General features: G+C 40.3%; 3 protein-coding genes across 9 annotated transcripts in view; 1 reads left to right on the top strand and 2 right to left on the bottom strand.

Moving 5' to 3' along the window:
- Nucleotides 1-19973, bottom strand: part of tle5 (TLE family member 5, transcriptional modulator) — a 45293-nt gene extending 25320 nt beyond the window's left edge. For 2 of the 6 annotated variants that reach the window (XM_047374276.1, XM_047374277.1), the window contains exons 1-2: nt 19036-19966; nt 1192-1280 (exon numbers count right to left, since the gene is read on the bottom strand). In XM_047374276.1, the coding sequence (XP_047230232.1) occupies nt 1192-1280; nt 19036-19062 (116 nt within the window). In that variant the 5' untranslated portion in view covers nt 19063-19966. Of the gene's footprint in view, nt 1-1191; nt 1281-19035 lie in introns of all 6 variants that reach the window. The other 4 variants (XM_047374273.1, XM_047374272.1, XM_047374275.1 and 1 more) reach the window with 4 other exon arrangements.
- Nucleotides 19974-24870: 4897 nt separating this feature from the next.
- LOC124873810 (guanine nucleotide-binding protein G(q) subunit alpha-like) lies at nt 24871-55962 on the bottom strand. Its single transcript, XM_047374777.1, has 7 exons — nt 54229-55962; nt 37191-37375; nt 35729-35883; nt 34807-34935; nt 30697-30826; nt 29853-30006; nt 24871-29416 (listed from the first exon to the last, which is right to left on the bottom strand). The coding sequence occupies exons 1-7, from the start codon at nt 54362-54364 to the stop codon at nt 29226-29228; spliced, it is 1080 nt and encodes a 359-aa protein (XP_047230733.1). The 5' UTR covers nt 54365-55962; the 3' UTR covers nt 24871-29225.
- Nucleotides 55963-75233: 19271 nt separating this feature from the next.
- On the top strand, nt 75234-103182 carry LOC124874421 (guanine nucleotide-binding protein subunit alpha-11-like). 2 transcript variants are annotated; one of them, XM_047375769.1, is made up of 8 exons: nt 75234-75491; nt 75820-75992; nt 87297-87481; nt 87859-88013; nt 90213-90341; nt 93616-93745; nt 96269-96422; nt 100467-103182. In XM_047375769.1, exons 2-8 carry the CDS (start codon nt 75842-75844, stop codon nt 100667-100669), a joined length of 1107 nt encoding a protein of 368 aa, XP_047231725.1. In that variant the 5' UTR covers nt 75234-75491; nt 75820-75841; the 3' UTR covers nt 100670-103182. The 2 variants fall into 2 exon arrangements, with proteins under 2 accessions (XP_047231725.1, XP_047231726.1); XM_047375770.1 differs by lacking the exons at nt 75234-75491; nt 75820-75992 and adding an exon at nt 82671-82782.
- The last annotated feature ends 40997 nt before the right edge of the window (nt 103183-144179 follow it).

Raw genomic sequence — 144179 nt, 5'->3', positions numbered from 1 at the left:
GGAACAATCCAACCTGCTCCGGAAGGAAAATGGGCTTCAAAGCCTCCTTTTCTTACAGAGAGTTGATTTCTTACTGAGATGTGGACCCTGTGGCACACTCTTCTTAAGAACAGCTATCAAACAGATGAATGAAGGTCAGGACTTTGGAGGCATCTCATACCTCTGGAAAGGTAGCAGTATTTAAGCAGTACAGAAAGATCAGTAGCCATGGGAAACAGGCCTGATTTAGGTGCGAGTCAGAGAACAATGTTTCCTAAGCAATCGGTGCTACGGTTAAGTTGCAACTATACTCTCATTAAACTACATGGTGGTTTTGTGAGTTATTAGTATGTTTAACTACAGATACGTTTATCAGTCAAAGTCATCAGTTTTGACTCAGCTTTTACCCCTTGTAGAGAGGACAGTTGTCATGAATTTGCCTTAAACCACCACACAAGCAAAGAAGAGTATATATTCCACCATTTATTTATTTATTATCCCCTTCACTTATACATGATAAATCTTATTGAGAGACAAGCCCATTTTCAAAAGTGACATTCCCTGTTGATGCATATTCAACACATACCAAGGAATATGTTGGCAGCACTTTACAGCCATCTAGTGGCCAGAGTTATGCTAAAAGTTTAATTTAGAGTCTGAGAGTAAAAACACAATTTGTATTTTTATGTAATTGTAAATAAATTCAAGCAAAAGGTTGGTTAAGCATTTATTACAGAAAATAACCCCCCCAAGCACGATGCTGCCATCACCATGTTTGACTATAGGAATAGTACTTTTATTACTTAGTGCATAGATCAACTTGAGGTTCTTCCTTCATTACAAAAAGATCTACATATGTCAACAGCAGTAGCCATAAACTTGCCAAGTAACTGTATGAGAAAAGGTGGGAATTTTCTAACAATTTAATGAAATGAATCTGACCTGAAGACATTTTAAGATGGAGATAAACCATGAGAAAATGAATATGTATATATTCCTGTTGCTTAGTTCTGTATCTTTCCTCCTCGGACGTTATTTAATCAAGCTAACAAATAAAGCTAACAATTAAAACTCACATCTGGCCAAGGTGAAGTCATTACAGCCAGAGAGCAACATTAAAATCTTTTACAATTTCATATAAAAACAAAACTACACTTGTAAGGCAGACATATGTGCTTTTGTGAGTTGACGTGTGCATGTGATTGTGTGCACCTGTGATATTGTGCTTGAAGAAATTGGAACTCATCCTTGATCCTGTCACAGGAGTCAGAGGTTGTAAATTTCAGCTGCTGCGATGAGGCCTATGAAGAAGAAAGAGTAGAGAAGAACAGAAAATGTGAGACCCAAATGCAGACAACAATTTCCACTGTGTAATAATGCACAAGTCTAATCCACACACGGCCATGAGCAATGACAGATTGATTTTAAAAGACACCTATTTTGACAATTTTATTCATAAAGTCTCATCTTGTTCATGGTTTTGATGCCCATGATGCCTTTCCAATGGTAAAACGTCAAACCACCACATAACACATTTAAGGACCTGCAGCAGCTTATTGATTGATACTTTATGAATGAATCAAACCTATAATTTAAGTTATTTTGAAATTTCCTGATAAAAGTCCAACATTCACTTTCAGGTGACAGCAGATGCAGGACAAGCATAAGAGAATGACTGATGTGGTAATTTAGGTATAATAAGTTATTTCATTTAATGAATAGACCATTCAATTATCACTTCATTATTTCAGGATATTTCAAACAGTATACGATCTAACTTGTAATTTGTCACTCTAAACACTTAAAATCTTTAATACATACGATTAACACACACACACACACACACACAGTCTAAACCCTACATAGTCACATCACCAGTCTGATGCAGCTTTTAACCCTTATTGCAATTCACTACACACTACAATTTCCAGGCCACAGTGGCTGCAGAGAGCACTGCAAAATACCAAAAACATAAAAACACAGAATCTCATTTTTTGTCAGTAAACCGCATTGAAGGCTAAGGTGATAAAAAAAAACTGTCTCCATTATGACTAATTACAAGTAATTTTCTAATTATAGGGAGCTCTCTATTGCTGTTACGAATGACCTGTTGCTTTGTGTCTTTTGCCCAATGACATGTTGCTCAGCCTCATGTTTCTTTATAAAGTGGTAACTTTGAACTTAATCTCCATCAAAACTACTTTAGGTCCTGGGAAAACATCTACTTGATTTCCAGGGGTACCTTATAAATATAATGTGTTAAGTATCGAAGATATTAGAACAGACAGGAAATATCTCTTGTAGTGGAAATTAACCAACAATTTAAATTGGAAAATTCAAATATACTTAAGGTTTTAATTCAATAAAGAAGTCACACAAAAAATAAATAAATAACTGACAACCGTGACCCAATCCATTAGTCTGTTAAATGCTACAGATAATATTACCAGGCTAACCCCACACATGGAAAAACTAAATTCCACGCAAAGCAAACTGTTGCTTGGAAACAAAGGTTTCTCCTGTGGAGCTGGAAAACCTGCTCCATTATCTCTGTGGTCAACAATGCATGGACTACATTCAACAAACAGCTCGGCTATATGGGTCTCTGCCACACAGGGCCTGTATCAACAAAAGGCACTTGGCAACAGATAGCTGCATCATCGACATTATGCGGAGATGGTGCTTGTTTCAGGTGTGTGTGCGTGTCCAGTTTGAGCACACTGCCAGAGGGAAGTACTGATGCTGAAGATCCAACTTCCTCCCTGTGAAGGGCAGTATGTGAACATTTTAAATGCCAATGTATGAGTACAATGCCTCAGGATGTTGGGGAAAGTAGGTGGATGAAGACTGATTACAAGGGAAAAATAAAAAAGAAGCAAAGAAGCACAGAAGATAGAAATAAAATGAGCAATAGCCATTATATTTGCAAAAAGGCTAACTGTGGCTACTTGGCCAAATTAAGATTTTCAACAACCTAATTTGTGGTTCATCTGTGTGGACTGGATATCATGTAGGGCTTCACTTTGTGTACGCCCAGTTACTACATTCTTTGCAAGACAGTTAATGTCCATCTAATCTATTTAAGAAACTGTTGTAGCAACAACCTGAGTTCCCAGGTGTGGCGACATTATTCTTCCTAAAAAGATCACAAAGCACTTGCTCAAGTTTTGGTTGACAAAAAAAATAAATAAAACAAAGACAAAAACGTACTGAAAGCTCAAACATTTTTCTCCCAACTATTGAAAGCAAGGTTGAAAACCAGCCATCAAATTTGGCTTACCAACCCTGAATTAAAAGCCTATAGACTGGATGGAGCTTCTCCATCCACCTTTGAAACCAAACTTCTGATATCATAAAAGGTTACTTTGGGTTAAGCTTATCAAGAACCGTCCTTTCCACTTCAAAAAGGCAGCTGATGTTTATCACTCCTCATCTACCCTGTCAACACTTTCCTTTACACTTTCAGTTAGGTACTTCCAATTTACTACATCTCTTTCCCCCAAGGGCAAAAAGTGTAAAGGATATTTTTTTTCCCCATGTCGGAATAGTGGTTTCCAGTAAGTGCAACCAGATCAAAGAAAATGGTTGGCAATGGACAACATCTGGTTGCCTGGGGTGACTAGATAAATGCTACATTTAACCTTCCACCTTAAAAACAAATACTAACACAGATCAAAACTGTATCAAAAGAGTTAAACGTATTAAAGCCAAACATCTGAGGCTACCCAAATTTGTCCATTTGCTGCATAAAGGCACGCACCATTGAAACAGCACATCTTTCTGCTTAGAGTGAAGCCTGCCCCAAGAAGCACTGTCAAATTGCTGGCAGCATATTACTTAGTATGGTAAAGTAAATGTAAGCTATTATTATGGGATGCAGGTATGAAGGTGTGTGCTCTGACTTCATACCATGTTGAATCTATGTTTGGGACTCTAGCTGTGAAGTAAGGAAGTAGTTCTTTAGCTTCCCTGGTGAGCCGTCACTTGCTAACAAACGGGCTGAAGATGCCGCCACAACTTTTATCAGAAAAATAACCGTGACAGAGGAGCTGACAAGATACAAACTACTTTTAAGCCCTGCGAAATTGTTAGCTGCTAATAACGCTATAGTGGGCATCTGTTTCGAGGTTCCTATTGGCAGTGACCTAACTTGGCATTGTATTGTTTTTTTTTCATGAGACTAAACTGTCTTTGATCATCTCTAGTTCAAAATAATAAGATTGATCAAACTTAATTTTCCCCGCCAGACATGAACACAGCATTGACCGCACACAAGCGTAATGATGTCAGTAGCCACTGGTACAGTCAACAAAGCAAGCATGGCTGATAGAAAGCGCTCGAAAGTATGTCTCCACTCAAAATGTAAAGCAGATTATGCTTGCTGCCATATTTGTGATACGAAGTGCAAGGCCAGCAGCGGGAATTCTTCTAATCTAAGTAAGCACAAGATTCGAAGAGTGCCCAATTTTCATCAGCATCAGATCTACAGCTACAACTCCTGCATTCGGCTCTGTTAGCACACCTGCCTCCGTTAGCAATTCGTCGTCGGCAGCCAGCAACATGGGAGAAGAAATGTTTGAAACAACTGAGATGTTACAATACAAACAGCTGGATGTTGTTTTAATATATTCATTTAAATTTATATACTGAGAAATAAATATGTGAAATGTTGGTAGCACTGTTGCCTTGCAGCAAGAACATCCTGGGTTCGGCTCACGGCCAGGGGGCATTCTGCATGGAGTTTGCATGTTCTCTCCGTGCATGCGTGGGTTCTCACCAGGTACTCTGGCTTCCTCCCACAGTCCAAAGACATGCCTGTTAGGTTAATTGGTCTCTCTAAATTGCCCTTAGGTATATGAATGAGTGTGTGCATGGTTGTTTGTGCGTTGCCCTGCGATGGACTGTCGACCTGTCCAGGGTGTACCTTGCCTACCGCCCATAGACTGCTGGAGATAGTGGGTCATGGGGATGCTGGTGCCTATGGATGAAGCGGTATAGAAAATGACCGACTGAACATTTATAAACGACAAACACACACAAAAGTACCAAAAGCTTGTTCCGTTGAGTACCGGTACCAGGTATCGGTACCTTATCGGTTCAAATGTAAAAGGTGCCCATCCCTACAGACCATGTGCGTCGGGGGGGGGGGCATGTTCAATGAATGACTAAAATCATTTACACCGATTACAGTTTCTTTCAATTTGCAAAACCTTTACACCATTTGTGAAATTCAAATAAATAAATCTTGTCTCGTGAACCCAGTGATGTTTTTCATCTCATTTTGTGAGTCGGATGTTATAACCACATCTGTAATATTTTTTGATTATTACTAATCAATACTCCCTGATTCTTGAATAGCACAATCAGAGCAAACCTTACTGTATAGTAAGTAGTGCATTGGGCCTTTTCCTCCACACAACCAGTTAACATTGTTAGTATACCCAGCCTAATACACTATACTAACAGATGGATGCCCATAATGTTAATGAAATACTGCTGTAATATTGTGACACATGCCATCTGCTGTGACAAAAAAAGAGGGCTGCATGCTGTGTTAGTGAATATGCATCTGTGTTAATAAAAAAACAAAAAAAAGGGGGGCACGGCACTGATGGTGTAGGGGTTAAGCGCGCAACCATATGCAGAGGCTACAGTCCTCGAAGCGGCCGTCCTGGGTTCAAGTCCCAGACCCAGCAATATTTTCCAAATGTCTCCCCCTCTCTCTACCCCACTATCGTGTCTGCCTACTGTCAAAAAAAATAAATAAATAAAAGCCACTAGTGCCGAAAAAATATCTTAAAGAAAAAGGGAGAGAGTTAATTATGTGTGCAAAAACTTCCGTTGGTCCTACAGAGGAAACCTAAAATGGGGGAATTTAAGACAAAAAAAACAAAACAGTAAAGTTATTGATGAGGTGTGTGTCAGGGACATATTTAGCATCCAATAACGTGTGCTTAAAGTTGGATATATGGGTTACTGGATGCAAGAGGAACAAATATTCAGTTCTATGAAGCATACTCAACGATATGAGAGCCGCCTCCACCACACACACACACACACGTACAATTTGCATGGCTCACACACATGAAAAGCCACACGCCTGGCACCTAAATGTAGGACGATCTCTAATTTGATTCTACCCTGCTCCTTTGAGACGTAATTAAAGCATTAAAAAGCTTTGTGGGCTGCTGAGGCAATTGAGACAGTCTTCGGTGAATAAATGGGATTCATCGTTTCAGGAAATTGCTGCCCCACCCACCCTTCCCCCACCCACCAACCCCTAAGCCACACTCACCCCCACACACACAGACACACAGACACAGTCTTCCTGGCCTCATCATCTGGTTCAATCCATGTGAAATCTTCTGTGAACCATTATGTCTATTTTAAATAAGAATCAGACTAAGGCTGTTTCTGCTCTTAGATCAGTCGGAAAAAAAACGACGGGAAGGGATGGAGATTACAGGGGGGCTAAGCTTTACATACACACATACAGATCACACTACAATGATGAGACCCATGAACAATAAATGAATACAGCAGAGCATTTAGACACATAAGCTGAGCACACACAAATAAAAAGTGTAGATAGCCACATGGAACAACAGCAGAATCCACTGGAAAACATCTTTCTCAGTATAAATCCTGCCTGAGGGGTAGCTGCAGTGTGGGGATTGTATTTCCTGGAGCACTGCCTGACTGTTTACATCTCAGCCGGTGTGTGTTTGTGTGTGGCACACGCGTGAATGTTTGTGTGTCTGGAGGGAAGGATGGAGCCTTGGCAATGTAATGGCTCACTAATGACTGGATGTTATCTCACTCCCACCCTTAAATGAATGCAGAATATCCATAATGGCAAACAGTTGCTCTATTTTTCATTGCCAGGTTGTTTGTTTGTTCCGTAGCAAGAGTCTACAGGATGCCATGTAAGCTTTCCACGTCTTCTGTCTGTCACTGTTTCGATGGAAAGGATTGAAAGTAAGAAAGCATTTTTTTTTAGACAGATTTGTTTTTATTAGTGATTCAGAGTTTTCTTTTTCTAAGGATGCACATACACAACTTATTCACACACCGGAAACCTGAATTTTTACACTTGCGGATACAACCGAGGCTTTCACAATACTGCTTAAACTATATTATTAACAGTAGCGGCACCATGAAGTCACAGGCAGACACTGTAGGTTCAGGCATCGTTTCAGAAGCTTAATGACATAACTAATTTGTACTTAGAAATAGGAATTTTCATGTTCCAAGTCTGAAAATAATTAAATAGAGCAAAGAGGGATGTCCCAAAGCAACACAAGGTCACTAAACCAGTAAGAACGTTTTACTACAATTGATGCAAGTACCAACTATCTTGAATACGGAAATCAGGTATGGCTGTATCATCAGAAATTCAGACTTCTAAGTACAAATGGAACGCACCATACGTCAACTTTTTGATATAGGGATCCTGGAATTGTCCTGCTTGGTTACATTTAAGGAGAAAACAAAATCCTACATAAACAGCAACAGCCAGTCAAGAAGACTTAATATTCCAAATAAAAGTCTTGATGGGTGTTCTTTGGCTTTTTCATGGCTGGACTGGAATTAGATCCCTGGATATTTGGTTTCAGTGAATGGATGCATGAATTGAAATGCATACATCTACCTTTTATACTTATACAGACCTGGCAATACCAAAATATACTTGCAGACATTGCATCATCACCCCGCTTTCAATAGTATCCCACAAATGTGTGAAAGTGGTTCTCAGAGTTGGCATTGAGAACTTTGGCCAATGGGAGGGTCTAAAGATGATTTTTAGAGATCAAAATACATTTTAAAAAGACTGCCAAGAAATTTACTCAAAGTTAAATTACATTTGTCATAAGTGGACACATACAGTAACAGTAAAAAATGTTTGTGTTTCAACAGGGGATAAAAGAGGACGCAAGTCTCTTTCACAGTGAGAAGGAAGGCAAACAAATGATGGAAACACTCCTTAAAATATCAATAAAACAATCCTTAGCCAATGAGGTTAACGCAATAATTTATAAGTAAATTTTTTTTAACCAATACAAATTTTGAATGCAGATTTGACAGCATGACACAAGGCATATTATTATATCAGTATTATAATAGCATATGTATGCATGGAACACGTGAAATTTGCTTAAAATCTTTGGATAACCTTTCAGAAAAAGTCCCCCGTTACAAGGTTCACCAAGCCAGACGTTCGAAAGATTAAATCTTTTGCTAATACAACGTTGCCAAACAAGATCGCATCCTCCATCCAAGAAGAGTTCCAACCAAACAATTCCATCTAAATACCCTGGATTAGTGTTTGGACCAAAGCATATGAGCCCAGTGATGTGAGAGGGGAACAGTGCTAACTGGCCCGGATCCAAACTCATCCGGACCAACTCTGTCTGAACCAACGGAAAGCCTTGCCGTGTTAGCTGCTCAGGGGCTTGTATGAGAGGCTGAGGAATAGGATTGCGTCTTCAGCAGCTTCGGACAGGGGCTTTAGAGCACGGAGAGAGAGCCTAATCCTGTTTCGGCCAGGAATTTGATTTTGATTATTATCTCTCATGAACCAAGCAGAGGCTTACCCCCATTTCTCCACTGTTATCCCAACAGCACACCCACACAAACACACTCACACAAACCTCCCTCCCCCTTGCAGTCCAGCAGATTTGACCTCGTTAAGACGCTTTAAAAGGGATTATTCTACTTTTATCACTTCAAGTGAAGTGGCCTTGCAAACACGGGATTGGCATGACGTGCCTTCCCTCCCCTCCCGGCACAACCATCTTGACCCGTGCACAAGGCCAGCCAAGCGCTCAGCACAAACACACACACCCATGGTATTTAAAACAGTATGTCCTGCAAACACAGATGCACTTATGCACAAAAAAACATCGGAAAAACACACAAGGTGAGGGAGGAACGCTCTAAAACATGCATACACACCACAGGAACAGAGGGCAGAGATTTTGAAGCCAAGGGAAATAGGCAATTTGTCAAGAGTGGGGAAAGTGGTGAGGCTGACAGTACTGTGGTTTTGGGGACCATAGTTGAGATTAAAGGCAGGCTCACAGAGGGAGGGCTTTAAGATTACACCCACAACGCTTGTGCAGATGATTGATGCCTATTTGGAAAAAGCAAGGTTATTACTGAGAACAGTCAGCAAAAGAGCCAAGACAGGCAGGAAAAGATTATTCCCAAAGTTAGCAACAAGCAAAAGAACAACAAAAGCTGTGCCTGCATATGCTTGACAGCAGGGAACTGTTGTTTCATCTTCTCATGTGTCAGCACTACTGTTCTTCCTTCTACAATTAGTAAAGCTTCAGTTTTAACTGACCTCAAGATAGTGGTACATTTTGTTCACCTTTCAAAATTTTTATGACAGCCTGCAAGTTTAAACTGTTCAAACATAATTGAGTGTTCTAGTCTGGTGTCTAATCGATGCATTTAACCTTGGAGGATTTTTTAAATAGCATAATAAAACAACATTGAATCCTGATGATAGGTGGCATTTTAGTAGGGTTAATGTGGCATTTTTTCATGTGACCTCACTACTTACAGGCACCAAACAGAGCTGCTATCTCTCAGTTTGTGCGGGTCTCGCAGTCTGGCAGGTCTTCTTGGCTTTGGCCAGGCGCAGCCAATCAAGCCACCTCCCGTTGAGATGCTTTGTTAGAGCCCATCACACCGTTCTCCACAGGAGAAGGGTTACCCCCATCCTCCCAGCAGCCTCTTTTCTTCTTACCTCCCACATTCCCCTTCAAGGAATCTTTTCCTGAATACTGATTCAGTTCCTCTGTGTTCCCTCCCACACAAAACACACAATCCAGCCAGCTCCTGATTGCATGTGAACACACATGCAAACACACATCAGCGCAACCAGTTTGCTTTTTTTTTTTACAAGCAAGTTTAAACTGAGCAAGGAAAGACACACATTAAATGTGGACGTTAAATGATGACAACAAAAGATTCCAGGATGTCGGAAGCTAATCATTACGGTTTCAACTAAATTCAGCCTTTAACAGGGACATTTGGATACTCTTCATAGATGCATGAGAAAGACAAGATGAAAATTGTGGATTTACATTAGTCTCCTGCAGACTTAAAAGGAAAAATAAAAACATGATGCTAAGAGTGGACATCTGTTTTATTTGTATTCATGTTGTCGCTGGGGAAAAGAAAATTCTGTAGAACTCTGCAGCAAATCGGCCCAAGATGGCAAATGTACAAATTCAAATATAGTCACATGAAAAGAAAAATAATCCTATTAAATTCTCTCTAAAGAGATGATCTTGTTGCACGCGGTGTGTTAAGAGTGATCTAGTCTGCTTGGAAGGACGTCAGAACAGCTCCGACCTCAAATCGAAGATATTCAACATGTTGCATTGTCTTGGCCCGATATACTACCTATGGGGTGTTCCAAGAGGACAAATGAGCACACAACCTGTTGAACGTGACGAATAGTCAATCAGAAGCGAGGTGACAAACACAGAAGGGAATTACTTTGAACCCACGTTTGATCTCGAGAGGGTTTGCGAGATTTCCCGTCTGAAATCTGAATGTTTGAGTGAAATCTGTTGATGTGTTGTGCTCGTCGTGTGGCTGCAGACCACACACTCTAGGACAAAACCGGTTATACTTACAATTTTTTATCACATGTAGGGTCTCTTAGGTTTTGAAAATCAGCCGACAATTTAAAAATCCTGCCGTGTGAACCAGGCATTAGACCGAGTGTAGCATCAAAGGGTATTAAGAGCCTTGAGGTTTGAGCAGCAAGGTGATACCACAAAAATCAAGTTCATGCAGTAATTTCTAATGCTGCACAATGCTGCAAGAGTGGGCACAGTTGATTTTTTACCACCCAACAGAAACACGTATTAAATGAATGTAAGGTCTAATAAACTCTGAAATGGACAGCAAAAACATTGGGACCAGAATAAATTGATTACTTTTTGTGTTTGTACAGCATTTAATGAAAGCTCCACTTAAAAAAATAAATAAATAAAACCCTTCTATTATCTGAGAAAACTATTTATCAGATACTTTGATCTAACGCAGTGTGCACAGCCCAGACCTATTCAGCTACAGCTTAAAATCTTCTTTGTTGGCCGTGCCCCTCAGGACATCGAAGATAAAGATGCTGCTAAGTAGTGATGGGAAATCGTTTCATGGTCTTGTGCGAGCAGGACTACATGCACAACTTACAGCTGTGCCTCACAACTGCTGATGTTAAGATGACTAAAAAACAAACCTGATTTCCAGAAAAGTTGGGATGTTCTTTAAATGCCAACAAAATGAAAACTAAAAGACTTCCCACTCACATGAGCCAATATTTTATTCACAACAGAACATTTCAATCCACATGGGGTCTGTCAGCACCAGCTTCTGCATATGTATCAATATCAAAATAAATAAATGTACAAGACATTATTATACTTTTAATAATCATTGTATTACTTAAGCATACATGCAATTATAATCGTTTTTTGCAATTAGAACATTTAATACATTTTTAATACAGTTAGGAGAGGAAAGCATACATGGCCACCCCGGTTCCTTTATGTGTTTCTATCGCTGTCGTCTACAAACAACTCACCATATATTTCATGGCAGTGAGGGGGCTAAACAAATACTCCAAAATACAATATATCCCAACATTTCCCTTTTTACAACCAGATCAAATGCAGGGTTTGATCATAAGATCACCCAACACCAACTTGAAAGCAAGCATCACCTATTTTCTGTGAATACCTGAGTCCAAGTCACCATGTGTTTGACAAAAAGAGGACAGCCTCCACCCCTTCCTTTCAACCCCTCCTAAAGCCTTGACAATCACGCGCTGTGGCCCTTCACAAAAATCCACATCACCTGTGACCTGTAGCCTCAACTGGGCCGCTCTTGAAGCATGGCCCCCCGCATGCGGGTTGTGTTGTGGGGTTGAGGGTTGTTGGGGGGGTCTGCAGGGCTGCGTTTGTCATGCTAATCAGCCTCAACCTCAACAACCCAGACATCTGCTGGCCCGCGTGTGTCAAGCCCCACATTCAATTTGGTCCCCCAGATACAAAAAGCAGATAAGACCCTTGAGGATGGAAAGAATGTGTGTGTAAAAAAAAAAATCATTTTATTTCTAAGCATGTACGAGAGCAGTAATTACATGCAGAAAGGAGAGCCACAGTTAATATTTGGGTGCTCTTGCGATTTCTCATTATTTTGTGTATGGGTGTGCACGTAAATATCCAGCTCTCCTGATACCCAGACACACAGCGTGGCTTATTATTCACGCAGATACACACAAAAGTGTGTGTATGCGGGAAAGGGGCGGGGAAGTTTGTTTAATGGACGAGACAGGGGACCATGGAGATTAAGCTCCCCCCCAGCTGGAAGCTTTAGAGGAAAGGCTGGGGGCTGTTCTGTTAATTCAAGTGGGCTTAATAATGCCTGTGCACCCTCTGCCCCTGTCCCTCCCACCACTACATAAGATCTGGGAGGAAATGCGTGATAAAGGGAGACAAGGAGGAGGAGGAGGGAGTGGCTTTGTGTGTGTGTACAACCTGTGGCCATCTCTGCAGTCGAGCATGAGCTCAGGGGACTTGAGAGATTTCCCCTCCGTATTACTCGTGCTGCTCTCCCGCTCTGGCACCGAGCTTTTATGTTGTTCTACTTTCACAGCTTTGTTGAAGCTGCATTAGGATTAATCAACACCCAAACAATATGGCAAACATTGTCAACTGGGTCAGGCACAGTGCCACAATCAAATGATGCCGTTTTCTTTCCTCTGAAACCAATGACCAGTGGCCATGGCAGGGAATGAAAGTGTGCACATAAAGGGAAAATGGAAGCACGAGTCCCTGCAAAAAAAAACAAACAAACTGCAAAGCAACAATGCTTTGCCTTTCTGAAACCACTTCTTGTATGTTTTTTGACGATTTCTTTGTAAGAAAATTCATCCAGGTATATTTTCTACCTGCACCTAACAGGTTCACAAAACAAAGTGTGACGATGTGTGAATATAACATAACAAGAGATCCTCTGCAGAATGTAACTTGCTCCTGCTTTATTCTCTTCTCTTCTTGCATCTTCATAAATATTTCACAACAATCCAAGCACAACAGATCAGCATCCCTACCTATAATGCAAATAACCCCAGCCGAGCTGTGTGTCAAGACAAGTCATTTAAAAACTTTAACACCAATACCTTATAGAACTAACTGGTTTCCAGCGTTTCCTCTACTATTAAATTAGGAGGCCCTTCTCCTTTTGAGGGTTAAGTCATTCAACATTGCCTTTTGCACAAATTTATACCTTGTTCATTCATAAAACCAGCTAAATAGCCATATATTATACATCCTGTTTACCCAACAGCATGTAATTTCTGTCTCTGCACGTCCACGCATTTACGATTCTGCTTTCACCAGAGTCTCGCACCAATGCACAGGTGCACAAAGGATGGGTCCAGTACCCTTCTCAAGTTATCGCACATTTTTAAACATTTATGGCTTCAAAATTATAAAAACTTTGGGTCAGTCTGTCCTTACGGACTGACAAGATGTCAGAGAAAGTCCCAGAGTAAAGCACAAGTAAATCTACCTCACTACATGTGACTAACATTTTCCAAATATCTTTAGCTAACAAAAGTGCATATCATTGTCATAAGTCAACGGTCAGGTGTTCTGTCCCTCTCTGTATGTGTCAAATTACATTGTGTTATACATTTCTGTTTTAATGTATTGTGTTAATTTTGTGCTACAGGGGCACCGTGCTTCAGTTTCCCTGTTGATTAGAGGAAGGTTCTGTCAAATATGTAGACAGTATGAGAGGAAAGTAGACCTGGCAATTATGAACATCATGAATCCTTGACGTATTCATGTCGGTATCAATGCTTCACAAATAGGTCTAAATCTAGAGGAAACGCTTCCATCTGACATGAACAGTCTCAAAAGTGGACACACAAAGGTACAAGGACAACTGTAGGCGATTATTTCCCACCCAATACGAGAACTATTGTTCAGGGTGGGAGACCACAGAGTCCACCTAAAATGTGCTCCTCTAAGTGTTGTACTTGTATGCATTAAAAAGAGCATGAAGGAGTTCTTTCATGTTTTCTAGGTACTTTGAACCTAATTAAGCCGTTTTTTTTTGCATGCGGAACTCGAACTGAGCACAGCTCATTGTGACCACATTAAACAAAGTTCTGCTCGAGAGTGAACAGCTGCTGTTAAGTGACAGACAAACATCAGCTATGTCTGAATGGAAAAAAAAAAAAAAAAACGTTTCCTCTGTGACCGAGTGTAGTACTCCGCAGGGCGGCCATGTTTTTATTTAGCTGCTTCTTACTCCTCAACGCCTGAATAAAATCCAGTTTATTTAAAATACAACATTAACCTTATAGCGAACATGAAATACGTCTTAATGCAGTTTTAGTTTACATTTTAGACTTATTTTGCTTTTGTTTGCAAACTATTTCAGCACATAAAATAACACGGAAGCAAAATGTGGTAAAACTTGGAGCGATAAAATGTTTACTGGCTCATGCAGGAGATTTTCCTGCTGATTCTCACCTTTAATACATACAGACTAATCTGTTACAAAGTTACTTTTAATTCAACAACTACATGAAGCAAACACGAAATTTGGATCAAACATAAAATAAAAGGGACAATTCCAAGAGTTTTCATAAATTTTTGAACAGACAAAAGATTTACTCATTTTGCAGTATTTATCTTTGCCGATCACTGGCCAGAGCTGATTAATGTAAAACAGTCTAATCTCGGTTTGTAAAAATGATGAAAGGTGAATTGTTGTGACTGGAACTCAGAATGTTTAGGTATTAAACTATGAACATAAATTCAGTCAGTTTCATTGGTGCTTCTTTTCCTAACTGTGGTGTTTTTGTAGGGTAGTCATAATAAGTTCAATTTTATTTTTTTGTTGAAAATTAGCTGTTACTGTGCCGACCTACTGGAAAACTCCCCGCATACAAAGCTATGACTCCATCTGTGGGAAATCAGATGTGGGAATCTTGGTTTTTATTTTTACCAGATTTATATGACAAAGCTAAAAGCAGATCCAACAGGCCCTTGACATCCACCTTTAACAACTTCAACAAAATGTGAACATATCAACCTGTCACTTCAACTTGTAGCACATGTATCAGGCCTATGGAGAGATCATGTCAATAATGTGTACGTCTATTATTTAATTGTACTGTACACTAAATATTTTCAATCAACATTAACTTACAATTAGTTAATGACCAGATCTACTGGAGAATTAGGGTTCAGATCAGTCCATTGTGTGTGGTCATGACATACTGCTCTCTCCGTTTCATCCTCCTGCTCCTCATCTTTTTACCATATATCTACGTCATTTCTCCCCATCCTCAAACCACGGGGACAGCAGCCGGAGCCAGAGAAAGGCAATATGTGATGGAGAAAGACACATCTCTGCCATTCATACTGCGTATTCAAGTGTAAATCCACAGTGAAAGTTGGCACACCATACATTTGAGTAAAACTGAAGCAGCTGTAGCTCTGGAGAAAAGGCCCGCTGAATTCCCAAACCTTACATTTAATCCTGTGGCCTGGGGTCTTAATGCTCAAATCAAGCAGCACAACAGCACTCAATTGGATTATAAAAAATGAAATTCAAGCAGGGTTGGAGGAAGCCAGCTGCTTCATCTTGGAAAAGGTGACTGAGAGGTCTTGGCCCATCAGGGACAGACTCGACAACAGTTTTTAACCAAAAGAAGGTGGGATGGTTGGCAAAAAAATAAGTCCCACTAAAACAAAAATATGATACATTACTGATCACACTCTTACGCACTTCTCTTCTGCTTTAGGACGTGATTCACCTGCGTAACACGTACAACCAAACAGAGGAGTACTTTGACTAATTTTACACAGCACTTGATTGGTCTTCACCATTAAAACAATTTGATGTTGACAGTAAAAAGAAGTCAATCGAGTCAGATATTGACAATATTCTCCCTGATGTTACATGTTCATGTTCAGCTGACTGAAATATGACTTTTAAATAGTATTTTAGGTCAGAACAGTAGCTTTTGTAAATTAAAATAGCCTTTATGGTGAACAATTAAAATAAAATCCTAATGACTTTGCTTTGACAAAGGAACAGTCTATAATAGATTGCAGTACTGGACCAGGTTGTGTTGGTCACCCTGGCATGAACAAGCCCATCAGCATTCGCTGGTGTTTAGGTTAGGACTGCATGCAGGCCACCCCCTCCTCCCTAATGCCAAATTCATGAGGTAGCCTCGGAAAAAACCCCGCTCCGTGGGGCGAGCCTCGTCATAGTGGAGGATAGAGTTTGGCCCCAGACTGGGGACCAAATGTGATTGCCACTGGTTGCAGAATCCCATCTCCATATCCCTCTGCATTGAGACCGTTTCCAACGATGACTAGACCCTGTTATTCCAGTGAGGGAGATGATGCCCCCACACCATCACCCTGCCTCCACCCAAAAGCTGCACGTGTGGCACCATTTAAGGGCAAATTAACAGCCTTTCCAACAGGGTAAGAGGAGCCTGATATTAGAAACAACTGCATGCGACATTAATATTGGTTGTGATTAATTCACATTTTCCTTACACTCGTCAGGATGAACTTATTACTCTCTGTGGCCTTTAGCATCTCAGTTGCTCTGGATCAGGTGTGAGCATCAAGGAATGAAAGAACCCATCCATTGTTTTGAAATTTGACAGCAGAAAGCCTCTCACCGGTGAAAAGAAAAAGTCTGTTTTTTGGTTTGTCAGTTTGCATCAGGCCTTGGCACAATGCAGTCACTGAGTCAGCTATAAAATATATATCAGAGTGTTCAAGAGTAAAATGCCAGGACTTTTTGCTAACAGGACAAGAGTAGCAAATCCACAACAGATTGACTGAAAAGGGAAAAAAACAAAATGCAGTAATGGCCAAGTAAAAGTCCAGATATCAACCCTTACTGAAATTCTGTGGTACAAAGTGGTTTTCAACACCAGATACTTTCAGGAAAATGTGTGGAAAAATTGGTCCAGCCCAAGTCTACACCCGCTCTTCACAATGCACCACACAGCGGGGTATTTTTTAGCCGGCAATGAGCTCTCACAGCTGGAAATCCGAGGGGTGGGGGGTACATCCTGCATAAAGAACAACTTGAAAAATAGCTGTCTTTTCTTTACAACGCTTTAAGAGCATTTGATGAAGTTCATCTTTGTGCCAACATCGACAGTTGATCTTAATTAACACATGCAAAATTGCAATGAGTGAGCGTACAGCGACGTACAGGTCAGCAGAAAACAGTAAAGCACAAACTCCAATGAGCATGCATAACAGTGGCTACGGCCATAAAGAATTGCGTTGGCAGAAAAGTTTGCCTGTGGGGTGGATGGAAAAGGTCTGCAAGAAGTCTGGAACAAATGCTGTGGAGATTTGCTTCATTGCATGCTGTTCCCCCTAAGCAATTTCTACAGCATTTTCAGACTGCAAAGAAACCAATGCAAAGCTAAAAAGAAGCATTGCGAAAAAGAGAACGTAAAGAAGTTTGGCCTACATCAACGCAAAAAGAAGTTTCTGGGACCTTTGACAAGCTCTGTGCATTGCCAACACTGACAGTGTAGTTTCACAGGTTCATTCATCTATGTTGTGTTTTCATTACTCCCTGATGTCCAGGGCCTTCAAATGAAAGAGGGTGCACTTACTTTTTGTCCCCGCCTGTACAAGTAATTCATAAAATCGGATGAACCTAACTGAAACATGAGGTTTCCAAATCCTTAAATCCTGCTACCAGCTCTGAGATTTCCCAGCAGGAACATCACCGCTATGCAGCCCACATTCAGGCTGTCGCACACAGAGGCTGTTAACCATTCATGGCATGTCAAGATATTCAGGCTTCATGGACACCATCATTATAATCATGTGTGTCTTATCCTTCAGAAGCCTTTCAGCCAGCAGATCAGCAGTGTGCAGGTTGGGGAGTGGCAGAGAGGGTTTTGCTATGCAACATTATTATTCTCTATATTGTTATTGAGACAACTTATTTATTGGTACTTTGACTTTGATACAAACAATGAAGCAATTATACAAGATTTTAATGAATTATTGCACCAAACGTTCTATCTTTTTATCATTCGGCTCTTCTTAGAGTAATAAAAATTAATATTAGCTGCTTAATTACTTAGGTTATTTGGTGCGGTAGCCGCCTGTAGCTTGCAAACTGTAGCTTTAAATCAATAATACTTTAATAAGAATGCTTTTGGTTTCCATTTCATGACGGGTTTCCAAACAGCCTAATTTCTCTTTGGTGATGGAAATGTGTCCGAGCTGTCTTCCAGCCAGCTGACCATCAGTGAGCAGCAAAGCGCAGGGCCACTTTAAAATCATGCAAACAACGTTACAGCCAATGTTAGCGATTTAGAATGTGCAACTCTCTAAAACCCTTAGTATACATAGATACTGGTAACCAGTCCAGCCCTAATTTGTATTTGCTTTCCTTTTCCAGAAAATTCTCGACATTTTTCCAAACCTTGCGTGATTCTTTTAATCTGATTTATAAAATGACAGCTTTAAAGATGGACTAAGTGAACCAGAAAGACACAGTTCTGCCAGTCCCTAAACATGAGAGTTTGACCAATGGGCTGACAGCCCACACCTCAAACTGAGTTACTGTTACCAAGGAAACCAGAGATCCAGGGGGAACAGAAACGTGCGCATTTTCCAGTCACACACATCTAAATATAACAGTCTGTAAATCATGCTAAGTGTTTGGCACCTGGTTGCTATTTTAATGCTTGCGGAATGTTTTAAACGGTGGGAAAAATAAACATTTGATTGTAAATTCATACAATGCCAACATTTAGTCGAAATCCCAACAATAACTGGCACAATCCCGTTTATGTCGAACCTCCATATTCGCCGACCACCAATTTTGCAGAACTTACTAGAACTCGCTAGTGCACACATCTACACAATCTAATTAAGTACAGGAAGTTTCACGCATCATTTGCCGTAACAACCGAGCTGCTGAGGACGTTTTAAATTCAAAACAACTTACTGAGTGTCTTGATTGTGGAAACATCATGTCAGGTCCTTGTTTGTCGCTCCAGAACAACGACTTGTGTGCCCAGTGTTTATAAATTTCCACGATGCGTTGCTCCTTTGTCCAAAGCTAGCTCAGCCTTCCTCAGGAGCTGTCCAGGGTTAGCAGGATGACTAGCCAACAGCAGCTAGCGGACCCACCTTTTACCAAAACACGCTTCAAGCCAAAACGGAGAGTGTTGCACTTTGCAGCCTTTAAGGAGGACAAAAAATGAGTCGTTTGTGTTGTCAGCTGTAGCTGTACCTGCTCCCCGAACCTGGTATTTTACTGCGTCTGTAGACAGGAAACCACCAACGGTTTCTGCTTCGTCTCTCTGGCTAATTCGTCAAAAGCTGTCAGTTATGGTTCATCGCTGCTGCGAGCTTTCCGCGGCTGTAAATTAATATCTTTACATACAGAGAAAGAGGGGGAGGCGTCTGGATAAATCTCCTCTCGGCTTGTGTTACCCTTTCAAAGCTCGGCTAAACCCTCATCGACCACGCTTGATAAATACGTGATAATAATACCACCGTTTAAGTTAAGCACTGACGCAGCCTAAAAGCGGTCCGTTAAAGAAACAATCAAATCTCTTATGTCGCTGAAGCGGCGGATCCAACCAGGATAGTGACGTCCACCGGCTGGAGTTAAAACGGATTCTTTATCCCTTAAATCGAGGAGCGCTCGATAATAATCGGAGTGAATTTGGACAGCGGAGGTGAAGCCACAAAAAAAAAAAGTCGAGTCCGGTTCCTGGAGCAGCTGGATATATAGACAGACCAGAAAACGCTGCTAAGAACAGGACAGCCCCGCACAGAAATGAGAGCCGTGTTAGAGCTAGATGAGTGCCGAGCAGATCTACACAGCTGGGATCTATCTGCCTCATGGACGGCCCGATGTATGAGCAAGTAGCGCCTCTAGTGGACAGATCGGGGAATGAGAGGATGACGGTGCTGTCGGGGGTGAACTGGCAGGAAATTAACAAATAAATAGATAAAATGAAACAAAAAAACAATCAAAAAACGTTAAACTGATCTATTACTTATAATTTTAACTAAACATTTTCTCTTCATAGTTTTTACTGGTTAATTTACAAATCCACTGATGTATTTCTATTATTTTTAATTTACTTTGATACTTCCTTTTGTACCTCTTGACATTTTCCAAAATTTTTATTCGTATTATATGTAACAGAAAAACATAAATGCACACAGGCTCGTATAGTGGAAGGAAAAGAACACATGGTTTTAAATTTTTTTCACACTACAAATCTGAATATGTGGCATGCTTGTATTATATTCCAACCCGTTTACTCTAAATCCACTAAATAAAATCCAGCACAGTCAGTTGCCTTCAAAGGTCACCTAATTAGTAAATAGGGTCCTCCTGTGTGTAATTTCATCTTGGTATGAATGCAGCTGTTCACTGATGACCCCAGAGGTTTGTTGGAGACCTTGTGCAGACCAAAGAACTCACTGGACAGGTCAGGAATAAAGTTAAGTTTAAAACAGGGTTAGGTTTTAAATCAAGAGGGATAAAACCTGTAAGGTGCCGCAAAAGACCAGAAACTGGGCTACGTTGGATCATCTAAGCATATACATATATTAGAATGACCCAGTTTCAGCCCTAAATTCAACAGAGAATATGTGGCAAGACAGTAATGATTGTGGTGGGTGGTCAATGTTATTCAGAAACAGAATATATTTTCTTTATTACAACATTCACACTTCTTAAATAGGAAGCGAGCGATATACAGATAAATCCGATTTGATTTGTTCAGAGAACTAAAAAGGTCAAGACAGCTTCGAATCATATGTCCTAAAAAATACAAATCATAACACACAGTAAATATAAGAAGACCTCTTTATACGACACATTAGGAATAAAGATGTAAACATAATGGATTGGCTGTTTGGTTCTGCACTGCCTCGAAACAAGACCACCCTGGGTTCAAATCCTAGCTTGAGCCTTTGGAATTTATCTTTCTAAAACACGTGATTAAGTGAAATTGGACAAATGAGTCTGCAATCTTAACACGAACTTATTGGCAGGATGGTACCAAAGAAGAAACTTTGAGTTTTAAAAAAAGGAAAAGATAATAAAAATGCCTTCTGAACAAGGTGGAGTGTGGCAGTAGATGTTGGATGGTCCCAGTTGGCCATGTTGATAATTAGAATAAACACAAGTTGATTGTTCCCCCAGTGGGCCCACCACCTGCAGGGGGAACCGTGAGGGACCGGTGCAAAGAGGATTGGGTGGCGGACGAAGGTGGAGACCTCAACGGCCCGATCCCCGGATGCTTAGGCTGGCTCTAGGGACGTGGAATGTCACCTCGCTGGGGGGGAAGGAGCCTGAGCTTGTGCGGGAGGTCGAGAGATATCGACTAGAAATAGTCGGGCTCGCCTCCACGCACAGCGTGGGCTCTGGAACCCATCTCCTTGAGAGGGGTTGGACTCTCTTCTACTCTGGAGTGGCCCACGGGGAGAGGCGGCGGGCTGGTGTGGGTTTGCTTGTTGCCCCCCAGCTCAGCCGTCTCGTGTTGGGGTTTACCCCAGTGGATGAGAGGGTTGTATCCCTGCGCCTTCGGGTTGGGGAGAGGTCTCTGACTATCATTTCAGCCTACGGGCCGAGTGGTAGTGCAGAGTACCCTGCCTTCTTGGCGTCCCTGTCGGGGGTGCTGGAAAGTGCCCCTCCCGGGGACTCCATTATTCTGCTGGGGGACTTCAACGCCCACGTGGGGAACGACAGTGACACCTGGAGAGGCGTGATCGGGAGGAATGGCCTCCCCGATCTGAATCCGAGTGGTGTTTTGTTATTGGACTTCTGTGCTAGTCACGGATTGTCCATAACGAACACATAAGGGTGTCCATCAGTGCACTTGGCACCAGGACACCCTAGGCAGGAGGTCGATGATCGACTTTGTTGTCGTATCATCAGACCTTCGGCCGCATGTTTTGGACACTCGGGTGAAGAGAGGGGCTGAGCTGTCCACTGATCACCACCTGGTGGTGAGTTGGATCCGCTGGAGGAGGAGAAAGCTGGACAGACTCGGCAGGCCCAAGCGCATAGTGAGGGTCTGCTGGGAACGCCTGGCGGAGCCCTCGGCCAGGGATGTATTCAACTCCCACCTCCGGGAGAGCTTCGACCAGATCCCGGGGGATGTTGGAGACATAGAGTCCGAGTGGACCATGTTCTCTGCATCTATTGTCGATGCTGCTGCCCTTAGCTGCGGCCGTAAGGTCTGCGGTGCCTGTCGTGGCGGCAATCCCAGAACCCGGTGGTGGACACCGGCAGTAAGGGATGCTGTTAAGCTGAAGAAGGAGTCCTATCGGCTGTGGTTGGCTTGTGGGACTCCTGAGGCGGCTGACGGGTACCGTGAGGCCAAGCGTGCTGCGGCCCGGGCTGTGGCAGAGGCAAAAACTCGGGCCTGGGAAGAGTTCGGTGAGGCCATGGAGAAGGACTACCAGTTGGCCTCGAAGCGATTCTGGCAAACCGTCCGGCGCCTCAGGAGGGGGAAGCAGTGCTTTGCCAACACTGTTTATAGTGGGGGCGGGAGACTGCTGACCTCGACTGAGGACATTATCGGGCGGTGGAAGGAGTACTTCGAGGATCTCCTCAATCCTGCCATCACGCATTCCGTGGTGGAAACAGAGGCTGGGGACTCGGGGTTGGACTCTTTCATCACCCAGGCTGAAGTCACCGAGGTGGTTAAAAAGCTCCGCGGTGGCAAGACTTCGGGGGTGGATGAGATCCGCCCTGAGTACCTCAAGTGTCTGGATGTTGTAGGGCTGTCAGGGTTGACACGCCTCTTCAACATTGCGTGGCGGTCAGGGACAGTGCCTCTGGACTGGCAGACTGGGGTGGTGGTCCCCCTTTATAAGAAGGGGGACCGGAGGGTGTGTTCCAACTACAGGGGGATCACACTCCTCAGCCTCCCTGGTAAGGCCTACGCCAGGGTATTGGAGAGGAGAGTCCGACCGATAGTCAAACCTCGGCTTCAGGAGGAACAGTGTGGTTTTCGTCCCAGCCGTGGAACACTGGACCAGCTCTATACCCTCTACAGGGTGCTCGAGGGTTCATGGGAGTTTGCCCAACCGGTTCACATGTGTTTTGTGGACCTGGAGAAGGCATTCGACTGTGTCCCTCGTGATGCCCTGTGGGGGGTGCTCCAGGAGTATGGAATCGGGGGCCCTTTATTAGGGGCCATCCGGTCCCTGTACGAGCGGAGCAGGAGTTTGGTCCGCATTGCCGGCACTAAGTCGGACCTGTTCCCAGTGCATGTTGGACTCCGGCAGGGCTGCCCTTTGTCGCCGGTCCTGTTCATAACTTTTATGGACAGGATTTCTAGACGCAGCCAAGGGCCGGAGGGGGTCTGGTTTGGGGACCAGTGGATTTCGTCTCTTCTTTTTGCGGATGACGTGGTCCTGCTGGCCCCCTCTAGCCAAGACCTACAGCATGCGCTGTGGCGGTTCGCAGCCGAGTGTGAAGCGGCTGGGATGAGGATCAGCTCCTCCAAGTCCGAGGCCATGGTACTCGACCGGAAAAGGGTGGCTTGTCCTCTTCAGGTTGGAGGGGAGTTCCTGCCTCAAGTGGAGGAGTTTAAGTATCTCGGGGTCTTGTTCACGAGTGAGGGAAGAATGGAGCGGGAGATCGACAGACGGATCGGTGCAGCTGCCACAGTAATGGGGGCACTGTGCCGGTCCATTGTGGTGAAGAGAGAGCTGAGCCGAAAAGCAAAGCTCTCAATTTACCGGTCGGTCTACGTTCCTACCCTCACCTATGGCCATGAACTTTGGGTCATGACCGAAAGAACGAGATCACGGATACAAGCGGCTGAAATGAGCTTCCTCCGTAGGGTGGCCGGGCACTCCCTTAGAGATAGGGTGAGGAGCTCGGCCATCCGGGAGGAGCTCGGAGTAGAGCCGCTGCTCCTCCACATTGAGAGGAGCCAGTTGAGGTGGCTCGGGCATCTATACCGGATGCCTCCTGGACGCCTTCCTCGGGAGGTGTTCCAGGCACGTCCCACCGGGAGGAGGCCCAGGGGACGGCCCAGGACACGCTGGAGGGACTATGTCTCTCGGCTGGCCTGGGAACGCCTTGGGCTCCCCCTGGAGGAGCTGGAGCAGGTGTCTGGAGAGAGGGACGTCTGGGCGTCTCTGCTGAGTCTGCTGCCCCCGCGACCCGGTCCTGGATAAGCGGAAGACGACGAACGAACGAACAAGTTGATTGTTTAGTGAACCCCAGTTTTTTTTTTTTTTTTTTTAAAGGAAAATATTACATATATCGTTTCAATAAGACAAACTAATACAGAGCTGGGTGCTGAATCAGTCAATCTGCAGTCCTGTCGACAGGGTAGAAGTTGAATAATATATATTTAAAAAAAAAGTATCCATGTTTTCTCTACAGTCAGTTTTTAATCCTTGACATTTCAGTTAACACACCTAGGATTTGGAGACTAGTCACGATTGGGCTACCAAAGAGAAAGCTGCCTGCTGCAGCGTTATTCTGTGACTATATTAACACTGGATTGTACTTGAAGTATCTCATCTTGTATTACCGACCTATAAACTGTTATATGCAGCAGCTTACATTCTGAATTTCTGCTATATTTTAGTGATGACTCTTGATCTTTTCCTGCATTAAAAGTGGAGTCATTGTGGGTGCTTCAAGAAAATAAGTGAAATGTATAAAACTCAAACTAAAGGATTTTTCAGAAAAGTTGTGCCAATAACTGGGACTAAAACTTTAAAATAATCATGTTTCTCCAGAAAGTAGAGCATTTAACACATTAGTAAATGTACAAGGATGCAAGAGGAGAGTATAGGAACATAGTTTATTCCAATTGAACACAATTAAAAGGAAAACAAAATGTAAAAATCATCATTTTTCATGTTTGAATGAGGTTCAGGCAACAATGGTTGAAAAGAAACATACAAAAAGAGAAATATGGCTAAAATACTGTAAATTAAGAACCATTTTCACCCTTCTCTCACCAGTGATGCATGAACAGTTTCTCACCTACCTAAATCCTCCCCCAACCTGACAAAAACACATGCAAATCAATTGACACTTATCTTAAAAACAGCAGTTCATCATTAATCTTAAATATATAATAGTGTATTTTTTTTCTTGTTAATTAATCATATACTTACTGTTTGCTTTAAAAAGTAGGCCGTGGAACTATACAGGCCCTCTGATTTTTCACAACATCGGCACTTGTTAGGAGTCTGGCTTTACAAAGAAAGGGGATTGGCACACATTGTACAGAATTTACATTTGGTATACTTGAGAAAAAAAAAGCATTACTTTCAATTTATACACCACTACACAAACTTAACTGTTGGTTTAACAACAAAGAAAAAGTCATTAAAGTGGTCCACATGTTAAGGTGTGTAAACCTTATAAAAGAAAACCGAACAAGAAGCAAAGAGAGCTTTTAATAAAAAATAATCATTGTGCTTCCATTCCTCTGACCAGGATGGAGCTCAAGCTTAAGCAATTGTGTATACACACACATATCTCATAGTACCAACAATTTTTCAATGGACATCTACATAACAAATGCAAGCCCATTGCAGTGTTGCAGTTTCAATGTGGGCAGCCCACCAAGTCCACTGTTCAATCAAATGAAAAAGAAGGTGGGAAAAACTGGATGTAAACACTCAGCAGAATCGTCCACTTCTTTACTTCTCTGTTCCAGTACCTTTACTTGGTAAGCACTTCCATAAAAAGGACTAATACTGAGGCTTCTCCTTTCTAAACATGTTTGATATCTTTTGATTGTTTTTGGCAGTCTTTTGTACTGGATTGTCGACCCAGCCACTTTGAAAGTTGTTTCACAAGTAGAATAAAGCAAATAAAGTAGCGATGCAGAAGGATTTAAAATGAGTGACCCAGCTCATCTGGTAGCTCTGATCACTATAGTATAGCCATGCTACTATCACTGTTGCCCCCTTTTTAAGTCTAGTTCGAAATTTCACAGGCTACGTTTTCTGCATGATGAAAACTGATGAAATGGAGGAGGATAAACCACACACACAGCTTTAAGATAGTTCGCTGCAATGTGGGAGAGCAGAGTGCTTCCTGAAAGACGGAGAGTTTACAAACACTAAAATCATTGTGTCATCCACATAACGCAGCATGTATCGTTTTCCTAAACACTGCAAAGGCCTGCCAGGTAACCATGTATGTTAAAGATTATCCATAAAACTAACTTGTGAGTATGAAAAGAATAATATACACCAAATCATTTCGCTTTTGGCTCGAGCATCATGCATGAAATATCTGGAGCCAAATAAACAACTTGTACCTCTGAAACATTCACCATAAGAGGAAAACATATGTGGCACTCAGGGTTTTCCATTTCAAAGTTCCTACCTCTGGTCTAAAATTCCTAGATTTTTCCCGCAGGTTTTATACCGTTCCAGTACACGCCATTTACTCTATGCTGTTCATTTAAATCATCAACAATACTATGGCAAAATAGATCAAAATCTGTTTCATCAAGTTAATTTGTTTTTAACTCTACTCTCAAGCTACAGTTACTAATCTTCAAGCCATTTTCTTAAATGTGCTATAATATAAACCTTAAACTTGACATTGACATTAAAAAGCACTTCATTTATCAGAAATTCTGATTTGTTTTTCCTTTAAGGTGATTGAATAAGAACTGGCCTTGAACTGTGAACATTTTTTACTGTGTAACCTATTTTCTTTTTCCGTGGTTTCCAAACTTGGAAAAATGATTAAGTCAAATTCCACTCTCTTCAAGACTGTGTAGGAACCTGGAAATATCCATCCCTCTTGTTGACTAGTTCACAACACAAATGGTTAAAATGAAAACGAAACGCACAGCTATGTTAGCAAGTCGATACTTGCAATACATCGTAAAGGTTCCAACTTCTCAATAATAAAGACTTACAGAAAATCTTGACAACTGTTATTTTATAAGACTCTACATGTTTTAGTATTGTTTTAACATTCATATGAAGATCAATTTGTCTTGGACCTTCCATCAAAGGGGTCGATGCCAAAGTCCAACATGGAAACACTGCAGATTTAGAGGCAAATGCACATTTAATGGAAAATTATGAAGGTCGAACAGAGTCCATCAGAATTACTGGACAATACAGTCCAATAGCTAGGGCGCCGAATGGACCTAGAGGAAACTCCTCTTTCCTTTTCATCTAAAGTCAAAAAGAAAACTGGACTGTGGCCAGACTTCCTGCAGAGGCATCACCATTCCTCCATTGACCTCCCTGAATTTGCAGCAGACATCATAAACAGAAACATCCAACTCAATTCAGCTGCCTAAAATCCTCGACCCATTCTAGTCATCAATTGCACCTTTAGCTCTTTGTCCTCTATAGAGTCATTTGGACTTAACCAATTCTGCTAGGAGTAGCCCTTGTGATGAAAAAGTTATGAAAACTCACCTGAATTACATCGTGAAGACAAAATTAGCAATCACTCATCTTAGAGAAGTATTTAAAACAGCTACCCGACAAGACGCACGATATGGGATTTGTACCAATAGCTGATGCATATCCTTAGAAAATTTCCCAAAAGTTTGCAAGGATCTTTAAACAGTAAATATTTATCCATCAAGTTTTCTTTTTTTGTCTGTTTTGAGTTGCATAAAGCACAAACCTGACATTGAAAAAATGCCCCCCCAATCAGCAATTACATCAAAATCTGACCCGCAAAAACTAAACATATGACATTTCATTAGAAAGACAGAACAATTGAATATTTTACAGCAGTATAAAACTTTCTCCCATTAGCAAAGGTGGAAAAAAGACTGCGCTGAAATAAGGTTTGAAATACTGAATCAACAGACCTGCGATAAATAGAAAAAGACCCTATTTGATCACCGCATGTCTGATGTCGCCAACGGCAAAAGAAATAGCCCTATGAATGTTCAGGACCAACGAAAGCTTAAACCAGGAGCCTAAAAGCTGTAGTCCACTGATCTCTTACCATTGTAGTGATCTGGAATAACCAACTGTATTTTAAATATATATAGCAGTACTATTACATGACCAAATCAGAATTTTTAGACATTTAAAAATACCACAGAGGAAAAATGGGTATCTAACGTGAAAACAGTTGTAATTAATTTTAACATCAGATACTAAATTTCTTTTCTCAGTATTTAAAATTTTAACAATGGACATGATACTGGTGATATATCTATATTTAAAGAGAAAAATAATAATAATCGACCGGCAGCTAGTTTGAATTTGGCATGGAAGTAACTCCACCTACAGTAACAAATACTACTAGTGTTATCACTGTTTGATCATTTGTAAAATTGAGAAATAATTAAAGAGGAATAAGTTTTTCCTTTGCACTTCTTTGAGTGGTCCTCCAATTTCATTTTGGCAGACAACTAATGGCAGAAATAATGGGCCCGTGAAGGTAGCGTTTCGGAGTATGTCTGAAGTAAAGAAAACATTTAGTCATCTCTGTAAAAGCCCCTCACTCTGGGTGAGCAGCATCAAAACCTTATTTACATTGAATAGAGCTCATCTGCTCTGGTGGAGATCAGGCTGATTGAAAAGAAAAATACAAACAATTTAAGTTCCAGGGAACTAAGTACCTGACTGCACCTCAGCATCGCCTTGTTGCAAAATTTCAAAATTAGTTAGCCTTTGCAGATGAGCAGAGTCCAGTAATCTGCAGCCTGGTGTCATGAACTCACACTCTAGTGTATAGCATGCATGAGAGAGCCCTTTGTCCACAAAGGCTTGTTCTACCCAGAGAAGGCCCCCCCATCTACCTCCACTACAAAAACCAATGATAATGTAGCATAGAAAAAAAGTGAGCCAAACGGAGGGCCGAGAGGCATGTCGGAGGCATCCACAAAGAGGACAAGTAAGCGTTCTGTTTAAATGTGTTTCATCTGTGACTGTGCAAGACCAGCGGTTAGTAAAAACCACAAAACAGAAAAATCCTTTCTTTAAAATGGCAACAGACCCAACACTTGCATGGGGGGAAGGAGCAAAAAAAAAAAAAAAAAAAAAAGGATAGCATTGGTCTGGTAAAGAATGAAGCAATGCTCGTCTCTTTGTGCAGTAGTGTGTTTCATGCAGATGCGCGTCTCTGGAGGGTAACTCCTGCACCAGGTGTGTCTGAAGAGGCTCGTGTCTCGCCTGCGGATCCTCAGTTCACACCAAGTTGTACTCTTTAAGGTTGAGCTGCAGGATGGTGTCTTTGACGGCCGCGAAGACGAAGCGGATGTTCTCCGTGTCGGTGGCACACGTGAAATGTGAGTAGATTATCTTGTCACTCTCAGGGTTCAAGTCCACAAACATCTTCAGGATGAACTCCCGACCTGCCTGACCGTCCCGCTGCGGACCTGGGGAAAAAAAAGAACCATCTCATGATTACTCTCAATACATATATTTTTCCCTTTTATTCTCCTAGACACCAGCTATTAACGTTGTTTCTTTTGGGTCAATTTTTCCCAAATAATGGACATACAAATCATTTGCAAATCAGTGCTTCTAAAGTGGGATGAAAGCCAAAAAAGTGACAGGAAACCATAGTGAGAAGCTTAAACAAAAGTGACATAGTAAAACAATGTGTGGGGTTGATTAGCATTAACTTTAATTTTGTATTGTAGTGCATATAATAACCACAAGGTGTCACTCAAAAACAAAACATATACACCAGCAGTTTAAAGGTTAAAAAAAAAAAAAAGAGTACAACACGTTTTTTTTTGTTTTTTTTTTTTATTAAACTAAATCTTTGTCTATGTGGAAAAAAAGTCCAAAGTGAAATAATCTGATTACCATCAAACTCTGGAAAATAGTCGACCAGGTGAGAGTACATGATCTTCTCCTCCAGCAGGTCCTTCTTGTTGAGGAACAGGATGACAGAGGAGTTTTGGAACCAGGGATATGTGATGATGGTCCTGAACAGGGCTTTACTCTCCTCCATACGGTTCTAACAGGGAACAGAGATGGAGAAAGGAGCACAAAGATAAACCAGATGACGATGAGTTTAGGATACTACACAAACATAAAGGGAACTACAAGCAGTTACCACAGTTTAAATGCAAAAACAAATTGGATGATTTCTGAACAAACAGTGTACCCAATCATCTACATCTTCGAAAGCCTTTGCCTTGACTGCCAGGTTCAGGTGGAAGCTCATGTCTTCCACCGGGTGGATTTGTTATTGCTCCAAGAAAAGTTCAAAGTATGGGGCTTTGCTTTATAACATACCGTGGTATAAACGTCCTAACTTTATTCCTGACCAGCCCAATGTGTCCTTTGGTCTTCCTGATGCTCGTTGCTCATTAATGTTCGCTAACAAACCTCAGAGGCCTTCAGAGAACATCTGCATTTTTACTGAGGATTAAATTACATAAAGGTAAAGTCTATATCAAGGGACGTCTAAGGGAAAATGGTTGAGTTTATTTAGGGGTGTCAAAGTAAAGGCTTGTGAATTTAAACATGCACCATTCAGATTATTTTTTAATAGCACCATTTTAGTGAACATTTTTCCATATTTATTACCATTTAAGAAGTATCATCATTTAACTTGAGAATTTTGCTGGAAAAAAAAACATCTATAAATCCAGCAAATCTGTTGAAAAAGGAGCGATTATGTAAAGCCTCACAAATGTTTCACCTCATTGTCAGACTCCACCAGAACCTGGTCGTACTCGCTGAGTGCCACCAGAAACATGATAGAGGTGACGTTCTCAAAGCAGTGGATCCACTTCCTCCTCTCTGACCTCTGACCCCCGACGTCCACCATCCTGATACGGACAGGATAAGATAGATCAAACACACAATTAAGATCAACTCTACATCTAGTCTTCATTAATAATGCTTCAATAGTAAAACAGTAGTAAACGAATCAGTTCTTTAGCTCTGATCACATTTAAAATGAAGGATGCACATCTCCCTTATCAAACAATTTATTATAACAATGCTCATTATAGTTGGAAGAAATGATTGAAAGGTTTTATAAATAAAAGGCAGTGAAAAAACAATGAAAGGATTCAGTAAAGGATCAGGGGCAAAGTTAAAGCTGATTGGAGGCTAAATGCCAATGAAACTGGAAAAAAATAAAAAACAAGAACTGATGAAAAAAGCAACAATTTTGTCCAAATAAAGCACTTATTTAACATATATGAATGTTGACTATAACGCAGCACTCCTTGACAAGTGTTATTTTATTGCCCATATTAATAAAAAAAAATGTATATAAATTTTAAAATGAAACCAAGTATGAGGGACTGTAAACATCAACTCATAATTTTAAATACAAATAAATGAGGTAAAATAACAAAAACACTTTTTTTTTTTACTTGACTTTAATAATGCGGTACTTAACTAAACTCAGCTTGACAGGTGCACCATAAAACTATGAAAGGTGAACTCTGCCAGAAAAAGCAAAGGTACTGATAAATCGAAGTCTTCCAGAAGCCAACCCAAAAATAAAACAACCTCCTTTCCGGCCTCGACAGACGACGAGCGACCTACTTAGTTCCAGAAGCTCTCCTAAGTTATCCAAACCAATTTTTCTGTTACATCTAAGACTAATTAGGAATAAAGGAAGCCGTCCTAAAGAAGATGCTTGTCAAAACAATCGTCACCATCTCAGTCACATGCAAGTAGAGGCAGTTTAGACCCACATGGAGAGCGTTACTCCTCCATTCCTGTATTGAGCTGATGAACATCAAGTCTGCCACGGGAATGTGAAGAAACATTCCTATTAATCACTAGAATTAAATCCTAATGAAGACTTTCCTCCCATTAAAACACACCTCACACCAATCATTTTAAGCCCACAGCAGAAAACGGATCATTGAGAGCATTCAGTGATTCACCACCACCAACGGCGGCACAGTCGAGCAGAGAAGAGCCCATCAGCTACGCTGCAGCAAGGCTGCTGGAAACCTCTTTAATACAGCCTTATTGCGAGCAGAGTTATTTCTAGCCTTGCCAAGCGTGGGAAGAGGCCGACAGGATAGCGTTTTATCGATTTGCACTCTTCTGTAATTACTCTTTTTCCCAGAGTCCATCTATGTGTATTTTTTTTTTAAAGAGAAGGGAAACTCGTACCAAGAAGAAAAACAAGCAAAAAAACGAAATGCATCATCTAGAAATTCATTTATCCATCTAGACTTGATTATTTGATAAATTTAGTAACCACAGTTTTAACAGATATGTAGTTTATATCAAATATTCTGCGCCAACTAGACAGCCAAGTGATTAGGATGCATAAACACACAGTAAACGGCCTGATAGAGGTCCTGCCACAGCATTTTAATATGATTTCAGTCCCTCCGCTAGGCCAGTCCAAAAACCTTTTTCTTGACCCATTCTGAGGGAGATGTGCTGCTGTGCTTCTTCTCAGTGTCCTGCCAGAACCAACGTGCACTTGAACTAAAGGTCACAACATCCCGGATGGACATTTTCCTTAAAGATTTAAAGAGAGGAATTCATGGTTTTATCCATTACGGCAAGTACCTTTAAAACGAGGGCCTGAGGTCTTGCTTTTCTGCCTACTTCATTTTGTCAGACAGGTTCTGTTTAGGTGTGTTCTTGATTCTGCGGGCCAGGCATTAATCAGGCCTTGGTGCGGCTAGTGAAACTGAACCAAATAAAATGGGTTAGTCATAATTCATTCACGATTTAACAAGGGGACTATATTCTTAAACAGGATCAGGCAGGCTTTAGATATTTTTTTTATCTTAATAAAGGAAAATCATGATTTCAAACTTGCCTCTTAATTTACCCAGGTCGTCTTTGTTAGAAAATCGGAAACATTACAGTGTGACCAAATAGCAAAATGCGTCTATGAAGGTTTCAGAATGTGCCATCTTCTTCTTTTTAGAAAAAAAAATAAAATAAACAAATATCGTGGTGGTCAACTGAAGGCTCAGGCTGGTAATTCTGCAGCTGTTCAAAGCCCTTTCTGTAAAAGCAGCTTACTTCTTAAGTTGATGCATTGCAGCCGCCTCATAGTCGCAGTAATGCCTTGAATCTACAGCACAGGTCTCCAAGTCCTCCAGAGCTGGAGTCCTGCAACTCTTAGATGCATCCCTGCGCCGACACACCTGAATCAAATGGCTGACTTACCTCCTCAGCTGAGGGATGCATCTAAAAGCTGTAGACCAATAAACCAGAAACTGGCCTTGCAAATAAACAGGATCTTCTGATTACTGGTCGCAGCAACAAATTACAGGTATATGGTCACAAACAGGGCTGCACGTTGGCGCAGTTGGTAGCACTGTTGCCTTGCAGCAAGAAGGTCCTGGGTTCGATTCCTGGCCGGGGGTCTTTCTGCATGGAGTTTGCATGATCTCATCGTGCATGCGTGGGTTCTCACCGGGTACTCCGGCTTCCTCCCACAGTCCAAAGACATGCCTGTTAGGTTAATTGGTAACTCTAAATTGCCCTTAGGTGTATGAATGAGTGTGTGCTTGGTTGTTTGTGTGTTGCCCTGCGATGGACTGGCGACCTGTCCAGGGTGTATCCCACCTCTCGCCCATAGACTGCTGGAGATAGGCACCAGCTTCCCCGCGACCCACTTTGGAAGAAGCGGTAGAAAATGACTGACTGACTGACCACAAACACAGGATGTAAAGATTAATCGATTTTCTGGAATGACTATTTGAAGCTTCGACAGCCAGTGCCATCCCTAAATATATTGTGTTGTGCAAACATCGTCACTTAGAGTTTATTATTGCAGGATGACTAAATATTATATTGCTGATTTTGTTTTCTCCGCCATAAGGTAAACAATAATTCCAATTGCGATGTCAAACATAAAGTAGCTTTATTTACTGAAAAGCATTGGGAACGCGTTTCTACAGATAAAAACTCTCTCACAACATTAATAGTTCAGGATAAAGAAACTACAGTGGATAATAGGCTGAAGAGACAAAACATGGAAACCTGATTTTTTGTTGTTGTACAATGTGAAAAACTCTGGCTGCACTAAACCGATAATGTAGACGCTGTTCGGTCGTATTCCTGACAACACAGAAACCCAGTCTGTGGAAATGCTGCATTTGTAATTACTTTGTTTCATAAAAGTGTTGCCAAATGAATCAATTCAATGCAGTTTATTTATATAGCGCCACTTACAACACATGTCGTCTCAAGTCACAATTTTTCTGTCTACGGAAACCCAGCAGATTGCATCCAGTCAGAATAGAAATATTTTTTTCAGAGTGGTGTTTTAAGAGTAAGAGGAAGTCTATCAGCTAGTCCGGCTGGTGACCCATATAGCGGACGTTAGCAGTATAAAAGAAAACAAAAAAAACAGCACCTTAAAAATGTCATACTGGTTTGACTAAAACCTATAATGGTTAAATGATTTCATCAAATCTCCTCTATAAAGAACTCCAGTCTCACTATCCATAAGCCTTCCTCCAATATGAGGATATAGCTATCAAAGTGGGTCGGGACTTCTATCTACATCATATCTACAGTAGGTGGTGTCAACTAATACTTAACAGAACCCTAATTCACAAAATCTGAACTCTTTCTCTTCTAATGATCAATTATGAATTTAATTTGAGATAACCAATTTTAATAACCATGCACTCTAAATTTAAAGCTAATAATCAACTAGATGAGGTGTTATAATCAGACGTTGGTGTTTAATAAAAAATAAATAAAAAAAGGATAATTAGCATGTTTCAGAGCAACGTGATACAGCTTGAAGAACAAATAAGACACAAACGCAGGGTTGGCCAAAGTAGTGTAGGTTGTCTTCTACCTGAAAATGATGCTTTGCAAGTCGAAAGGGTACTCTATGATCCCAGTGGTAGGGACACGAACCCTAAGAACGTCCTGTTGGGTTGGTAGATAGGATGCTTCAGAAATACGATCCAGATCACTTAAATAGCTGAAAAAACAAAAAGAGAAAATAGAACGTAAAGCATCACAGGGGATTAAAAACACCTTCAAAAGCAATCCCAGATGTACCCACAGAGGGCCATTTCCAAGAGTATCAGGGGTTGGTTATTTTAGCTGTGCTTGAATGCAAATTTATTTTACAGGCAGTCTTTAATAGGACACCATCAGGGAGATGTTACAGTGCCGAGATGCTCCAAGCAGCACAGGGTAGAAGGAGACAGCGGTAGATTTTCCCGCTGGCTGACCAGCCTTCGACATCATAGTTATTGGCAGCAGCAGCACTACCTGAGGAGAATATTCCCCAGGTCAAATGGGTACTGGTAGATGCCAGTGGTGGACCCTCAGCCCATCCTGCGTGGTGGGAAAATACCCAGACGTTCCTATTCGTTCTAAACTGTTAAGGTAACAGCGAGAAGGCAGGGAACATATGACAGAGATGCACATGAAGACGAGCTAATCCGTGTCAACATTACAGGCCATTCCAGCTGACTACAAAAAGAACTGCTTTCATTCAGAATGAATGCAAAAGAACAAGAGAAAAATCTCTTAAATATTAATTATTTCACTTGTACACATATTACAATCCTTCTATTAATAAGATTGGTTTTCTTTCCCATCACAAACCTTGCTAACAGAGCCGTGTAAGGCTACATTTCAATAATTCATTGACTGCAGCTCTCAGTTTCTCCATCTGGCTGAAATCCTTTCCCTCCTTCCAAAACTGTCCCAAAAATTGCTCTAAAAGTCATAACATTACAGCAAATAACAGATTAAACACGTACTATTTGGTTGAGTCAGAGAGCTGGTACTCTCTCCTGCGATCATAGGCCTCCTGGATCCCGGGGTCGTCCCAAAGCCTCTTTATCGCACTGATGTACGGCTCTTCAAATGTCGACACCTTTTCCACGTCCACTTCCCGCACCAGCAGGGAATTATTCTGAGAAAAAATAAAAGGACAGTTAACAACTAATCATGTAACTTTCTTACAATATTTTACTTGTTTTCATAATGACTTCCTGGATTAAAAGAGGCCAACAAATGCAAATTATAAATAAATTTCACATTTGACCTGCAATAAGGTGGATTTCTAAATGATAGATTAGGAAATTGAAACGGGTGTAATGAGATCTCTTGAGACAAGATGTCATTGTGCCAAAATGTGATATTTCTTGTCGAGGTAAAACCCTTGGAGAATACTAGATCTGTTTGGCACCATTTCAGGAACCCGGGTTGGCAGATGAGATCAAACATCTTTCTAAGCTCTGTAGAAAGAAATTGCCCTGCACCGCAGAAATAAATATGGAGCTTCCAGTTTTAAGTTAAAGGGATAATTCAGTTTTTCTAAGAGTTCAAGATTGGATTTGATTTTCTATAGTTTAGAATTGAAAATAGTTAGAACTTTAGTTGTGAGAACAACATAAAATCCAAACAAAACATTTCTTTCACAAAAATGTCAAAATCTCATCATCGTGAACCCAGCATGGTTAATGAGCTAAATGTGTTTTTACACCTCAACAAATTGCAGTTTTGAAAGAAACTCAAAGATTTATATTAAGCTTTTAAAAACATAGGAAAATAATTTAGCCATATTATTTAGTTTGTTGCTCTAATTCATAATAAGAATCAGTTATAAACTGGGGGTCTGAGCCTATTTCCCCCCTTTCCCTTTAGACTCCACAGAAATGATCTGATCTTTATTAAAATCCTGGGACCAAAATACACAGAAATCATCAAATCCCACTTGGAAAAATGTATTATTACCAAAAAACCCAGTATGCCCAATGAACTGTTTTAAAACTTGGGAAAAAATTAAATGTTGATTGATTTCTGTACTCTTTTTCTGCAACAGACTTCCATGTTTGGCCATTTTTTTGTGCACCCCCACAGTTGCTGTCAGAAACTATTCATTGTTTTGACAGAGATATTTAGAAAGAAAAGAAGGACCTCTCCATCTCATAATTTGATGAATAATTTTGTACTTTCAAATAAAAACAATCACATCGCCAGTTTGACATGGCCTTCAATGTCAAGCAAAAACTAGTAGAGAGGTTAAAACTGCTCGAGTGGAACGGACCGTGGCGCTCCCGGTGACCAAGGTTTTCTTTTGTTTTTGTTAAGGAGCGTTGAAAACGTCACATGATCCGACCAGTAGGTGTGTACACAGACTCCTCGGGGTTAAAGAAAATACTATCCCTTACAGCTCCAATAACAAAATTACACATGCATCCCATTTGTACTGCTGACCTTGTTCTCTTCATACTTCAAGGGGATCTTGAGGGTCTCAGTTGCACGGATCATGGCCTGCATGGAGGTGAAGATGTTCTGATAGACCAGTTTGGTGTAGCTCTTTTTATCTTCATCCGTGTAACCCGTTCCGTGGATTATCCTCATCTGTTTGATGAAAGTGCTCTTGCCACTTTCTCCTGTCCCTAAAAGACAAGGCATGGACCATCAATCAACTACTTAAAAAAAAAAACTTAGTTGACCTTCAACATACCTTTAGTGACCATGAAACATAATGTAATACAACTTAATATTCCCAAATACTTTTTTAAACAAAACTCTGTTTTGTGGTAATAAATATGTTTTTGCAACAAGCTGACCTCGTCTGTTTTACAGATTTGGCCTAATTACTGCTCTGAGTGGATTGTTCTTTCAGCAAATGGCATGTTACAGACACCCCAGTTAATTATTAGATAATGAAATTGACAATTATTTCAATAATCGCTGAATCACGATTAATGAATTAATTATTTTAGCCCTAATATCTTGTTTTCAATCGCAAAGAGGACCAGTTGAGCTAAACCTGCTTTCGCCATTCAGTGCTCTGCCAGAGCAACCTTCCTCTCTTCCGTCCCGCTTCAGCCAACCATCAACTTCCTCCACAACCCTGCTAAAGCTCCCTGACACTAACCTCCAGATCCCACCTCTCCCAACACTGCTGTCTGACCCACTGTAGTCGCAGCTAAACATGCTCGCTACAGTATAATGTGTAGTCTCATTCTGTTTAGTTCACCCAGAGTTGCAGCTGAACTGTCTGCTGTGTTTCCATTCAACGTATTTATGATTCTTTTGAGGTTTTTCCGATGGCGACACTGCAGCTTGATTTTACTCATGTCCATTTGCCAAAAAAGTAAATGATTAAATAAAAGCTATCTTCCTAAATACCACAATTTCTGCACAGAAGGTGGAAATGTTTAATTTGTATGTAAATTGACTATTTGAATCAGGGTGGATTTATTTGAAATCGAAGCATTTAAAAATTAAAAGCTGTTGTCATTTTCAGAATTTAAACCCAGGCAAACCTCAAGCAAGAATAGGAGGCAGGAAGAAAACATAATCATCAATATTTATTAATATATATGCAAAACAAACCAACTGCAAACATTGTTTCTGAAACACTTTTACCAAAGGTTTATATTGTCTAATTTTTCTTTTACAGAATTTCTTGCTTACATGGCAATTCAAATATACAGTATTAACATATTGAATTGTATTAATAGAATTTGAAATTAAAGTTTTGTCTAAATTATTCCATAGTTTTACTTCACAAAATTGGAATACACTATTTTCCCTTGTAAAGTAGATTTTTCTCCCAATGTTAACTGGCATTTAATATTCAAACTGATTAGCTTATTTGTCAAATTCTCTCCAGCTTTGTACATAATGTTTTTAAATGTATGAACTTTGTTATTGTCCTCTTGCATCATACGTTGGGTCAAATTTATTCCTCTTTTCTGCAGAACAAAGGTTTAATGTTTAGTCACAAAACTCAACAGTAACTCAAATACTGAATAACAAACAGCCAACACAGAATATTGTGTGTTGATGACAGCAACACATTCTTAGCATCTTTTCAAACTGCAATGGTTTTGCATACTTTCTGTTTTTGTACACAAAAGATACGAGTACAAGATATTTCAGAAATGTCACTAATATATATATATTAAAAAGTTTAGGTTTAAACACTCAACTTTGTGGGGTTCCACATTTAATGTCTTTGAGTTCTAATATTTCATCATTAAACTCAACAACCTGTTTCCTATTTGTCAAATAACTTAGCAGCTAGTTATGAACCAAAAACTCATATACCAAGTCTGAAATTTTGAAAATAACCAATAATTTTTTTGCACAACATTGGAAAATAATAAAAAGTTGATACTACTTCTCTTCAAATAGTGCGATGAGGCTATTACTTCCAATAATCCCACGTTTTCCTCACTCTTCGGTTTGTAGTCTGTCATTACAATGCTTAAACTTTCTCTTTCGCATCTGTTGGACTATCATCTGTCAGCTGTGGCCATCTTCAGAGAGATTCAGTACAAAAGACTAGAGATATTATTAGCACGAAAAGAATGAAACCCTGAGGCTTATTTAAAAATGGCACCAGGCATTGCATTCAAAATACACAATAATATTGCACATACTAACGTTTCACAGGAGATATATTTACGATAAATTGTGCAGACCTAATCTAGAGTCAAACAGCTTTTTTTTTTTTAATCTACTAAATAATTTCACTGAATATTGCTTTTCCTTTACCACTGCTATAACTTTACTACATTCAAGTAACGCAAATGTTGGAGATCTATTTACTCCAAATCCATACAGATTCCCACTGAATGTATGTTTGTTGCTAACACAGACATTATGCGATGATAAACTTCTGGCAACATTTCTGTTCATGTAGAAAACCTACAAGGAATTTACAAAACGACGTAAATGGCTACTTTGAATTAATCGGCCCCAACAAAGAAGAATATTTTCCTAAATGTTTTTCTAATATTAGTTTTGGATCTTAACACACTATGCTCATTACTTTTTTTTTTTCTTAATAAATTTTTAATTAAGATCCCTTTACAGAGAAATGATTAATGATATTAAAAATGCTTTTGGACTTTCAGGTCATGAGACTAATATGCTGTCCATATATACATTTAGCACTGTTGATTCTGATTCTTCTGAAAGCAGAAAATCTTGTCCAGAAGGTTTTTCTTAAAAAAATAAATAAGTAAAGCAGCTTTGAGCTACTTAACCTTTGTTTATGCCAGGGTAAACTTTGACAATTTGTTTCAGTGCGTTGAATTATCCAACAGGTGACAAAAGCTGAATAGAAAACTACAACAATTTTTATTATTAAATCCAGAATAGAATTTAAAATTCTCCTCCTCACATATAAAGCCCTTAATGATCTAGCTCCATCATACATCAGAGATCTGATTGGTCCATACGTTCCTAACAGGGCACTTCGTTCTTAGACTGCAGGTTTACTGGTGGTTCCTAGAGTCTCTAGAAGTAAATGGGAGGCAGATCCTTTAGTTATCAGGCTCCTCTCCTGTGGAACCAGCTCCCAGTTTTAGTCCGTGAGGCAGACACTACGCTACATTCTCACACTACTCTCCAATTTTGCATTTTTTGCAGTTATTTCAGCTTTTAACTTTATGTTCTCTCTGTTTTTTCTCTTTCTAGAAGCTACGTCTGGCCTGGCTCTGTGTCTACCTGTGACACCTTTCTGGAGAGGGGAATCGTCCGAGCTTCTGCTGGCAACAACTTAATGCTCACCCTCTACTGATGATCCAAATGGCCCTGTCTTTCAGTGTTTAACCCTTTCTCTCTCCTAGATATAGCAATTGACTGAGCTTTTACTGTGACTATCACTATGTGCTCTCTCTCAGACTCTAAACTTGAAAACTGGGTCAGAATTTATCTGTTTTTTTCTTCCTAGACGAAACCACTAAAGGAGCTACATCCACTAACATTTTACTTTTCCTTCCTATAGAAAGTACTCCTGGATCAGTGCTTCCGTGTTCTTTTTCTGTCTCTGGTCTGTTTTCTCAAACCCCCAGTCGGTCGTGGCAGATGGCCGCTCACACTGAGCCAGGTTCTGCTGGAGGTTTCTTCCAGTTAAAAGGGAGTTTTTCCTCTCCACTGTCGCTACATGCATGCTCAGTATGAGGGATTGCTGCAAAGTCAACACCAGTGACTGTCCACTGTCTCTACATGCTCATCCGGGAGGAGTGAATGCTGCAAGTCACTGACTGGATGCAATCTGCTGGGTTTCCTTAGTTAGAAAAACCTTTTACCCAATTTGAATAAATAACTGAATCCAACTGCACTGTTCGATAGTTAGGATTAATTGGAATGTATGAACCTGACTTGAAATCTGTATGATTTGACTGAATTGACTTTGTGAAGTACCATGAGACAACATGTGTTATAAAACGGCACTATATAAATAAAATTGAATTGAATTTCTGAAACGGTCATGGATGAGCTTCTGTTGTCTCCTTCCATTGGATATAGACGCTTATCCTTGCAGTGACGCAGGGGTCTGGTGCCCATCTCTAATTTAGAGAAACCAATTAACCCAGCAGCCAAGGAAGCCAGAGTACCTGGTGAGAATTCATGTATGCATGGAGAGAACATGCTGACTCCATGCAGAAAGACCCCAGGCTGGGATTCGAATCCAGGACCTTCTTGCTGCAAGGCAACAGTCCCACCAACTGCGCCACCATGCAGCACTGCTCCTATTGTCTCCCTACTTCTAAATAACAACACTGGAATGAGCTCAAGCAGCAGATTAACTCCAATGACATGTTTGAGACCGGAAGGTGTTTTCCTAGGCAGACATCTGGTTTAGTTTTGAAAAGACTAGATGTTAACTGAAAAAACTAGTGTCTGTTTCACCAAAAATGGAGACACTAAGAATTATTCACTGCAGCTAAGATATCAACTGGTTATAAACAAAACCTGAGGAACACTTAAAAAAAACTACACTCTGACCCTAAAGTTTTAGCAACGAAATGGTCAAGTTTTCCATTAGTTAAAAATTTTCTGATCAGAAAAAAGGCTGTTAATTGTAATGAGTCTATCTTTCCATAAAATTGAACACTTGTTGGAGCCAATTTACTGCAGAATAACCGCAGTGGCCGTTTAGATGATGGAATGTGTGTTGTGCTAAGTAGTACAACTGGCATTCCCCAGACGAAGCAGTTAAAATGTCTTCCAAGGACATGAACAGACAGTGGAGTGTACAGTGAGGGAGTCCCGTGAGCGCTGCTTCAGCTCACACCAAACTGGATCTTCAAACTGAGGAAAGCAGGTCAGACAACGCTGGAGTTTCCCCTTCAGAAAGAAGTCTTTAGGTGTGGGCCATAAATAGTGATTGTCAAGACATTACTAGAGAGACCATTTTATATTTCATTCAAGAGCTCAACAGAAGAGTGAAGGGCCACTAGGATGTAAGGGACAGAATAAGAAAGTCAGAAAAACACAATGAATCAGAATTGAGCAATTAGACGGTTGACAAGAAGACCTGAGGGCATGGGAAATATGCGTCACCCCCTATGACTTTTTAAATTTACTAGCCAACAGAGAACCTAAGGGCAAAACGTGTAGATTACAGAGTTAAAAACAATGTCTCCTTTTTGGCAACGTTGGGGTTTGGAAATTCATTGAATCCTCTGTAATATTAATTATCAAACTAAACCTCCTCATACATCTGCACTCAGTCTGTTTCCACCTATAGCACTGTTGTCTACCATCTAGTATTTGGAGAAGAGTGTTTGCCTTCAAATGGATTTGAATTTTGCACATATGATCAAGTCAACTCAATGCAACCGTCTCTTGGCTGAGGCAGCAGGCAGAAGCTTTTGTAATGGACAAATCAACCATACACTCATTGGAGAGACTCCTAAAGGGGTTCAGCTAGTTCAAATAACAAATCCTTCAGTGTGCTTCTAAAAATGTGGCAGAAAACACCAGCTGATCGGCCTCAGCCTGGATACAGAGAACCTGGCTTTTGATTAGATTTTTGTTTAACCAAAAACATCTTCACCCAGCTCTCTCCAGTCAGACAAAAGCAATTTATGGCAGTCGTGTAAACCAAATATTTGCCTTTTGTTTCTTTCTCCATCCAACATTTTTTTTTTGTCAACTTACAAAGGGTATAGTGAACTTTTCTAAGAACTTTAAAATTGCATCATGCATTAAACAAAATATGAAAATCTAAGATCTGAAGCTTAAATAGAGAGCCTAGTTTTATTAATATTAAAGGTTTTTACTTCAGGAGTTTTCTTACCAAGTGTTTTATTGCAAAAAGCACGTTAGAGACTGCAACTTTTTGGTACATTCCCATCAGCATTCATTTGCATTAAAGAAGTCATTCATGGTCGTTTGGGTTGTTTTATGATGCTTTGCCATTTGATTTATTTGTGGTGTAGGTGACATAAATCAGCTAGTTGTCAACCACCAGCAGGATCTATGTTGATAAAATAGTCACACCCACATATAGACTAGATATGCTAAGGAAAGACAAAAACAGAAATGCATTCATCCCATTGTGTCGACATGCAGTTCTGATGATCTCAAAATAGTGTTCTAATAGGCTGACACCTCATTACATAAAAACACTAATACAAAACTTTTATGAGATAACTAGAGAAAAAAAACTATCGCTCATGCAACTTATTCACATAACTCATAAAGCCACTAACCTTGAATAACAGTCTTTCGGCAAAATAAAACATTCCTCCCAAAGTTCAATATCAACACAAATAGAAGAAAGTGCAAAATAGACAAAAGGGTCAAAAAGGAGGCACAGAGGGTGACAAAGAAGAGAACAGAACTTCAGTAAATGATTCTTTAGAAAACTACCCAAGCACATCAAACAGGAAGTGATGTCCAAAGAGTTTTAATTACTGCAATAATTAAACAGCAGAGAGTTGGGTCAGACGGCACAGTTGGAGGTCTGACTCGATGTAGAAAAACTTAATTGTTACTGAGTGTCCATTTGTGGAAACTTTTCCAGAAATTATTTTAGGAATTTAAACTCTATTCTCCACAAAGGAGCCTCGATGGGAGGCTACAAAGGGTCATGTTAGAGTCTACAGCTTCTGGTGTGCTAGAGCCCGACTTAGCAACAGCAGCGCATATATGGAGCAATCACTACTATAGCTGGGTCAAAAGCCCTATTACATCGAAGTCTAGCACGTTGCTAGGGCTGCTTGTTTGGGGAGGTGTGATTGTGCAATCAAACTTTAGTGCGGATCAAAGAAGCAAACTGGTTGCCTAAAAACATAGAACTTGGACCGCTTCAAGTGAGCCAATGCAGGAAGGGGACTACAATGCAGGGCATTGTGGGTAAACAAAACCAAAACAAATACGCTTGTAGCAAGATTACCGGGAGACATGGTTCTTCATATGTAGAGAGGACAAATTAATAGTTCTGATAAAACTATGGTCAGATGAACGTTTATCAAAGCTGCTGGTAAAAACTCACAAGAACAATGACGTTTTCTGAGTAATTAGCAGAAAATTGAGGCCCTGGGATTCATCCATAAAAAGGTACAAATAGTTTGACAAACTGCATTGTGAAAGCAAACTGGGGCCAGCAGAATGTGGCAACGTCAATCAAAACCGAGGCCCCAATAGTACCTGGTCCACGGGCTATTAGCTGTGAAAATGACCTGAAAAAAGGTTTTTGTTGACAATTAATATTGCAATGCTGAGAACAAGTATCACTTAATATGTATTGCAACATATATGAACATTGTTTGGTAGGTAAAAAATTTAACGAGCCACATTGTGAACTTAGAACTTGTTCTTCCTGCTGTGATGTCAAAGCAAAAGGATCTTCATACCTTTGAGTTTTGGTCATTTTGTACTTGACTCTTACTAAATGGAGCTGTCTGCCGCAGGCCTTGACAACAGACATTTCTAAGTCTTGATATTCTTCTCATGTTAATATCTACCAGCAAGAGGTCAAAGTATTATTTTGGTTTGGTAAGGGGACATAATCTATCATATTTTATAGGAATCAACTGGCCCAAATGATAATCAGAACCACAATAATTAACTTAATATAAAATAATACATGAGATTTGAGCTTTTTTTATAAGCGATTACCTTTACAAATCCACAAAAATACATAACTGTCCAGAGAAATAAACTGGTGTGTAATTTGTACATGGGAATGAAATGGTAGGCAGCCCACTAAAGATTCTATGGTATAACAATGTGGGCCTAAAAGACTCTTATTTTTCTTAACTCGTCAACATTTTTGTCAACTAGCCTTCACCAGTTGTATCGGCTTTCTCTCCTTCTTCCCACTGGTACCTAAAATAAAATCCTTTGCTGTAATAGGAGGGCTTATTTTAACATACTGAACCAAACTGTAAACATGAACATTATTATCACACTTGTTTGAACTTGAAGATAAGCTTCTGGCTCACTGCGTCGGTCTTTAAAACAGCAGGTATTGGCAGCAGAAACAAGGAAATTAGATACGTTCTTTATAAGGTCATTAGACTGCTTCTTTTGTGCAGAACTCCTAGAAGAACAGACTGCAAAACAACAAGACTGAGATAGGAGGAGGGTGAGTTTATGTGCGGGATCCCTTTTCTACTTTTGAGAAAATTCCTTGCATACTTTTCCTTCTAAAGGATTAAGATGTTAATTTCATTATTTAGGTTCCCAATTATTCAAATTGCTTGTTGTACAGAAACAGTTACAGTTGTGTAGCTATTCCACTGTAAAAAGGTTTTGCAGTTTCCAATCAAGAAACTCATGTAGTCTTTAGTATCTCCCAGCATGGTCACGGATTAGATCTAGAACCCTTTTGATTTTACGGAGCACATCCTCTAGCAGAGACATACATATAAAAAGGACTCATTCAGATAAGTCTTTCAAATGCTAATAATCCAGCATTACTAAGAGAAATTAGTCCAATGCTAACTTACTTTGTACAGACAATATTGCTTTTAACAGATGCAAGATAATCAGTTATTCAAAGTTGGATTGAAATTCTCCATATATTCTATGCCATACACCTGAGGCACATATTAGTTTTACAGTCATATTTGATAATCTGATGTGTTTATAGCAACAGTTTAAAACTGCAAACACTGTATAATAATATGCATAAAACTACATAAACATGTTAGACCAATTTGCAAATATTTCATCTAAGATTTCAAATATGCATTCTCTGCAGTTTCATCTGCCAGGCATAAAGGCAACTGCCACATAGATAAACTCTTTATTATGCTTCTTATTAATGTTAAAGGTTCTATAAAAGCAATGTTATTTTGTTGCTGGTGGGCCTCCTATTGCTTTCCCAATTGAAACGTCACCCTGGTTCCTTGCACTGGTAACGGCAGAGTGAAACCTGACCAGGAAGTAACCCGCCAAATAAGAGAAACCTGACTTCAGCAAATACTTTAATCATCCATCACTTGTGAAATAACTACAAATTCCAACTTATATCAAACAGAAAAAAACTTAATATTAAGACATGCAAGTATTTCATGGGGAAAAAAAGTGCAATGCCATCTACTGCCCAGTTTATCTTGGATGTGGTAGAAGTGTCAGCTGCTGTTTAACACAGATGACTACTCATGCAAGGCCAGGACTCCTTTTCTGACCTTCAAAGTTTTCATTATTCATAACGACAGGTGAGCACAACGCCCACACATGCGAAACGGCCAACCTCCAGAATCAGTAGAAAGGTTTCTGCATGAGCTCAGGTAGAAAGTGCCAATATATGACCATATCTAATCGGGTCATCGACTGGTTATACAGAAAACTACCTGTGACTCAAACAAGTAAACGGTGCAAAATAAAAAGTCCAAATTAGGTAAATTAAAAACAAATTTAAAAAAAATTTTGAAGTCAATTGTTTTAAGCAATAAAGATGTCTTCATTTATTTTAAAATCGACTTTTTATTACTGTGACTTTTAGGCCAAGTATTGTAAAAAAAACATTTGAAGTTATGACATTATATAATGTGTTGTAGGGAAGAAACAAACATTTTTTTACCATCAGAAATACGGATCCAAATTCAAAATCTTCTCAAATAACAAATAACCGTAATGGCCGACCATTAAAACATCTCTCACCTAAATGTTTGCTAAAATACTTTCACACCTGCTTGCAGTAGCTGAATGATAAATCCAGTTTATTCTGTGTAACTACAAGGCTAGCGTCCAATTTATCTGCTCAAAAAAAGAAACAGAAGAGCTGCCCAGAACTTCTACAAAGTTAGAAATATATTAAATAGTTAACAGTGGTTTGTACTAGATTTCATTGAATGGATTTCAGATCTCTTGACTTTAAAATTGTTGCTTGGATCTATATTTCCAAGTGTCAAACTTGTGCGTTCCCGTGACTCTGCATATTCACCACCAGATGCAACTCCATCAGTCTTGGAGCCAATATCCAATGCTAACCAAAACCCACTAATGTTATGCCGTACACCTGAAACGTCAGGTCTTCACCTGCGGGTTCGTATTTAATAGTTCGCGCTCCTAATGAGGCGGTGTGCATCGGTAATGAACCAGACATGAGAGGGACTAGGCAGTCCTTCATGGATCTGACTGCTACATATCTACCGAAACTCCGGGTGTGTCGACCTCAGTTTGCTCAACCACCACAGCAACGCGACAAAGAGTAAAGAATGACAAACCTGCCTGTCTTGCCTTTATAACTCACCACAAATACGAAACATGACGATGAGGACTACAGTGTTTTACAAAACATTTCTGTCATGAACCTGCAAAGGCGAGCGGACCCAAAGCAGCTTCTGGCCGTTCATAAATCACAGGTGGACACAGTGAAATCCCACGTAGCTGTGAAGTAACAGTCAGGCTGACCTCAACCCCCTGCCACATAACTCCTTTCACTAACCCCTTGGAGGTGGCAAAACAGCACCTTAATCTTCAAGTGTTTTGTGAAAGGAGCTAAAGACATCACTTTAATAAACCACCGCCTCTTATAATGGTCTGCTGCAGTAAGTCAAACATTCTGGCTTTAATTTGAAGAAATATGGTGCAAAAAACATTAACCTTACGAATGGACCACTGACTGACAACGTCGCCCGAACAATAAAAGTTACGTAACACATCCAATGAGTGGAAAGGGTTGTGGTTAATCAAAAAGAAACCAAGCAACTAATACAACCGGTTAAGCAATACAGATGTTCTGACTGCATTTTATAAGGCACCATAGAGTATTATTTGGAAAGCTGTAAAAGGCAACTGGAATAACTGGTTATGACTGATGCAGTCAAGACACAGTTTAGTTTATTAGGCCGAAATTACAGATAGAAAAGATACAAAAGTAAAAAGCCTAGCAAAAAAAAAAAAGTGATTTTAGTTAATAGCTGACAATCATACTAACATGTAATCATAAGAGTGAGAAGAACTTAATAAAGTATGCTTCACCTCTGCCTTCAGCAATCCAAAGTACCTTTGAGGATAGCTGAGTTACGAGGAGGCATCCCAGTGATGCCTCAAAATGCTGCTGTACAAACATACTCAGTTTCTTTTCTGCCTTTTTATCTTTTCAGTGTGTACTGTTTAGCTCAACTGTCTGCAGTCTTGTTATTTCAACAAAAACCTACCATGTTTGCCGTTTCCTTGGAAGCAGCCAACATGGAGGCAAACAAATATGGCCAACTCAAGGCTTATCTGCTTATTTCACTGTGTGATTTGCTAAAAGAAGCCATAATGGGCGTAGGCAGCTCCGTGCACGAGACAACTTTGGGTGTTGTCAAAAAACAAATACTCATTAACCCAGATACTGCTAACCTGTTTAAGCAATACACACACATTAAGAGATCAGATGTGTGCTCACTGTGCATGTCTTAATTCAGAATCTTAACATTTTTATTGAAAGTCCCGCGCTGCCTCCGGTGACGTGCATGAACTGATCATGGTCCTGATGCTGTGAATCGGAGTCGAACTGCACCATTGCTATCCTAAATATCTTCTTTAGTAGCCAAAAGGTGGGGGTGTAGTTGAGGTTTAATGTGTTAGTTCGATTAAAATTCAATCTGATCTAATGATCTTCCAAATAATGAAACTCCTAAAAATAGTTTTTCTAAATATTCACTTTTATTTTTTTAATGATCCTTTAGATTCCATAACTAAGCATGTCTGAACATGCTATTCTGTTATGTATGATTATGATATTATATTTTTATTAAAGTTAAAACTTCAACAAAAATTAAATGACAAAAACCCTCAACAGACCAGCTCCGCTAAAGACATTTTCACATCTGATCCTGCACCAAGGTTTGTGCTTATGAGACCATGTACATATTTGAGAGAGGTGTTTGGGTCACATTGCATTTTGTGCAAATACAAGTTACATGATATACCTGCGTGTGTTTTCATTACACACATGTTAGGTGTCTACCTAACCTTGGTGGTGGTAGAGTTGGGAAGAGAAACTGGCAGAGACAAGAAGCAGCAAATAGCCAGAAGATCATCTAGTCCTTGATTAAGAATAACTAAATGACAACAAGAATCAATGTGGATCACTAGTAGAGATACACCAAACAGAATTTTATGGGCAATTTCCAATCTGTTTGTTTTTTTTTTTTTGGCAAAGCTTTAACCTGTCAAAACAGGTTTTAACCAGTTCTCTAACAAGATACAAAGAGATAAAGAGCTGCATTCAAAATATTTTCTTGACTTCCTTTCTTTAGCTGTCATTAATTACTTATATTAGAAACACAGGAAATGTATATGTGTTAGAGAAGATTTGCTATTAAACACCATTTTACTAATATTTTGAAACCAAAATGAAATCATTACCAAACTGACGCATTAAAACTGCATTTGCTTAGCATCTTATGTTAATGCATTTAGCATTAATAAACAAAAAGTCTGTCTATTCTCTTGGTGATGTAAAATCTGACTTTGAAATTATGAAAAAGCTACCAACATTTTCAAGTCCAGCATGTTCCAGGACAAACCCAGGGCCTGATTAGTTGGAATATGTAGAGGACGCAGACAGAACTCCAGAATTCGGTGATTAAAATGGAAACAACTGTAAAACGAGGAATCTCAGGATTTATGAATGGTCAAAGGACATCGGGCTTTCCCTATGGGTGTTTGATATTAATGAACTCATATCACAACATAGCTTGACATTTTCCTGATAATATTTTGACAATATTTTGATAATTTCAAAAAAAGTAAGCAAACAGCTCTGGATTATCTAGAACCAAAAATGAAGGGCTGCAACCTTCGAAGGCCAAATGCAGCCCACAAATACGTCCTTCTTGTCCCCAGATTCAAAGCCTGTTTCAGTGCCTGATTCATTGTAGGTCGAAGCAGATTGCTCAAACAAAAGTGACAATGGCAGATGAGAGCGATGTAGATTTTGATACATTACATTTCTGTGACAAAATAAACTTATGATGTTTTTAGGTGTGAATGTAGCTGTGTAAACCTGAAGTATATGCTCGGTTTATCAAGATATTGCTAAACTGCAAAACTCTGAAAGTCACCTTAGACTTAGCATAACAGTCAAAGACAATTTGAATAGCATTGTGCACATGAAAAGAGAGGAAAAATAGGTCTGATCACTAGGATTTGTGTTTGCTTTAATAGCCGGTTATCAACAATGATGAAGTTATGTGCCGGTTTCACCATTCACCAGAAACAGGTTATTCATTTTAGACTAGGTTTGACAGAAATACTGAAGGCATAAAAAGCCTTTAAAACTACATTTGTACTATAAAAACTAAAGTCACAAGTAAAAACAGCACTTAATGAAATCTCTGCACATTTTAGTCACTGGTTTCTTTCACAGAGTACAGAGCGGGCGACCGTGCTCCTCTAACTGCTCCACTCTGTACCCGCTTTACCACACCAAAGAGGACGTTATTTTTCTTTGGTGCTGCTGATAAAACAGCTGGATTAATTGCCTTCCCTTAAAACTTCAAACAAAACCACCAGTGTGCCTCACAGGTAGCAGATGAGCAGCTTATTGTGCCGCTTCAAACCAAAACTAGAGAAAGCTCTAACCACAATGCCACAAAGAGCTTCAAGTCTAGTTCAGAACAAAGTAAGCAACACACATGACTCCAAGCAATGCCGGAGTTACATATTTTTAGCTGAAAAAACAAAAAACAAAACATATTTGGTTAAAGCTGCAAAGCTTATTTACTACCGGCACCAGGAGCAGTGAAATAACAAAAACAGAGTTCAACTGTTTCTAAATGCAATGGTAGGTTTTATAAAACCAGGAGTCACTGGGGGTCCAACACATAAACCCAAAAATAATAAAGCCACATAGAGCGTGGAAGTCTATTAAAAGGATAAAAGACATCCAAGATAACTTCCAAATGAAGTGAGACAACCACAGCTCACCAACACCAACTATGAGATGTGGAAAAAAGGCCTCCTGTAATCTACATTTATATAGAGAATGAAAGTGAGAACGCACAGTTTTATCGTCACTTTTATTATACAATAATAAAACAAATAATATTGTAGTAACATTTTAATTTTATATCATCCACCCCTACTGAGGTGTCTTCCAAATAACTCAATAACTCCCCATTCCACTGCATAATTATCACAAAAACTGTTGACAGCATATCTACTGGAAATGCTTTTATATTTTAAATAAGTGTTTGAAGACGTATTTCAAACGAACCAGCACATCTTGCGAGTCTTGCCATTTAAAAATGACCAGCCTTAAATAAAGCTGGCATTAAATATCCACTTCTTCTGATTAAAGGATTTTAAAATCTGATTTATTATTGACAGATGTAGGATGTGTATTTTTCCTCATAGGGTTGGCCACTGTGTCTCGAGAATCGACTGGAGCAGGAACTAACATTCTGATTTTAAATTTCAATTCCTAGTTTTGACACCCAGTCCACTGACCCGGAGAAGATGCCGCCGAACACTGCTGGTCAGCGAGAAGCAGTACCTAGTTACTGCTAGCTGGACTGAGTGACATGCACATTTAAGGAGTTACTTTATGTTTTACAACCAGCACTAAACTACTGCTTGTTTCAGTCTGCAGAAATTATTCTCAAAGTTCTTCGTCTAAGTTTCTAATAAATTACATTTGAGTTCAGTTTAAACCATGGAAGCTTTTTTTTAACCAACGCTGTAATCGGGTTGTGGCTAATCAACTTGGCATGTGGCTAATTGAATTTGTTGACAATTAGCCACAGTGGTTAATTAATTGTTGAGGCCATGAAAGAACCCTGCAAAAACCTCAAGTCCATCCACTTAAAAGCAAACTTTGGTGCATTTTGGATTTCTTGAAGGGGTGTCCATCAAGAGACAGTCAAGTTAAAATTTGGATTGTCTGCCTAACTATTTGGTGATTCATTCACATTTTAGGAATAGTGGTCTTGCAATCAGAATATTTATAGTTCAATTCAATCAGCTCAAGCTTTCACATCTTTATTCTACTAAACTGACAAGAGAAAAACGATAAAATTACAAGGCATTGTCTTGATTTTGACTTGTCCATCTACCCTCAGGACCTGGCAAGGACACTACATCGCATGAACAAATACTGTCAAGGACACAAAACAAGGAAACATTTATCACTATAAGTTGCTATGCTTGATAAATGTTGACTCCGCCATGAGAGCGAACATCCTGACCAGCAGGAAGTTTGTATTTAGTCACCTGTGACAACAAACCAGAGAGCACTAGATATCCTTTAACATGATCTCGTGTCCTTGCCGCTTCTTCAGAAAAGCAGATCTGTATCCCGGGAAAAACCTTTGCTTCAGCGTAGTGCGTGACAGTCTACTTTTAACAGGACAATTACTGCAAAGTGCACAGTTGTTTTTATTACTCCAGTTTTAATTTAGAAATTAGCCAACTCCTCGGGCACTAGTTATTTCCCAAAGCGGACCATGCCATATCTAGCCCAGACACCCAGAGAGAGCTGCTTCCTTTGTAGCAGACTTCATTAATAACCAACCCCTTGCTCTCTTGTTTTACAGACGCACAAATCTATTGCAATGTTGAAAGTGGATAATAAAATATACACAACGCCACTAGTAACTACAAGAATGTTCATTTTTGTTTTCATCTGTTAGGATTACAGGGTTAAAATGTTTTATGTTTACTTCATGAAGAGGCTTAGCATAGTCAACACCAAGAGGCTGTGCTGGCATAAACAAAGAAAGGAAAGCATATGTTTCATTACTTTACTCTTTCCATGCCGTTGTCGCTGTTTATAGATTGATTACAACCGTTAAAGAACTTGTTTATCAGAAATTTAGAAGGAAAATGAAAACAAAACCTGAGATATTTTTTACAGATTCTGATAATATTCTCAAGCAAGGATAGGAGGTTAGAGGGAACAACCGTAAGTAAAACTAAAATTGTTCCTTTGGTAATTTATTTTTATACAGCACCCTCCATAATTATTGGCACCCCTTGTAAATATTTGCACAAAAGCCTTATAAAACTGACTGTGAGTGCAGGAAACCACTCTTGGCTGCAGTTCCCCAACAGAAAGCAGCAGAGATGTTTACCTGCCTAACCATCCTGACTGTGTGGTGACAAGATAAACATTGGCAGGCGTCCATCCTTGTTTCACACAGTTCCAGTTGTTTTAAAGTTTTTCAATTATTGTTCTGAATGTACATAAGAGGAAAATCTAGGCAAGTAGTTGTTGTCTAGTGGCCACATCTGCCCGCCAGTTCTGGATTACTAATAATAGATGAGCCAATCTATAAGAGACGAGACCCTGATAACTTCACCTTGTTTGACTCTGATCGGCGATCAGCAAATATTAGGAAATCCCCTTTTTTATTAAACGCATCAAAACTAAGATCTCCAACTGTTCTATACCTATGTATTAACCATGCGCTTCAATGCACATTTTGTTAATAAATTCACCCGGAGAAGTGCCTCTTTACATAAAGCTCCTATAAACTCAGGTCAATTTTAGGTAAACCTTACATTTTTTTAAATTCTTAAGTTCATTTACATTTTATAGAAATTGTTATGGTATCAACATGTGTTGCTTTGGTTATTTTATTAAAAAACACTCTTTAATCTTGGATTTATTTTTTTCTTACTGCATAACTGTGCTTAAATTAAAAGATTGAATTTTTCTACAATTTTGTGAGGTCATGCTATGATAAAATAGTCATCTATTTTATTGCTTTTTTTTTTAAAAACATCTTCACAAGGAGAGCCAATAACTGAGGCTGATTCTGTATATTTGAGCATATTTTATACACTGAGTTTAGCTCTTGTGCACTTTCACATTGCTCTGCAGGAACCACTCTGAACCGTGTGTGATTTTCGATTTTTGCATATCATATCCCAAACAAATCCTGCGGTGGCCTGAGTAATGTGGCTTTAGCAATTATCGTCCCAGTGTTTTGCATGTTCAACCTGAGCCGTACAATTACGTCCAGCAGTTTTGCTCTGAGGGCACCGAGGTCAAATTCAGCAATCTTTCCCCCCCAAAAAAACAACTTTGGTGATCATGCAGACCTACCTAAGAGCAGCAGCTTCAGCTCCCTTCGTGAGTCTCTCTTATCTCGCCGGAGTTGCTTCTCGATCTCAGCGTTGATTCGCTTGGACTCCTTCGCCTCCTCACTCAGGCAACAAGCCATCATGGGCTCCAAAGTCATCACCGCATGAGCTGGGGGAAAAAGCCCGTCTTACAAGGAGTGCCGGGCCACACCACCACAAAGAGTATCAGAGTGCAGGAGTCCACTTTAAAGTTTGTGACAGTCTTGCTCCTTGGTGCAGATTCTGGCCTCCTCTGCTGGGGTTAGTATTGCTGTCAAATGTTTAATATTTGACAGCTTTGCCTCGGTTAAAAAAATAAATAAATACTACGAGGGCAGTGAACGGATCACAGAAAATCTGCAGTGCAACGTGTTCGCATTAGATGGCTCCAGAAGTGCAAATAACTCCTCTAATTTGATGCATCCCCTAAACTGAGCTGGTTTTAGTTTGGATGCGTTAACTTGGGAGGCTAGCCTGTAAAATTAGCTAGCTGCTGCCGTGCTAAACGAGTAAATAAATTCGTCAATGTTAACGATTTTCTACGAACTTTTAAGACATTTCCTTGTGGAAAAATATAAAGAAAAACTTCCAACTTCAGTCCTAGAGACGGAACACAACAGGCTTCCACGGCCACATCTATACGATCCAATCTACTGGTCGCCTGGCCGAGAGCGAGCCTAGCCGCCCAGAAAAGCCTTCCCTGGAAGATACGCCCGAGCTGTGACAAGTAACCGCCGTCAAACTGATCATCCAGACTGCCTGGCTCGCTGTCTCATGGTCCTCGGAGAACAACACGACTGGGGATAATCCAAATGAGAGTATGAGCTCAGAGCTGTTGCTATCTCTTCCACACTGGAACCCAGTGAGCAGGGCAGGCTAACTGTTACTGTTAGCTGGGTAGGCTAGCTAAGGAAGCCATCCCTAAAAACCACACAGCCTGGACTGACAGACAGCCGTCATGGCTTCAACCTCAAGCTTTCCTGATGGACCTCGGTGACGGAAACACCTCAAGATTGGAAAACAGACTTCAGACAATTAAACGGACACTTCTTGTCCGTGCATTTTGTGGCTCCTTTTAATTTTTCCTGGTGATTCTGGTCGCTCCTCGTCACCCACTCCAGAGCCCCGGTGTGGCGCTACTGCTGCTGCTGACGTCACTCGGGATGTAGCTGACAGGCAAAGGATTTATCCAATGAAAACAGAGTATGTGGGACCCTGTGGTTTTGACCCTCCTTAATGAAGAATTTCCCAAGTTTGCTTGAGAGGAAGAAGTGCTTTTGTTCTGGAGGCGTGTCAGGGAAAGGGTTGGGAATTTGATTTGACAGGCAACGCCCATCTTCTGTCAAACAGCAGCAGCTTCATTCACCGGGATGTTTGCATCACACGACTTTTAATCAGTGATGCAGAACAAGACAAGAGGTCGACAATATGAACAGCAGTCTTTATTTAGCCTGTCAAGACGACTTTACCAAGCATTTAATAATTAAAACTGTGATAATCAAAGTTAATGAAGCTTACTTTCAGTTTGCAGGCAAAGTGCTGGATAACCAGATGAAAACATGTATAGAAGGTTTTGGATGACTATCCATCTTATTTCTGGCAGTGTTGCTGTAGAGTTTATTGTGTTGTCTGTTTCAGGTTTTACATGTCATTCTGCCAGATCTTGTGACTCCAGAAAGTGCTGTTAAAATGTGGAACTGAAACACAGTTGGTCACATTTTCATAGGTGTTATCAAAAAATGTGACCAAAATAGAAAATAAAATATTTGGGTTTGAAATTAACCTTCTTATGCAGTTTATATGAAAAGAATTACCACTGACGTTAGAAGTGGGAGTAAAGACATACTGCTACATATTCTAGTAGCTGTTTAGCTGTTAAATTTGTTCACATTTTAGATAACTGCTATCGGAATATGTGCTTTATCTGTATTTGGACCCAGCTTCTTATGTTTTGGGTTAATAATAGTTTTTTATACTCTCAAAATATCCTGAAACCAACTGAAGAAGTTTGATTGAAATATATATATATATATATATATATATATATATAGTCAGTCAGTCATTTTCTACCGCTTATTCCATAGTGCCTACCTCCAGCAGTCTATGGGCGAGAGGCGGGGTACACCCTGGACAGGTTGCCAGTCCATCGCAGGGCAACACACAAACAACCAAGCACACACACACTCATTCATACATCTAAGGGCAATTTAGAGTGATCAATTAACCTAACAGGCATGTCTTTGGACTGTGGGAGGAAGCCGGAGTACCCGGTGAGAACCCACGCATGCACAGGGAGAACATGCAAACTCCATGCAGAAAGACCCCTGGCCAGGAATTGAACCCACAATGATAAACCATTTTCTGATGCATAACTTTTCATCTTCAGTTTCCTTTTCTTTTGAACAAAGAAGTTGTTGTTCTCTGCATTGTGGTCAAGTTTTGATTTCATTTAAATAAAAAATTTGATAGTTCGGTTGTATTCGCAGTTTTTATTTAAAAGTCTGTAGATGGTAAGTTATTTATTGTTTGTCCTGTCCTAATGCAAGCGGCGGTTTTTTATGTCTGTGCACCACCTGTGTAAAATCTCCCAGTCCATTAAATCAAACGCATCGATCTCCTTGGCAACCGCTCTGTTTTGGAGGTAAGCGCGCTTACACTCTCATGTAGTGTATGTGAAATCTCTGGTCACAAGCTGTACTGTGCTGTTGTAATTCAGCAAAATAACATGAAACACAACTAGTTACTCTCCCTGTGCTTTTAACTGGGGTATTTTGCAGCGAGCAGACAGACATTAAACGTAGCGGTGCTCGTTTTAAAGGCTGGCCGTTCACAACAGCCTCAAGCTCCGAGGGGAGAGAAGCAAAGCAAGAGCATTGAGGCTCCAGCATAGCACAAACAGTCAGAAACAATTTGGAATGAGTGGAAAATAGCTATATTTATAAACAGATTAAGTCGTGTGATAGACAGACTATTGGTAGCGAATCTGATCTTTGTGTGCTCGTGAATTTTTGCAGCCGTAGCTGGTTCTGGATGACGGCTTCATAGCAGACAGCTGTTCTTCCCTCTTCCCGGTACTGCGCACCAGCGCAGAATCTTAGTGGTACGCAGTACCAGACCGTACCGCCTCACTTTCACCCTTGGGTATAAGGTAAACATACACTCAAAGTGAAACAAGAATATTCCATCAGAAGATAATCCGGATTAATCAAAATCTAAATTTGAAGCTACAATTGGAAACTCTGCATGTATGCTCCTTTCCCTTGGTCATCCAAAAGCCCATAAAGGAAACATCTCACTCCCACCAATGAAAAAAATACTTGTTTATGAAATCAAGTAACAATACAGCTCAGACTTTAGGTTTAGGAAATAACTGGTAATGTAGTGATGTTTTATGATCAGTAATATCTCATCAGTGCATGAGATCCCAGTCTTTCTATCCCTAACCACATTCTCAACCTACAAAAGAAAATTGTTTCTTAAAAATAGTGAAAAAACACAATTAATTACTTCTTAACTATTCAAAACCATAGAAAATGCTGAATTAATAAAAAATTAAAAACTTTTACTTTTATGTCCTTTCTCTACTTGAAGCAGTGAAGTTGACTAAGTAGCTAAACATCCAGTTATATGTAATCAGAGTCAATTTCTCCAGGTCATCCCCTTAATCTTTAATAGATGAAAAAGTAACTTTTTTTATTAATCAGTTTAATTTGGTAATATTCCCACACAACTGAATCTGTATTTGCTCTATTACATGTGGTTTTTAAAAGATTTAATGCTGTTATATATTTGTCTGGGAACTTTTAGTCATCAGTTTCACAAATTTGGACTTGTTAAAATAATGGCAAATAGAGAGCCCTTGTTGAAAGAAAGCCAAGAAGTCCAGTCCCAGTTTGCAACAAGCCATGGAGACACAGCCAAGTTGTGGATGAAGGTGTGCTGGTCAGAGGAGATGGAAACTGATTTTTTTGTCCTATATTCAAAACACTATATGTGGGAGAAAATTAACTCACATTCAATTCAGTTTTATTTATATAGTACAAATTCACAACACATGTTGTCTCAAGGCACTTTACAAAGTCAGTTAATGTAAATCATACAGATTTCAAGTCAGGTTCATACATTCCAATTAATCCTAACTTACAAACAGTGGAGTCAGATTCTGTTTATTATTCAAATTGGTAAAAGGTTTTTCTATCTAAGGAGACCCAGCAGATTGCATCGAATCAGTGACTTGCAGCATTCACTCCTCCTGGATGAGCATGTAGAGACAGTGGACAGTCACTGGCGTTGACTTTGCAGCAATCCCTCATACTGAGCATGCATGTAGCGACAGTGGAAAGGAAGAACTCCCTTTTAACAGGAAGAAACCTCCAGCAGAACCAGGCTCAGTGTGAGCAGCCATCTGCCACAACCGACTGGGGGTTTGAGAGAACAGAGCAGAGACAGAAAAAGAACAAAGAAGCACTGATCCAGAAGTACTTTCTATGGGAAAGGAAAGTGAAACATTAATGGTTGTAGTTCCTTTTGGGGCTTTGGGACTCAGCAGAGACGCCCAGACGTCCCTCTCACCAGACACCTCCTCCAGCTCCTCCGGGGGGAGCCCAAGGCGTTCCCAGGCCAGCCGAGAGACATAGTCCCTCCAGCGTGTCCTGGGCCGTCCCCTGGGCCTCCTCCGTGGGACGTGCCTGGAACACCTCCCGAGGAAGGTGTCCAGGAGGTATCAGGTATAGATGCCTCAACCTCAACTGGCTCCTCTCGATGTGGAGGAGCAGTGGCTCTACTCCGAGCCCCTCCCGGATGGCCGAGCTCCTCACCCTATCTCTAAGGGAGTGCCCGGGCACCCTACGGAGGAAGCTCATTTCAGCCGCTTGTATCCGGGATCTCGTTCTTTCAGTCATGACCCAAAGTTCATGGCCATAGGTGAGGGTAGCAACGTAGACCGACCGGTAAATCGAGAGCTTCGCTTTTCGGCTAAACTCTCTCTTCACCACAACGGACCGGCACAGCGCCCCAATTACTGTGGCAGCCGCACCGATCCGTCTGTCGATCTCTCGCTCCATTCTTCCCTCACTCGTGAACAAGACCCCGAGATACTTAAACTCCTCCACTTGAGGCAGGAACTCCCCTCCAACCTGAAAAGGACAAGCCACCCTTTTCCGGTCGAGAACCATGGCCTCGGACTTGGAGGAGCTGATCTTCATCCCAGCCGCTTCACACCCGGCTGCGAACCGCCCCAGTGCATGCTGTAGGTCTTGGCTAGATGGGGCCAGCAGGACCGCGTCATCTGCAAAAAGAAGAGACGAAATCCTCTGGTCCCCAAACCAGACCCCCTCCGGCCCTTGGCTGCGCCTAGAAATCCTGTCCATAAAAGTTATGAACAGGACCGGTGACAAAGGGTAGCACTGCCGGAGTCCAACATGCACCGGGAACAGGTCTGACTTAGTGCCGGCAATGCGAACCAAACTCCTGCTCCGCTTGTACAGAGGCCGGATGGCCCCTAGTAAAGAGCCACCGATTCCATACTCCTGGAGCACCCCCCACAGGGCATCACGAGGGACACAGTCGAATGCTTTCTCCAGGTCCATAAAACACATGTGAACCGGTTGGGCAAACTCCCATGAACCCTCGAGTACCCTGTAGAGGGTATAGAGCTGGTCCAGTGTCCCACAGCCGGGTGGAAAACCACACTGCTCCTCCTGAAGCCGGGGTTCGACTATCGGCCGGACTCTCCTCTCCAATACCCTGGTGTAGGCCTTACCAGGGAGGCTGAGGAGTGTGATCCCCTGTAGTTGGAACACACCCTCTGGTCACCCTTCTTATGTAGGGGGACCACCACCCCAGTCTGCCAATCCAAAGGCACTGTCCCGTCCGCCACGCAATGTTGAAGAGGCGTGTCAACCATGACAGCCCCACAACATCCAAAGACTTGAGGTACTCAGGGCGGATCTCATCCAACCCCGAAGCCTTGCCACCGCGGAGCTTTTTAACCACCTCGGTGACTTCAGCCTGGGTGATGAAAGAGTCCAACCCCGAGTCCCCAGCCTCTGTTTCCACCAGGGAATGCGTGATGGCAAGATTGAGGAGATCCCCCTCCAGGAAGGTGCCTCAGCTAAATACAGAGTCAGGCTAGATGTAGCTTCTAGAAAGAGAAAAAACAGAGAGAACATAAAGTTAAAAGGTGAAATAACAGCAAATAATGCAAAATTGGAGAGTAGTATGAGAATGTAGCAGAGAGAGTGAAAGGGACTTAAGCCTGTAGCAGCATAACTACAGAGATAGCTCAGGATAACCTAAGCCACTCTATCTATAGAATCTGCTTCCCATTCTACTTCTAGAGTCTCTAGGAACCACCAGTAAACCTGCAGACTGAGAACGAAGTGCTCTGCTAGGAATAAATGGAACAATCAGACCTCTGATGATGGAGCTAGATCATTAAAGGCTTTATATGTGAGAAGGAGGGAGCCAATGAAGTGAAGCTTAAGTAGGAGAAATATTATCTCTCTTTTTAATTTTCATCAGAACTCTTGTTGCATTTTGAATCAGCTGAAGGCTTTTAACTGCATTTTGTGGACATACAGATATTAAAGAATTACAATAGTGCAGCCTTTAAGTAACAAATGCATGGACTAGTTTTTCAGCGTCACTCCTGGACAGGATATTTCTAATTTTGGCGATGTTCTGGAGGTGAAAGAAGGAAATCCTAGAAATCTATTTAATATGGGGTGTAAACGACATGTCCTGGTCAAAAATAACACCAAGGCTTTTTACTTTATCCTTGGAGGTCAATTTTATGCCGTCTACATTAATTGAAGCAGTTTCTTTTTCAATGACTCCAATGCAAAGACGACAACTTCTGTCTTGTCTGAATTTAGTAACAGGAAAATTAGTCGTCCAAGTTTTTGTCTTCAAGACATGCCTGTAGTTTATCTAACTGGTTGGGCACATCAGGATTAATGAATAAATAAAGCTGTGTATCCTCAGCATCATGCTGTAGGTATTCTTTTTTTAAGCAGGAACAGGCAAACTGTCAGAGTACATGGGAAGATGGATAGAGCTAAAAACATAGGCGCAGAAGATATACAGCCCCAAAAACAGTGGGATGGCTGAGATCAATGCATACTCATATGTTAGAATGGTCCAGTCAAAGTCCAAAGCTAAATCTAATTGAAAATCTGTGGTAAGACTTGAAAACTAATATACACCGAATCTGACTAAGCTTGAACTCTCCTGCAAAGAATGGAGAGAGAATGTTGGTCCAAGATTTGGACAGCTGATGGAGACATACCTTCAAGGACATGGAGCTGTAATTGCAGTACAGTATGCACCACACCTAATCGATTTTTTTTGTAAAAACAAATTTAAATGATATATACCTTTCCTTCCACTTATGCACTACTTTGTATCAGCCTATCACGGACAGTTCCAAAAAATACACTGAAGTTTGCTGTTGTAATGTGACAATATTTGAAAACTTTACAGAAAGAAGAATACTTTGCAAGGCATTGTATGCCTGCAATCATACACATGCTTTGTTGACAAAAGCCAATAATCCAACAGGATCACAAAAACTTTCAGTTGTGGAGATCACAAGAGTTTTCACAAAGAAAGAATCAAATACTTAGACTCCATACACAGTTTCATCATGGTGACTGTTTGTGTCTCAGACTTTTTGCCTCACTTAAGCAGTCTAGTCTAGTCTGTAATATTTTGCAAACCATACATTACAGCACATATTTAATAATCATTGAGTTTCTAAAGGTAATTCCAGGAACCACAGGGTCATCTATTCTGTCATCCTGCATCTTTGTACAATCCAGTAAGTGTAGAACATAGAAATCACTTGTTTAATTTAACGGGTCACAATATAATTGTCATGATTTTTACAGCCGACTTAACCCACATGCAGAGACACTCAGAGAACTTGTTAAATAAAGAAGTTTATTGAAAACTTGGTCAAGCACAACAGAAGCGGCGAATATAATCTCCCGTCACTGAAAGAACACAAAGAGAAATGATTAGTGGCTGAACCTCAGAACATGACCCAACTGAAACATTCTCTTACTGGAGACTCCGGGGAAACCGCCAGGGAGAGGATAAGAGTCAGGAAAGAAGCCAGGTTCAGTCCAATTCCAGGAAATAGCTAGTACCACAATGGAGGACTGGGACAGCTCAGGCAGAAATCGCACCTGGAACAGGTAACAAGGGAAGTTAAATTTCACACAGAGAAAATACTTCAAAAAATCCTTCACAGCAATTCTTGCAAAGTTTTTCAAAGCTGGCCAGAAGATTACCAGAGCGGGCTGGTCTGGACAGGCTTCAATTGAGAAACGTGAAAAACAGGGTGAACACGGAGACTGGGAGGCAGACGGAGGTGAACAGAGGCAGGACCAACAAGAGAATCAACCACGGGAGAACCTGGGAGAAAGCTTTCTGGACAGGGACTTAAGCGGGATGTCCCGTGCGGCGAGCCAAACCTTCTGACCAGGGAGGTAATTAGGAGCGGGTAGACGTCGACGGTCTGCGTAGCGCTTGTTTTGGGCTGATGTCCGGTGAAGCGCCCGGCTGGCGGCGTTCCATACCCGCCTACATCTCTGGATGTGGTGTCGTACAGTAGGAACAGTGATGTCCTTTTCCTCCGACGGGAACAACGGGGGCTGGTATCCCAAGGAGGCTTCGAAAGGGGAATAGCCGGTGGCTGAAGAGACGTGGGAGTTGTGAGCGTATTCGATCCACCCCAAGTGGTCGCTCCATTCAGCGGGACAGGTGGACGTTACGCACCGCAGGGCCGCCTCCAGCTCCTGGTTGAGGCGCTCCACCTGGCCATTAGACTGGGGGTGATGACCAGAGGTTAGCGCCGCCTTCGCCCCCAAGGCGTCACAGAAATGGCTCCAGACACGGGAAGTAAACTGAGGCCCCATGTCAGACAACAGGTCACGGGGGATGCCATGCAGGCGGAAAACATGTTTGACCATCAATCTAGCTGTTTGGAGGGCCGATGGCAGCTTTCTGAGAGGAACCAGGTGGCAGGCCTTGGAGAACCGATCGATAATGGTCATAATTACGGTCATCCCTTGAGAACGTGGTAGGCCCTTGACGAAGTCCAAGGCCACATGGGACCAGGGTCGGCCGGGGATGCTGAGAGGCTGGAGCAAACCTGCGGAAGGTTGATTTGAGGACTTGCTTCTAGCGCATGTGGCGCAGGCATTCACATACTCCCTAATGTCTCTGTGAAGCGACGGCCACCAATAACATCTGGAAATTCCGGCGACGGTCCTACTGACACCAGGGTGGGCGGAGAACTTGGCCGAATGGAACCAGCCAATCAATCTGGATCGCAGTGAAGCTGGAACGTAGGTCTTTCCAGGGGGTCCAGTTCCTGGCCCAGGATCATCAGGGAGGGCTCGCCGCACCAGGTCCTCTATCTCCCAGGTTAACGAGCCCACTGTACAACTTGGTGGCAGGATCGACTCTGCCTTTTTTTCTGAATCTTCAGGTCCGAATTGGCGGGACAGAGCGTCAGGTTTGAGGTTCTTGGATCCTGGCCTAAAAGAAATAGACAGATTAAATCGGGAAAAGAAAAGTGACCAACGTGATTGACGTGCATTAAGACGCTTAGCTGACTGGATGTACGACAAATTTTTATGGTCTGTTCAGACCAACACGGGGTGTTCGGCACCCTCCGGCCAATGCCTCCACTCCTCTAGGGCCAACTTAATGGCCAGCAGCTCCCTGTCTCCAACCTGATAATTCCGTTCAGCAGGGGTCAGCCGACGGGAGAAAAAGGCGCAGGGGTGGAGCCTTCCATCCCGGTCTGAGAGCTGGGAGAGAACCGCTCCCACCCCGGTATCCGAGTCGTCTATCTCCAGTGTAAACTGCCTTGTAAAGTCAGGATGAATCAGAACCGGCGCCTGGGAGAACAGCCTCCTCAGTCGGGTGAAGGCGGTCTCGGCCTCCGGTCCCCAGCTGAAGGTCGTCTTGGTGGAAGTTAGCGCAGTTAATGGGGCCTCCATCTGGCTGTAATTTCTAATAAACCTTCGGTAGAAGTTGGCGAACCCCAAGAACTGCTGCAACTTCCTCCGGGAGTCAGGTGCTGGCCAGTCCATCACTGCTCGAACCTTCTCTGGGTCAGCGCGAACCTGTCCCTCCTACAACACAAAACCCAGGAAGCAGACGGTCAACTGATGGAAGTCGCACTTCTCCACTTTAACATACAGTCTGTTCTCGAGGAGGCGCTGTAGGACCTGTCTAACATGGCGGCGGTGTTCCTCAAGACTTCTGCAAAAAATCAAAATGTCATCCAGGTATACAAATACAAAAATATTAAAAAAATCTCTCAACACATCGTTGACGAGTGCCTGAAAAACTGCTGGGGCATTACTTAGGCCGAAAGGCATAACCAGATATTCAAAATGTCCCAGGGGAGTCTTGAATGCCGTCTTACACTCATCTCCCTGGCGGATTCTGACTAAGTGGTAGGCATTTCTGAGGTCCAGCTCAGAGAAAACAAAAGCGCCATGTATAGGCTCAAACGCAGAAGCTAACAAAGGAAGAGGATATTTATTCTTTACTGTAATTGCATTCAAACCCCTATAGCCTATACAGGGGCGTAAACCTCCGTCCTTTTTCCCCACAAAAAAGAACCCCACCCCTAAAGGAGATGAAGGACGGATAATTCCCGCGGCTAAAGACTCCGCAATATATTTCTCCATTACCCATCTCTCCAGCCCAGAGATGCTATAGAGCCGACTGGAGGGCAAAGGAGCACCTGGGAGGAGGTTAACGACGCAGTCGTACAGTCGATGAGGCGGCAGAGACAGAGCCCGAGATTTGCTAAAAATCATTTTGAGATCGTGATACTCGGAGGGGACCCTGGTTAAATCTGGGAGTTCCTCCTCTTCACCTTCCTCACCAGGGGTGGTAGGGCAGACAGCTGACTGCAAACATGAATTGAGACAACCCTCAGACCAAGCCTCTACCCGCAAATCCACCCAATTAATATGGGGGTTATGACGCTGAAGCCAGGGGAAACCAAGTACTAACGTACTCTGAGCAATGGAAAAAACATAAAAAGACACCTGTTCTCGGTGATTACCAGACAAAACAACCTCAAGTGGCTGTGTCTGATGGGTGATCTCATGTAGTGATAACCCATCCAAAGCTAAAACCCGACGGGCTGGGCCAACTTCTCTGTGGCAATTTGTTTCTTGGAAACAAAATCATAATCAATCAAGTTCAAATCGCAGCCAGCAGCAGATAAAACCTCAGCGTGATGATTCAAAAATAAGGTAGCCGGTAACGTGAATCGAGGGGTTTTACTACTGGAGGATTGGTCCGTCGGTTGCCCCATCACAGCCGGCAGACCCGCCCTTTTGGCCGGACAGGACAAGCGAAAATGAAATGGCCGGAGGCACCACAATAAAAACATTGGTTAGCCTCCCGGTGTCGTCGTAGGTCTCCAGGCGAGAGACTGGCTCTCCCTACCTGCATGGGCTCGGTCTCGGGGTGGCTGACTTCAGGCTTCAATGACACTGGTAACGGGGATGAGGGAAACGGGGAAGACCGCCCACTGCCATCTTGGAGCGATCCCTCCTCCTCTCCCGTAGGCGAGAATCAATGCGGACAGCCAAATCAATGTACTTATCTAACCCCTCTGGTTCCTCTAAGAGGGCTATCTCGTCCTTAATGGGCTCGTCCAGAGACTGGAAAAACGCAGCCTTTAACGCGCTTGCGTTCCAGCCTATGTACGGAAATCAATAGAAAAATCAGCTAAAGAACAATTCCGCTGTTTTAGCGCCCACAACCTGCGGGCAGTACAGGACTGATCTGAAGCTACATCAAAAGTCTGTTTAAATTCCTTAATGAAAACCTCATAAGACACACCGAAACTAGTGCAGTTGGAAAATCGTGCCTCTGCCCACCGGAGCACTCTCCCGGTTAACAATCCCAAGACATATGAGATCTTACCCTCATCGTGAGAAAACGCTCGGGGTGACCGGTTAAACACCAAATTACACTGGAGTAAAAATCTGCGGCATCCGCCCACATCTCCAGAGAACTTCTCAGGGTGAGGAGAAGTAACCTCTCGGAAAGGTGGCTGACGTTGGACCTCCAGGGGCTCCGCAACGCCCCCAATGGGTGCGGCGGACTCGGGACTACAAGCACCTTGAAACAACAATGCCAAATGCTCTAGCTGATGGTTTGTTTGCAGCTGCTGGTCTAGGACGGTTTGGAGAGTGGAACCGTGTGCATGAATATGCTGACTATGTTCAGCTAAAGTTCTCTGAAGGGTCTCCGCTGGGTTAGGCTGGCCTGAGTGTTCTGTCATGATTTTTACAGCCGACTTAACCCACATGCAGAGACACTCAGAGAACTTGTTAAATAAAGAAGTTTATTGAAAACTTGGTCAAGCACAACAGAAGCAGCAAATCTAATCTCTCGTCACTGAAAGAACACAAAGAGAAAATGATTAGTGGCTGAACCTCAGAACATGACCCAACTGAAACATTCTCTTACTGAAGACTCTGGGGAAACCGCCAGGGAGAGGATAAGAGTCAGGAAAGAAGCCCCGCTTGCCAGGTTCAGTCCAATTCCAGGAAATAGCTAGTACCACAATGGTACAAATTTAAATGATATATACCTTTCCTTCCACTTATGCACTACTTTGTATCAGCCTATCACGGACAGTTCCAAAAAATACACTGAAGTTTGCTGTTGTAATGTGACAATATTTGAAAACGTTACAGAAAGAAGAATACTTTGCAAGGCATTGTATGCCTGCAATCATACACATGCTTTGTTGACAAAAGCCAATAATCCAACAGGATCACAAAAACTTTCAGTTGTGGAGATCACAAGAGTTTTCACAAAGAAAGAATCAAATACTTAGACTCCATACACAGTTTCATCATGGTGACTGTTTGTGTCTCAGACTTTTTGCCTCACTTAAGCAGTCTAGTCTAGTCTGTAATATTTTGCAAACCATACATTACAGCACATATTTAATAATCATTGAGTTTCTAAAGGTAATTCCAGGAACCACAGGGTCATCTATTCTGTCATCCTGCATCTTTGTACAATCCAGTAAGTGTAGAACATAGAAATCACTTGTTTAATTTAACGGGTCACAATATAATTGTCATGATTTTTACAGCCGACTTAACCCACATGCAGAGACACTCAGAGAACTTGTTAAATAAAGAAGTTTATTGAAAACTTGGTCAAGCACAACAGAAGCGGCGAATATAATCTCCCGTCACTGAAAGAACACAAAGAGAAATGATTAGTGGCTGAACCTCAGAACATGACCCAACTGAAACATTCTCTTACTGGAGACTCCGGGGAAACCGCCAGGGAAAGGATAAGAGTCAGGAAAGAAGCCAGGTTCAGTCCAATTCCAGGAAATAGCCAGTACCACAATGGAGGACTGGGACAGGTCAGGCAGAAATTGCACCTGGAACAGGTAACAAGGGAAGCAAAATTTCACACAGAGAAAATACTTCAAAAAATCCTTCACAGCAAAGTTTTTCAGAGCTGGCCAGAAGATTACCACGGAGGTAAAACACTCAGGCAACTGAGTGTTGGCAACCATCCTCTTTATGCTTCTCAGCTGATGAATAGATGTGCAACACCTGTCGCCTCAGGACTCTCCTACTGGCGGCACCTAGTGTTGGAAAGGTGTTAGCAGCAGGCAGCAGATAACTCCAGATCCTGACAATAATACTATCTTGAAGATGCCATTTTCAACAGAATTACCCCAACTTTTTCACAATAAAAAGGTTCACAATATCTTTATTACGCACACAGTGTAATTTGATTTAAAGTTGGCACCAAAACTTGAAGAACATAAAAAGCCAATGTAGTAAGCAATGATAAAAGTGCAGTTGCTCAGGGAACTATTTGTTCAGTAGGGGTTAATCTGTGTCAGTGTGTCACACCTTTGTCAGACATTATAACAGCTCCCCCTATTGATGGTTTCCTGCAAATTTCTAACCCAATTAAGGTACATCCTGCACGTGTTTGGTCACATTTAGATACATTTGTTAAGATAAATTCAAATGTGAGGTCTGGGTTTCTTTTTAATGACAAATATGTGGTACAAAGGCAGGCAAATATCTGAAAAAGGGTTTTCAGTTATACAAACGTTTCTAGACGGTTTCACATTTCTGACCTTTTCTGATCTGAACATCAACCCTGACTAAAATGATATGAATTAGATGGATGGTGACTGGGAGTAACTACTGTATGTTTGACTGCAAGGGGAATTTGGAGCTTTCTCCAAAAGTACAGGAGACTTCAGTTTATATGTTTATGATATTTTATTGCATTTCTTTGCTGGACTGACGGAAATGCACTGATGCAGCGCTATGCAGTGTATATAGGTTCTTTTTTTTCTCGTTGGGATGATGTTGCAGTTCAATTTGCAGCATAGGGAGAGATGACAGTTATTTGTGTGGGTAGTGTTGCAGCTTAAACATTTTTTGCAGTGTTGTATAGCAAAAAAAAAAAAAAAAAAGATTAAGACTTTACAATCTAAATTTTGCTGTCCACATCAGAGTGATGCCAGGAATTACCTGTTTTTAATCAAATCACTGTGTTTAACGTTAAAGTGCAAGGAAAATAAAACAAAACTAAGACATTTTCAGGTAATATATTAATATATCTGGTTCATTTGTAACTAAACATTTAATTTGAATTATAACACAGGTGAATCTCTTGTTTTCATAAAGAAAAATCTTTGTTTTCATCCGAATAAAAACTTAGATTTACTTGTCCCCCTGTTGAAACATCTGTCTAGCAGAAAGTAATTTGCCAAATACATTATGTATATGTGAAGCTTTAAATAAGAGTGTGTTAAATTTTTAAAATACTCAAGAAATGTATCAATATTTTTAGAAATATGTCAATGAATGTCATGAATTAAAACTTCATCATATGCTAAAATCATCTATTTGTTATTTTGATGTTGCATTTTATTTCTAGTGCAGTCTATAATCAATATGAAATGATTTAGACTCCCACTGTGGCTCATAAAATACATTTAATTATCTGACTGATTATCCTGCACAGCAGTGAAGAGCAGACCAATTACCTTGTCTATGTAACAGTGTTAGTGCTAGTGTAGTGCTACAACGCAGCAATATGAAATAATTAAATAATAATATTAATATTAGAATAATAATATTTATATCATATATGCATTTTCAGTTTTATTTGACTTATCATATACATAATTATTTATTAACAGCTTTTTTTATTTTTTATTTATCTGAGGAATTTTCGCCATTCTACAGATGGGTCAGAACAGCAAAACACCAACAAAGCTTTATTTCTTCAGTCCAAATGCTTACATGCTGCAGAGCAGAGGGACATCTTGTGGACTTTAGATGTAATCACATTTAAGGAGTGCATATACATATCTATATCTATCTATCTATCTATCTATCTATCTATCTATCTATCTATCTATCTATCTATCTATCTATCTATCTATCTATCTATCTATCTATCTATCTATCTATCTATCTATCTATCTATCTATCTATCTATCTATCTATCTATCTATCTATCTATCTATCTATCTATCTATCTATCTATCTATCTATCTATCTATCTATCTATCTATCTATCTATCTTACACTTTTTGCTTGGCCTATTAAACAACTTGTCATTTTATTTTGCAAGAAATATATTGACTGTTATGACACCCCTTCCACACCCCTTCCACCCCCCCCCCCCCCACACACACACATATTTGTCTTGTCTTTAGATGATGTGCATCAATCCATATTTAAAATACAGATCAGTTGGTTTACTTCATTTAGTGATAAAAGAGTGGAATATATATATATTTTTTTAAATATGATGCCATGTCTTCTATAACTCATATGCCACAATTTGGCATAGCACTCTGACAAACTGCAATGTGACAAACACTTGGTATGTTTGGTATGATTGGGAAGATCTTTAGGCATGACTCATGTAGTTCTGACTTCCTATGTCTTGTATGGGCTACAGTTTGGGTCCAACGACTCCAGCTACCACTATGACAGACACACCCATTCATTCACTGAGGAGCTTAAACTAACAGAAACTTCACGTTAATTGCCAACAGCACCATATACTAATCATCTGACTCTCCCATTTGTTCCATGACAATGCATGTTTTATTTGTGTGTGGCTATTACATTTTAATGGTTTTTCGTATACGAGGGTCTGTATAGTATTGTTTCAGATACTTGCGTAAGGAAGTTTAAAAATAAAAGTGCTTTTCACTTCTGCAAAAATGAGCATTTCCTCTAAATTACCTCAGAAGAAACCAGCAATAGAATTATTGAGTTTTTTTAATGTTCAGCTGAAGAAATTTGTAAGAGACAAAACTGGACTTCAGTCCGTCCTCTTGCTGAAAAAGGCTGTACCTAAATAAATGTGTAGTTGACATAAAGAAAAGGGCCTGCAGAGCTTTATCTCAGGTTTGTTGGTTTTGCCACGCCGTCTGGGAGCTGACGCTATCAAATTAATCACTGATCTTCTTCCGATTTGCACCTCATGGTGACAGAGACAGTTTGTCTCTTGCTGCATTTTTGTCACACGAATGAGATGAAATTCAAAGTGTCAAGTCACTCTAGCAGATTGGGGTTCTTCACAGCCAGCTAGCAATGACGTCAAACCTCTGTTTTGCTACGAATGAGACAGATACTTTCTTTTAACTGACAATCTACATAAACTCTATCCAGGATTTGTTTTTTCTTATTCCACCCTTTTGAGTAGTTTTTCCATGCATTTCATCCTATTGCAAACACGTATTTCAAATACTTATATTCTGAAGGTGAATTGATTCAAAAATATTTATTTTGACAAAATGCATTCAAATAAACTTCAAAATGTCTAAACAACATCTCTCAAACAATCCACTTGATTGTTTTCAAGAGAAAATCTGAACATAAATTTAAACATTGTTGTATGTGAAACCACCATCTGTAATTTAAATCTGTTTCAGTGTTGTCTCTAATAAAACGCAGTATATTTTCAGGAGACAAGTGCTTGAAACATTTTACATACACTTTGTTCCCAAAAGTATTTTTAGGCATGCCTTATTATGTGCATGAACTTTAATGACGTTCCATTCTTGATAAATTAACTATAATATGAAGTTGGCCTACCCTTTGCAATATAACAGCTTCAACTTTTCGAGAGATGTACTTATTGGAACATTTGATCATTCTTTCAGAATAGCATTTGTGAGGTCAAGCAATGATGCTGGATAAAATGACCTGACTCACAGATTTTGATTTATTCCAAAAATGCTCCATTATATTGAGGTCAGGGCTTTGATTCTTGGAACTAAACTTGCTCATTCATCCCTTATGGATCTCAGTTTGTATACTAGTGCGCAGTCATGTTGGACTGTAAGGGGCGATAGCCCCAAAAATCCTCTTATGCCGCAGCATTAAGAGTCACTTTTACATGAACTAGAGCTGCACAAATTAATTACAATCATCCCTGTAACTTTAGAGGGTGCAATAGCTCAATTGCAAACAATTTCTTTGATGCGATATTTAGGTATCCTATTACAGATGCCATGCAATCAAACTCTGCTACTTGGATATGGTTTTACTCTCTGTTATGTCCAGATCTTAGTGCACAAGGTGCTAAAGGTAAAGAGACATACTGTACAGGAGGTTGGAAATGAAAGAAACGAGGATTGAATTAATCACTGTGTTAATCACTATTAATATTATTGCAACAATAAAATCCCAATTTCATGTTTTCCTGAATAGACTTAAAAGGCCAAACTCAGACCAATGAAAAACAGCCCCAAATCATAATCCTCCTTTCACCAAACTTTACACTTGGCACATTACAGTAAGGCAAGTATTATTATCCTGGCTACCACTAAACTCAAACTTATTAAGTGGATTGGCAAAGAAGCATGATTTGTCACTCCAGAATGAAACATGTCTCCACTGCTCTAGACGAGCGGTCCCAAAAAGTTAAGGTTTGCCAACCGTTTTCAGATCTTTCAGTGATTAAACTAAATAACACAAATGTTGTTGTGTATATTGGTTAAGCATATTTAGGCTCTAAATGTTAGAAGAAGTACTTACACATAAATAAAAGCAGCATAAAGGTTGTTGATACTGTATCTCTGTTCACTTAACTTAGAAGAAACAACCATGAATGACAGTCACAATTTTCTTCCCCTGTTATTTTATGGGTCCAAAACTGAAGAGGGAACTACAGCCCCAGAATAAAGAATCCACCAATATGTCCAATGTTTGCATTACACTTGATGTAAGATTTAGATGCCATTGCTCATCAATGGAAAGCTATACAACCAAGCTCTCCAAATGCTGTTCTTGAGCCAATATGAAGGCTGCTTGACGTTCTGAGTGCAAGCTATCGCTACTGACTCTACAGAAGGCTGGCAATTTCTTCAGACTGTGCACCTTCAGACAACTTTACAGTCATTGCCCATCCCCTCCCACTCCATACCCATCCGTGAGTGTACATGATCTACCACCGCTGAGTTGCTTTTCACTCTATGATTCCACTACTTTACTGTAGCATCACCCTACAATAGTTGTTCCTGGAAAAGTTTGGAAAATTCATAACCTGTCTTATTGCAAACGAGGCAACCTTTCATGGTACCATGCTGAAATTCACTGAGCTCCTGAGAGTGACCCATTTTTTCACAGTTGCTTGTAGAAGCAGTCTGCACACCTGGGTGCTTAGTTTTATACACCTCTAGTTATAGCATGGATTGGAAAACTGAAGTTAAAAGATTTCAAGTGATGAACCAACGCTTTTGCCAATATAATGTACAAGAATTACAATTTTTTTCCTCAATTTCAACACAAATGTAAAAGACACAAGACACAAAACAGAACACATCACATCACTCCCATGAACCTTTGTTTGTTAAAATGAATCCTTGTTACAAATATTTATATTGCTAAACACTGAAAACACCCGTCTGCACTTTTTTCTCTGCGTTTCTGCCTCACCCTTTTCTCATAGCAATGGAGGGCTCAGATGATCTCAATATTTGAAACCATAGAGGCCTGGACAAACCGGTTCTGTGTGCTCGAACAAAAGATTGACATCCCTAATAACAACCAAAGAGACAATGTGACAAAATACCTGTTGTACACCTTTTTTTTTTTTTTTTTTTAAAGGACCTTGTATCTCAATAGGATTTACCTGTAAAAGTAAAGGAGCAATAAAAACATAAATCTTAGCTTAAAAATCCACAGTGAAAACAGTACCTGACATAAGCCTTTACTATAAAGCTGTTTTGAGTGTTTGGTGTAAGGTGTGATGCATTGCATCATTTATCATGTGGTAGTTGCTTAATGTGGTTGTACTATATATTGTTTTTCCTCATTATTATATTCTGTTACTGTCCAAAATTAGTTTGTTTTTCAGAATATTCTCCAAACAAATGCATTAAGAGTTAACAATCACAGGAAGAATTTATTCAAAGAAAGACCCACATATAGCAGTGCAAATCTGCTGTTTAGTTCTGTTCGAAATAAAAGCAAAACAAAACGTTTGTGGTTTTTCACTTGAACTGGGCTGAAACGTGAAGCGGTGAGCTCCTGCAGCGGCCGAAACTTTATCCAGTGTCTCTGCACACTCAGTCATGACACTGTTAAGTCAAATGAATTTAAAAGGACTTCCGTTCTGGGTTGGTCTTTTCAAAATACATTTTCAATTATCTTGTTTTTGTGGGTTTTGCAGACCTAGCTCATGAGAAACGTACAACCTGGAAGTTTTAATGAAGAGAGACACAAAAAGTACAAACCAAAAAAAATCACATGCCCACCTCAAGTGTGTATTATCTATATTTTACCAGCTCTCACAGTTCAGAGTTCCCTATTTACTTTGCAACAATAAACCCAGGGAGTGACCATTATCAAGATTAACACGAATCACATACAAACGTTTTCTGCCGCATCGCAACCTCTTAAATTGTTGCAGTTTTAGTTACAGTTTTATTTTGTCGAAATTTTATCCCAGCCACAACTGTTGTGACTGAATAAAATCATAATAATAAACGTTTGTTTTGAAAACAAAAAATAAAATAAACTTATATTCCTACATCTACAGATTGCAGAGAATTGCAGTTATGAGATAACAACAAAGTCACCGAGAACTTTAAAAAAACAGAAGCTATTTTACATCTATTGAAGTTTACATTGAAGTGAATTATTCGTATAGTAAATTAAGTTAAATATTTTAATTTGTATTGACGTGTATAGGAAACGTTTTATCCATTAAAGTCGGTCTAGTTCAACAGACTCAGGGTATGGCATGTTGATTTAGCATATAATGTAACCGGCCTACCTCTGTTTTAACCTTTCAATGGTAATCATTGGCCCTCATCAAAAAGAAATTCATGGTCCACAACTAAAATGTACAAATCTTAACATTCCTACTTTTAAAGACTATTTGAAGTTCTTAGAAAGCTAAATTTAAAATATCTCGCAATTCAATGAAAATAAAGAGGCTGCTTAACATTCAAAGGGATGACTAAATATGTGTTGCAGATATATATATATGTATATATATATATATATATATATATATATATATATATATATATATATATATATATATATATATATATATATATATATATATATATATATATATATATATATATATATATATATATATATATATATATATATATATATATATATATATTCCTGAATAAAAATCCAATTTGGAAGACATACATTTGGATTTCTCGAAATATAGTTCTTGCTGGTGCAAATGATAAAATTGCTCCTTAAGTCTATAATCTATCTTGTAGCCTAATACACCACATCCTCAGTACTCGATGTTGTAAATATTGGCACAATATGACAATATGGCTTGCCATACACAGAACAAGGGTAAATTGACACGCTGTTATTGTGGAAGCTGTATCTCTGTAACATCCGCTTAACTTTGCGCAGCTTCACCTTGCGCACATTCCAGTTTCAACGACCGTTTAGCGGATCAGGGAAGAAGCGCATTCCTCTGTAGGCGCGGCAGACTCTCCCGAGCCGGGTTGATCACAGTGGACCAGAGAAAGGCGCTGAAACCCGGCAATAGCTAGAGGGAATGACGGCAGGTGTTCTCGGGTAGCCACCGGTGGAGAGAGGTTAGGGAGGACTTGGTGGGGAAATGGAGTGCGTAAAGCAGTCGGAGCCTGTACCTGCACCGTCTCCAGGAAGTTTAAAGCTCTGATTGGAGGTAAGGAGATACGCATAAGCAGCTAAAGTTCACCTTTGTATAAAAAAATCGTTAAGCAGGTGAGTTCTGGTTACAAGTTAGTGTCTTAAATTAAGGACACTTTTAAAATGAAGACAGAACACCAGTTCTAATGTTAAAGTCTGAAACGGTTTAAAGTAAAGGTACACTTTGTCTGTATAGTTTTATTTACAGGATCAATTAATATTCCCAAGTTTGGTGAAATAAATCATGGCATATCTGCGTCAAAACTGAAGCAACATGGAAGTCGTAGTTTATAACAGATTTATTATCAGTACCGGTTTATTGCATATGATTACTCTACTAACAGGAGGATTTCAGACGTTTTGTTCATGGCGGGCTGCTGTGAGTGGATCTACCGCACCTGTGTGTGCTGTCTGTCGGAGGAGGAGAAGACCGCCATCGCTGTGGATAAAGAGATCAAGAGGATCCTCAGGCAGCAGAAGAAGAAGGAGAGAAGAGAGATCAAAATCCTGCTGCTGGGTGAGTACCTACCTGCACCACCACTCCACCTCAGTTCTAACACAAGATGGCATACAATCAAAGCAAAAGCATGAAGAGGAGAGTAATCACAAATTGTAAAATGCCATTAAATGAGATGGGAGGACACCCTGAATCACCCTGTTAATTGTCTAAAACTGCTTGGCCTGTTAGGTAGCTGCCAGAAAGGAGGCTGAAACTATGTAAGGTATGTGTCACTATATGGGAATGTGAAGAATGATCTAGATTGGGATTGGCTTTACACCTGAAAACAGTGCTTGGACACACACTAACACACACAGTCCTGAAATGTATAGACCAATGTTCAGGGCTGGTTTAACAACTTGGGGCCCATGTGGTTAGGGGCAGCGTTTCACCCTGATGATTTATTTCAGCCAGGTAATAAATAGAGGATATGAAAAGGTAGGAATAGTTAAAGATAGTTGGAGGTTATATGCTTTTGGATTTCCGTCATAAATCGATACCTGTGCCTAAGGTGAAGCTTTTGTCTTTTACCAGCCTACATTTCCAAATGGAACGGTCTATTGCAGTATTAGACTAGAAAAGCTCAGGTTGGTTCTGAATATTTGTTTTTATATAGTTTTAATATATGTAAGTAATTTATTTATTAATTTAAGTGCTTTTTATTTGTTTATTTGTTGAGTGTTCTGTTATGCTGGGTTCATACTGGAAAAGTATGACATTTGATTTTGTGTTTTCCATGTCTGGATAAGTTGAAAAATTATGAATATGGAAAAACAAAAATTTCCAGACTTAAGTTCTTATCTGTTTTTGTCTAAAGTTCTGTCAATCAAGCTGTCCATCCATTTGTCCATATAGCCATGTGCCTATCCATCATCCATTCATTTATCTATGTAGCTGTCAGTCAGGCTGTCCATGCGTCCATCCATCCATTTATCCATCCATCCATCCATCCATCCATCCATCCATTTATCCATCCATTTATCCATCCATCCATCCATCCATCCATTTATCCATCCATCCATCCATCCATCATCCATTCATTTATCTATGTAGCTGTCAGTCAGGCTGTCCATGCATCCGTCCACCATCCATCCATCCATTTATCCATTTATCCATCCATCCATCCATCCATCCATTTATCCATCCATCCATCCATCCATTTATCCATCCATCCATCCATCCATCCATTTATCCATCCATCCATCCATCCATTTATCCATCCATCCATCCATCCATCCATCCATCCATCCATCCATCCATCCATCCGTCCGTCCGTCCGTCCGTCCATCCACCATCCATCCATTTATCCATTTATCCATCCATCATCCATCCATCCATCCATCCATCCATCCGTCCATCCATCCATCCACACTTATCCATCCATTTATCCATCCATCCATCCATTTATCCATCCATTTATCCATCCATCCATCCATCCATTTATCCATCCATCCATCCATCCATCCATTTATCCATCCATCCATCCATCCATCCATCCATCCATCCATCCATTTATCCATCCATCCATCCATCCATCCATCCGTCCGTCCGTCCGTCCACCATCCATCCATTTATCCATTTATCCATCCATCATCCATCCATCCATCCATCCATCCATCCATCCATCCACACTTATCCATCCATTTATCCATCCATCCATCCATTTATCCATCCATCCATTTATCCATCCATCCATCCATCCATCCATCCGTCCGTCCGTCCGTCCGTCCGTCCGTCCGTCCGTCCACCATCCATCCATTTATCCATTTATCCATCCATCCATCCATTTATCCATCCATCCATTTATCCATCCATCCATCCATCCATTTATCCATCCATCCATCCATTTATCCATCCATCCATCCATCCATTTATCCATCCATCCATCCATCCATCCATCCATTTATCCATCCATCCATCCATCCATCCATCCATCCATCCATCCATCCATCCATCCATTTATCCATCCATCCATCCATCCACACTTATCCATCCATTTATCCATCCATCCATCCATCCATTTATCCATCCATTAATCCATCCATCCATCCATCCATCTATCCATCCATACTTATCCATCCATCATCCATCCATCCATCCATCCATTTATCCATTTATCCATCCATCCATCCATCCATCCATCCATCCATCCATCCATCCATCCATACTTATCCATCCATCCATCCATCCATCCATTTATCCATCCATCCATCCATCCATCCATCCATCCATTTATCCATCCATCCATCCATCCATCCATCCATCCATTTATCCATTTATCCATCCATTTATCCATCCATTTATCCATCCATCCATCCATCCATCCATCCATCCATCCATCCATCCATCCATCCATCCATCCATTTATCCATCCATCCATCCATCCATCCATCCATCCATCCATCCATCCATCCATCCACTCCCCAGAGAAATTCTTTGTTTATGCAGTTCTATTAATTACAGATGATGGACGCTGCAGAGATTACGTGTCCATTATAAGTTTGCTGTTTGCAATTTTTAACACAAAAATTTCTTCAGATTGTTTTTTAACTATTTGCTGATGTTATGCGCTGTATATGCAGAAATTTGCTTTTCTTTTAAAATTTGAAGTCGAAGATTCTTTACTGTTTTTTTATACAAAGTCCTTATGACTAATGCACCTTCCAGAGAAACCTGTGTAGATTAGTATATAAAGTAGTATAACAAGCCTTTTTAATGACCCACTGGGTTTGCAATTCAGTCTAATATTAGCAAGCCAAACAGATAACAGGAGGGAATCAGAACTGGGGGAAGTCCTGACACAGTAAGGACATCTTGTAAACAATAACATGAAATTATTCCCCAGTCTTATTGCCTGGAGTGACTGTGTGAGGAGACAGAAAACAAATGTTTGTGTACGGGAACAGGGGTGTCTGTTAAACATTGTTAGCAATTCATGCAACATCCTGCTCTGGGAATCGTGTGAGGTTGGTTTGATGATACACAGTTGACCCTGTCAATAAATATTGGTAGCGTTACATTATGGTCTGTCATTGTCTTCATTCCCCTGATTTAAACCCTCATTCAAAACCTTTGATTGATATATAATCCGTTCCTTCTGAGTTTGCTTAGAGGAAATCATTGAATTGTTCATTTTCTTTAAAAGCTTTAATGAGGCTTTTTTATTTGCTCTGAAATGATTATATGGAAATAAAAAAGTTGTTAGCTAATTTAAATACAGAATACAAAGTACAGTACATGCAAAAAAACATAGTAAGGCTTAAAATGTCAAACATTAATCTGAATAGGAAGTAATAATGTTGTTTCTCATAAAGTTTTTTAAATGCCTTAATAATTGATCAAAGCTGAAAACTGAAGACTGGATGCTGTGTATTATTACTCTTTTATTGTTTATATGTTACCCACTAACAGATGCATTTTTAACTGAATTCTACAGGCTATGTTACATGAACAGTAAAAAAATACAAGTTTTTTTATCATGGTCTAAAATACCCACAACCACACTTAAGGAGAAAAGCAATATTCCTTGTGAAGTTGCAAAAGGAGGGTTGCATGGTGCTGTAGTTGGTAGCACTGTTGCCTTGCAGCAAGAACATCCTGGGTTCGACTCCCGGCTGGGGGTAATTTTGCATGGAGTTTGCATGTTATCTCCGTGCATGTGTGGGTTCTCTCCAGGTACTATGGCTCCCTCCCACAGTCCAAAGACATTTGACGTTTTTCTAAATTGCCCTTAGATGTGACTGAGTGTGTGCATTGTTGTTTGTGTGTTGACCTGCGATGGACTGGCGACCTGTCCAGTGTGTACCCCGCCTCCCGCCCATAGACTGCTGGAGATAGGCACCTGGTTTCCTGCGACCCACTAAGGAAGAAGCAGTAGAAGATGACTGACTGACTTATTTTTTATGTCATAAATGTAATTATTTCTAGTTTTCATATTCGCTGTTTGTCTGAGAGGTACCCAAGTGAATTCAACCACATTAGTACCTCCATTTTGTTCCCATGTATGTAAACTATTGCGTACCTGTATTTTTTCTTTGTAGTTATGCATTTTCATGCCCAGAATTATTGCTACCTCTGGCAGATTTAGATTTAAAATTGTTGTCATTAAGCCAAGAGGTTTGTTTTTAATAGGAAGTGAGACAGGCATGTCTCAAAAGATTATAAAACCATGTACATAGATTATACATTATTTTTTTATCTGGTTTTATTAAATTCAATAAAATTTTATAGTGGGGCTGCACGGTGGCGCAGTTGGTAGCACTGTTGCCTTGGGTTCGACTCCCGGCCGGGGGTCTTTCTTGCTGGAGTTTGCCTGTTCTCCCCGTGCATGAGTGGGTTCTCACCGGGTACTCCGGCTTTCTCCCACAGTCCAAAAACATGCCAGAGCAGGTTAATTGGTCTCTCCTGATTGCCCTTAGGTGTGTGTGCTTGGCTATTTGTGTTGTGCCCTACGATGGATTGGCGACCTGTCCAGGGTGTACCCTGCCTCTCACCCATAGACTGCTGGAGATAGGCACCAGGTTCCCCGTGACCCACTATGGAAGAAGCGGTATAGAAAATGACATTTTATAGCATTTAGCATGTTTCCACTGGCAATTGACAGATTATCTTTGGTGATAAACTCCAAATCTTTGAGGATGGAAAACCTCCTTGCCATCACCCTTATTTTTAGCAGCCTCCACTGATTTTTTGTTAGGTTTAAGTTGGGATTCTGACTAGGCCAGATTCAGGTTCTGGTTACTATATAATTACCCAAAGGTAGATTTGTTTTACAGTGACAAAAGAATGACGTCCATTTTACACACACACACACACACACACACACACTGTAAAAACTAACCCATAGCAGACCCAAAAAATACATATTTGTCTAAAAAGAACTCCATCAATCAAGACATTCAAGAGGAAGGACACATCTTTACTTTTTTTTTTTAGAATTTACCCAATAAATGACAAATATTGTCATCCTGATAAGTTAAAAAAAACAAGTTAAAACCAAGGCAAGTTAAATCATTATACTTAAAAATAAATAAAACAGGTCAGTATCATATAGTCCAATAAATATTCATTTCAATAACAACCACAGGAACAAATCTTTTTTTATAACGTTCTTCATTTTGGGACTAAGAGTCTGCATCTGGGGGGAAGAAGCTGAAGCTCACTGTGTAAAAGATGGGAGTCATTTTTTTAAATGGAAGAAGCTACCTGCTGTACCTTCCTGGTGTGCAGAGATTGAAGGAACTGTTGTGGCTCACCAATCAGTCATGACTATTTAACTATTTGATTTAAGGCATTTCTCTCCTTTAAAGCCTTTTTACCTACAGCTTTACAGTTTGCTTCAAAGTTCAATTTGTCATCAATTATAGTCTCCAAATAGTCTCCGAATTCAATAGTCTGACCATTGATTAAAATGACTTTGTGCATGTTCGGTTTCCACCTAAAATCAATGACCATATCTTAGGGTTTGCCTGTGTTAAGCTGGAGGTAAAACTACTTACACCAAAGAATGAAGCCATCATTCACTGGGGGATGGCTGCTTTCGTTCTCCTGAAGCAGACTGACCACAACAGAATCATCCACATACTTTATAATGAATCTGTTTTTGTATTTGTGTAAAGAATAAAAAGTAACGCTGACAGCACTTAACCTCAAGGTGATCCAGTGGATGTGTGTTTTAGGTCTGAGAGGACACCATTTACTCTCACTCTCTGTATCCTGTTAGTTAAAAAAATCAACATGCCAACCCTCCACATTGTTGCCTAAATCAAAATGTTCCAGGAGCCTTTTGGTTAAAGGTTAGGTTGGATTGTAACAAAAGCAAAGGGAAAAGGCCCCAAATAAAAGTATGGCATGTGTTCTATTAAGATTCAAATGTTTGATAAATAAATTTAGCAGATTGAAGGTTGCATCCTTTACTGCTTTGTGAGGCCTATATGCAGACTGCACAGGGTCCAGAGTGTGGTATGTTTGTTTTAAAATTGCACATCTAATCAGTTTTTCAAACTGACGTCAGAGCCCCCGCTCTGAAATCACCAACAGTTTTTAGGGTGTCTGGATTTAGGGACAGGAACAACTACAGCATCTTTCCAGATGGCAGGAATATGTTGTGTCTGTAGGGACTTATTATAGATGTACTGAAAGGCACAACTTCCTGTAGGTCTATATTAAGGTATTGAGTGACTTTAGGTTTATGACGTAGTTCCTGGATTTCCTCACTAAAATCACATGTATCAAAATGACAATAAAAGGAATCAAGAGCAGAAACAAAACCATGTAAAATGACACGGGAGCAGCTTTGTGGCTTCTGAAGGCCTGCAGTTGTCTACATACTAGCCTATGCTGAACCACGTTTGCTTGCAGACATTTGTCTCTCCAATTCTAGTTTGTAATTTAGTTTTGCTTTTAAAATTTAAACTTTTAATTCTCTTCTGGCTTGTGAGTTTTTGCTGATGGGTTTCTTTTGTGTCTCTTTTCTTTATTTCCCTGCTGATTATGTTCTCCAGTTGCCATTTTAGGTAATTCCTTTGTGTATTAGGTTTTTAGTTTATTCTTTGTACGTTTAGATTATCTCTGTTAGATTTTCCCTAAGTTATATGTATCTCTGTTCAGCTCCAGTCAGGTTAATTTATCTCCCTCCCACAACTCCCTGCATTCACTCTGTCTCAACTGTTTCTCATTATCCTCTGATGACTTACTGGCTTACGTTGTCCACATCTCCCCGAGCATATAAGCTCTCATCTCATTGTTCTCATTGTGCTGCATGTGACTCTTCCTGTGTTCCTCGACCTGTTTTTCTCCTGCCTTTGCTGTAAGTTCTCTGCCCTTGCTTAAATATATACTGTTATTATTATGTTCATTAAACGCTCTTGTTTGCATTTGGGTTCTCCTCTGCAGCCACTCAACATGACAGCTGGTAGATATTTATTAGAGTGACAACCACCAAAAGGAGCAAAAGAGTCTGAAGTCTGAAGGATAGTCAAGAAGACAGCAGTTTGTCTTCAGTATGCACACCTTGATCCATGACACCTCAATGTCATCTACAGAAATTTTCAAATGACTACTATTGGAATTTGTGTTAGTGGTAGACAGGAGGCTTAGTACAGAGAAATGATGGAAAAATTATCTCGTGTACAAGACAAAAATGATGATTTGGGATTATAGAAAGAGGAGGAATAGGACAAAACCTCCTGGGAGAAGATGTGCATGAGGTGGAGGACAACCATGAATTTCTCTTGGACCACATCCTACTCTGGAAATGCAATGCTGTCTGCTAGCATTAGCATTAAAGAATCTGCTTCATATGCCATCTTAACTCCTCAATGTATCTGTTCTATTTGTTAGCAGAGTTAAAGAACAACAATGGCTCTGTGCTCTAGGCCTAAAGTGGATGATCAAAATCAGAATTCAGTTTACTTTATTTATATAGTTAGAATCAACAACACAAATTATCTCAATACACTTTAGTTCAAAAGTAAACTGGCCCAATTCAAATCTACTTACAGAAAGCCAGGAAGTATATAAATATTGTTACAGCCCAACTCTGAGGCTGCAGCAATTATGGGAGACAGACGAGGATTGGTGGATGCAAAAAGCAGCCGCCTGCTCCAACCAGATCAGTGAGGAAGAAAAAAAGAGAACCCCCGCATATTGCTAAAGGGCTTGTAAAATGCCAGCTCAGGTGTGGCTTAATCAGCTTGACAAGTACTCCTCCTTGGTCTCTGCAAAAGAGGAGGAAAAACAAAAACAACTAGTGGACAGGAGGGGCCGTCACTATAATATTAGTGAAGGAGCCTTCACTGTCTCACTGTCTGATGCTGCATGTAAGGGGTATTGTCTGTATTGGTCATAAGTGCAGCCCAGGACAGAGCTAGCTCTCCTGACCTGCTTGTTCAGTCTTTTCCTGTGCTGGTCGGAGCTGCCTGCACCCCCAGAAGACAGCAGCATAATGAATTGCTAATGCAACAGCTGACTTGCAGAAAATCCTTAGCAGAGACATGTACACTCCAAAAGATATCATCCTTTTTCCGGGGGTGGAGGTAGCTTTAGCCCTTCTTGTACAGCATATCTGTGTTATGGGACTAATTCGGTTTAATGCTGAGGTGAACAGCCAGGTACTTGGGGAAAAAAAAGGAAACCTTAAGCAACAGAATTAGCCTTTTTAAGTGTTATGACGGCACTGCATCTCTCTTACTGACTACAAATCAGACAAAATTCATTTGAAACCTTTGCATGATGTGACTTTATTCAGGTGGAGGCTGCTCAGACCTCATTAACTGGTGCAGTTGCAGTAGCAGGAATGGGGGAAATGATATTTTTATATATCTTTCCCATCTTACTGACTTTGCTCCCTTATAAAATCTCTTACAATTAATAAAAAAGGGTAGTGTGAAGAACAGGGTGCTCAGTTCATCCAATCCTCCAAGGGAGACATGGTTCATTACAGCCAGCTTTTAGGATAAATAACTGGAGATGGTTTCTTACTGTGCCTCTGATTATACAGAGGTTCTCAAAAGTATACACACCCCAGGTTTTTGTGATTAAAAATTTGATAATTTAAAAACTTTTTTTCACATGTAATGTGGAGTCTTACCCTGTGCCATTCAAGTGCAAAACATGTATTAGAGGAAAGCATATAAAAATAAAAAGCTGCAATAATTTGGCTTTTCAAGTGTGAACCCCCTTAAACCGATACTATGCTGAAGAATGCTTTAATTCAGTTTCAGCGTTCCTGAGTTCACAGCTGCCATTGATTTTAGTTATTCTGAATAATCTGAAAGAAAGTTCAGCTGACATAGTAGGATTTTCAAAACATTTTAATCCTTTATCTTAAGCCATAGTTTACAGAGAGGCAAGTTACAAAGGATCAAAAGAGTGTCATTATATACTCACCGGCCACTTTATTAGGCACACCTTGCTAGTACCGGGTTGGACCCCCTTTGCCTTCAGAACTGCCTTAATCCTTCGTGGCATAGATTCAACAAGGTACTGGAAACATTCCTCAGAGAGTTTGGTCCATATTGACATGATAGCATCACACAGATGCTGCAGATTTGTCAGCTGCACATCCATGATGCGAATCTCCCGTTCCACCACATCCCAAAGGTGCTCTATTGGATTGAGATCTGGTGACGGTGGAGGTCATTTGAGTCCAGTGAACTCATTGTCATGTTCAAGAAACCAGTCTGAGATGATTCGTGCTTTATAACATGGCGCGTTATCCTGCTGGAAGTAACCATCAGAAGATGGGTACACTGTGGTCATAAAGGGATGGACATGGTCAGCAACAATACTCAGGTAGGCTGTGGCATTGATACGATACTCAATATGTACTAAGGGGCCCAAAGTGCACCAAGAAAATATCCCCCACACCATTACATCACCACCACCATCCTGAACCTTTGATACAAGGCAGGATGGATCCATGCTTTCATGTTGTTGTTGCCAAATTCTGACCCTACCATCTGAATGTCGCAGCAGAAATCAAGACTCATCAGACCAGGCAACGTTTTTCCAAACTTCTATTGTCTAATTTTGGTGAGCCTGTGTGAATTGTAGCCTCAGTTTCCTGTTCTTAGCTGACAGGAGTGGCACCCGGTGTGATCCTCTGCTGCTGTAGCCTACCTGCCTCATGGTTTGACGTGTTGTGCGTTTAGAGATGCTCTTCTGCATGCCTTGGTTGTAACGAGTGGTTATTTGAGTTACTGGTGCCTTTCTATCAGCTTGAACCAGTCTGGCCATTCTCCTCTGACCTCTGGCATCAACAAGACATTTGCGCCCACAGAACTGCTGCTCACTGGATATTTTCTCTTTTTCGGATCATTCTCTGTAAACCCTAGAGATGGTAGTGCGTGAAAATCCCAGTAGATCAGCAGTTTCTGAAGTACTCAGACCAGCCTGTCTGGCACCAACAACCATGCCACGTTCAAAGTCACTTAAATCACCTTTCTTCCCCATCCTGATGCTCGGTTTGAACTGCAGCTGATTGTCTTGACCATGTCTACATGCCTAAATGCATTGAGTTGCTGCCATGTGATTGGCTGATTAGAAATTTGTGTTAACAGTAGTTGGAAAGGTGTACCTAATAAAGTGGCCGGTAAGAGTACAAAGGTATATTTAAATAGGACCACATGACAGATGTGACAGAGTCTGGAGACACCGTGGAGAGCGATCTGCTGTCTGCAACATCCCTCAGCATGACCGGTTTGCCAGTGGGTCAGTAATGGTGTGGGGTAGCATTTCTTTGGAGGGCCGCACTTTAATTTTGTGTGTGACTCCAAATCCAGGCCTCCATTGGTTAATAAATTTGATTTCCATTGATGATTTTTGTGTGATTTTGTTGTCAGCACATTCAACTTTGTACAGAACAAAGTATTCAAGAGAATATTTCATTCATTCAGATCTAGGATGTGTTATTTGAGAGTTCCCTTTATTTTTTTTAGTAGTGTATTTTGTATGATTCAGTGTTTCAAGATGCTCTGATCAGGCTTTTCCTGGCCAATACCAATTTCTGGTTTTCTTTGAGCTCTGGTCTGCCCATTCCAAGCATGAAACAAAAACATGCTGCAGCTTCTCTGATTAAGGTACTAGTTTTGAATTGAAATAAATGATGGAAAAACAAGATTCCCCTCCCCATGTTTGTCATTAAGCTGTTTTTGATTTTTTTTTTTATAAAATGAAAAGTGTGGGCTGCACGGTGGTGCAGTTGGTAGCACTGTTGCCTTGCAGCAAGAAGGTCCTCCGTTCGACTTCTGGCTGGGGGTCTTTCTGCATAGAATTTGCATGTTCTCTCCGGGTACTCCGGCTTCCTCCCACAGTCCATAAACATGACTATTAGGTAAACTGGCCTCTCTAAATTGCTCTTAGCTTTGAATAGGTGTGTGCATGGTGTTTGTTCTGTGTGTCCCTGTGTTGCCCTGCTAAGGACTGGCGACCTGTGGGGTGTATCCCACCTCTCGCACATATAGAGAATGGATGGATGGATAAGAAATGCATCATTCTTTTGGTTCATGCAATAATAGGCCAAAAATGTTGGGATTTTTAAGTTTAGATGCCTTTAATGAATACACAAAATTCAGATCAATTCAGATCAGTCAGAAGTTACCTTAACCAATCAGAGCCGATCAAGCGAAAATTGGTCAATTTCGACATGTGGATGATTTACCTAATCTGTTTATGTTGGAAATGGGTCTGAAAACCAGGGCAACATATCCTGTAAAATAGGACACTAGTACAGACACAGATGACATCATCAATGGTGAAGGAATTAAATGTAGCTCACCTCTTCATCTTAAATATTATCAACCATTTCTGTTGCTTCCTCAGGAGCTGGGGAGAGTGGGAAAACCACCTTCATCCGACAGATGAAGATCATCCATGGTCGAGGCTTCTCAGAAGAGGAAAGAAAAGCCTTCTCTAAGTGTATCCACCAGAACATCTTCACTGCCATCAACGCCTTGACAGGAGCCATGACCACACTCAGAATCCCTTATACCAGCTCTGAGAATGAGGTAGACTCATGTCTCCCACACATAAACCTCAGCCAGCATAAAGACGCCCAGATGCACTTAGCTACACATGAGTGCTCACATATAAACACAAGTGTGAGAGCATCAGGTCAAACCACTTTCTAGACTGATTATGCATGCCATGAGAAAGAAGCATTTAATAAACATAAACAAAACCACTTGTGCATCCTGCTGTGGTCGGAAAATAGCCTGCAGCCTCACCATAAAGACATGGAGGCTACACCCTCGAGCTAGGCAAAGGTTAGAGGAGTAAATAGGCAGAAAGTGTAAAATATGTCCTTTTCAATTCAAAGGGGTTGTTATAGTTCATGTCTTTGTCAACATTTCACTTTGCTCACCATGAGATGTCTGTTCCGTAGAGGTTTGCCAAGTGGCTGCAGGATGTGAACACATTACACATCGTTGATCTGGAGAGGGGATATGTGGATGCGATCCGCCGCCTCTGGTCAGACGGGGGAATACGAATTTGTTACAGCCGCCGCTGCGAGTACCAGCTGCTGGACTCCACCGAGTAGTGAGTAAAGCTAAAACAACTGTTATACTTGAAGAGAAAGCTGAGCCATACCCTGTAGCAGGACTGGGAATCAGAGGTAGCTACACGATTAAACTGTGTCTATGCAATCATGTCAGACAAGTAAGAAGTCCTACCAGAAGGTTGTGTCTTAGAGTATAAATAAAAACAGATTTTTAATGCAGCTACAGCCCCCACTGTGGTTATTGGCACCCCTGTAAAGTTGTTAAATGGCATCTAAATAATTGACTTTTTTGCAAAAGCATAATCTCACTCAACCTTTAATTTAGGCACTTTTCTACAATCTACTTACTTTTTTATAAATTTGCTGGAACCAAAAGTATTTCCTTTAGAGAGATAATAAGTTAAGATTTCTTTTCTTACTGTAGAGTCTGTAGAAAAATATTTAACGAGTAATCAATGATTTCCTGTTTTTCTCAAGTGTAAATGTGATGACATACAGAGGCCCTTTTCTCCTCGCTGCTCATCGGAAAGAGAAGACCTGTCATTCAAGCTCAACGTAAAACAGTCATAAACAACTAGAACAGAGACAAAAAAGGCCTGATGAGGTGAAAAAAAAATCTCTAAAGATAACTGAAGCAAATATGGGGCATCTTGGGGTCATCAAGTTTTCATAACAACCATTGGACTCCATCTACATGCCAACCTATTACTCAAGAGAAATACAACATAAAGAAAAGTCTCTTGGTAAAATCCTGATAGGGGCTCCAAAAAGGCTATATATTAAAAGACGGGAATTTCAGTTTCATATATTGACACAAAATATGCCTGGAAATATATATATTTTTTTGGCATAAGGGGTTTCAGTTGTAAAGTTAGGTCCCATAGTCTGAAGGATGTGTGGCACAGAATCCAGGTTGCTTAAGGTCCAGTGTGAAGACCCTCACAGACTCTATACCTTTGGAAAAAATTAATCCAGGATAAAAATGCACCAATTACATATTTTAGAAATTAGTGTCTAAAGGGAAAAAAGTGGGATGCAGCTTCGTTGTTGGAGGTAGTAGTTGTTAATTAAACAGGAAAGGAATGAATTGCAAGGCTCTCCATATTTATGTCTCAAAGCATATTTCCGTAACCTTGATTTGATTTTTATTAAACTCAAAAACAGTGCATCAAAATACATGCTATTAGATTATGTATTTATAGCCTAAATATGGTGGGAGTATTTATTTTTGATGCTTTTAACGAACAGTTTCAAACCTGATTAATTTAACATTTGCCGCTTTCAGTCACCGGTCGATTGATTGGTCTATTAAATATTATATTTCTTGTTAGGAAAAAACAAGGATTGACAATAATGTTTATTCAAAGAATGATTGCCAGACTCCTGTCCAGGGTGTACCTCGCCTCTCGCCCATAGACTGCTGGAGATAGGCACCAGCTCCCCCGCGACCCACTATGGAATAAGCGGTAGAAAATGACTGACTGACTGACTGACTGATTGCCAGACTAAATATTAACAAATACAATTGTTATTATTAGTTTAGACATTTAAACACCTTAAATTTTCATATTTGATCAGTTTTTCTCAAATTTCTTGCATAACAGTTTCTTGTTGCATTTTTAAATAATTGTTTAATTACTGAGTTTTCCTCTTTTTTAATGTTTCATCACAAGCTTCATCCTCACGGATTAGCTCTGTGAATTTGCAACACTAGGGGGCGTATTTGTTACCAACTCTGTGGTTTTTATGGAATCACAGCTTTAAATGTCAGAGTGCAGAGTTACCGTCTGAATGACTGTTTTTAATCATCATGTAATGTATAGTAGTTGGTGTGATCCTCATACTCAGAGTGTCTCAAGATCAGAACAACGCCCAGGTCCGGCCTACCTCTGTAGTCTCTTTTCTAATGCTGTGCAAGCCTGTGTTTACCCACCAGCTTTGTCATCATGATGTGTGCACGATAAGGGACAGTCAGTCAACATTAGCTCACGACAGCTTGTTTCAACATGGGCCATAAAGTTGCTGTTTGCACACAGGTCGATGTTCCCCCCCCCCACCCTCCTTTTGTATTTTTTAATCACACTTTTTTTTCCCTCACTAATTCATCACATGTCTTCTGTCACCTTCAATTTGTTTTGCATGGCTGAGGCTTCATGTAAAGCAAACAGAGAGAGAGGTTTTACTGAAGTTCTCTTGTGACTTGTGAAATCTCTCTGGCCTTGTTTTCTCTCACTCAGCTACCTGAACAACTTGGAGCGGATCTCAGCCCAGGACTACATCCCTACGGAGCAGGACGTGCTGCGTGTTCGGTTTCCCACCACGGGCATCCACGACTACTCATTCACCATCAAGAACATCACGCTAAGGTGGCCGGGCCTCACATTACTCACACAGTGACAAATCCAATACCAGCACTATTCACGGCACTGTGAATAAAATACTGTTGAGGCTTTGTCTGCTCAAGTTTGCTTGGACACAGTAGGATCCCATTTCTAATTGCCTCTCTACAGAATTCTTGCTGAGAGGTGAAGTTTCCATTTTGTGATTTTTGATCCAAATTCCACATATGAAGGTCTCTGCAATAAAGATATAAACCTTCACAGGCCAAACAAATACTGAGCAGCTTTAAAAAGAATAAGTAGCCTACCTGAATATACACTGCTCAAAAAAATAAAGGGAACACTTAAACAACACAATATAACTCCAAGTAAATCAAACTTCTGGTAAATCAAACTGTCCACTTAGGAAGCAACACTGATTGACAATAAATTTCACAGCTGTTGTGCAAATGAAATAGACAACAGGGGGAAATCTTTGGTGATTAGCAAGACACACGATATAGGAGTGGTTCTGCAGCTGGGGACCACAGACCACTTCTCAGTACCTATGATTTCTGGCTGATGTTTTGGTCACTTTTGAATGTTGGTGGTTCTTTTCACACTCGTGGTAGCATGAGACGGACTCTACAACCCACACAAGTGGCTCAGGTAGTGCAGCTCATCCAGGATGGCACATCAATACGAGCTGTGGCAAGAAGGTTTGCTGTGTCTGTCAGCGTAGAGTCCAGAGCCTGGAGGCGCTACCAGGAGACAGGCCAGTACACCAGGAGACGTGGAGGAGGCCATAGGAGGGCAACAACCCAGCAGCAGGACCACTACCTCCACCTTTGTGCAAGGAGGAACAGGAGGATCACTGGCAGAGCCCTGCAAAATGACCTCCAGCAGGCCACAAATGTGCATGTATCTGCACAAACGGTTAGAAACCGACTCCATGAGGCTGGTATGAGGGCCCGACGTCCACAAATGGGGGTTGTGCTCACAGCCCAACACCGTGCAGGACGCTTGGCATTTGCCAGAGAACAACAGGATTGGTAAATTCGCCACTGGCGCCCTGTCCTCTTCACAGATGAAAGCAGGTTCATACTGAGCACATGTGACAGATGTGACAGAGTCTGGAGACACCGTGGAGAACGATCTGCTGCCTGCAACATCCTTCAGCATGACCGGTTTGGCAGTGGGTCAGTAATGGTGTGGGGTGGCATTTCTTTAGAGGGCCGCATGGCCCTCCATGAGCTCGCCAGAGGTAGCCTGACTGCCATTAGATACCGAGATGAGATCCTCAGACCCCTTGTGAGACCATATGCTGGTGCAGTTGGCCCTGGGTTCCTCCTAAGGCAGGACAATACTAGACCTCATGTGGCTGGAGTGTGTCAGAAGTTCCTGCAAGATGAAGACATTGAAGCTATAGACTGGCTCGCCCGTTCCCCAGACCTGAATCTGATTGAGCACATCTGGGACATCATGTCTCGCTCCATCCACCAACGTCACGTTGCTCCACAGACTGTCCAGGAGTTGGTGGATGCTTTAGTCCAGGTCTGGGAGGAGATCCCTCAGGAGACCATCCGCCGTCTCATCAGGAGCATGTCCGGGCGTTGTAGGGAGGTCATACAGGCACGTGGAGGCCACACACAATACTGAGCCTCATTTTGACTTGTTTTAAGGACATTACATCAAAGTTGGATCAGCCTCTAGTGTGTTTTTCCACTTTAATTTTGTGTGACTCCAAATCCAGGCCTCCATTGGTTAATAAATTTGATTTCCATTGATGATTTTTGTGTGATTTTGTTGTCAGCACATTCAACTTTGTACAGAACAAAGTATTCAATGAGAATATTTCATTCATTCAGATCTAGGATGTGTTATTTGAGTGTTCCCCTTATTTTTTTGAGCAGTATATTTTTGAAATAAATCTTATTGTTTTGCTTTGAGCTAATTTTTTCTTGGATTTAATTTGGTTTTTGGAAAAACTGGAGGAGGTGTTTGCTTCCTTTCTGACTCAGCAGGCAGCAGGCAGTCACATGTTGTCGGTGTGAAGAACGTCCTAAATTCAGGGCCTGGTTTCTTGCAGCTTCGTCAGAGCTTGTGGGCATGAGAAGGATCTGTGAGAACTGGGACAGTTCCACACGATTCATTTTTTCTGGCCTAATAATAATTATCGACACTATTTTAAATAAGTTGATTGGTTTAACAGTAAAAAAAACAGTAAGAACTTTTTATTGTATAGTCTGATTGTTGATTTCAGAGTTAGCAGTTAGCAGTTAGCAGCTGTTTTTGTTTGGTGAATCCATAATCCATCCATATTAGCTGAACATTATTATTATTTCATTATGATCAATCCTTCAGTTTAAATCATTTTTACAAAACCAAAATGTAAGATGCATTGGTGAAAAGAATCTAACCTCAGCTCCTCATGAGCAAACACTTGCTGACAGTGTTTGTAAATCCTTCACAGCTCTCAGAGTTTAAGATAGTTTTATCTAATAGATCCTAAATAGGCCCTTTCTATTGATGAAGACTGTTTGTTTAACTCTCCCTTTTTCTTTTTTCCTCTGCCATTATTATGGACAGTCTTCCTAGCCCAATGCCTGCTTCTTCTTCCCCCCTTCTGCCTTATTTCCCTTCTTCCTTCTTTGTTTAAGCTTTCCCGTCGTTCAATCCCTCTTTCCTTCCTTCTTCTTGCATTTTTCTTAATTTGTTTTTTCTTTGCTTGTAGCATTCATCATTCCTCCAGTACGTTCATCACTCCCTCCTCCCTACTTTCTGTTTTCTGTCTTTTCTTCCTCTATGCTTCATTTTTTTCTTTCATTGTTTCTATAATTATGTCATTACTTCTTTGCTTTCTTTCGTCCATCTTTCCTGATTTTCTGCCGTCCCTTCTTCCTCTATCCTTTTGTATTTTAGTCATTTTTACCTTCATTCCTTCATTTTCCTTTGTTTCTTCATTGCCCTTTGTGTCTTTTTTCCTTCTCTTTCTTTTTTCTCACCTTATTTTAATCCCTTGTCCCTTTTTATTTCCTTTCTATTTTCTTCCTTTGTCATTTCTTATGTCCTTACTGTCTTCTTGTTTTGCTTCTGTCAAAAGTAAAGAAAGAAAAACAATATTTCTCAGACTATTTTGTATACAACTTATGATATTTTATACAGCATAGATTCACAATCGCCATCCCTTGTTATGGTATTTACATGTTTTTGGGAACCCTCAGATGTTGAGATGTTGTCCGTAATCAGTGTCTGCTTGGACCTGTACATTGATCCAGACAGGGTTTCTTAAACTTTCCCTCTTTCTTCTCTCCTATCTCAGGATTGTGGATGTTGGCGGTCAGAAGTCGGAGCGTCGGAAGTGGATCCACTGCTTTGAAAACGTTACCTCCCTCATCTTCCTGGCCTCCCTCAGCGAGTACGACCAGGTCCTAGAGGAGAGAGAGACCATTGTAAGAGGACTTTCGGTTTGCTCCCTGTTCCCTCCATTCTGTTAGCTCTAGAAGGAAGCCGATTAAATAATAAGAGCTACTTTAGGAATCCATTTTATCTGTTCAGACATCTTATGTATTTCAATTTATTCAACCATATTGTTTTTTTTCTTCAGTGCAAATCTCCTGCATTTCTCTGGTTATGGAGACTCGGTATTTTCAAGTGAGATGGTTTTGGCTTTTTAAAAGGACTGTTTCACCTCCTAAACTTTGGAAAGTATTAGAAAAATAAAAATAAAACATTCCATTAGATTTTCAGGACTTTGCAAATACTGAAAGATCTCATTTAAGTTACTCTGCATTTGCACATTTTTAGGTTTTGGCAAAGCATTTCATTAAATCTTTTTGTGGCCAAACTTCCCTGTGTTTAAGGGGGATTTTCTGTCATAGCCCCACCTACAGTAGTGAATGGTTCTGAAGTGGAAGGACAGAAATACATAGTTCTACATTTGTTTACGGATAAAAATCTGAAAGTTGAAACACATTTGTGTCCAGTCCTCTTTATTCTGATACTCTTAAATACAATGCAGTTCAAGTAATTGGCTTCAGAAGCCATCTAATTAGTGGAGTCCCCCTTATGTGCAATACACTCTCTGTTCTGTGAAAGTCTGATGTTTCTTAGAGATCATCAGTGAACAAACAGCATCATGAAGACCGATAAACACAGGCATGTTAGAGATAAGGTTGTAGAGAAAAGATTGTAGAGACGTTTGAAGCAGACTTAGGTTATAAAATATTATCCCAAAGTTTGAATATCTAATGTAGTAATGTTCAGTCTAGCATGCAAAAAGCGAAGGTTTCTTACAATTGCGTACCCCCAAAGACATGACTCTCCTCCTAAACTGACATGTAGAGACCAAAACTGAACCTTTTGGTTTATATGAAAAACACCGTCTTTGGCAGAAAACTAACAGTGGTGGCAGCATCATGATACGGGGATGCTTGTCATTAGCAGGAACAGGGAAGGTGGTCAGAGTTAAGGGTAAGATAAATGGAGCTAAATACAAGGCAGTCATGGAAGAAAACATGTTAGAGGTCACAATAGACTTGAGGTCTAGGTCAACGGCACAAAACATACAGCCAGTTATGCCACATTTTTGATATTGTAAATTGAAAAAAAAAATGAAACCATGTATCATTTTTCTTAATTATGTGCTACATTATCAATCACATAAACTCTCCAAAAGTGCTTTGAAATTTGTGATTGCACCATGACAAAAAATGTAAAAAAGTACAATGCATACTAATATTTTTGCTAGGATTTGTATCTTAATGCCATCCTTTATTTTTGGTTTTAGTTCCAATTCTTTAACTGTTATGTATGCAGTCGCCCAGATAAAGATCAAGTTTTCTTGGCAGAGAAAAAGCCATTGTTAAAGATTGCTAAAGCAGGGGTAGGTCAAAACAAGCGTGTAAAATAACCTGAACACAGGTTGCGAAAAACAGAACTTGTAATCGAGAGTTTAGAAGAGCAAGGCAACCATATTCTTTTGATATTATCCAGAAAATAAGAACTACTAATAAAGCACATACCTTATTTACTGTTGCTGACAAAGTGTTCAGCACTTGACCCTTCTGAAATCTTATCCAACCAGTCCTACAATGACTACACATATTGCATTCAGAGGATAAGACAGGCAGTATGAGGCTCCTCCTCTTGTAACTATGTTGTGTCTCCGGTGCCTCCCGAACCATTAGTGCATCTATTTTATGTGAAACTGTTAGACTGATTGAAGCTGTTCAAGATCTAAAATCCAAGACCTGGAGCCTTGACATGGTGCCCACAATTAGAAAATGCCTGTAGCGATGTTGCAGATACTTTGCTTCACTGAGGTCATAAAGAAGCCTCATCTGCATGCCTCAGTAATACGTAATTTACAAGCCCATGTCAGCTCTGAAGCCAACTACCCAAAAGCCTCAGATGTGCAGAAACTGAAGACCCTTTTAAATTAGGACAGAAAAATGACTGTTTTCTGCAGCTTTCCTTTCGGGGGGAAATTATTACTAGATCAGTGCATTTTATCATGTCTGAGCTATTTATTTATTTTTGTATTGTTTTTGCGTAATTCTTATGTCCTATTGAGTTATTTTTTTAATGTATTTGTTTTATTTTTTATGTGCTTTTGTTCCTTTGTTTTTTTGCAATTACGTTTTTTCACCAGCAGACGCCACTGTCATACAGCACATCCTGTCTCTGCCCCTTGTCGCTCTCATCTTCCCACCAATGCTGTGACTAAGCTGATTATCGCTTCTGGGCACTTTTTTGGTCTCCTGCAGCATTCAGTAACATCTATGTTGGTCTATGTGCTCCACATAACAAATGTTCCTCCCCTTCTCTGTGTTTAAATTGTTCCTTCCTCCAGCTTCCCCCTCAGCTAACAAACTCTCTGCAAACTAGTGCAACTCATATCTTCTGGCTCTTTGTGAAGATTTTGTAATAGAAACTCATATTTCTGCAATAATTTGACTCTGTATACTCCTCAGAACCGCATGCATGAGAGTCTGGCTCTGTTCTACACCACCATCCATTCTGCCTGGTTCCACAACACCTCCATCATCCTCTTCCTCAACAAGACCGATATCCTGGAAGACAAGATCCGGACCTCAGATCTGAACAAATACTTCACTGGTTTCACAGGTTAGTGGTTGTTAGATGTGCTTTAACTTTTCATAAATTGTGATAAATGCAGTGCTGAGAGTTGCAGGATAAAGTGTTTAGTTTAATGAATGGAAATTGTACTTAGGTGTGTGTTCAGTAAAAGAAAATATGAAGTTTAGCAGCTGTTCTTTTTACCTAAATGCTTAAATAGCTGCTAATTTAACTGATCTTATTGACTGATCTTATTGTGTGTGTGTGTGTGTGTGTGTGTGTGTGTGTGTGTGTGTGGGTAGGTGGGTTTGAGCTGAAAGTGACATTAATAAAAGTCTGACATTTTTGAACCACGGCATCACTTCGGTAAAGCTCACTGCAAGCGTTGAAACATCCACAGCAGAAATTACAGCAGTATTGAGTCAGTGTCTGGTTATCAGTCAATTTCAGTGTCATCAGTGAGCACAGCGGCAGCTGTTTATTCCCATCACAGAGCGGACAGGACCGCTGCTGTGACATGAGGATTTTGATGTTGTCCTCCGGCCAATTTCCCTTTGACTTATAACCATCTCACCACGTTCTGCAGAAATAATGAATTATTCACCAAAAATGTTAACAAAGTGTTTTCAGCCCCACTGTGACTCCTCCTCTTTTCTTTCTTTGCTTCTGTCATAATTATATATTTCTCTTCCATTTCCCCTTGTTAATTTGTCATCCTGTCATCTTTCTTTCCTTCATTTCCTTCCTTTTCTCCTTTCTTCAAGTTTTCCATCTTTGTCCTTTGCCTCTGTTTATCTTTTCTTTCTGTCCTTTCTTCATACTTTTCAGTTCTTCCATACTTCCTTCCTACATTATCTTCTTCCTGCCTTGTTTCTGTCCTTCCTTCATTTTATCTCTCTTTCCTTCTTTCCTCCTCTACTTTGTTCCTTTCACAGTCTCTTCCTTCTTCTTCCTTCAATTCCTCCTTTCTTCCATTTCCTTCTTTCTTCCCATCTTTCCTTCCATTCTTTTTTTGTATGTCTGTCTCTGTTCTCTTCCTTTTCTCTTTCCATTCTTCATTGTTCTTCCTGACTTCTTTGGTTCTGTTTCCTTTTTCTTCTATATTCATTTTCCCTGCTTCACTCCTTTCTACTTGCTTTTGTCTTTCCTTTCTACATTTCCTCTGTTCTTCTTTCCTCCCTTGTTAACTTTCTTTTTATCATCCTACTGTCTTCCGTCCATCCTTCCTTCCTCCTTTGCTTATTTCCTTTCATTACCTTTTCTGTATTCCCTCTTTCGGTCATTCCTTCTTTACCTCTTTTTTCCTTTCTCCCTACTTCCTTTATCATGTTTGTTATTTTTTTCCTTTCTTGCTTGCTTACTTCTGTTCTCCCTTCATTTTTGCCCTCGCTGCTTTCTTTATCTTCCTGTCCTAGTACTATGTTTTTCTTTTCATCATTGCTAATTTTTTAGTCATCACTTCTTTACATATATATTGTTTTTTTTGTCACCCTTCCCCCCTACTTCCTTCCATTACAGCTTTCATCCTTTCCTTTCTTCTTCCCGTCTTGTACCTTCCACGTTTCCTCTTTGCTTATTTCATACCTTTCCTTTCCTATTCTCTTTCTTTCTTCCTTCCTTTTGCTTCATTCCTTTATTCATTCCATTCCTTCCTCCCTCTTTTTCTCTCCCCAGTAATAAATGAGTGCCCAGGTGCTCTTGATGAGCTTACCTTCAGTTCTGCTGGCGTTAAAAGGCTGTTTAGTGTCTCATTGCACTCCCCACAACTCCATCACCTCCACCCTCTTTCCCTCTGTTTCCCTTGGCAACTACAGACAGGTACTTTGTTCCCTGGGAGCCTTGCACCACCACCTGAACACCCCACACCCCCCTTCAGGTGTACTGTATGTATTACTGTGTGTGGGGGAATGGGGGGCTTAGGGTTGGGGTTAATGACTGTGAACAAACTCTTGTGTGTATCTGCAGTGCACACACTGTGTTTTACCAGCAGCATTAGCACAGAAAAATAATGACTCATACAGGGTCAAGCTTCTTGATGTCAATTTAACCTTAATGACAACTCCGAGCAGCTCCTACCACTGGCTGTAGTTTGCTGCTAATGCTGTTGTTCCTGTGTGGAGACTGTGTGGCCCTTATTACTGCTGCTGTGACTGCATTTGACGCACGGCTGTTAAGTAGCCCCGCTTCCTGGTGCTGTTCTCTAACAGTGGGAAACTACATTTCACTTGCTCTAAAGCAATTAAAAACAATAGTATAATAAAAGTATTTAATTCAGCCTCCAGTTACATGATTTTAGGTATGTTTGGTATCTTGACATGCTTGTTGAGACCCTCATTAAGTTGTCGGGTGCACTTGTGCATGTGTGAACAGAGCCCTTGAATCTGACCCAAAATGTTTTACAACAAAATCACTAGACATTTATATTTAAAACAAAAAAAATCGTATTCATTATCAGTCCAATTCTTGAACTTGACCAAGATAACATTGTGCAGCAGCTGCTGAAAATATTTCAAAAGCTAACAATTTCAGGACAAGAGAAGAACTGTCAGCCCTAAAAAAAACATTAACAGCAAATAATCAGTATCTGATAGTCAAATTCATGTCTTTAAGAGATAGAAAAAAAATCAATCAAAGACTGGGCACAGAACCTGAGAGATCCAACATCCTTCAGCTGATCGTCTACTGCATGCCAGGTTTTTAACTAATATTCTATTTTAAAAGACATTATTGATTTAGGATTCTAATACCTTCAAGCAGTGATTCATACAGTTGGGCTTGGGACAACTCTTTGTCCCAAGCCCACAGCCACAGCATTTGGCTGTTTTGAGTCTTACTGGAAAGACAGGGCATTTGTATCAATAGGTAGTTTTACATCAGAATTGATAAAAACCACATAAGGGGTTCCACAAGGTTCCATCCTGGGACCCCTCCTACTCAATATCTACATGCTCCCCCTAGCTCAGATCATAACAAGCAACCAAGTAAGTTACCATAACTACACAGATGATACACAGCTCTACATTAAAATGTCACCAGCTGACTATATGAACCTGTTCAAGTGTTGGGTAGCTGCATAGAACAAATCAATGCCTGGATGTGGCATAATTTTCTTCAACTGAACAAAAACAAAACTGAAGTAATTATTTTTGGACCAAAGGAAGAGTGATCAAGAGTCAGCACACAGCTTAGTTACTACAGCTAGAAACCACCAATCAGGCCTGAAATCTGGGTGTAGTGATGGACTCAGACCTGAACCTTCAGAGTTGTCCTTCTACCACCTGATGGACATTTTCAGGGTTAAATGACTAATGTCACAGTAGGATCTCGAAAAACTCATCTATGCATTTATCTTTAGTTGAACTTATTACTGCAACGGTGCAATTTTTTTTTTTTTTTGTGATTTTGAAACCATACCTGTGTCAAAGCTTGGTAGAAATGACAGGACTATTTGTCCCACACTGCTTTTATACATATGTTCTCCTTATTAACCATAAAGACTGAACACTGAGAAAGTAACATGTTTACCCTCTATTTAACAAATTATTTATAAATAAAACAGAGTATGAATCTTATTATGACCATTGATTTTTAAATAAATAGTGTCAGGATATGAGGATCATAAGGATATTATAAGGAATAACGGTTTCAAAGGTTTCAGCATTGCAGCATTGGGGTGACTGTGGCTCAATTAAACGAGGAGTTGTCTTGCAGTCAGAGAGATGTTGGTTTGATTCCAGCTTTCTCCTCTGTAAAAATAACCCTGGGTAAGGCATTAAACCACAAGTTGTGTATCGTATATGAACGTGGCTGGCTGAATGTGTCTCTAGTGGAAAGCCCTTTGAGTGGTCGGTATGATAGAACTGCTATATAAATTCAGTCCATTTCATACATGATTGCTGAATGAGTAAATCTTATAAAGTCATTCTAATTTCCTGCTTTGATCAAAACCTTGTGCCTCTCTAAAGATGATTTATTCAATCTAATGCTTCTAAAAAAACAAATTACTATTCCTGTTCATTGTATTCTTATATTCATAGTCTTACTTGGCATAGATTTTTGTCTCACCCTCCAATGTCTGTCACCATCTTCCAGGTGATAAGCAGAATGCCGAGCATGCAAAGCAGTACATCCTTAAAATGTATGAGCAGCGGGCGGTCAACCAAGAAAATCGGGAATGGAAGACCTTGTACCCACACTTCACCTGTGCCACAGACACCAACAACATCCGCAAGGTTTTCACCGACATAAGGGACACGGTGCTGCTCAAGTCACTAAGCGACTACGGAGTCCTCTGAACTTTTACTGAGGAGTGAGAAGCAGAATGAAAAGCGATGGATCCCACATTCATCTCTAGACAAGACTGAGAGAAGCGGTTCAAGACCACAATGAGCTCTGCTTTTTCACATGAAGAATATTCTCCTTTTGAAATCCTCTCCCACTAAAAAAGCAGTGGGTTGCTACTTCTTTACTCAACTTGGAATCTAAGAACACGAAGTTCTATAAAAAGCGCTGGAATTATGTAGCTTTAATCACACTCATGATTCTTAGTAGGATTATTTTTTTTTACAGAAGAAGTGTTTGGGTCATGCAGGATACATGTACTGTAATTGAGGCTGGAGTAGAGATGGTGTGGTGTGACCATTAATGGTGGAGATCGGGGTCATGCATGGCTACTCCACTGCTGTCCTGCACATATTAACAGCTTCAAGTGTTTCCACCAGTTAAAAACAGGAAGAGTAGAGGTTTATGCACACTAAAATGCAAACCATTAACACAGAAAGTTACCAAAAGTTACTCTTTTTCTAATGAATCTTGACAATACAGTGTATCTCTGAAGCATAGGCTCTCAACAGTGTGTCAAATTCCAAAAAAATGCCAACAAAAACGAAGCTGCTGGACCACACTGAGTTTTGCTGATGAATTTATTGTTAAATGTGTTAAAAGCTACACTGTCAACCCTCATGTGCTGTTGAGGAGTTGAGGTGAAGCATTTTTTATACCAGTTTTTAGGAAAAATTACACCAGTCAGACTTTTACTGGGCAGTTTCTGGTTTCCAGTCTGACCTGCCAATTCAGATTTGGATCCATTCTTTAATATTTTCTTTTATAGGTGTAATAGTTTTGAACTTAACAGAAAAATTACAAGAAATTGCAAGCTTATCGCCATTTATGCATCAAAGCATATATCACAAACCTTTATCTTGTTTTTTATTAATAGCAAAAATGTGCACCAAAGTACATAATCTTGGTTGATGAATTTAGAGACTGAAAATGGAAGGAGGTCTAAGTTTTGAAGAAATTAATGAATAGGCATGAAAAGGGCTGATTTTTCAGTATTTGATGTGTTTATCACCAATCAGAGCCTATCAAGGGGAAATTCGCCAACCTCTGGGTAATTGATTGGTGCATCTGTAGTTTTTAGTCCTTTTTCGACAGAAAGAAGCATTATATGGGCAGATTTTACAGGAGGCAAATATAGTTGACCATTTCAGCAGTTTTTGCTGCCCTCTAAACTTATCCACACCCCTGCTAAGCATGTGTAAGAACCCTTAAACTAAATAGATCTTTATGATAAGAACCAGAAAAAACTTCTGTTTTATTGTTTTTTGGGGACAAATGTTCCTGGTGAGTCCTTCATGACACAAAGAATGGATATATGTGGAAAAGAGCCTCATCCCATTGTTAAGTATGGTGGAGAATCTGTGATGCTATGGGCCCAGAGAAGCTTGATGGTGGCTTCATGAACTTTCTGAAATATCTGAAATTTTAAAAAGAAAATCTGGTGGACTTTGCCTAAAATCTGAAACATTTAATGTTTCATCATCTGCTGGGAACACTGGATATTATCTACTTGTCTGGTGCTTTTTGTTTGAATAGATAGACATGTTCTGTCTACTTTGCTTAATCATTTTTGCTGCCTACAAGTGTAATAAAGCTCTTACACTTTTAAGTTTAGGCTTTAAGCCAGCATGTTTTTGTTTTTTACCATTTATATAGCTATGTGATGGAGATGGTTGTTTTCTATTCCATCTAAACATCGTACTATCTGTGGAGAGGTCTTAAAGAAGATGTGAAAAAGCTGGACAATCAAAAAAGAGATAATTTCACTAAAAGAAACGCATATTTAAACTGGGAAGCTGTATACATGTTCAGAAGCTGTAAAAGTGGAAAATGAATGCTGAGGAGTCTTTGAATAATATAAATAAATAAAGATATATATATCTATATATGTGTGTAGAGAGAGAGACCTGGAGATGTCAAATCTCAAATACAGAGCAGTGTCTTACTTGAAACAGTCCGATAACTGCGCTCACATCCTTGGGTAAAATTCGAGACTAGATTATTAGACTTGATTAAAGCGTGATCATCTGTTATTAGAAGGAGCTCAGCCTCAGTGGGTGGAGGATGTCTTCTACTGGTTTATATTGCAAGTTCTACCTCTGTGTATTCATTTTGAGACAATAGAGGGGTTACAAACTAATCTAAAATCATGAAACTAACTGACTGTAAATAGAAAGCTCACTTGAGTCCTCAGCGGAGCCTTAATATCCGTATTTCTGATTCTTTACAGTGCATTTAACACAAATATGGAAGCTTTCTGTACACGACCACTGTTTTTGATTCAATTGTAAGTCTTGAATTTGTAGTAATTGTTGACCTGCTGGACATAGACTGTAACCACAGAGTGGATTTGTCAGTGAATTACTTTCCTCCCTTTGGTGTCAGTAAATTATTTTGTGTTGAGTCTGGTGGAGGAAGATTGAAAACATGTTTTTATAGGCAATATTAAAAAGAAAATCTAAACACACCCTTTCCTGCTTGTTTTTATTTTCTCGCTGCCTGTTTGCTTGGTGTCAGACACATGCTGTTACCCAAGGTTTGCAAATAAGAACACTGCTGGATTTGCATTAGATTGACACATGCACACAGCAGTCATTTCCATATGTTGTGTCTGTGGTGCAGACTAGGAAAACAACGCAGATGACAAATCTTTCACTCTGGTGTGAGTGTGTAAAATCCAGGCATCACATCTTCTGCTATCCAGCTGGCAGGAGAAAACCAATTCCTCATTAGTGAAGGAAAGATCACTTCTATAAAGATTTGTCACTTTTCCCCTATTGTCAATCATGAACTAGAAAAAACTACATGACACACATCGCGCATTTACTGAAGCACATCATCAGACATTCTGTTTTAATACCAATGACCTCAAAAAGTCATGTTTATATAGACACACTGTCGGTCGGAGTAACACAGAAAGCATGAAAAAAGCCGCTCCAGTGACTGTCATGCAGATGACTTGATACCCTCAGATGTTGCATCTGTTTATAATTCAGTATGTCTGCAGCCAGCTGTTGGAGCATCTCTGTGTATGTGGGTATTTGGGTGCGTGTGCAGAAGTGCCCAATAGGTCACACGGAGGTCAAAACCTGACATTGTTCGTACATCCGTATCATATTGTTGTTGTTCTGCTTTGTATGTACTTGTGTAAGAAGAGTTTTAAGTAAATGAAAAAACCCTCCACCATTACCTTCCTATGCATCTATACTGTAGCATATGTAATTTAGTCTTCAGCTTAGTGAAGTGGCCCTGGACTTCTAGGAGAAGTTGACGAATTCCCCAGAATGAGTGTCACAACAATTATTCATACCCCTGATTACTTTAAACCTCAGATTTGGGCGTGAAGTAATCTTTTATTTTTACAAATATTTTTCTTTTCACTGGAAGTAATTTTAACATTTTGGAGTGACCCAGCCAGAGAGCCGACTTATAGCTAAAGATTAAGGTGATGGCAAAGAGCGATTACAGTCTTAAAGATTTGTAGTTCATCACAAAGGAAATCTTCATAACACCAGTGGAAACAAACAAAAGGTAGCCAGCAATTAAAAGCAGGGCTGGATTGCTGTAAAGCCAATAATGATTTTCTATTGATAATTGAGAAGGGTATAAATAATTTTTGACATCATGTTGTTTAAATAAAATGAGATAAATCATATTTTTCAAAGTTTATACCCCTTTACTGCTATTTTATTGCGATGACCACTCCAAAACACTGTCATGGCTCGTGTGGCAGAGGACCCCGGAATGCAGACGAGCAGGAAGTGTCGTAATGTAAAAGAAGATTTAATAAATAAAACTCACTCCAGCAGGTGGTGGTAAAAACAGGCATGGACAGGCAGACAAGACAGACTTGGCATGAACAGACAGACTTGGCATGAACAAGACAGACTTGGCATGAATAAAACCGACTTTGCATGACCAGAGTGATCACAGAGTTAATGTTTCTGCGAGGAGTAAACAGAACTCATTCCTCAACATGCAGTCAGGAATGATCAGTCCTATGGTGAATCAGCAGTAACAAAAAGCAACACAAAGTCCAGAACTTATAGAAAAACAAAAATGGAGGGAAAAAACTGGGACGAATTCTCAGTTGGACCAATAATCATAGTATGCAGTGTAAAAGAAATAGACTAGCTTAAAAGTGCTGAGGAATGTGATCAATCCCATGGGAATCAGGTGAGTCAGTTAAATGAATGAAGTGCAGCTAATAGGAAGTGACTCGTGAACACAGAATGAATACAAAGAGAAGCTAAAGATAACACAAAAAGATCTACTCAATAAATATGGAGAGCCGTTTCATTCAAAATTAAATAAATAAATACTGCTATTGATAAATTATTAATAAATATTCCATGAAATAAATAAATATCCCCATGAAATAAAACAAAATAATTATGTTACAAGAAATGTTTATCTTGTTTTTATTTATTTCATTTCAAGATTTATTTAATTTACTTAAAGATTTATTTATTTATTTCATAATGCAGTTTTATTTTGTAACTTTTACTTTACGTATTTCAGTGACTTTTACTTTTTAACCCCGTTTTTCATTTTAAGCTCTTTTTATTTCATGTTCTTATATTCAAATGAGGGGGCGGAGTTTTATCTGCTGGGTGGCGCTGGGACAGCAGGGCGGAGCTCAATTCGCGGATCCCTTCCTCTGGCTCCTGCTGTAAAAGCTGTTTGTGCAGTAAGTCTTCGTCATTCTTTCAGCATCTCATACACACACATAGTGCTATTTATTTCCAATCTCCAGTAAATACAGCAACCTTATGTTATGGGTCTAACTGTTTATTAAATAATAATCAATAATGACATCATCATTTGAAAGTAATTACTAACAGGCAATAGTAACAATAATGACATCCCGTTTGCCGATAATCAGCATTGGCTTTCACAAAAGCAGCGGCAGCCGGCGTGGCAGCATGTTAAAGGCCGGTCTGGCACCCTGTGGCAGCCTTGTGGCCAGGGACTTCCATAGAGTGCCAGCGTGTTTTTAAGCATTTATTTATCATTTTATGTGAGTGACAATTCAGAATAGCCGCTCCTGCTCTATAATAAACCGACTGTTTGTGCAATAAGTCCCACGTCATTCATACACACACAGTGCTATTTATTTCCCATCTCAAGTAAATACAGCCACCTTACGTTATGGGTCTAACGCTGTTTATTAAATAAAATCAATAAAGACATCATTTAAAAATAACAGCCTATAACAATATTGACATCCTGTTTGTCGATAATCAGCATTAGTTTCCCCAAAAACAGCGGCAACAGCCGTGGCAGCACGTTAAAGGCTTTTATGCCCGGAACCAGAGGAGGGAGAATCCCCTGGCTCCCTCCGGCATGCTTCTTCCGGCCACAGCCGTGAATTGAGCTCGGCCCGGCTGTCCCAGCGCCGCCCAGCAGGTAAAACTCCGCCCCCTCATTTGGATATAAGAACATGAAATAAAAAGAGCTTAAAATGAAAAACGGGGTTAAGAAGTAAAAATCACTGAAATACGTAAAGTAGCTTTACAAAATAATAGTCACAAAATAAAACTGCATTATGAAATAAATAAATAAATCTTTAAGTAAATTAAATAAATCTTGAAATTAATTAAATAAAACAAGATAAAAATTTATATTAACATAATTATTTTGTGAAATTTCATGGGGATATTTATTTATTTCATGGAATATTTATTAATAATTTATCAATAGCAGTATTTATTTATTTATTTAATTTTGAATGAAACGGCTCTCCATAAATAAAAAGCTAAAGAATACCACAAAATCAGAATCTAAATAAATCCACGGAGAACAGAACAAAAATAGGAGCCATGAGTCTAAAAAAAAACAGACAACCAATCATATCACAAAATCAAAATAGCAAGGTTTATGACAAAAATGTTCTCTTCTCATGATGCTATCTATTTTTTGATTGCACCAGTTACTCCCACAGCAAAACCATCACATGATGCTGCCACCACCATACTTCACAATTGGGATGGTGTTTCCAGCTTCTCCCCTTTTCCTCTAAATGGTCATTATGGCCAAACACTATGTTAGGGTTTATGAGACCAAAGCACGTCTCCAGAAATGTTGTTGTTGAGTGCATTTGCATTTGGTCTAGCTTATGTTGCATTTGAAGAAAGCTTCTTGGTTTCTGAGTGTCAGTATACGACTTATTTTATTGTGGATAATAAAATTTGCTTACCAGCTTCAGCCAACATCTTCAAAAGGTCTTTTCTTCATTTCAAGTAAAACAGCAACACATTTATATTGATGCTGTTCATAGATGTGTAGCCTTACTGTATGCTGATTGATTAAGGTGTAGTTTGTGATGCTGACCTCTATCACAGTGCTGCATTTGCAAGATATTACTGTTGTTGTGTTCCCAACCTGCTCCTTTTCTCTGTGACAACAGACGTGTTGCTCAAAGCTGCTGCAGCATGAGAGGACAAAGAGAAAAGCTGCTTATCAGCACAAGAAATGAATCAATTTTCCAGCATGAATCACCTCTCAGCTTCCTAAAACAGCTCCAGCATTTACAACAGCAGCTGGCCCTTTGTAGCCAACATCTCCCTCACTGTGCTCTGGTTTCACACACACACACACACACACACACACACACACACACACACACACACACACACACACACACACACACACACACACACACATTTCCTAACACAGGGGGTTGTAAGGAGGATACCTGACTGGTGTGCATTGATTCCAATATTAAAAGATCTTGACCAAGAAGAGCTGTTATACCTATTGCCAAGAACATTTGGATTTTTGCCAATTTGGTCAATATTAAAACATTAACAGCAACTACTTCTTTCTATTCCCTATGTTAAAAATATACAGTACTTTGCATAAGTATTCATACTACTTGAACCTCTGCACATTCTATGACATTACAACCACAAACCTCAATTTACTGCATATTTATGAAATGGAAGGAAAGGGATTCATGTTTTTTAGGGAAATCTTTGCCCATTCTTTTTTGTAAAAAGGCTTGTTTGTTGTTCCTCCCACATGGCTAATGCAAAACTGCAAACCTCCTAGGTTCTTTAATCATTTGCATTCTTCCTGCCATTCTGCCATAAAGGCCAGATTTGTGGAGAGCACAACTAATATGTGTTCCCTTAACAGATTCACCTGAGCTGTGGATCTCTGTAGCTCCTCCAGAGTTACCATGGGGCCCCTGTCTACTTTGATTAAAGTTCCCCTTGCCCAGCCTGTCTGTTTAGGTGGATGGTCATTTTTGGTAGGTTTGCTGTTGTGCGATACTTTTTCCATTTTCAGATAATAAATTCAAAAGTGCTGAGTGAGATGTTCAAGGCTTAGTAAATAATTTGTAACCTAACCCTGGTTTAAACTTCTCCATGATGCTGTTCGTCCCATAGTGTTCTCTTTGAGGCCTTTAAGAAGTAGGTGTATTTATTCTGAGATTAAAATACAAACAGGTTTACTATATTTACTATTTAGCTAACCTCTAGAGGCAACTGGTTACACCTGATTATATTTAGAAGTATCAGACTAAAAAGGTGAGGGATACAAATGTGCCCTAAAGTTTTCAGATTTTTATTTGTAAATATTTTTGGAAAGTATGCGTCATTCCCCTTGTAGATGCAAGGTGTATGAATGTTTTTTCAAGTCAAAATGTGGCATTTCTGTCTTTATTCTTTAACACATGAATAGAAACAGCTACTTTGGACTGTGTTTTAACTGGTGTTCATTGACATAGAGCACAAAATGTTCCCAATTAAAATGAAAAACAACAAAATAATTATTATAAACTGCAGCCGCACGTCTCTTTGTTGTGGTTCTTCTTTACTTTGTCCCTCCAAATCTGGACATAAGAGACAACCCTTCATAAGGCAGCCTTTTCCAAGGGAGTGTTAGTTGTGTAAAGAAGTGCAGAATGAACAACACTGAGACTAATAACTCAACAGGACATTGATTTTATGGCACATCTTTAAAGTGTGCCTCAAAGTAAAAATGTGTGTCTTCCCATTTTTGGGACAGTTTTCTCTTAGTGAACATTTAAGTGAAAATAAAATTTTTGTGACATTTAGATGTACCAGCAACAAAGGATAAACATGAAGAGCAGAGAAATCTGTTCAAATGAAACTGAAAAATGAAAGCTGGTCTTATATGATATCTAAGAAATGTAAAACAAAATCCCTTTGAAGCAGGTATGATTCCTACAGAAACACACAAAGTTGTTTAGCTAATAACAGAAATAACTGGTTAAACCTGAGAAGTTTGTAGTAATGCAGGTGGACTTTATTTACTCATGTATGCAAATAATTCTAGCTTAAGACATCCAATATATTTATAAATATTAAATATCACTTGCTACAAGCTGCTGTTTACAGATCCCCATGAATAAGAAAAAGCTACAACAAAACATCAAAGAATTTGATTCCTTGATTTTCATAAACTAAATCATTGCCAATAACAGAAGTCAACCTGATATCTGGAAGCAAAAGACATTAAAAGAGCTTCTTGCACAATTGCTATAAAGGATGATTGTATTTGACCAACAGCAGACAACTTTGCAGTGCTGATACATTTTATTGCAATGAAATGGCAAAGTCAGAAGAAAACCTTTCCTATATTTTCGTCCAAAACTCAACTTTAAATGTTCCCATGTCATGTTTGGCTGGGAGTTTACAGGACCAACATGCAGATCTGGAGCCTCGAGCCGCATGGTGAGTAGATCTGTTCTTTAAATAAAAAAACACAAGGGCAGGGCACAGAACACGAACAAGGTAACTGGGATAAAGCAGGTAGTCAACAGATAAACAGTACAATCCTGTAGTGAGAAAAGGAAACCAGCAAGTATACATACTCAAGTAGGGAGGAGAATGGACCAGTGAACCAAGGGAACTAATTGGGAGTAATCTGAAGCAGCTGGTGACAGGAAACAGGAAAGCAACTGAAGGAGGGAGGCTTATTAACACAGATGAGCAGGGAATAAAACAGAACTCTATAAACAGGAATAAAGGTAGTAAACAATTAGCTCGTCGTCGTCTTCCGCTTCATCCGGGATCAGGTCGCGAGGGCAGCAGACTCAGTAGAGACACCCAGACGTTCCTCTCCCCAGACACCTCCTCCAGCTCCTCCGGGGGGAGCCCAAGGCATTCCCAGGCCAGCCGAGAGACAGCGTGTCCTGGGCCGTCCCCTGGGCCTCCTCCCAGTGGGACGTGGGTGGAACACCTCCACAGGCAGGTGCCCAGGCCTAGAGTCAGCCTAAGCATCTGGAGATCAGGCCACCGAGGTCTCCTCCTTCGTCCGCTGCCCAATCGTCTTTGCACCAATCCCTCATGGTTCCCCCTGCAGGTGGTGGGCCCACTGGGGGATGGCCTCGCATTTTTTGTTCTGGCTTGGCCCGGCCGGGTCCCACGAGGAGCAACCCAGCCACCAGGCACTCTCCGACAAGTCCCGACCCCCGGCCTGGCTCCAGGGTGGGACCCCGGTTCCGCCGAACTGGGCGACGTCACATACCTCAATTGTATGGTCTTCATGAAGGCGTCTTGAACCGCTCTTTGTCTGACCCGTCACCAGAGCCTGTTTGTCATGAAAGACCCTACCAGGGGCATTTAAGCCCCAGACAACATAGCCTCTAGGATCATTCAAGCACTCAAACCCCTCCACCACGTTAAGGTGGCGGTTCAAGAAGGGGATTAAACAATTAACTAAAGAACATAAATATCTAAACACAAGAATAAGTCATAAATCTTGTCTAATATGAATGATCTAAAATAACATTGAAGAAAACAAACAGGGAAGTGCATAGAAACAGACAAGGAACTACAACTCAATTCAAACACAGGAGGATTATGACACTCCAACATGAAAAACTAAAACAAGCTTAACAGTCCTAATAAAAGCCTCTGGTGGTCATTTCTGACTAATGCTGCTTCAAGGCTTTAATATTGCAACCCATTATTATTATACAGAAAATAATTTAATTGCTTTGAGAAACAAAATTATTTTAAAAATTAATAGGAAACAAACATCCTATTGTTTGTGCTTATTTCAATTGAAAAGAAAGGAATAAAAACTAAAAGAGGATGTCTTCAACAATAACTCTAGTTACTAATAACTTCAAACTTTCAGGGCTTGTGCAGCATAGGAACCCAGAATGCAGACTAGCAGGCAGCTTGGCGGTAAGTGAAAAAAAGGATTTAATGAATAAAAAACAAAAACTCTCTCACGGAGGAGGCAGGAACAAAACAGAAACAGGCAGGTAAGACAGGCATGGCATGATCCGAAAAAAAACAAGACATGAGCATGATCGAGAGAACTAGACATGAGCATGATTTGAAAAATGTTTCCACAAGGAATAAACAGAACAGGTGTGTATATATGGAGTGTGAAACAGGTGGAGCAAGGAGACAGATTAGCTTGGAGCAGGTGAACCGAATAAAGATAATTAACAGACAGAACACAACGTGACAGGAGCAAAACAGAACTTCAAGGATACAAACAAATAGAAAACAACTTAGCAAAACATGAATACAAAAACTAAAGCATGACCATGAAAACAAACAGAAACATGATTCAAAAATCTAACAATAATAATAATAATAATAATAATAATAATAATAATAATAAACAGGAAAAACAATTCAAAACCGTAACTGTGAAAAAAACTATAAAGAAAAAACCCGAAACCAAAACCAAACAACCCCAAATCATAACACAAAATCCTCAACGGGGACAGATTATTGGATGACCCTCAGTCTATCTTTTATTTTGATCCTAGAATTTAAGAAAAACTGTGAATCAATGGCACAAAAAAAGACATTACAGTGAAATGTGATGCAAAACAAGTAAATAAAGTAATTTTTGATTAAATAAAAATTAATTATATGTATTTATAGATCACCAAGAGCACCACAAAGAAAACACAGATATTAGACACAATAAAACACTTTTTTTAAGCAAGAATATCTAAAGTACATTGTTGAATAACCCCCGACCTCTATTTTTATTTTTAAACTTATGTTGGCAAAACTAAAACCCTCTTTGCAGTTTGAGGGGAATGATTGCTGGAGGCTGAATCAGAGTTTGTGGCCCTAAAAGCCAATAATCTTCCCTCTTAACATAGAGCAGAGGAATTAGTCATCCCTCCCTGATGATGCAACATCTGGACTTTATGTCAACCGAGGCTGAAGAAGGAAACAAAAATCTCACTTGTTCTCTCACAGAAACCAAATGAGGAGAAACTCCTTAATACTTAACTCAGGACAACTTGGTAAAATAATACAATGAAAAGTTTTGCAAGTTAAGACCAAGTAAAATGTTTATATTTTCAAAGGTTAAAAATACAAAACAGAAAATGTTTAATACAATGTTTCATATTTAATTTCATGTTAGCTCTTCTAAGGCTCCTAAAGGTATCTGTCAGAAGAACACCAAAAAATCAACTCTCTCTCTCTCGCGCGCGCACACACGCGCACACATGCGCACACACACGCGCACACACACACACACACATCCACGTTTTACTATCTTTATGAGGACTTTTCGGTTACTTCCATTGACTTCCATTCATTTTCCTTGATTTTTAGTGCCTAACCCTGACCCTAACACTAACCCTAACCCTAACCAGTTAATACCTAACCCTGACCCTAACACTAAACTCACCCTAACCAGTTAATACCTAACCCTAACCCTAACAATAACTCAATTCATACCCTAGTCCTAAACCTAACCCCTTTCCCAAGAACGGAATTTGAAAAAGTGAGGACCAGGAAAATGTCCTCACTTTGTCAAAATGTCCTCACTTTGCGATAAAAATATGAAAAATGGTTCTCACTCAGCACCAAGTACAAGAACACACACACACACTCATACACACACACACACACACACACAGTGATTATCCTGTACATGTGTCAAAAAGCAGCATACCGAAGAAATCAGAAAGGGGGCACATACTACTTCACCGGTGGGTAGTATAGCGTATAGTGATAAATACAAGTGCTTTTTTTAAAGGTTTTTTTGCAGCACCAGTGGACTTAATTTTATAAAGTAGGCAGACATGAAATGGGGTGAAGAGAGGGGGAACAAATGCAGCACATCTTGCCAGGGGCGGGACTTGACCCAGGGACCTCTGCATTGATGGCTGAAGCCTCCGTATATGGGTCGCACTGCTACGCAACACGCCAAGTGCTTTATAAAGGCAAACAACCAAAGGGGTATAAAAATAAGATGTACTGGGAGAGCACAGAGGAATGCTTCAGAGAAACTGTGAATATATTGCTTGGTTTTACATTAAAAAGTTATGAGAACATATAAAACAAAGATGAAAAAAACTAACATAAGGGAGGTACACACCCACAGTTGTAGTCCCTAGTTCGAGAGTAGTCTAATAGTCAAGTTATTAGACTGTTGATCCACAGCAGTCAGATTTGTCTAACTATTCATGCATTTCCACTGTAATGTCCAAACAAACTGTATCCTGCTGTGATGCATCTTTGTAGTTGTTGTAGTTCTTTGTTTCTCTGCAAGCTGGCCTCTGATGACACATCTGGTGAAGAATAAGTCAAAGTCAGAGAGACAGCATTTTTCCAATGTTTAGCATGATCAGAAACACTTACATAACAACCAATCCTGCTTTCACAAAAAGTATCTAACCTCCTCCTCCTTATCTATATTATAAAAACAAATTTCAGCCAAGTTCCGAAAAAGTTTGTATTTTTCACACTCAGCTGAACTCTCGGTGAGCTACAATGTTTACCCATTATCGGGCCTGACCGCTGACACCAAATCAAATGGAAAAGTACAAGCACATTTCTCTGTAGCCGAGGGGGAGATGCTGGAAACATATGAAATCCACATCAGGTCATCAGTTCAGTGCTTGCAAATGGAGGGGTTTGGTCTCTGTGGCCCACTCCTGTCCCTGAGGGAGAGGCAATGTGTGGTCTGGTTTAGAGCACGAATTTAAGTGCATAAAGATGCTTTAAAAGCAGCAACAGAGGGGTGTTTGAAAAAATGTGTTCCTGTTATACTGTTTACTTTGTAAAATATCATTTGTAAAGTAGATCATTGGAAAAAAAGATGCCGATGATTAGTAACAGAGTTGCCTTTGCTTTGACAATAAAGGAACACTAATTGTCTTCGAATCGGCTGAATTGCATTACAACCACTGATTCACAAATAGCAACAGACGTCACACTGCAGAAAAGTTTAAATCAACACAAGAAGATTTGTATCACACTGTGCTGAGGCATGTTACCCACTTAGGGAGCAGCACTGTGAAAAACATATTTATCTTCTTAAAGATTTCTCATGTTTTTGCTTCTATGTCAAGCTTAAATATTTATGATCATCAATAATATATGTCAGACAAAGATGACCTCAAAAATTATCTGTACTGATTTTCTGGCAAACGTCAGTTTCTAAGGCACGTCACCTAGGTCCTGATGCAGCAAAGCATCTCCAGACCATAACACTACCACCACCATGTTTGACTGTTAGTTTGAAGTTTTTTTCCTGAAATGCTGTTGGATTTACACCAGATGCAAACCTTTCACAAATTTTTGTCTCTTCAGTCCACTGAATATTTTCTCAAAGGTCTTTCGGATCATCAAAATGCTATTTGGTCAGCAGTGGTTTTCACCTTGTAATTTTCCGGTGGATGCAGTTTTTAACCATTATGTTTCTAATTGTCTAACCATGAATACCACCCTTAACTGAGGCAAGTGAGGCCTGCAGTGCTTGAGACTTTGTTCTGGGTTCTTTGGTCAGTCAGTGCTTTCTTGGAGACATTTTGATGGGTGGCCATGCCAAGGATGTTCCATGTTTTCTAGGTTTGTGTTGCTGGAATCCCAACGCCCAGAAATGGCTTTGTAATGCTGATAGATGTCAATGACTGTTTCTCATCTCTTCTTGAATTTTTTATGATCGTGTTGTGATGTATTGCAACTTGACATCCTTTAGCCTACTTCACGTTGTCCTAGAATTTGTATTTAAGCTGTTTCTTTATTTTACAGGTCAAGCCGTAATCAGGCCAGCATATGGCTGGTGAAATTGAATCTGACTGAACTCTGAGCTTTCCATAATAATATAAATCACACTTAATTGGGGATTTAAAAATAGAGGAGACTACTTTATAAAAAAGTATTGGTTATTTGAAAATTGAACAGGTTGTTTTAGATAGCTTTTTTTTTTTTTTTTTACTCATGTTATCTTTGCAGGTTTTAAAAATTCTGAATGATGATCTGAGACATGTTAGTTTGACAAAGTAGGAAAAACAAAAAAAATCTGTGAGGGGACAATTAAGTAAAAGGCATTATATTAAACAAATCATCATTTCAAAACTTATTTGGTTACTGGAGATCCTTTCAAGATCCCACAGATCCCAACTTGCACTGTAGCATCCCAGCCCCAGAATAAATTAATGAATGAATATATGAATAACCGATCTTTAAGATATTAGATTTCATGGGACCCTGTGTGTGAGGTTGAGTATTTCAAATTGCACCCTGGATTTCACAATGACCCATTAAAAGTAAGGTAAAACCACAGAAATAAAATCTCTCCTTTATTGTCATTATTTCTACCCATGGCATTCCTGAGCTTTTATTCATTCCCATATGCATTATGGGAATTCTGGGTTTGCCTGATTTTTCTGTATTTTTACTATTTCATGTCAGTCATTTTCTATACCACTTCTTCCATAGTGGCTCGTGGGGAAACTGGTCCCGATATGGGCGGGAGGCAGGGTACACCCTGGACAGGTTGCCAGTCCATCGCAGGGCAACATACAAACAACCACAACCATGCACACACTCATTCACACACCTAAGGGCAATTTAGAGAGAACCCACGCATGCACAGAGAGAACATGCAAACTCCATGCAGAAAGACCCCCGGCCGGGAGACGAACCCAGGAACTTCTTGCTGCAAGGAAACAGTGCTAGTAACTGCACCACCATGCAGCCCACTATTTCATGTCCTTATTATAATTATAAAAACAACTTATAATTATAATAATCCAACATTAATTTCATTTTAAGTTGTTTTTATAATTATAATATTCTGTCTTTGCACAGCTATTACAAATGCATCCCTTTTGAAAACGTGTTTCTTCTTTCTTAATTATTGCAGCTTATCATTCCAGTAAAAAAAGCTTAATCCATTTTTTGCACAGCACTTGAAATCCAAGCTTGAGTTTTCAGCTTCTCATGGATACAAATTGGTCCTCTCAACTGGCCCCTGTTGATTAATTATCATACCATGTGATCATGAGAAGGAAACTGTGGATACCGGGCTGCTTAGAAACATGAGCCGTGGCTCTGATGAGTTTATTAGTTATGCAGAGAAAGATTCATTGGACTAGAATGTCAGAACACAGGGATAGTTCTTTTGAAAGCACATGTGAAAATAATTCATGTAATTTACCTGCGTGACGCACATGTGAGAGATTAAGAGGGGTAGCTGTCGAAGGGGAAGTGATACCTGTGAGTGCTGAGCAGGCTCCTGAAATGCAATAGAAGTAATTATGGCATTCAGCGGTGCATGGAGAAAATGCAGATAACACCTGCTCTCGGAGAGAACTCTTCAACAGTGATTTTGTCCGCCTGTCCTGGACAATTACAGCCTGAGGAGAATGTAACCCCTCTTGAGTGAACACTTAATGCAGAAAAGGCTACTCTCGGCTCTTCACACATGATGTACCTCTGCATGCAAGCTTTATTTACAGTAAAATAAGAATATAATCTATTTTTTGAATCACTTAAGCATTGTGAAGCAAGCAAACATAAACTTGCAGATTTTAAGTTCACCTGCCTTTTAGTATATGTATTACCTAATTAACTCTTAAGCCTTTGTGAGTCTGTAATTACTCATAACGTTGCACTCACACAGACAGTTTGCATCCTCTTTGTAGATACATTGCATTACACTCATTTGTAGTGATTAGGACTATTAAGCTTCTGCTATGGGGCTTTCAGCTGATGTTCTTTTCTAGCAGTTGATTGAGCTTAAATTATTTTATTGCCAGGCCAAAAAGCACTCAGTTCAATCATTTTGTATTATTGGTGCAGAGCGAGTTTGTTTCAGTGGTCATGCAGCTCCTTGTAAACAGAGTGTCTCTGTTTTGGGAAATGCACGTTTTCTTTTCTCAACATACTGGATATTAGAGTCTGTTTGTGCTTCCTGTGTTTTACTCGACTTTGTTGCAGATTAGTGAACCCATACCATCGGTAACAAGGACCCCACTCATCCCAACGAATATGTTATCTCTATGGGTGCTGTCTCTACGTGGAGGTTCTGTTCTCAAGAGCCCTTCTTTTAGCTTCTCAGTTTTTACAACTACAATTTCCCTCCTGCAACTTTCCTCTTCACATTCATTCTTCCATAATTCTGTGGAAGAGCGTACTCGAGATGAAAGTCAAGGTAATAAATTGCACAAAATGAAACTGCTGCACAATAAAACCTGAAACTGCCACAAGTTGAAGCCAGATATTCAAATACACTACATAAAAAGATACCCTTTTTGTTCACCGTCCGACTTTAAATTACTGATTTAGGTCAGTGAGGATTACCTAACTATCTGAATAATGAAAGAGTGTTTTTTATAGCTTTCTTTAGTATTGAAGGTTTACATTTACTAAGATTACTTGATTACTAGTATGAGGAAAGCCCAGATGAAGATGGCTTAGCAAGCTTCTAATATGTTAATTCACCACATTTCAGTTAAATACATCCACACACTTAGTGGCATCATGGGAAAATCCAAATAAATCAGCCAAGCTATCAGAATGATAATTATAGACCTCCATAAATTGGGTTCATCCTTGGGTACAGTTAAGTCTAAAGGTGCCACATTCATCTGTTCAAACCAGTGTAGATGTTCATTTATTCATCTGGATGGCCACTTAGCGAGGAAGGACTGTAAGCATACAGCCAAATTAGTTACAAAGTGGCTCATGTAGTACTGCTTTGGAGCGAGTGGCAAGGCGACCTACATACTTGACATCAGTTCTGTTAAAAGGACAAAATTCCAGCAAACTAGTATGAGAAGTTTGTTGAAGGATACCTACATTATTTGACCCAACTGTTTAAAGCCATTTCTACTAAGTATTAAGTAATCTGTGTAAACCTCTGAAGTTAAAGAAAGTGTTAGGAAATACCTCATTATTCAGGCTTTAAATAACTGTAATAGTTTTGGTAATCCCAACTGACCTAAAACATGAAATGTTTGTCACACATTTACATATGTGATCATTGAAATAAAATAAAAATATATATAAATTTCAATTGTATGAAGCTAGTTTGCAATAATTAAAATGTGTGAAATTTTGAATTCTATATCTAATTATATATTTTGGCAACATCTTGGCAGTGTTGCTGCCTCCAAAATGTTCTTATCTAGCAAATGGAACAAATATATTTCTCCTTGCAGTAGATTTCCGTGCGACAATCAGGTCTCACCTAGATGCAGGTACCTGTTGCACTGTCAGCCAGAGAGAAGCACACCCATCTCCAAATTGCGCAAGCACCGGTAACTTGGAGACCTGAGGAAATTGTAGGTTTTTCAGGCTGCATTTCAAATGTAAAATGTGTTTTACATACACACTTTGGTTTTTGTTGGCATGATTCCTTCTGACTGAACAGGAAGAGATCTGCTCACAGAGCTTTCTGCCAGATTAAAACTATTGCTGAAAATGGCAAACTCAGCAGGGAGCAGCAGCTGTACAGAAAACGGCCTCACTCACATCCTTTCATGCTGCTGATAAGGTGATAAACTGAAAACATGAATGTTCCCTTCTTCACAATAAGGCTGATTCTGATCTCCCATATATATTGGGAAATTTTGCAGAGTAAAATTTTCTAGCACAGATGTGATACACCTAGGATTGTGATTATGATGGCCAAGAAAGCAGCAGGGATAATCATTTTTAGTGAGTGCTAAGAGCACAGTCTTGCCATGACTGCCCTCACACTGAAATTAGATTTTGTAGCATCTTGTGGTCCAGTTTTGTTTGACAACCATGGAGTTCCTGTAGATTATAGGGCTGTCTTAATACACTGTGAAGGGCGCCTTAGCAGACAACCTATTTAAATTCAATCTCTGAACAATTTGCTTTTGTTGACTCTTTAAAATTAAACTACCAATGATAACACAGCTTGACATACAGTTTCCTGTTTCTTAAAGGCATAGCTTTCAAGAAAGTATTGATTTGTTGTAGATGTTTTAGGCCTGACATTTCATTCATGATTATCATAAAATGTGTTGCATGGATTGACTTTTGGGTCAGTGGAGTTCGGTAGGCTGAAAATGGAGAAATGAAAAGATCCTTAGGTAATCTCCAAGACTGCTATGCGATGAAACTCTACAATAAAGGATAATGTATCTGCCAGTTAGAGTTCAAATAATTTTTTAAACATTAGTTTGATTCTCTGACTTGAGAAAAGTCTTTAAACTTGCTCTCACTAAGCAGTGTTGTGTCACACATTTATTTTCTCAAAAAGCCCAGGAAAAGACTGACTAACTCTCAAAGACATTGCATCATGAAAGAGGAAACTGACACTACACAAACATATTTTACATATGTAATGCATTATTACTGTTTTTAGTCAGGCAGAAAAAACACATATTAGGAAAATATTATTTTTGCATATTTTACCTAACATTACTAAGAGCCCTAGCTAGTTCACCTCAGGACTTTCAGAAATAAGAAATGGTTTGACTCAAAGACTGACCACTGTAAGCCACATCCAAGCTGCCAAAAATAGAACAGATTGAAAAAGTGCAGTAAAAGCCCTATAAATCAGCCTGTAAGTCAGTCACTTATCCTCTTTGTGTTACTTCTGCAAGCCTTCCAAGTTTTGTGACTGCTTATTTTTCAGCTAAACTGCTGGGAGTTTGCAGGAGGCCTGTGCTTCATTTCTGAGGGGAGTAATGAGTGCAGAGACAGATGGTGTCTATGCAGCGGCTGATGTTTCTGCCAGCATATTGTGCCACCTGGGAGGGAAGATAGCCCAGCAACACAAACTTCAGATCCCAGGGTAGCAATCTTCCTGAGCTTCACATTATTGCGGAAAGACAAGGCACTAAGCCTATCCCAGCACATAGCAGAAATTAAAGAAGATGATTCAGTCTCCTAAATGCAAACCATGATCATCGTGTAGGCAGAGCTGGGGGCTTTAATTTTTAATGAGAACCAGCTGTCCTGATAGTGGGTTGTATGTCGGACTTGGTTTCTTTTTTCCCCAAACATTTTAAATTGTGTTCACTGCTATTAGCCCCAAAGAACAAATCCAGTCTAATGTTTCTTTGAAAGAAGCAGGAAGTGTAATAGTTTTTTGTTTAATGTTTAAGGCACTTTGGGTGTCCTTGGCTATATAACTTCTCAGAATGGTTATTCTTATTTCAGTGCTTATTAAAAATGTTAACAGATATCATATAGTGCCTACTGCTTTATTTACAAAATACAAAAATATATAAATGACCTGTGTTTAGCTGTTATTGATTGTTAATATTAACATAACGCATGCAACTGATAGTCATTTAGGTATTTAGATTGCAAATGAGCTAAATTAGATGTAAATTTGGTTAAAATTTGAAAAATGGTTACTGGCTTGGGAAAATATTCCTTTAATTAACTCATTAAAATGAATGGACCAAAACGGATTATACTTTCTTAGGAAAAATAAAGCGATGCATCCCTACAACATAATACTTTCACCACCATGCTTCACAGTTGGGATGGTGTGCTCAGAGTGATATGCAATGCTTGTTTTCCTCCACACAGTGTTTTGCATGTAGGGCAGTTCAGTTTTGGTTTTATTTGAAGAGAGCACCTTCTTCTGTTTGCTGTGTCCCCTAAGTTGCTTGTGACAGACTTTAAATGGGACCTCCCTTCAAGAATCGCTTTCTTCTTGTCAGTGTAGGAGGACATCCAGATCTTAATAGGTCTGCAGTTACGCCTTACACTTTCTATTTTTGGATGATGGACTGAACAGTGCTCTGTATGATTTTTATGCTCTGTTTTCATAACCTAGCCATGCAAACTTCTCTACAACTTGTAATTCTATTTCTGCTGCGAGACAAAAATTTAAGATGAAGTGAACAAAATAAAGGGATATCTTGTGTCAGAAATTACAACTTGCAACCAAGCATAACTTATTTAAACCAGGAAATTGTAATTTAACGTGTACACAAATGGTGTTCCATCCGCTTAGTGACTTTTCTCCTTTAAACTGCAGGCAAACAGCTGTTGTAGCAACTATTGGATTCCTTAATGTTGAAGTCTATTTTAGGGTAAAACTCAGATTAAGGGACATTTTCCAACTAGAAAAGAATCAATACATTTAGTTAACACCAAAATAAAGAAACACCTATTGCGTGTGGAAGTGTATATTTCTCTTTGATACAAAGGAAAATAAAAAATCTTTACCCTATGTGTTCACATTTCAGTCAGAGTTAAGACACTCTCGCGCTCTACAGGTAATTTGATGGATACTTTTGTGACATATTGTAAAAGGATAAACAGTAGTACAGTTAAGAGGATGAGAAATTGCCGAACTTTATTCCAATGCAGGAGGTAAGGCAGCCAGTCTTAGCTGCAGGTCGGCCTTTAGAATAATAGGTTTCACCCACATGCAGCCTTTGTTCTCCCACTCTTTGTCTGGATCCACTGCCAAAGGAGGAAGTAGAAATAATGGTGCTCTGCGATGGTAAGACTTCACTAACTGGAGCAGGAATACAGCATGCTAAATGATGCGTTATTATAGTGATTTCATAATGACGTTCTAATTGGGCCCAGGTGGCACGGCAGCTGAATTTTATGCCAATCATTTCTTTTTCTGGCACTCTCTGTCCTTCCAGCCCTCCCTTTACATTTTCTGTTTTCAATAACTGTATCTCATTTTTCCTCATGCTGTTTGTTATTTTACATCTGTCTTCATAACCCTTCTCTGTGTTTAGCTCTGAACAAGGAGAAAAGATACAACTAGGAACAATGAACATGTTTCTCGGTACAGAAGACAGATTAATTGTCATAGTATCTGCGCTGGCTATCCACTAAGACAGGTGGTTCTAAAATGGACTCAAGGATGATTAAAAATCTATTTATAGTGTTGAATTACATGTTTTGATGCGTTCCTACCAGAACAAAGCATCAAAAGCCAGAAATAAAGTTGCAGAACGATAGAATTAGATTTTTGAACAGGAATATTGCAAAAACCTGCTAGCATGAAAAAAGCAGCATGCCTACCTGAAAGACATCCCTACATTTAATTGACTAGCTGTAAATTTATCTCTAAGAAAGTGTTTCTATGATTAATAACTGATTCATGCTAACTGTTCTCAATCTTTTGTTTTTTAGAGGAAAGCTTGTAGGGAAACCAGGGGATGTTACGCTTGAATGTTACCATTAAACTTAAAGAATGATGTGCTGTCCAACTATATATGTAATATATTATACTAATATTATGCTATTATATTAAACCTTCTTTACTGATGCCCTAGCGTGTGTTTTGCTCCTTTTTTGCTTCATACCAAGTATATTTGGTAAGGTTAAACCCACAGCAAAAAATAAGGAGCACATGAAACAAAAGTATTTTATTGAGCAGCTGAGAGTTCCTCGGAAACTATGAATTATTGATTTATGGTTTATATTTATTAAGGGCACACTTTAGTTTCAAATCAAGTAAAAAAAATGAATCAGTAAACTGCATTTCTAAATTAAATAACTGCACAAGTCTATCTATGTAGATCTAAAGGAGCTGTTATATCAGGCTGAGTGGCAGGAAATCATGGCCCCAACAAGATAGCTTTCACCTGAAGCAGTTGAAAGGATTATACAACTCCTTCAAGAAGGTAAATAAATGCACGTGGTGGTGAAAGGTGTTTGTTTTTACCTGTCAGCAGTGCATAAAGTTTACATCAATCCTAAACAAAATGGGTAAGGTTGTTACAGGGAAACATACCAAAAAAGACAACGGGGCATCATGAAAACAAAATGCTAATGATCATTTTAAAAGTCACAAATGTCTTTTGGCCTCTATGTGTCAATCTGTGTGGATATGATTCATAGCGGACTACAGAAGGAATGAAAAAAAAAATCCTTTTCAACTAGCACCAAACACAGAATGAATACAAAAATGTTGACAGACCACCTTAAATATACCTTAGTATTTCAGAAACAATTTTTAGACTCATTGGAACTAGACCTCGTGACCTGGATATTTGAATCTTTCTTGAGGTCTATACCTGATTTGTAAGAAAGAGGATGCTAACTTATATAACTGGTGTCCCGGGTTAAACAAAAGGGTTAGTTGGCATGAGTGTCTTAACACAAGTATTACCCCTCAACATAATAATCATAAAGGTAAAACAAAAACAGTATAATAAAACAAAGTAGAAACACAATGAACCTAAACTGAAAAAGTGATAATCCTATTCTTAGCTGTATGTTTAACACTTATTGTGTCCTTTATGTCCAATTATACACAAGGATGTGTTTCTCTTGTGCAATCTCGCTTTGCTCATAAAACACACAAATGTTCACACACAACACACATGGATGTAGCTTTTGTGCCAAGAACAAAGAACTGGGGACAGTAGCAGTTTTTAAAACAGACCATATAGGTGGTTGCCCCTTGTGGTATTAAAAAGAGGGTACACAGGCACCTTATCCAAAATATAACTCATTTATCTGTCATTTGTGCCCTGAACAATTTTTCTATTGCATTTATACCTCTTCAGTCAAAGGGGAGATATATTGGAAAGATGTTTCTTGCTTGGTAATGAAAAAGGGAGGCCAGCATGTGTTTCCTGTCGATCACATAGTGCCCGCGTGGTGTGAGGTTCAAGTTATTCTGCGATGTATTCTTTTCATTTAGCTTGAGTGGCTGGGCACTACCGTTAGCCATGCTCAACCAGAAAATTTGAAGGAATCATATCTTAATAAACTGGGACTGTTTTTGTTGATGCTTGTATTACGGAAGCAACCACGAGAGGGAGAAAATAGTAGTGGGGTTGGGAGGCAGCAGGAGGAAGTGCTCGCTCAGGGTATTCATGCAGGAACTGATAGGGGGATGGAGGCAGATGAGAAATAGAGATGTGAAATAGTAACATGCAAACTCAAGACGGACAGGTCTCTACAGAATTTAAACCTGAAGGCCTTCTTGTTAGCAGCAGTGCTAAAACGCTATACAAGAATGTTAAAACCTGACTGGTGATGGTGCTGTCCCACAGGCAGGGAAAGGTGCAACAAAGTAGTATTAATGATGGTATTTGGTTTGTGATTACATATTTCCTCACTATACTTTGTCTGAAAAAATCATATGCCATTAATTAAAGCAGTGGCAAATAATGAGAGCAGTGGTTTACAGATCCAAAATGTTCTTGAGGTTAATATAATTATCTTGTGTGATGTCTATATGTCTTTCTAACTGAGTGAACAGTGATGATATGTTTTTATTTTCCTTCCTCCTCATTAAGCTGAGGCAGATGGCCATTTATTATGGATTCGGTTCTTCTGAATGTCTCTTCCTGTCGAGTTTGTCCTCTCCACTATTACCACCAACATGAGCCTATTAAAGGAAACTAAATCCAAGTTTGAATGCAGTCAGTTACCAGAGCCAAGCTGTTTTTTTAAGCTTTTAGTATAGAATTTTTCATATTTTCAACTGTAATGGCTTGTAAAAATTGGACTGAACTTAGCTGTTTATGTTCGATTGGAAGTGGTCATGTTCATGTTTTTAGTATAACTGTAATGTTTCAGTCATTTCTTTCTATAATTGCTCACTTGTGAAGAAGTAAGCAGCTGATTCAGCCCTGTGCCTGCTTCTTGCTCTGCTGCCTCCACCCACCTTGCCAGATTATCAAAAGCTTCTGCTAGTAGAGGTCCAGCGTTTTCTCCTTGTTCATGCCTGACCTCCCCATTTCGACTTTGTTTCTGTGCCCTGGATTATCCTGCCTTGCTCAGCCCTTGTCTGACTTCCGCCAAGCTTCTGATCTCCGGACCTTGACCTGGTTTCTGTGCCTTGACCCCCGAGTTTTGCCTAGCTCTTGGACAAAGTAAGCTAATCTCTGATTCCTTGTGTATGACCCTGTCTCTCGTTTTACCTACTGGATTTCGGATTCCGTTCTGATGGATTACCAATCAGTAGGAAGACAATTAAAGCTACTCCCAGACTCCCCTTTAAAGTTACCTGTTGTGACATCATCACCCAGGCCTGCCTTCCTACCACATCGTTTCCCATTGGACAGGAGTTGTTATTGGAAACACCTTCTTGGAGGTTTTCTGTATGGACTCTAGGGTTCACACGTTCAGAAACCAAGCAACTGATCCATCATCTAAGAGGTTAGTAACGCTCTGTTTGAGTTTCATTAACTTACCCACCATCTCTTCAATCTCTAACCTCTTCTTCTCCATTTCAGTTGCTCCTGAACATTCTTGTTAACAGTTCGAGACTTCCACCTCTTACAAATTTTTTTGACTTTTTAAACGCATTCTGTGTCTGGTTTAGTTTTCAAGTTCTCTGTCAGTCATTACAATAGCACTGTGCAAAAAAATAAAATCAATATTACTCTTAATTGAATTTCAGGCAGAGAAGTGGTTTACTGACACAATTTGTTCAGCTCCTACACTGCAAACTTGCCGTTTATGTGTAAATAAAAATGGAAAACATGTGTTCTATGTCACATTGACAGATGTCAAACACCTGACAGTCATCATATGAGGGATAGCAATTAGCCGGTCACAGACAATTTAAAGGACCATGTGAAAGGATTGCCACTGCTCTGATGTTGATTCCTTTTTTTTGCATTTTTAATGGCTTGCCATCATCACAACAAATCAGCAGAAGTTATTAAAGATGAGAAAACATGATTGCATAAAAGTTGAATCATACACACAAGAGACTGGTGAAAAAATAACCAAGAAACAAAAACCTATGTGGTTTACAATTTAAATTATAAATATGCAACTTAAGAGTTTAAAATCAGTTTCAACACTGAAACATTGTTTATAGTACCATACAGTGACATGCAATGAGCTTTGTTTGGTGGTTTACTTACACTGGACACCAGCCTAAACATCCCACATTCATGGTAAAGCATAGTGTTAACAGAATCATGCTGTGGGGATAAATGTCTTCAACAGGGACAAGAAAGCTGGTTGGGAAAATGCATGAAGTCAAATACCGTACTGGAAATAAACCTTTTAGAAGGCTTTGAAATATTTAAGGCTGGTGCAGAGGTTTATCTTCCAGCATGACAACAACCCTGAACCAGAGGTGTAATAGAATAGTTTAGATCAATACATATTTATGTCAGAATGACCCTGTCAATCTCCAGACCTATATCTGTATCACCAGCAAGACATGATCTTGACATTCACAGACATTCTCCATCCATTCTGATTGATTTTGAGACTTGCAGCAAACTGTGGTTCAAAAAAGTATTGTAATGTTTGGTTAGAATACCCAGGCACCAGACATTTTGCTCTCGCAGCTCCGCTTCACTCGGTCTCACTCTACTCGACTTGGAACCTGTTGTGTTTCCACTGACCCACTGACGGTTGGAGTTATGGCTTAAAGCCCTACCTCCAGCCGATAGTGTAGTACGCTGTGCTGCTCTATGTGAAAGGATAAAAAATAAGTAATAAATAGAAAATAAAAAACATAAACAAAATACAAATAATGTTTGTACTATTGTATATGCAAGAATGAATTTTATGGAGAAGCAGAGAGGAGAGATGCTGCTGTCTGGACTGATGAAGCTCCAAAGTTTGCCTGAAGAAGTTACAATTTTGGGCTTTATGATGAAGCTTTGGTCTCAGGCATGGCAATGACAATGACAAGGACTTTAAAACGCAAACCGCAGACTTTTGACCGCGTTAGTTACAGATTTAATTATGGATATTAGCACTCAGTAGATTCATTGGGTTCTTCCGCCTGTTTGACCTGATGCAGGCAGTGTAATTATGGGCAGTTGCTCTCTGTCTGTTCCCTCCTCCTGCAGATGCTGGTTTGCTTAAGGACCGTCAAATTTCTGAACCAAACACGCTATTTCATTGTGGCATTGTTTATGTGTTTTTGGGGAAATGTTTGTGTGTCTGAACAGCTGATTTTATGTGTGATCAGCTGATTTAGGATGTTATTAAATACAGCACCCCACCTGCGTGTAATTCAGAAAGCTGATGTGTCCTTTCTTTTTTCTTTCAACCTTAAGGCATGGTTTATAATTTGTAAATAGTAAAATGATATTTCGGTTTGAACCTACTCCGGCAAATGTGCTCTTTAATATTATTGCAGTGGCTGTTTTATTAACTTTTCCCTGTACTCCCTCAGCGAAAACCTTCTATTTTCTCCTGGTCCCATGGCCAATCAGTGAACAACAGGCTGTTCACGTCACCTGGAGTCCCTACTCAGCCCTGATCGTACTTTCTCAGGAGCAGGGACCAAAAACCTAGGTACCAGTACAGACAAAACTGTAATGGAAACCCTCGCAAAGCGGGCTGAGTGGAGTGGAGCCGGGCTAAATAGAGGCAGTGGAAAACGAGCATTAAGGGCTGAAAACCACTGTTTTCAAATTTGTATTTGTAAAGAGAAATTAATAATAATAAGAATACTCTCATAAGGCACTTTCTGTATGTTTATTCTTTTAACCTCCTTTAACAAGTTTTATTGCATGATGAAGCAGTGTGGTTTAACTGGCAAAAACAAACTACCAGGCAGAGGTAACAGGAGTGTTCCTTGTGCCCAAAAAATCTGCGGATAAACGGATAAAGAGCAGAGACATTAAATCTCATCCAGCGAAATTGTGCCTTAGAAGATCCCTGAAAAAGAAGCAGAACTGCATCTGCAGTCCTTGTTTTATACATAATAAAAAAAAACTTTTATCTGTGCGAAAAAAAACTGCTGTGTTGTAAAAGACGAATTAAACAACTGGAAACAAATATCTTTGTTTTGTGACAGTTTTGTAATCAAAATCTCTAAGTTTATTTATTAATTGCCAATTTATCACAATCGTTTTTTTATTTAAATCCAATTTCATGCATCCATGCTTCAGCTCTTGCAATTTTAATACCTACTTTTCTGTTATCTGCATTTTATTACTTCCCTGGTGGTAAACATATCGTCTAGCAGTTTTGAAGCATGTTGGCTCCAAATTGTGATACATTTGCTTTTACCTGAAAGGTTGATTTAGTTGGTTTATAGTCTTTGAGTCATATTTAAAAAATTTTTGTTAGTTCACCTGCGAAGATTCAATTCAATTCAGTTTATTTATATAGCGCCAATTCACAACACATGTCATCTCAAGGCACTTCACAAAAGTCAGGTATTCCAATTAATCCTAACCATTGAACAGTGCAGTCAGATTCAGTTATTTATTCAAATTGGTTAAAATGTTTTTCTATCTAAGGAAACCCAGCAGATTGCATCGAGTCAGTGACTTGCAGCATTCTCTCCTCCCTGATGAGCATGTAGATCTAACAAAGATCTAGCTTATAAAGGTCTTTGTACCTCTTATTATGTTTGTCTTTCTGTCACAAAAAACAGAGGGCATATAACTTTCAGAAATAATAAGTTGATACTATCAGTTAAAACAAAAACACCCTGTTATATTAGCTAAATAGAAAGCCTTTTATAAAAATCACACAGATGTTCTCTATAATTTCAGTCAACATGGTGGCTTTGCTCCTTTCAGGTTCTGTCTTAAAAACCCAGTACAATTAAACAGTTTTTATGCTGCTGTTCTTTTGTCTAAGCCCTTCTTGCTTTGCATTTGTGTTGGCTCAGTCACAATAACTGCTGTTCATGTTTATAAAAGATTATGTTATATATGTCATAATTATATTTAATTGCCCGACCCACATGCACAGATGATCTTAAGGATGAAACCAGGAGGAAAGTATTAAACACATACATAAAAAAAAAAATAATGAATAATAGTTGGTGGTCTTGATCCGGAACCTTCAGGGGAAATGATCAATAGAGTCACTAGGAAGGAGAGGTAGAGGTGAGTGGGAAATAAATGGTCTGGAAGGGTTTGAGGAAGAGAGGCAGGGGCTTACTGATGGAGGTGGAAGATGCACGCCAGGGAGAGGGAGCAAGAATCCGGGGAGAGAGGTCTGTGTGGTGGTTGCGCTGGTAAATTGAGGGAGGTGATGTTCAGAACAGCAGCGAAGTGGACGTCGGAGAGCGAACATGTTTGTATCCAGGGGAAGCAGGTAATGAGAAGCCTTGGGACTGCCAGTCGTGGACAAGAAACCGGAAGCTTGTCTTAACTGCAGAAGTTCTTGAAACCTGAGATCCAGGAATATACACGGAGATGAAGAGCTTGGTATAGCTCTGAGGATAATCCCTAGGAAGGGAGAAACACAAGGTGTCAGGCCACAGAGCTGTGTGAAGGTTGGTTGTTTGTGTGGGTGTTGTGTTTCCATCTCTCCACCAGGGTGTGACAGACAGGCTGCCTATGGCACAATTTTGGATGGCACTTTCACAGCAAGGCAATCTAATTGAACAACATAATTTTCTTCTTCAGTCTTTAGATCAGCAACAGTACACCACAAACCAAGCACTGGTGGGGATTTCCATGACTATTCAGAGCCACCTTTCTATGAGGGTGCCTAACCAACTCAAAACCCCCCTTCCAGTTACCTGTTTGAATCCTGTGCTGCCCACTCTGGTTATCAGAGCATTTATCCTCCTACACCTGAATCCTTTTCAGGAGACTTGGATAAGAGTAAGGGTTTCTAGCTACAATGTACACTTATTTTTCAACAATTCAAGAGTTCCTTTCCAGATGATGCCAGCCGGATAGAATACATCGTCAGACAACTACGAGAGCAAGCGTTTAGGCAGGCTGAAAACTTCATTGATGAAACAACTATTCAATTCTTCTCCCAAACTGATTTTCTGGACTTATTCAAACAAACCTTCTCCCTCAAACATAGTGATAAAACCCTGGCCAGAAAGTTATGGCATCTCAAGCAGGATCGCCATTTGGTGCAGAGATGACCATTGAGTTTCGTATCTTGGCTGCAGAATCTGGCTGGAATGAACCAGCCCTTAAAAGAGTTTTCAGAAATGCCCTTAAGGAAAATATTAAGGATGAACTAGCCAGCTGCGAAGAACCCGAGACCCTGAAGGATCTGGTTAATTTGTCTATATAAATTGATAATGGGCTTAGAGAGAGACAGCAGGAAAAAGCCCAACACAGAACAAGACCTGCAAATCATTCTTCTGTCATGACATCAGAGGCTGGATCTAAACCTGTTGTTCTTTATCCACAGACCGAACCTATGCAGACTGGCTGGACCAGTCTCACCCCCAAAGAAAGAAACAGATGCTTATCTTCTGGAAGGTGTCTATACTGTGGTGAGATGGGGCATTTTCACCAATATTGCCCGGTACGGCCAAAAGAGAGAGCCTGTCAGTAGAGAAGGGGGTACTGATGGGCCCATCCGTTCATTCCAATCGCCCCCGTTTTCATCTCGATTCTCTGTTATGCATTGAACAAGACCAATTCCTGTTCTGCCCCTCATTGACTCTGGTGCTGAACAAAACCTCATCAAACCAGAGTTAGTTAAAAAGTTGAACATCCTCACTCAGAACCTGGTCAACCCATTAAATATAGTTTCCGTGTTAGATGGCAGCGCCCTGGAAACACTCCATAGTCAAACTCTTCCCCTTCATTTCATCACCTCTGGTAATCACCACAACCAAAGTTCGTTCTTTGTTTTTCCCAGTAATGAGGCCCTTGGACACCCCACATAGTCCTTGGACACCCCTTGGAAATCCCTTGGACACCCCAGTTTAAGTGAGGATTGTGAACTCTTAACCAGGGGTGTCCAAGGACTATATGAGGCCCACATAGTCCTTGGACACCCCTGGTTAAGAGTTCACAATCCTCGCTTAAACTGGGTTGATTCCTGCGTCGAGGCTTGGAGTGAGCACTATCACGTGTTCTGTCTTCGTTCTGCCATACCTACCAGTTCCGCTTACTCTGATAACTCTGACCCTCAGCCTGATCTGTCTCATGTTTCCCCTCATTACCACGACCTCAAGACTGTTTTCAGTAAAGATCTGGCTATGTCTTCACCTCCCTATCGTCCTTATGAGTGTGGCATCGATCTGCTACTTGGCGCTCCATTACCCTCTGGACGCCTGTAAACCTCTCAGGTGCAGAACAAGAAGCCATGGAACAGTATATCAACAACTCTCAAAGCAGGTATTATTTGTCCATCATCCTTTCCAGGATTTCCCTGTTCAGCTCCATCTGTCGTCCCATTAACTCTGACTGGCTTTCCTGTTACTGCTAAAGAAAAGCATCCTCAAAGCATGATGGTGCCACCACAATGTTTCACCATGCGGTTAGTGCTTCTGACACTTCAAAGCTTTACTATGATGAAAGCCAAGTATTCTTTCCCTTCCACTTCACAATTATGGGCTACTTTTTATTGGTTTATTATATAAAATCCCAATACAATACATTTAAATTTGTTTGTCTATGGGGATCATTAAAAACAATCAAGGGTGTGTATGAGTCAAGTCAAGTTTATTTATATAGTGCTTTTCAGCAACAAGGCACTCAAAGCACACTGTAATTGTTGAATATACAGTAAACATCTAAAGTACGAAATGACAATAAACGTACCTGGTACGTGGATTCCCAACTTGTAGATTTCATTTTCTGGATCATGGATCCTGAACTGGACCAGAGTGGTTTTTAGAAAACAAAAAAAAAAGAAAATTTACTCAGTTAGTGATTCTTAAATAAAACATTTTATTTTTATTTTTTTCTCTGTTTGGCATAATAGACGAGGTGTAAGAATATCAGAGGTGTTTATATTCTTTGGACCAAAGACTGCACTGTATGTCTTATCAATAAAGTCTTCTATAAACTTAAAGCAGCAACTACTGCCTAAGAACCTGTAGTGTTTTCATCCGTGGTTCCTAAAAAAATAAAGGAAATTAAAGATCCCTGCTTCACAGGGGAGCTGAAAACATTTGATTTGCTAATTCATTACTTCTCTGCTCAGTGGTACAGAGCAGGGTGGCTGCTAAGGGTATAATTACAGAGATAGATGAATATAAGGGTGTCTTTACTTCTGGAGAAAGTTCATTGCAACTGAGCCCCATGGAAACGAGCGGATGCTGCATATGAGGCTGAATTTTAAAGCGTTCTAACACAAGTTCTGTAACCTGTATATATCAGTGTTCAGACAGAGCTGGATGGCCAATTTACATAATGCTCACTAATGGCTGTTTGATTAAATGAGGAAGAAGATCGTGACCTTTCCTCTTCCTTTGAATGAGACCTGTGATAAGGCTGAGGTTTTATAGAGGATATAATTTGATCCATGAATACTCAGAGAAATAGGTGCAGAGATACATAATTTTAAATATTTTTTTGTATTTAGCATACAGAAATTGTATTTCCACAGCAAGATGGATGAGTAATAATAGTCCACCAACTGTTAGGGCTGCTAACTGCTGAGAGCAATACTCCAGCAAATCAAATTTTTCTCAATGCTGTAAAAAACACCTACAGTGGATTGTTATAGACTTCATGGACAAATCCTCCTACTACTCAACAGATTTGGTTGAACAAAATCTCCTGGAATACGTGTAAGATAAAAAAAAAACAACTTAAGACTGAATATAAACGGAGCACTAAGAGTAAGGAAATTCATGCATGATGGACGTTTTAGTTTTTCTTCTTTCTTATACTGTTGGAAGTCTGTTTTTCTTTAAACGGTGCCACATTTATAAGGAAAATGCATCTATTGGTAAAGCTGAAGAGTTGAATATATGTGTTGCACCAATGAAAAATTTGCCATGTCCTTTCTGCCATTGCCAAAATAGCTTATTCTGCTACTGACCCTCAGGGAAATAAATAGTGGTAAGAGAACTTTACACAACCACCACAGTCTGGCACCTCCTCCCAATGCTGTACACCAGCTTGGTCACACACTGTTGTGGGATAGCATCAAACTCCTAAACCAGCATTTGAAACAAGTGAGCTAGTGTGGTTGTGTTGGTCTCTCAGGTACATATAGCACGTACAGGCTGATCCCAAAATCCTTCAACAGGGTTGAGGTCAGGACTGCAGGATCCCATTTCATCCTCTTCACTCCCAAATTCTCCCGGTGGGACGCGCCTGGAACACCTCCCGAAGGAGGCGTCCAGGAGGCATCCGGTATAGATGCCTGAACTTGCTCCTCTCGATGTGGAGGAGCAACGGCTCTGCTCCGAGCTCCTCCTACAGAGGAAGCTCATTCAGCCGCTTGTATCCAGTATCTCGTTCTTTCGGTCATGACCCAAAGTTCATGGCCATAGGTGAGGGTAGGAACGTAGACCGTAAATAGAGAGCTTCGCTTTTTGGCTCAGCTCTCTCTTCACCACAACGGACCAGCACAGCGTCCCCATTACTGTGGCATATACTTGTGGCATATACATACTGTGGATACTTAAACCCCTCCACTTGAGGCATAAACTCCCCTCCAACCTGAAGAGGACAAGCCACCCTTTTCCGGTCAAGGAACCATGGCCTCAGACTTGGAGGAGCTGATCTTCATGCCAGCCACCCCAGTGCATGCTGCAGGTCTTGGCTAGAGGGGGCCAGCAGGACCACGTCATTTGCAAAAAGAAGACACGAAATCCACTGGTCCCCAAACCAGACCCCCTTGGCTGCGCCTAGAAATCCTGTCCATAAATGTTATGAATAGGGCCGATGACAAAGGGCAGCCCTACCGGAGTCCAACATGCTCTGGGAACAGGTCTGACTTGTGTCGGCAATGCGGACCAGACTCCTGCCCCACTTGTACAGAAACCGAATAGCCCCTAATTAAGGGCCCCTGACTCCATACTCCTGGAGCAACCCATCACAAAAGGACACGGGAGAGGTTTGAGTGCTCGAATGATCCTAGAGGCTATGTTGTCTGTGGCTAAAATGCCCCTAGTAGGGTCTCCCATGGCATACAGGCTCTGTGTGATGGGTCAGACAAAGAGCAGTTCAATACACCTTCAATAGGACCAGACACCTTCACGAGGCACGGGACGTTTCCCGATACGGCAGAGCCGGAGTCCCACCCTGGAGCCAGGCCTGGGGCCGGGACACGTCAGGGGGTGCCTGGTGGCCAGATTCCTCCTTGCAGGACCTGGCTGGGCCAAGCCCGAATGAGAGACACAAGGCCATCCCCCAGTAGGCCCACCACCTGCAGGTGGAACCATGACGGACCGGTGCAAAGAGGATCGGGCAGCAGATGAAGGTAGAGACCTCGACAAACCGATCTCCAGATTCTTAAACTGGCTCTAGGGACGTGGAATGTCACGTTGCTGGGAGGAAAGGAGCCTGAGCTTGTGCGGGAGGTCGAGAGATATCAACTAGAAATAGTCTGGCTCGTGTGGAAGCATTTTGCGTGGTTAAAACGTGTTTGTGTGTCTCAGGCAGACTATTCCTGGACTTCGAGTCCTGCATGGCCAAAAAAGGAAATAACAAGGGTCCAGTTGAGCTCAGGAATGAGGAATGATAAGGGGCTTTTTATTGTGTTTCAGCTGGGAAAGTTTGTGATACCCCTAACTGCTGCCAGGTCACTTTGACATTAGAGTTCAGCATCCAGATAAGTGATGAATTGTTATTGTAAACTGTCACGTAGAACCTGAACGAATTCTACTGCCGCTATGAAAGACAAAGGGACAGTCCTGCAACCATCCCCCACGACACCCCCCAACAGCTGCAGCCACAATCCACCACCCCCACCTCCCCAACCTCAAGAGGGGCCTTGCCACCTCCAACCCCCACCCTGAAGTTCCCCCCCACCAGCCCCCTACCCACGCCGGGGACGGCTCTTTCCATCCAGGAGAGGGACGTCAACAAACTCTTCTGGAGACAGAACCCCCAGAAAGCTGCTGGACCGGATTCTGTCTCACCAGCCAGCCTGAAGCACTGTGCTGATCAGTTGTCTCCAGTCTTCACAGACATTTTTAACACCTCACTGGAGACATGTCATGTGCCAGCCTGCTTCAAGTCCTCCACCATTGTCCCTGTTCCCAAGAAGCCAAGGACCACAGGGCTTAATGACTTCAGACCCGTCGCCCTGACCTCTGTGGTGATGAAGTCCTTTGAGCGCCTTGTGCTCTCACACCTAAAAGACATCACCGACCCCCTCCTGGACCCCCTGCAGTTTGCCTACAGAGCCAACAGGTCTGTAGATGATGCAGTCAATTTAGCCCTTCACTTCATCCTCCGGCACCTGGACTCCACAGGAACCTACGCCAGGATCCTGTTTGTGGATTTCAGCTCTGCCTTCAACACCATCGTTCCAGCCTGCTCCAGGAGAAGCTCTCCCAGCTGAGTGTGCCCGATTCCACCTGCAGGTGGATCACTGACTTCCTGTCTGACAGGAAGCAGCGCGTGAGGCTGGGGAAGCACGTCTCTGACTCCCTGACCATCAGCACCGGTTCCCCCCAAGGCTGTGTTCTCTCTTCTCTGCTCTTCTCCCTGTACACCAACAGCTGCACCTCCAGTCACCAGTCTGTCAAGCTTCTGAAGTTTGCGGACGACACCACCCTGATCGGATGACAAGTCCGCGTACAAATGGGAGGTGGGCCATCTGTTGGACTGGTGCTGCCAGAACAACCTTGAGCTCAACGCTCTAAAGACAGTGCAGATGGTTATGGACTTCAGGCAGAACCCAGCCCCACCTGCCCCCATCACCCTCTGTGACTCCACAATTGACAATGTGGAATCTTTCCGCTTCCTGGGAACCATCATCTCCCAGGATCTCAAGTGGGAGCCAAACATCAGCTCCCTCATCAAGAAAGCCCAGCAGAGGATGTTCTTCCTGCGGCAGCTGAAGAAATTCAACCTGCCAAAGACTATAATGGTGTACTTCTACACAGCCATCATTGAGTCCATCCTCACCTCCTCCATCACCATCTGGTACGCCGCTGCTACAGCCAAGGATAAGGGCAGGCTGCAGCGTGTCATTCGGTCTGCTGAGAAGGTGATTGGCTGCAGTCTACTGTGGCTCCAGGAACTGTACACCTCCAGGACCCTGAAGTGGGCAGGGAAGATTCTGGCTGATCCCTCCCACCCCGATCACAGACTCTTTGAGACTCTCCCCTCTGGCAAGAGGCTGCGGTCCATCCGGACCAAAACCTCACGTCACAAGAACAGTTTTTTCCCATCTGCCACCAGCCTTGTTAACAAAGCCCGGAAACCACACCTCCCTTTTTTGCTGACAGGACACTTGTAACTCGCAACTCTGTGCGTTACATTAACGCTCAGCTTGGACTCCAGCTTTACTTGCACTGCCATACTTGCACACTGATCATCTGCACTGTTGTACTGCTCTCACGCCCAATACTGCTCTATACAGGTCCTTCTCAAAATATTAGCATATTGTGATAAAGTTCATTATTTTCCATAATGTCATGATGAAAATTTAACATTCATATATTTTAGATTCATTGCACACTAACTGAAATATTTCAGGTCTTTTAATGTCTTAATACGGATGATTTTGGCATACAGCTCATGAAAACCCAAAATTCCTATCTCACAAAATTAGCATATCATTAAAAGGGTCTCGAAACGAGCTATGAACCTAATCATCTGAATCAACGAGTTAACTCTAAACACCTGCAAAAGATTCCTGAGGCCTTTAAAACTCCCAGCCTGGTTCATCACTCAAAACCCCAATCATGGGTAAGACTGCCGACCTGACTGCTGTCCAGAAGGCCACTATTGACACCCTCAAGCAAGAGGGTAAGACACAGAAAGAAATTTCTGAACGAATAGGCTGTTCCCAGAGTGCTGTATCAAGGCACCTCAGTGGGAAGTCTGTGGGAAGGAAAAAGTGTGGCAGAAAACGCTGCACAACGAGAAGAGGTGACCGGACCCTGAGGAGGATTGTGGAGAAGGGCCGATTCCAGACCTTGGGGGACCTGCGGAAGCAGTGGACTGAGTCTGGAGTAGAAACATCCAGAGCCACCGTGCACAGGCGTGTGCAGGAAATGGGCTACAGGTGCCGCATTCCCCAGGTCAAGCCACTTTTGAACCAGAAACAGCGGCAGAAGCGCCTGACCTGGGCTACAGAGAAGCAGCACTGGACTGTTGCTCAGTCGTCCAAAGTACTTTTTTCGGATGAAAGCAAATTCTGCATGTCATTCGGAAATCAAGGTGCCAGAGTCTGGAGGAAGACTGGGGAGAAGGAAATGCCAAAATGCCAGAAGTCCAGTGTCAAGTACCCACAGACAGTGATGGTCTGGGGTGCCGTGTCAGCTGCTGGTGTTGGTCCACTGTGTTTTATCAAGGGCAGGGTCAATGCAGCCAGCTATCAGGAGATTTTGGAGCACTTCATGCTTCCATCTGCTGAAAAGCTTTATGGAGATGAAGATTTCATTTTTCAGCACGACCTGGCACCTGCTCACAGTGCCAAAACCACTGGTAAATGGTTTACTGACCATGGTATCACTGTGCTCAATTGGCCTGCCAACTCTCCTGACCTGAACCCCATAGAGAATCTGTGGGATATTGTGAAGAGAACGTTAAGAGACTCAAGACCCAACACTCTGGATGAGCTAAAGGCCGCTATCGAAGCATCCTGGGCCTCCATAAGACCTCAGCAGTGCCACAGGCTGATTGCCTCCATGCCACGCCGCATTGAAGCAGTCATTTCTGCCAAAGGATTCCCGACCAAGTATTGAGTGCATAACTGTACATGATTATTTGAAGGTTGACGTTTTTTGTATTAAAAACACTTTTCTTTTATTGGTCGGATGAAATATGCTAATTTTGTGAGATAGGAATTTTGGGTTTTCATGAGCTGTATGCCACAATCATCCGTATTAAGACAATAAAAGACCTGAAATATTTCAGTTAGTGTGCAATGAATCTAAAATATATGAATGTAAAATTTTCATCATTACATTATGGAAAATAATGAACTTTATCACAATATGCTAATATTTTGAGAAGGACCTGTATTTACTCTCACTCACTTAAAACTGTGCACATATATTTATATTATATTGTAGATATGTTTATACTGTTTAATTTGTATTGTATTGCACCGACTACGCCAAAACAAATTCCTTGTATGTCCAAAAACGTACTTGGCAATAAAGCTTTTCTGATTCTGATTCTGATTCTGATCTGATCTTTTCCAGATGTTTGACTGGAGTGTATTTCCAGAACTGCAACTGAGAATCAATGTTGTGGATGCCAAAAGTTTTACATAAATGAGTATGATGATTTCAATTGGTCAAAGAGGACCAAATACACACCGATGCTCTGTAATCTGTATAAAAACGCCCTGTAGGAACTGAGGGCTGGGATTCTTTGAGATTTTGTATGAAGATGTATTCAGAGATGTTTTCTGAATAAAAGGTCCCCTGCGTTGGCTCTTGAGAGGAAACCAGTTGTCTCTTCATCATTTTTAGATTAGTAAACGTTCTTCTCCCTCACTCGAATCCACGCACAGCATGGGCTCTGGAACCCAGCTGGACTCTCTACTACTCTGGAGCATGCCGTGGCCCGGGCTGTGGCAGAGACAAAAACGTGGGCCTGGGAGAAGTTTGTTGAGGCCATGGAGAAGGACTACAGGTTGGCCTTGAAGCTATTCTGGCAAACTGTCCGGCGCCTCAGGAAGGGGAAGCAGTGCTTTGCCAACACTGTTTACAGTGGGGGTGGGAGCTGCTGACCTCGACTGGGGACATTATCAGGCGGTGGAAGGAGTACTTCGAGGATCTTTTCAATCCTTCTGTCACACATTCCCTGGTAGAAGCAGAGGCTGGGGACTCAATTTTGAACTCTTTCATCACCCAGGCTGATGTCACCGAGGTGGTTAAAAAGCTCCACAGTCACAGGGTGTTGGGTGTGAAAACTTATATCTTGTGTTTATCACTCATGAGACTTGTACATTCCGTACTGAACTCAGCATGTGAGCTTGAAGGCCAGGCTGAATCGCACCCCTGTTTCTTGTTTCTACTTTCCACTATTATCTTTTTCTCACCAGCCCATAAATAAAGACTGAGAGCCTCACTCTGTGTAGTTACACTTGAGAGTGTGGGCTACCTCTTACTGTAGCAAGATAACAGAGACTCTGTGTCGTTCCTCTGAGTTTTACTAATTAATACCTAACACAGGGCTTCAGGGGTGGATGAGATCCGCCCTGAGTACCTCAAGTGTCTGGATGTTGTGGGGCTGTCATGGTTGACTCGCCTCTTCAACATCGCGTGGCGGTTGGGGACAGTGCCTCTGGACTGCAGGGTGGTGGTCATAAGAAGGGTGACCGGAGGGTGTTGTTGTGACTATGAATCTGAAAATATTATTTAATATTAATATTTTAATATTTTATCAAATAATATTTCGGTCTGTTAAGGGTTGTCCTGTGAATACCAGCACAGTAAGGCGGTGGTATCAGGACAAGATCGAAAAGAGTGAGCCAAGCTCTGACATTATTGAACAGCAAACCTCTGCACACACATGGAATGAATTTCTTAAAATACAAGAATTTATTGACAAAAATAAGTCAACTCAAAGTCAAACATATTTCAATCAACAAACTCTTTACTATGCTAAAACAACTAAACTACCAAGCAGAATTAAAGAATAAGGAAGACTAATGTGCTATGTACAATATAAACAAGTTGATTAAAGATGATTGGAAATCATGACCAAAAGAGTGATGCAACATTACCATGCAATGTTTATGTTTGAGAACCAAGGATTATCTTGAAGAATCTAGAAGTGAAGTTAAGTTAGTCTTGGAACCAACTTAGGCAATAATCAGCAAACGTTTAGACAACCACTCACAACGCAAGATCAGATAAAATATTATTTTAATAAAATAATGTTTTAATAAAAACCAACCTTCTGGATGACTAATTCCCAACGATGTCTCATTAGCTGCCTTTATTTATTAAAATAATATTCAAAGAAATATTATTTCGGAAAAGAGCCAAATCTTTCTGGAGAAATTGGGCTTAATGGTGTTTACTTAGTTATCAAGTTAAGCAAAATAATGTTTAGGAAAATATTATTTACTGGATTAAAAACTAACAACCTTTCTGGGTAAATATTCTTAAGCAGCAAGCACATGTTCTTACCTGTTAGCAGCGAAAGCTAACAAAAGAAGCTGATAGCTTAGCACCAGAATCAAACACACACCTTTAAAATACCGTTAATAAAAGTGTTAAAATGCATAAGCGAGGACGGCGCGTTATGATCAATCTTCTGTGTTTAAAATCACCCTTTAAATAAAGTTTGTCTTAACTTTAAAACACACACAAAGACAGAACACAAAACTGAGCATGTGTGCTGCAGATAGCCTGCTAGCACCAAGATAGCTGAGTTCAACACAAACAAAAGCAAACTTCATAATATAAGAAACGTTTAGATCATTTCATCCTAAATCTTTCTCTGCCCAAACCCTAACCTCGTTTGAACCGTATTGAGGAGGAGTTGTCCGACGACACAGTTTGAAGAAAGCTCTGTGAACAAAGGGTTAGCTTCAGCTAACCTCTGTAGCTGCGGGTGAAAGACTACTTGCTCTGTCCGCCAACCAACTGCACAGTTACTGTAACCACGGTGAAGCGGTGCCAGGGTTCTTCCTTCAGACTGGGAAAACCGCTCTACTCAGCTTCGTAGAGACAGCGTCTCTGCAGGGAATTCTCTGGAACACAGTTTGCTTCTGCAGGCCTCAGAGAGAAAATCAGGCAATGCTTGTACTTTAATTATTCCCGTTCTTGAATGAATACTGGATACACATACAGCAATTCATCCGTCCTTAACTTTATGCATATGATCGATGATCGTATGACACCCTTGGATCCAGTTGAAGAGTTTATGCCTGTTTGCCAGCAAAGAGACATTAGTGCGCCGTCTCTCCGACCAGCCTCGCAGCGGAGTCTGGATGGAAGAGGCAGGATGTAGCAAGAGCGATGCTTTATTTGGACAGTGACGTCACAGGAGGTCCGCAGTTACCCTGTTTCCTGGCTGTGCCGGAAGTAGGTTGATGCAATTTATTTTGAAAGTTCCAGGAAAGTCTGTACTGGCCGTTCACGTTGTAACCATGGCTGTGGGTCCCAACAGTGTGTTCTAACTATAGGGGGATCACACTCCTCAGCCTCCCTGGTAAGGCTTATGCCAGAGTATTGGAGAGAAGAGTCCGGCAGATAGTTGAACCTTGGCTTCAGGAGGAGCAGTGTGGCTTTTGTACCGGCCATACAACACTCAACCACAGAAATACACAACATTACCATATTTGGTTTTTCCCCTTAATAATTAAATGAGACTGATATGATGACACTGGACATGTTATAAGTTCGTCTTTTGAGGCATTTTTTTCATCCAAGACAAATATTAGACTAACATTTCTTGATAACAACCTTAAAAGAAATTTCAGACTGAATCTTTGACTAAAATCGGCTAATTGATTAGCTTAAATGTCCACTTAAATCATACATAAAACAACTGTTAATATGCAATAATGCATATGCTTAAGTATGGAGATTCTAATCAGTAATTATTTGCAGATAATCTGGCAGTCCTGCTTTGTGTTCATGTGTGGTATATTAGAAAGCTTGACACAAGATTTAGTTTATGCATGAGCATGTGGATGCCCTCTTTGAAATTTGCTACATTTACACATTTGTTCAGTGAATGAACAGCAGGTGGCCACATTTTAGAAGCTTTAATCATAGTTAAAATAATCTTACAAATCCTGGTAATGGAGTCTTTTTAATACCTGACCCAGAAGTGTTTTCATTCTGCCTCTTACTGATGCCAAAGGCAGCGTCAGCCACAAATTAATTTGTACCCAAGGATGCTGCTTAGACTAAACCAGTTAATCAATATTGTTCAATGTGTATTCCTTCCTTCCACATAAGTTGACAAGACACATCATAGTCTTATCAAAGAATGATGGTTCTTAAAGTGTGGTCATAGTCGTCCGGATAACTAATTTTATGTCTCGCTGCAATGAATATTTTGGAAAACATTCTATTTGATTATTGCAGCCACAAACAAATGTATAGCATAACTCACTTTATGACTGCTTTAAATGTTTGAATCTCAGTGTTGTTTGCCACCTTTTGAAACCACAACTCCTCATTTGTCTGTTTGTTTGCATAAGAGCAAAACAGATGAGATACATTGGGTTTATCATTGAGCTTAAGCGAGTTTTCAGACAGAAAATGAAGCTAATGCTTACAGAAACGTGAGAGCATGCAAAGAAAACGGAGAGCCACAAATGAATGCAAATTTGTGGCAGAGAAAAAACCTGCAGACGTGTATTCATGAAAAGGTTTTCAACTAAAGTGACACATTAGTGGTTATCTAGGGACTTCATCAATTAGTTTATTTAATAAGAACAGGTGAGAAAAGAGAGAAGACTTGTGCAAAAGAATTTAAAAAGAAAGCTTGGAGTTTATACAGAGGCTCTGTTAAAAATAAATGACCACAAAAAATCAATTTATGAACCACTGTGGCATTTGCTGAATAAACTGTTCAATTTAGGCACCGAATGGAGAGAAAAAAAAAAGCTGGTCCTTATTTTTATTTCTACCCTTCATTTCAAACACACACAGGGATGTAACACAGAATAAACGTAGTGAACATCACTAGTCTGTTTGTGCACACCTTTGAAAAAAACATTGAATTTTGGTGAAATCTTACATTGTATATTTATAATCTTTGTATCCTGTTGTTTTTCTATAATAAATGAAGCAGTGTTGAAAAGCAAATGGACATCTGGCCATTTACTTAAAGGAGTAAGTGGGTAGCTGTTTTCAGAATTTTGACAAGTCATCAGTTTGAGAGTATGAAGGACACAGAAATAGCACACAGTTATTGATGTGACATGGAAACACCAGCACATTATTACAACTTGAGTATGAAAATGTAAAAATCCATGAGTGAAACAACTTGGAGGTGCTGACCCAAAAAGGTATGAATAATAAACTGATAAGTAAATAATAAACTGAATCCGACTGCACTGATTGATAGTTAAGATTAATTGGAATGTATGTACCAGACTTGAAATCTGTATGAATAGATTTAATTGACTTTGTAAAGTGCCTTTAGATGACATTTGGTGTGAAATGGTGCTGTATAAATAAAACTGAATTGAATTGAATTGAATACAAGCACCTGAACACTGATATGTTTCCGCTGCTTTGCACAGAAACTTACAAAAAGATGTTGAAGCCCTAATTGTGTTAAAGAGGTCTATTTGATGTTTATACCTCAGCCTTTTAAAATTGCGACAGCCTAAAGAGAGGGCTCCGGGTCGAGTACACATCCCCATTTTGTAACTATGCGTTACCATTTCTTAGCCAGATCCAAAACATTTCCTAACATGTACTTAAACAATTACACATCAGTTTAGTTTTCTTGTTAATGCTGATGAATGATGGTGTTAATTGATCAAAATAAAATTTTATTTAGTTTGATATTATTTAAAAAAAACTTTGTATTACACCCTTCACTGAAACCCGTTGGACCAGCTACTTGTTGCAAAACAGACAGAACTAAAGCAGCATTGTAAAGAGGAGTTAAAGTTCTGGAAAAAGAGGACTATTAATGCAAAAGATGGTTCTGCAAGCTCCTCAATCACTATTTTTGTCTTAACACCTCTGCACATTCTCTTGGATTTGAAAATTGTTACATTATATAATAATTCTGATGTTGTTTATTCTGAGAGCTAATCATGAGCAAATTGTTATTCCATGAATATTCTTGTAATCTTTGTGAAATATTCTAATGAACACAGTTACCCACGATATTTGAATGGTTCTCTGTTACCGCCAACACTTTTCACTGGCATCAGTGTGTGAGAATGATAACTCATATCTGTGTTAGTCGAGGCAAGCATTGTTCTGCTAAAGAGTGAAAGGATCCCTGTTGTGAAAATTTGGTCCTTGCTGAGTCCTTTCATCCATGACTTTCAGACTTCCAACAACTTCAGCGAAGTTGCAGAGTACTGACAACACTAAAACCCATCTGGCTGTGGAAACTGGTGTGCAGCAGAAATCGCACAAGTATCATTAAAGCAGAAAGAAAAGCACTTCAAGATGTCCCAGCTGCACATGGAAGTAATTGTTTTTACAGGGAATAAATAGTTTTACCCGAACAGAACTTTGATGCAAGTTGTTACATTCCTACTTAAGTAAACCTGGAGCAATATGACTTTTATTTAATACTGAGAGATTTATTGCACACAGGAATGGATTCTGATATGTGCTTACTGTTGTCATATTAAAAGTCAGTTATGCAGTCACAGCCATGATATCTACTTAATTGGTCCACGGAGGGTGCTTATGAATATGAAACAAGACATGAAAGAAGAAGAGACCACCTGATGCTCCTACTGCTGCCAGGCAAACTCTGCAACCAGTCAGTAACGTGTAGAGGAAGATTCGGATCTGCGAATGCAAGGTACAGCAGTGGTTTTCCCCTGGATTTTAGGGGTTAGATTT

This window comes from Girardinichthys multiradiatus, chromosome 9 (genome assembly GCF_021462225.1).
Source record: "Girardinichthys multiradiatus isolate DD_20200921_A chromosome 9, DD_fGirMul_XY1, whole genome shotgun sequence".
Classification (NCBI taxonomy): domain Eukaryota; kingdom Metazoa; phylum Chordata; class Actinopteri; order Cyprinodontiformes; family Goodeidae; genus Girardinichthys; species Girardinichthys multiradiatus.
The sequence above is the reverse complement of the archived record's forward strand: the minus strand, read 5'-3'. Positions and strand labels throughout refer to the sequence as shown.

Coding starts and splice junctions, on each gene's coding strand:
- LOC124873810 (XM_047374777.1), bottom strand. CDS start 54,364: ATGACTTTGGAGCCCATGATGGCTTGTTGCCTGAGTGAGGAGGCGAAG. Junction 37,376..54,228: donor GCTGAAGCTGCTGCTCTTAG/GTAGGTCTGCAT, acceptor CTTGTCTTTTAG/GGACAGGAGAAAGTGGCAAG. Junction 35,884..37,190: donor TGAAGTATGAAGAGAACAAG/GTCAGCAGTACA, acceptor ATTTTTTCTCAG/AATAATTCCCTGCTGGTGCG.
- LOC124874421 (XM_047375769.1), top strand. CDS start 75,842: ATGGCGGGCTGCTGTGAGTGGATCTACCGCACCTGTGTGTGCTGTCTG. Junction 88,014..90,212: donor CTGCTGGACTCCACCGAGTA/GTGAGTAAAGCT, acceptor TCTCTCACTCAG/CTACCTGAACAACTTGGAGC. Junction 93,746..96,268: donor TAGAGGAGAGAGAGACCATT/GTAAGAGGACTT, acceptor TATACTCCTCAG/AACCGCATGCATGAGAGTCT.